This window comes from Astatotilapia calliptera, chromosome 5, assembly GCF_964374335.1.
Source record: "Astatotilapia calliptera chromosome 5, fAstCal68.1, whole genome shotgun sequence".
NCBI classification, from domain to species: domain Eukaryota; kingdom Metazoa; phylum Chordata; class Actinopteri; order Cichliformes; family Cichlidae; genus Astatotilapia; species Astatotilapia calliptera.
In genome coordinates, this window is record NC_137426.1 from 7,701,169 (window position 1) to 7,823,064 (window position 121,896).

The 121,896-nt window shown below is 38.5% G+C and overlaps 7 protein-coding genes and 1 long non-coding RNA gene across 13 annotated transcripts; 4 read left to right on the forward strand and 4 right to left on the reverse strand.

Moving 5' to 3' along the window:
- Nucleotides 1-35,369: 35,369 nt before the first annotated feature.
- On the forward strand, nucleotides 35,370-40,703 carry LOC113022012 (monocarboxylate transporter 1-like). The gene is made up of 4 exons (XM_026166970.2): nucleotides 35,370-35,586; nucleotides 37,994-38,137; nucleotides 38,258-39,031; nucleotides 39,714-40,703. The coding sequence occupies exons 1-4, from the start codon at nucleotides 35,370-35,372 to the stop codon at nucleotides 39,953-39,955; spliced, it is 1,377 nt and encodes a 458-aa protein (XP_026022755.2). The 3' UTR covers nucleotides 39,956-40,703.
- LOC113022015 (uncharacterized) lies at nucleotides 35,453-42,686 on the reverse strand. Of its 3 annotated transcripts, none has more exons than XR_003272388.2 (5): nucleotides 41,267-42,679; nucleotides 39,755-39,826; nucleotides 39,503-39,569; nucleotides 35,885-36,022; nucleotides 35,453-35,591 (listed from the first exon to the last, which is right to left on the reverse strand). It is a non-coding gene; the product is annotated as an uncharacterized LOC113022015 (long non-coding RNA). The 3 variants fall into 3 exon arrangements; XR_003272390.2 differs by having other exon boundaries at nucleotides 35,482-35,616; nucleotides 41,267-42,684; XR_003272391.2 differs by having other exon boundaries at nucleotides 35,546-35,672; nucleotides 41,267-42,686.
- Nucleotides 41,250-49,860, forward strand: sycp1 (synaptonemal complex protein 1). 2 transcript variants are annotated; one of them, XM_026166966.2, is made up of 35 exons: nucleotides 41,250-41,367; nucleotides 41,750-41,879; nucleotides 42,082-42,166; nucleotides 42,268-42,311; nucleotides 42,397-42,561; nucleotides 42,683-42,750; nucleotides 42,858-42,931; nucleotides 43,026-43,084; nucleotides 43,198-43,264; nucleotides 43,418-43,491; nucleotides 43,607-43,715; nucleotides 44,002-44,096; nucleotides 44,190-44,374; nucleotides 44,464-44,531; nucleotides 44,610-44,671; nucleotides 44,777-44,893; nucleotides 45,001-45,105; nucleotides 45,244-45,347; nucleotides 45,447-45,564; nucleotides 45,666-45,736; nucleotides 45,827-45,908; nucleotides 46,007-46,069; nucleotides 46,150-46,212; nucleotides 46,288-46,350; nucleotides 46,463-46,579; nucleotides 46,675-46,785; nucleotides 46,873-46,965; nucleotides 47,057-47,131; nucleotides 47,239-47,325; nucleotides 47,416-47,562; nucleotides 48,472-48,522; nucleotides 48,667-48,738; nucleotides 48,817-48,921; nucleotides 49,092-49,157; nucleotides 49,255-49,860. In XM_026166966.2, exons 2-35 carry the CDS (start codon nucleotides 41,751-41,753, stop codon nucleotides 49,393-49,395), a joined length of 3,135 nt encoding a protein of 1,044 aa, XP_026022751.1. In that variant the 5' UTR covers nucleotides 41,250-41,367; nucleotide 41,750; the 3' UTR covers nucleotides 49,396-49,860. The 2 variants fall into 2 exon arrangements, with proteins under 2 accessions (XP_026022751.1, XP_026022752.1); XM_026166967.2 differs by lacking the exon at nucleotides 41,250-41,367 and adding an exon at nucleotides 41,379-41,519.
- On the reverse strand, nucleotides 47,754-61,541 carry slc5a8l (solute carrier family 5 member 8, like). Its single transcript, XM_026166973.2, has 18 exons — nucleotides 59,306-61,541; nucleotides 58,938-59,003; nucleotides 58,624-58,675; nucleotides 58,302-58,369; nucleotides 57,676-57,830; nucleotides 57,272-57,412; nucleotides 57,054-57,183; nucleotides 56,863-56,951; nucleotides 56,463-56,575; nucleotides 54,083-54,150; nucleotides 53,859-53,945; nucleotides 53,527-53,720; nucleotides 52,619-52,728; nucleotides 52,405-52,490; nucleotides 51,166-52,296; nucleotides 50,525-50,998; nucleotides 50,262-50,414; nucleotides 47,754-50,175 (listed from the first exon to the last, which is right to left on the reverse strand). The coding sequence occupies exons 1-15, from the start codon at nucleotides 59,657-59,659 to the stop codon at nucleotides 52,183-52,185; spliced, it is 1,827 nt and encodes a 608-aa protein (XP_026022758.1). The 5' UTR covers nucleotides 59,660-61,541; the 3' UTR covers nucleotides 47,754-50,175; nucleotides 50,262-50,414; nucleotides 50,525-50,998; nucleotides 51,166-52,182.
- A 136-nt stretch (nucleotides 61,542-61,677) lies between these two features.
- Nucleotides 61,678-63,226, forward strand: tshba (thyroid stimulating hormone subunit beta a). Its single transcript, XM_026166345.2, has 3 exons — nucleotides 61,678-61,756; nucleotides 61,842-62,039; nucleotides 62,619-63,226. Exons 2-3 carry the CDS (start codon nucleotides 61,878-61,880, stop codon nucleotides 62,895-62,897), a joined length of 441 nt encoding a protein of 146 aa, XP_026022130.1. The 5' UTR covers nucleotides 61,678-61,756; nucleotides 61,842-61,877; the 3' UTR covers nucleotides 62,898-63,226.
- Nucleotides 63,227-67,183: 3,957 nt separating this feature from the next.
- On the forward strand, nucleotides 67,184-72,549 carry slc25a55a (solute carrier family 25 member 55a). Its single transcript, XM_026166974.2, has 10 exons — nucleotides 67,184-67,342; nucleotides 68,020-68,152; nucleotides 68,466-68,591; nucleotides 68,909-68,964; nucleotides 70,243-70,333; nucleotides 70,431-70,549; nucleotides 70,692-70,887; nucleotides 70,994-71,148; nucleotides 71,274-71,349; nucleotides 71,452-72,549. The coding sequence occupies exons 2-10, from the start codon at nucleotides 68,133-68,135 to the stop codon at nucleotides 71,609-71,611; spliced, it is 999 nt and encodes a 332-aa protein (XP_026022759.1). The 5' UTR covers nucleotides 67,184-67,342; nucleotides 68,020-68,132; the 3' UTR covers nucleotides 71,612-72,549.
- A 977-nt stretch (nucleotides 72,550-73,526) lies between these two features.
- tspan2a (tetraspanin 2a) lies at nucleotides 73,527-84,545 on the reverse strand. The gene is made up of 8 exons (XM_026166975.2): nucleotides 84,300-84,545; nucleotides 81,803-81,905; nucleotides 76,218-76,315; nucleotides 75,219-75,293; nucleotides 75,031-75,120; nucleotides 74,863-74,934; nucleotides 74,627-74,710; nucleotides 73,527-74,549 (listed from the first exon to the last, which is right to left on the reverse strand). The coding sequence occupies exons 1-8, from the start codon at nucleotides 84,366-84,368 to the stop codon at nucleotides 74,484-74,486; spliced, it is 657 nt and encodes a 218-aa protein (XP_026022760.1). The 5' UTR covers nucleotides 84,369-84,545; the 3' UTR covers nucleotides 73,527-74,483.
- A 5,163-nt stretch (nucleotides 84,546-89,708) lies between these two features.
- ngfb (nerve growth factor b (beta polypeptide)) lies at nucleotides 89,709-120,547 on the reverse strand. Of its 3 annotated transcripts, XM_080301136.1 has the most exons (4): nucleotides 119,976-120,547; nucleotides 119,365-119,435; nucleotides 96,735-96,871; nucleotides 89,709-92,521 (listed from the first exon to the last, which is right to left on the reverse strand). In XM_080301136.1, exon 4 carries the CDS (start codon nucleotides 92,508-92,510, stop codon nucleotides 91,902-91,904), a length of 609 nt encoding a protein of 202 aa, XP_080157262.1. In that variant the 5' UTR covers nucleotides 92,511-92,521; nucleotides 96,735-96,871; nucleotides 119,365-119,435; nucleotides 119,976-120,547; the 3' UTR covers nucleotides 89,709-91,901. The 3 variants fall into 3 exon arrangements, with proteins under 3 accessions (XP_080157262.1, XP_080157263.1, XP_026022763.1); XM_080301137.1 differs by lacking the exon at nucleotides 119,365-119,435; XM_026166978.2 differs by lacking the exons at nucleotides 96,735-96,871; nucleotides 119,365-119,435; nucleotides 119,976-120,547 and adding an exon at nucleotides 94,182-95,379.
- Nucleotides 120,548-121,896: the final 1,349 nt, after the last annotated feature.

Genomic DNA, 121,896 nt, shown 5'->3' on the forward strand with positions numbered 1-121,896 from the left:
GCCAGGGCATTGTATTGGATTTTGATTTAAGTAAACAGAAGTGCTCACCTATTTCAACCCCCATGTGTAGTGACAGTGAGAGCAGTGGAGCTTTTGGCTTTTGGCTTTTTTATGAGATCACAAGGTCAAGGGGCAAGGCAGTTGTTTGTGTCTCCCATGATATTGTCCATGAAATATTTGACTGTCATCGAGGTGATGTGTGCTACTACACATTATGAGAAATATGTCTGCAGGCTGTAATTTTGAAAGAAAAATTATTCCGTTAACCTTTTGTGATAAGGATGGATTCTTCGTGTCTGTCTGGTGTAGGAATACTTATAGGTATGCGCACAGTGCTACATCATGAGGTACTTTTCATTTCAGCTCCCAAAAGAGAGGAGGGCTGGCTGCTCACATTTAGGAAAATTTGGTATTAATCTAATGTCTTTGTTCGTGAGGTTTCCTCACTTTTAAAACCCTCTGAGACTGAAAATGATCCACCTGCGAGACTGTAAAATCAGTGAGTCATGCTAATTAGCAATTACATCCACAATCACCCATGTTAATTCACTTAGGAGGAGGTCAGTGTAATTCATTCTCATTTTCAGAAACTAGGACCGACATTAAATTAATGCACCCAAAGTAAGTGGCATTTAAGAAGAAGAGAATTCCACGCACACACAGTTATCTCTGTGCCATTTTAGTATTTAATTCAAGAATTACTCACACATTTTTGGACTCTCCCAGGTTCTATTGTTTAAAAAAACTTCTACCTTTAGCTATATTTATATCAGCATGTGAACAGTATAATAAGAAGCACTTACTTGATATACCACTTCTTTCTTTTTCAGCCAATTACAACCTCTTGCATTTATATCAACGGCAATCTTCAATAAGGGGCAAATTAATATTGCGAGTTATCGTAAATAAGATTGCTAACACCTCATCCAAAGTGTTGCCCATATAGGATTAACAATATATGTGTTCTGATTATTAATTGATTTTTCATCAGAAGCAATTTGTTTGTTTTAGAGCAGAGGTGGCCAATTAATTTCCCCCATCTATAACGCTCCTAGTTTCTCATTTGGCCCCTTGGGAAAATTAATTGCCCACCTCTGTTTTAGAGTAATTAGTTATTTAATTACTTATTTGCTTTATTACCAAAAGCTAGATGATAAAATTGGCACCGCCCTCATTCTAAATATGAAGCCACCCTATAGTTAAATACTGCATGCTTGCTGCTGAAATATGTGTCAATGGAGCCACCTTATATGGATGGGGGGGGCATGTCTTCCAATGCATGGACGACTTTTGAAGCCGAACAATACGGAATAAAATAAAAAAAAACAAAAGTGTTTTTTTATACTTAAATACTTATTTTATGTCAATAATAACCATCACAGTTCTGCAATATATAATACAAGGCAGCATGGATGTGGTTAGCACTCTTGCCTCACTGCCACATAAACAAGCTTCAGCCTGTCTATGGTAAGTTTAAATGCTCTCCCTGTGCCTGCATGGTTTCTATCCCGATGCTTACTCACATCATTTAAACAAGTTGTGTGTGTCCTGTCAAAATCATATTTTATACAATAGTCATGGATGGCTGATAAGTCATTTCTTCTCAGTGTCACCATCTATATCCAGCTTCTAAATTTCCATGCGTCTGTTGCTAAAATCCAAGTAAAGGTTAACATAATTTAACTTTAAATTTTCAACTGGGTCTTACAGTTGACAAATATCATTTACATTTTCCTGATCCTTTGCCAGAATAAACTTTTCTTTATTTATATTAATTATATTTTGTTTGTTAATCACATTTTAATCAACTTAAAATATGGAGTATTAAATGTGACCCATAAAATTAAACACATTTGCTACAAAGGTAGCTGGGTTGCTTAGTTTTGGCATTTCATTTATAAGAACATCAAAAAGGAGTACAACAGTTTGGCATTTTATGCAAGTGCTGGTCAGATGCAATTGTCAGAGCAGGAGTTCTGCAGAGAAAAATCCAAAAAAAGACCAGATGTGGGATCATGAAGGTGAAGTACTTCATTTGCACATCTGCTGCTTGCCTGGTAACTGCAGAATGGCAATCAGAGTGTCTATGTGGTTACTAGATTTAAAAAATAAGTCATTATGGTTCATTTGAGATGAATAAAGAGGGGCGCACACTGTCAAGAACTGAAAAACAACCTGAAACCAATCTAAACATTTACTATGTATTTTCTGTAGCAATGCCTAATTGCAAGGACCAATTAAGAATAAATCCTGAGAAAATAAAGAAGGCGCACAATCCATCAAACCGTACTATCAAGAGATCGCTTGATTAGTTGCCCTGCCTAATCTAGTCAACATGGTAATTTTTCAGATTTCATCAATTTCCTAAATAACACCCAGTCTTTTCAATGGAGAACCAGCAACAGTGATTGCATTGAAATCCAAATTCTTCCCCTTCTGTGAGTGCCTTCTGTCTGAAAAACAGTTCATTAATAGACTTTCTCTAAAACCATATTTTTCTTACATTTTTTAAAACCAAATATTATGCTTAGTTTTCTTTTCCAATCAGACAGTATAATTATTTAAAGTTTCCATTTGTAATTTGCACAGCACACATCCTAAAACATATTTCCATCTGTATTTGTAGATAAACAAAAATCCCATCAGTCTTTGCTTTTTAAGCCCAGAGTTATATTCTAGCTGACAGATTCACGGGAGATTTTCTTTGGAACCTGTGCTTTCACCATCAACCACAGAATGTGAACCAACAACCCTGGACAAGGAGTAAATTGCATCAGATGCTATCATCAATCACTATCTGTTGGCAACATGTCTTATAAACTTACTAGAGCCAAGGAGCTGTAGTTGGCTGGATTGTGTTGTATCTCAGTCACACAGGTCTCCTCAGAAAGTCTTGTGTGACGGGCCATGAAAGCTCTCATTGACAGACCTTCTGTGCTTCTAGGATTTTCAATTTAGAATTAAAAAGAACAACAAAGAAGCAACTAAATGCTGTGAAATTGTGATGGTTGTTAGTTTTGGGGGGGGGGGGGGGTTGACGGTGGGGTGGGACGTTGTATTTGGTTTTTATTATACTCATATTTAGGAATTTGTTTCAATAAGTAATAGGCTGACTGTTACTTTTATTTCAGGCATTTTGGAACACAAATTTTGGGGTTGTAGTCAGTCTTTCACACTGGCAGTCTCAGTATTTTTAAACTGTGATGGCATGGGGTGTACGATAACTGACCGTTAGCTCAGAAAACAGTGGGCAGAGTTTTCCAGCACTTGTGCAGCATGGTGTGCCTTAATACAGATAATACTGCATTACATGAAAAGCAGAACGGCACAAGGGTCTAAAATCTGAAAGCGATTCTCCAAAGCCACAGCTTGTTTTATAAGACAATGGTGGGTGTCCGTACATTGGGTTACCTTATAATTTCCTGTTTGTTTTATTTTGGAATTCTTGGCCTGCTTACACTGTTGTCTGTTTTGCTTCCTTCTTGTTAGTTTTTCCTTCGTTATGATTCGATGCCCACCTGTGAGTCACCTGTGTGGTGCTACCTGTGTCCAATGTATCATGTCTTTGTTTTGGCGATGACTTCTTACTGCAGGCAATGCCATCTAAGCCCAACAAACCCAGGATATCCTTCTGCTATCCAACTTCACTTACTCACTACTTTCACTAGCAACATCAGTCAGGCTAAGCGGTCACACAAGCTGCACAAAACTGTTCATCAACTCAATAAGTTAACCCAGGGTTCCACAATCTCACATGAAAGGGGTAATGTTGTCTGACCAATCAACAGTGTTCGTCAAGTTACTTGAAAAAAGCAATCAGTAACTAATTACTGATTACTTCCCCAAAAAAGTAATCCAGTTACTTTACTGATTACTTATTTTCAAAAGTAATTAATTACTTAGTTACTTAGTTACTTTTTAAAAACACGATTTACAACCTGAACAGGTGATAAAGCAATAGATCTTTCAGCCCAATTCTACTTTTTCTACATAATCCATCATACAAAATGTAATCAAATGGAAAGGTCCCTTTTTAAAACTTGTTTTATTAGTTTTAATCTTTTAACTTTATGCATCAAGCAAAAATTTAATTATATGCAACATTCTCTGACTGGAAGAAATTTGTTTAATATTTAAACCTATTTTCTGCACATTCCAGCACATAAAATAATTTTTTCTGTGTGTGTTTACACTCACTCTTTCAAATAGATGCAAGTAAAACACAGCAGAAAATAAATAAAGTCAAAGAATAGCAGTCCCTTTTGCTCTATTTTCACCTGTAAAGCAGGAGTAGGGTAGGCGGAGGTTTACCCTGGTGCAGGTGTGCGAAAGTCCGCGGTGATCTGAAAATGATGTGCCAGGAGTTGTGCCGTTCTCGGCCGCATCAGTGACCCTCGAGCTCCAGGCTAGCTATCGAGCTGGTAGGTAGCAGACGTCTCCGAAAACGTCGAAGCACTTTTGCAAATATGCGATATCTTGATAAACCGAGCAGATATTTGATGTTTACACAGCTACTTTCTCGCCTGAAAATATGTTAAAAGTTTATTTTGTGACCCAGAAAGATTAGTATGAGTAATTTTAAAACTTAGTTGCGGCCGCCATTGTTGGAAACTGGAGTTTGGCTGGGCCGCGCTATGAATTCTGGGATATGGTAGGCCACGAAGGACACACCCGACCCATCCTTCAAATTTGGGGAAAAGGAAGACGCATTTGTCGGCTGCATTCGGAGGAGTCTACGAATTTGGACAGCCTTCGGTGCGTCGCAGTGACGTAATCGGTCTACAAATGCGGCCTCAGGAGGATGCAGCCCATGAATTTGGACACGACCGATATATTGTCCGTTGTTGATCTGCACACAGCTGTTGTCACGAACGTCGCACTTGCTTACGTCACTGTCATGAGACATTCTCGCAAAAAATCACGGTTTTAGTAACGCAGTAGCGCAGCGTTCCTACGGGAAAGTAACGGTAATCTAATTACCGTTTTTGCAATAGTAATCCCTTACTTTACTCATTTCCTGAAAAAAGTAATCGGATTACAACTAACGCGTTACTGCCCATCTCTGCCAATCAACCAACCAAGGTCTATTGAGCAGAACAGCTGATTTTACTAAGGAAGATAAAATTATATTATGAGAAAAATATGAATATGAGGTAAGCAGAAAGCAACACCAGCATTAGAACGTGATTGCATGTGAGGGGAGATGTGCTGTACAGCAGTATAGTAATAAAAGCACTCACACACACATATTCTCAAGTAAGCCTGGAAAAGCCCTACCATATTCAAAGCCACTAAGGAAATGCTAGCTGGATACAGATCTAATATTAAGACAGATATGAAAGATTAAAGTAAGTTAATGTTTATGTGTGCATAAGACTTTACTAGTCTTGTTTTGCTTTTGTTTTGTTTTCTCAGCCTCAGTTGTATTAACGGTGTGAGAGAAAGAATAATTATAAAAATGTAATTCCAAACACAGACTTTACTTCCAAATGAAATATGAAACATAAACAGGTGGTCTGTTTGATAATCATGTATTAAGGCTTGTAAAACAGGGGGTTTGGGGGTGGAATAAGGCTCTTTGTATTTCTGGACAAACATCTGAGGAATCTATCTGGATTGATGACATGATCTTCCAAAGAGCTGATTGGTCAGTAGGCAGTGATTTCTTATTTCCTGATCGCTTATCAAAAACTTAACATAAATAACATAAATGATCATAATGCAATAAATTCCAGTATTCTTGTTATCATTTTCAGTTCACATTCCACTTAATATAGTATTCATTCTTACAGCATTCACCAGACTACCATGCTTTAACAGGCATTAAGTGAGTAGTCATATGGAGACATCGCAATCAATCACTCCTCAAAGAAGTCCATAGAATTCCATAATTTCAAAGATGATGGTTGTTTCCCCCCCAAAAAACAATCAGCAGTCAGATCATGAAATATGTAAACCAGTCGTGTTGTTGCACTGATTCACATGCAAATACATAAATGATAAATTGATGATATGACATGAATGATAAAGGTCATGATGAACTACGTGGCCGAATCTTCTTGATATAATAGTACAGACGTTGTTAGCTGTACTGTACTGCAGAAATGAGCATGGCTTTTGTTTCAAGTGCTCTGGTTGGAAAAGTTAATAATACTGTTTAACCTGAAGTACTGTCAAAGCATAGATCACAAGCAAAAAGCTTTTCAAAGCTTATTCTGGGCAAAAGTCAACAATCCTATTAGTCTTTTTTTATGTGGTGATATCCATTTAAATGTTAGAATGTAGATGTCTTGTCTCTATTTTTTGTACTGTCCATCATTTCATTTCACTCAGGCTGACTGCTCCTTACATTTGTGATAGCTTGGGTTCATAAATATCTTACACTGTTACTTCTTTCTTCCTACACTCATTCATAATAAATTACTTACAGTGCTTGTGAAAAGAAGTATATACTGTATAGGTGTGCATGTTTATTTAGGTTTTGTGGTATTCAGCCAAAATATTTGTTATAAGAAATGTGTTTCTTAGCATCCGTTCATATGCAGCAGCTATTTCATTCATTCATAACAATCACGTCACATCAACTTTTTACATAATATGTTTATTTCTTCTCTTTTCTCTGATTTATTTCCTATATAATCTAGCTTTTTCATGTCCTTTGTCTCACATTTGTCAAATTTAAATAAAAAAAGAAGTGGTGAATGCCCATTTAAATGTTATAAAAAAACACTGCCAATATACACAAAGCCCTGTCACTTTAATCTTTTGCATTTCTGCAACACATAAAAAGCATTCTGTTAGAGGTTAGGTGATAAGTTTGTATCTAAACATCTTACTTTTTTCTGTCATATGCAAAGAGATGTTATTTTGAATAGCCTGCGTTATCATTTAACCTTGTGTCTACGTCATAACAATTCAAATCCTTCATCTTGTATCATCACTTATGGAAAAATACTTTTTTCCATTAAGTTCTCTGCTTTAAAGAATAACAGCAGCATTCCTTTTAATCAATCTGACTTAAAAGCCCTTCACAGCACAAAAACAGCTACCCATAAGCTCACTAATGATCTACTGGCTGCCAGTGTTGAGGATTGTTCTATTTTAATCCCTCTTGATCTTAGCACATCCTTTGATACAGCTGATTGCTCCATTTTGCTTGACAAAAAATGAGCTGACACCATGGGCCCAGCGTTCATACATAAATCACTGAGAGGTCTTTCTTTCTCTGTGGTTTTGGTCAATACATTTTCATTTTTGCTTCTCACAAGTCAGGTGTTCACAAAGGTTTGATTCTAAATTGTTAATAAAATAAATACCTGATATCATGAATTCATCAATCATAGACCAATTTTAATTAAGAGCATTTATCATAATCATGTCATTTGACAAGGAAAAATCCCAACAATTCATTAATTCTAGTTTTTGAGCATTTTGTGTCACTTTTATTTTGGTCTTGAAATAAATTCACCAAGGTTGTCCACACGCTCACTTTCGGTGAAATGAGGCTCAGTTCAGCAGTTACTACCTGCTCCACATTGTTACCCTGAAAGGATCAATATCCAATTCAGGCTACACTTGCTTTTGCAATAACCACCTTACAGACTGAATCACTTGTCCTAAAAAATCTGTCGCACCTCCACTGGCTTTGTCTGCGTCTGTCTGGCCTAATGAGATGTCTCTATGACAACGCCCACGCGTGCCAACATCGCCACTTTCACCATCCTTTCACCATCGTCACAGTGTCTGCATTAGTCAGATGCAGCAATAATGCTTCATCGTATGCATCCATGATGAAAATTGTGCTTTTCTTCCAAGTATTAATATATAAAACGGTCAGAAATTAGATGTAAACATGCTGTGACTAAGGGCAGGTAAAATATATCTGCATTTGTGTAGCTCATCTTATGATTTTGTTTTTGCTTTAGGCAGGGATGATACAGATGAATTCATAAAGGGAAAACAAACAACTCAGTATTCTGTATATTTATCCATAGGAACTAATTTTGGTCAAAATTAAATGACTTGTAAAACTGTAGCAAATTGCACTGCAGATGAGAGCCAATTTAGGGCTATGATGAAGAATTATTTGAGCACTTTTTAACACAATTTTTAAATTATAGAACAAAGTGAAAATGTCACACTGTATGTGGTTAAAATGATAATGGCGCTATGAAATTATGCTAATTGACTATCTGAGCTATAGAAATATAAATGGTAAAAGCTCTATTTTAATGTGAGCGGATTTGCAGAATGTCTTTAGCATTTACATATTTACACACCAGCTGTCATTTAGGGCACCTGTCTGCCAGGAAGAGCAACTTGATGTTCAGCCCCTTACCCAGTAACATTGAACTGATCAACCTACTAATAAGCTGAGGTAGGTTAATGGTTATTACCTTTGTTATTAGCACTAAACCTCTTGTGTTTTTCTTTTTTTTGCTCACAGCTGCCTGCAAATCCATTACATGCTATATGCAGAAGAAGGGGTGGAATACCTTTGGTATTTTAATCATTGGCACAGGTGATACATAAAATATCAACCAGCTTCCTGTTGTGTAGGTACTTTTATTACAGCTGATTGTTTAGATAGAATTTTTTATTCTTTTTGTAAATCTCAAATGTCAATGTAAATGTAAAATTTAAAGTTGCAATAAGCACCCATAGCTTAAAAGACTTTCTTAAATTACTCAGCAGCTGAGGTGATGTAATACACATCCATCATGTGCCTCAAAAATTACACCAACTTACTTCAGATAAGCACTTGCTCGAACTTTCTACCAATATGAATCTACATATTTGCATATCATGCTTTTTTGATTGGCCATTGGACTCGTTTTGCCTAGCAGCACAGCCTTCCAGCAGCAGCTAGCCAACTACACACAACACAACTTCAACACAGAAGTTTAAATGAAATCAGGTGAGATCTGGTTGACATTAACAAGCAAGCCAAGAATGTTTAAATAAGACCACAGAATAGAGTGCAAGGATAAAACGTTTTCTTTAAAAAAAAACTAAAATACTCATCCATCCATTCATTGATTCATTTTCTTAAGCTTATCCAACACTTTGAATGCTGCTTATTACTTTTTTAGTATAAAAGGAGTTCAGTGAGCATAATAACTTCCAGCAACTATTCTTTATTTTGACATCTTGCTGTCTTGCAGGGAGCCAACACTCATAACATGGAGGGTTGCTATGAGCTTGGCTTTCTGCCTGCAGACAATACTAATGTGACAGTGTCTACTTGTATGAGTCAGTTTTTCTTCTAACTGTATTAGTTTTACATGTCATTTAATGTTAAAACACCATACTCAAAGGTTAATCTGTTCCTGAGCCCATCGTTTGAAAAATATGAAAAGAAAAGCCAAAGGTCAGCAGCATGGGGATGTAAATATTAGTTTCTTAAGTCAGTTTTCCAGCAACAGACACAGCAATGGGACAGGTGACAAATCCTTGTATGACCAAGTATTTTGACCTGGTGCAATGCAGCACAGAAGAGGCATCAGTGACCACAGGAGGGAGACAGACCGTTACATGTTAGCCGTATACGTACATTCACTTACAGTAAGGAGAAAGTTTTTACTCAGGTTAACATCACAGTTTAACATAGTTGAACAAATATTACTATGTACTATAATGATATATTACCACAACTATCCCATCCATTTAATGCTGCAATGTAGTCACAAAGACTGTAACTGTTAATGCTATAAAAAAAATTATTACACATACTGTGCTGCTTGCTCTACACTAAAACACATATTTATGTGTGCTACTGCAGAACATTACCATTATTATGCTCTTTCAGTTATCCTTTAATAAACCCTTAGCTGTTATAAGTCAGAGAAACACTTTCCTTATAGCAATGACAAGGCAAGTAACCACTTGTACTGATGGCACTGGGCTCACTGGAACTGCAATTGCAAGACAGAATGCAAGCTTTGCATCAGCACTGACATCTCCACCCAGCAGGGCATGACCTTTTAATTGAAATGCCTTTGGTGCTAAAACTAAGTCATGGAACAGGAGATTGCCTACATGCAGTTTTTTTTTTCTTTGTACCGAGAACAAGTTTCAAGTTGTTAGAAAATGTTTAAATATTCTTCTGTGATTTTCAGTTTCCTCAGATAACAGACAACATATTGGGCAAGGATCTGCAGTCACTGCAGAAACATTTTTCTATAAAACTCCTCTCGATTGCCTAATGGGTTAAGCTAATGGGTTAGATTCGTTTTGACATGTAAGAAAACAGGCCATAACCAAGTCCTTTATTGATTCAAAAGCTTAACAGGGATCCTCTTTGACTGTTTGAATAAGCTGAAATTCTAGATGACCAAAAAAACAAAAAAAAAAACCTTCTACTAAATGACTAAACCAATGACTAAAGCAAAACTGAACTTGTTTTATTTGCGCCCCTAGCCTCTACAAACATCCTCACTGGGGTACTTCCTTTATTAGGATACTCTCAAACTGCAGTTAAAACTCTTGAGGTCTTTATGTATAATTTCTTATAACCCATTAAAGCCTGAACTGAATGAATGAAATAATTGGCAGAAATAATCTTTTTATTATTATTTTTGGTAAATGGAGTTGTTATAGAACCTTTGAAAAAAATACATAAATAAAATAGGATTTTATATATGAGTTTTATTTTCTATCATATTTTTCAAAGCCAGCATTTTTTTGCAATTTATTGCTTAAAAATGTTTTGTGCAACACACTGACGATTAAAAAAAAAAAAAAAACTCACATCAAATATAATACATGAGGAATTAGGGGTTAACTCTTAACAATCAAATCAAGAATGTTGCAAAGCCATTGCTATTAAAGCCAGATTTGTCACTAAAGGATTTAGACGTTATCCATGCTTGTATTACTCCCTTTTCATAGGATGGCCCTTTTCATAGGATGGCAGTTGATGGACTGGAATTGTTCAAAAAAACAGCAAATCACTCCTGTCTTAACTCAGCTGTACTGGCTACTTATGAAGTTTTTAATAGATTTGAAACTTTAATTATTTGTGGGGGGTTTAGCCCTTTGTGGTTTAGCTCTATAGTATTTTACAGATATTTTAATTTTTGCTTTTGAGGTCCTCATTCCAACAATTTCTCTCTGTGCCCCCTTCTCACCTAAAAATGAATACAACCAGGTTATACAGCTGTTGTCCCTACACTCTAGAATATTCTGCCTTCCTATAGAAGAACCTGTTCAGCAACTGACAATTTTAAATCAGCTCTAAACAACTACTTTTAGTCACATCTGAGTTTGCTCATGGTTTGGTTAAGCTCTCTGTAACTATTTTCTATTTCTCTTTTAAATGACTGTTTTTACATTGTTAGGACTCAGTTGTGTGGGGTTTTTTTTTTTTTTTCTGACTTCTTTTTCAGTCATTATTTTATAATGTCGACTATTTATGGGATTTCCATGTTTTGTAATTGGGATCTTGGAGACCTGGGTAGCAAATCTGGTGTGCCTGGAAAGTACTTTAGGTTACCTGTTGCTTTAAGTGTTACATAAATAAAATTGACTTGACTGGACTATGTTGATTTTTTTAGTCATAGCTGTTCTACCACTCATTAACACCAACACTGTGTATAGTCAGCCAACCACATGGCAGTATCTCAGTGCATTTGGACAGGAAGATCTGGTCAAGATGACCTGCTGAAGTACAAATTAGCATCAAAATATGGAAGAAAGGTGATTGAAAAGACTTTAAAAGTAACATCGGTATTGGTACCAGGTAGGCTGGTCTGAATATTTCAGAAACCAGTGATGTACTGTAATTTTCCCACACATCCATCCCTACAGTTTAAAGAAAATGGTCCACACCTCAAAACTTCAAAATTCCATTGAGTGGCTGTTCAGAGGTCTTATGAGAGAATGACCAGACTGCTTGAAGCTGGTACACCAACAATAACTCAAAAATTCAGTTTTTACAGCCAGGGTTTTTCAGAAGTGCATCTGGGTTACAGAAGCTGAAGGGGACACCAGTTACCATTGTTGTCAACTAAAATGGAAACAGGGCTCCAGTTTGTGTAGGTTCATTAAAATAGAAAACAGAAGATGTGAAAAATATTGGCCAGTCTGATAAGTCAGCTGCAACATTTGCATCTGCAAGATCTGCAAGAGGGCCCGACTACTGATGCCCCTTTCCATTATCCGGAGGAGTCCCTTCCCTGAAAATCAAGCTGCCATTAATAAGTATTTGTCTTTAGTCCATATTTTTTACGGGGTTTAAACATTTCAAATTTATAGCTGCAAATATTAAGGAGTATTTAGCTTTCCTGTCTCAAATCATTTTCAAAGACAGAATAAATATACACCCAAACCTGTATTTCTGGAGTTGAATAAACAGCTGCAATCAGCAGCTGTTTTTTGTCAGTCTCCATACAATTTACAGGCTAATGTTTAATGGACATATCTTACATACTGTATAGCTCATTTTAGTTTTAAAAGCCCAGTCAGGCTCTTGGAAGAGGAGAAATTTGTTTTTTAACAGTTAGTGGGGTTTTTTCTTAGAGTCTCTATTTCAGCAGCTCACAGGCAGTGGCACTGGTTGTTTCAGAGATAATGTTTTTCCCAGGTGTTTTTCTGCATTTGAGAATCTTTTGTAGTGATTTTTATTCATCATAAATAGATTTCCTCTGTAGCGCTAACACATCTAACACCAGCCTTCAGAAACCTCTGTGCTAAATTATTGGGCTAGCAAAGCTTTTTTAGGGCTGACTAAATCTAAATGGGTCATTATAAATTAAGGTGAAGTTTTGACTTTAAGAAAATTGATGAGATTGAGTGAGATTCATCTTATTGTTTGATGGCATCAGATATGTAATGAATTTAAAGTTACTGTATAATTGTTATCACTGCAAAGAAACAATCCTTGACAGGGGGTATGTTACACAGGGGGGGGATCTTTATTATAACAAATACGTAGCATCGTTCTTTTCTATTTTTTACAGTGACCTTTTCAGTCAAATCCAATTCTCAGGTCCACCTCATCCCCCTGATCTCAGCAGGCTGAGGAAAGCTGGAGTCATCATCTAACACCGGCACCAGAAAGCCAGATCCTGACATTTAAATAAAAGATGGTGCTTCTCAAAAGAAATGCTGGACTTCATAGAAAATCTGATAACACCGAATGGCTTTTTCCTCGATTTCATAACGAGATTCTCACTTGAAGGAAGCATTATTTTTATCTCCTGTGCTACATTGCCAGAAAATTAAATATTTATGGGCTTCTTTCCCCATATTTACATACAATGTGTTTTATCTCTGTAGGTTACTCTTTTTCAGGGGCAGTTTTGTTTTCTTTTTTTTTTGTTATCATACCAATTCACTAACCTCTAAATTTAAATGTGCTGTTGGATTTCAAGTGTCTACTTGGAACTTCAGCGCTGAATGAAACAAGCACAAATTATGTAAGGTAAGTTCCCTTTCGGATTTGTGCACCTTAGACATTTGAAAGTGAGTCCATTGTCATGTAATGTCATTGTCAAAAGACAGCATCTGATGAATATTTCATCCCTCCTGCCTACAAAACCTTTTCTGCATGCATACAGATGTTCACTGCATTAAAACACTGTCGTGGCCCGCGGTGTTTCTGGTATAGAGAGTTTGGTATGTTCATGTGTGCAAGTCAGTGATAAAGCCACAGTTGGCTGCACAAAGTAAAATCTTTTTTTCAAGTTACTGAACAAACTGGGAGACCAGCCTTTGATTTGATCAAAGCAGCTGAATCTGGAAAAGCTTTTTCTTCCTTTTACAATATATGATCAAATTTATTAATCACTCAAACTTTAGTTCTGTGAAATATTTTATGAGCCAGATAATCGCACATTACCATAGCGATTTTTGACCTAATCACTATGGTCAAAACTTTGACCGTAGTGATTAGGTCAAATTTTTTCGACCCAATCACTATGTTTTCGCTATGTTTTCGAAAACATAGCTCATAAAAAGGTGAAGCATATAAGTCTCAACCCAAAATGATTCTTTGCTTGTCTACTCCTTGCTATTAGTACCAGCAATCTATTTCTGAATGTGTAAAAATGCCCTGTCCTTCTTGGCTCATAAGGAACTACTGATACATATGAGCATGGTGTCCGTTCACTGGTTTCCTCCTCTGCACCACCAGTCAGCTGCCTCATTCCCTGGAGGCCACCTTGGCATTATGAGGTATGAGAACAGCTCTTCTGGAGCCATTTGGCCTCTTGCAGAAAGGTTGCCACAAATCCGCCATGCACAGGCTGGAGAAGCTGTGAAGCAAGCCAGGATTTTACAAGAGATTTGTTGATGTCATTGTTGTTTTTTCCAAATAAATCCTCAGGCTATGAGCTGTTGTCTCATGCCTCTTTTCGCTGATGAATATTTCATGAATTCTAACTTCACTGGCCAGCGAGCACCAGGCCTTAATAAAATAACTGTGAAATGGTGAGGTAAATTACACCCTAAGTGCAGGGGCACCAATTAATTATTTATTAGGAGGGGGGTTTTTTTCAGACTGTCCAGCTTCATACCATTACTGACAAAGCTTTTGACGGTAAGGTAGAATTAGCATTCAGAGGAAGTTCTCAGAGGCAAAAATAAAAGATTGCATGTACCTGTCATGGAAACAGATGTATGAAATGCAAATGACATTGCATTACAGGGTTCTTCAGTTCCTCAAAACGTTGTTTACTTCGTGTTTGGCTTCAAATTAACATTTTTATTTTCTGAAAAATGTGAAATTATTATGATGGATGTAGCTGTGTTGCACGCTACCACTTTTAATGTAAAAAGGACAAGCACATACACATTTCACACAAAACTGGTACATATTTATGTGCAGTGATGCATTCAGGATTTTAATTTAATAACTATGCTGACGCTACAGTATAGAGTGGGCTGTTGAAATAAAATGCAATGTAGAAATCTGTTTATAAATCTGAATCAAGCTTTAATTAACTACAAAAACATGTTGAAGAAACGTTTCCATGGTAACACTTCCGGCATATGAAGCGTTTTTTATTTTCGCTCTAAACTACATTCTACTTTTGCTACACTCTTCAGAATATTAATGAGAGCTTAGATGTTGATGTTATTTTTATTTTCAGCATGGACACTTGAGGTCCATTGTGGGAAGGCAGATGTACCTGTGCCACACTCTAATGCCCTGTATCTAACCATGTGAGTGAAAAGTGCAGCTACTTTGCATGGAGCAATTCTAAGTCAATTTTCCCAACTTCCTCAAGCGGAAAATGAGCCGAGAACAGATAAGATGCAAAAAGGCATTTCCAGCTGTGTAGTATATCTGCTTTATGATGGCACACAGTGAAAATCCTGTAGGCTATGAGCAGGGGACTCACTGTAGTTTGAGTCACATCGCATAATTATTCTTCCATGATGTCCTTGGCAATGTACCTGGTTCATCAGACCATTTCTGGTTTTGATTCAGTTTTGTTGTCCTTTCATTGGCTATTACCCCACTATGCATAGCCCTCATTGAGCTACAATGTTAGACATTGCTGGACAAATGGATTTAGTGAAGCCAGGATAAATTCTAGTAGTAGATGACTAAAATAAATTGGTCTTTAACCCAATTAGTCAAACAATGATGACATTTGAATTATAATGAGATGGGAAAGGTTTGAACTTGACAACACCTGGATTGCTGCCAGGACCAGTAATTTAAAAAATTTATTAATTTTTTTTTAAATATTCTCTGATTTTAACACTTGAACCACCAGGGGTCACTGTATACCTAAAACTACCATTGTGTGAAAACAACCCAGTATTACAATGCATTGATTTTCAAGGCCAGACTTCATTAGTCATTATGAAACACAGAAAGTAAGAACTAAAAGTTGTTGTCATTTGAGCTATTCAGAAATTGCCAATATACAAAACTGTACTTTTCTTAAAGAGTTTACAAACTGTATGGGTTTGGGTTGGGCTTTTCGCTCCTTCATGTGTGAGTGGGTGGTATTGTGTTTGAAATACTGATTCAAACACATCACAGAGGTTCACAGAAATTAACAAGGAAAAACCCATATGTTATATCTCAGTAATTCCAAGCCATAATGTAAGGTCACAGGTGGTTAGAAAAACATAAAAAGGAAAGTTTACATTCTGTAAATGCTTTAAGCTAGAGGATTCATCTTCAAGCAGATAATGAAGATGGATCCTCTGTGCAAAAAAACAATAATAATAATAACTTTTCTGGGGATATGGACAGCCAGCAAAACCCCTCTGCTATTAGGCTTTTCTTTTTCTGCTAATTCACATTGAAGGTTAAACTCCCACCGATACGGGCTGAAGAAGGGTAGTTGGATTGTAACAAAGAGAGGGATGGTAGTCAGAACTAAGGGACTGCATTACCATAAGGCAATGCTGGACAGTTAAAATTACCTTGGAATCCCACAGGCAAATGGGAATCATGAAAAGGTCAAAGGAAAACTGGAGCACTGGGCCAGTGACCCCCAAACTGGGCAAGTGTCCCAGGAAAGACATCAGAGATCTCTGTTAAGAAGAGCACATTCCTAGGAACAGTGAAGATACTGGGCATGACACGCAAGCTAACAGGCCTATGGTACGGGACACAAGCTTGAAGGATAAAGACCATACACAGGGCATGTGGGGAATTTATAGATTCAAATTAAAACTAAACAGAGATAAGAAAAACAAACATTTAAAAAAAAAAAAAGTAATTACACAAAATAAAAACAACTCTTAAGCACAGACCTTGTATAAAATCATGTATTTTCATCAATATTTTTAAGACTTGGTTCAAGACCAAATACCTCCAGGATCAACCTCAGTTTTATTTAGTGGAATGCATTTAACTAAGTTGGTGAACATGGTTATCACCCAGAGATCAGCATGTGAGTACTGTCATTGTGAGCATTTTAGCATTTAGCTCAGAGCTTTGCTGGGCCTAATTATAGCCTAACAGGGATTTATTGCTGTAGCTTGGAAGTCTTTTTTTGTGCGTTATACAACAAAGTGGGTCAGAGGAATACCTCCTTTTTGTCTGCTACAGTAGAGATTACACCAATTAATCCATCTAATACATAATCATTTCCACTGTTAACGCTGTTGCGTAAAAATTTTGTGTAATGGATTTCAAGAAAGGTGAACTACAGCACAACTAAACGAATAACAGAAGTAATGATGTCAAACAGATTTGTATTAAAGCTGAGGTGGAAACATGGTTCTTTGTTTCCTTTTGTTTACATTTTTTTGTTTTTGTTTTTTCTTTTCTAGAATAACTCTAGAAAAATAACTGAGTTTGACATTTAGTTAATCTAGAGAGACACAAACCCCTGATGGTTTCTAGTTCCAGGAGGAAAATTATGAAAACGTTTGTATAGAATGTTTAATGGTGCAATGCATAAAGTGGTATGCCCCTGCTGAGGCATGGTTTGAATACCCTGTGAAGCTAAATGCTAGCATATACATATTATTAGCCTGCTTGTCCAGTAGGACAAGGTTCAAGATGCCTCTCTTAAAATAGAGATGGGATAACTCAAACTAGGCTATAGTACTTTTCCAAGAAAATTTAAGTAACAGTAACAGACAATATAACTGCTTTATACCTAAAGTACAGTAATATAACTAAAGCAAGTTAACCTTGTAACTCTTTATGAGCCCTCATAATAGTGTATACGTGGCTATATCATTAATATTATGACAAGACACCTTCATATTATGTTAAAATGAATAATTGTATCATCACAAACATTATAATATTTATATAATACTGTATCGATACTATTGCCCAATGACAGTAGCTCCTTGGAAAAGAAAAAAACACAAACAAAAGTTGACTTTCATTTTGTTTGCACTGTTAAATAAAATCATGACCATGTGTTTAGTATTTTTTTTCTATCACCTTAAATATTAGGTTATTTGTTAGGCAAGTAACACACTGAATTCACATTTTATACCCAAAATGTTAGTCAGCAGCACATCTCTGAGTAGTCAGAAATGAATCAAGCTTAACCCCTAAAACAAATGTTCCAATTCAGAAAAGCAAATACCTGTAATTTAGCATCTTAATTTTAAAAAAAAAATTGTCATTTGGCTCATTTGTCCCAGTGCAGTGCCTGTTTAGATGTTTCATGATGATTTTGCTTTATTTAATGTTTAGACTTATTTCATGTATTATTCCTAGAACCTCTTTTTTTTTATCTTTCATAGGTTGAATTTGGTATTTGCATTTTTTAAATAGTTTAATTATTCTTATTTTTAGTTCTTAGTCTCTTGTCTTAGTTAGGTCCCTCTTGTGTTCTGTTCATCTTGGTCTTGTCTCTGTGTCCTTTGTGTCCCCTGTATGTAATCAGTTCTGTCTCTGTCAACCTTTTTGTCTGTGTCTAGTGACTGTGTTCTGTACTCCCTGTCTTAGGTTGCCAGTCCCCCATTTTGTGTGCCTCGTGGTCAGTTAAGTTCTGTCAGTCTCGTGCCCCCATCCTCCTGTGTCAACTCCTTTATATTTGGTCTATTTGTGTGTATATTATCCTTCAATTTAGGCATTTTCCTGTTTCCTCTGTATGTTCCCTGTCTGTCATCCCGTTGTGTCTCCTCCATCAAGTTTGTATGTTTTCATCTTGGTCTTTGTCTTCTGCTGCTTCCTGTTTTATTTTGACGAGCTCTTGTCCCTTGTGTGTTTGAGTTTTGCTCCCTTGTCTCATTAGTTGTCCAGTTCACCTGTGTTCCCATGTGTTTCCACTTCCCTTAATCACTTGCCGTTGTATTTATTGTCAGTTTTTATCAGTTTCCCTTAGTCCTTTGTCAGAAACCTCGTGGTTTCTAGCTCCTGTGTTCCCGCTACCTAGTGTTTACCTCCAGTTTAGGTTTCCATAGCAGGCCTAATTAAACAGCTTGTTTTGTATTTAACTCCGCCTACCTTTGCGTTTGGGTGATCACTCACCCCTTCATCACATAACAACAATTATGTGCTTTACAGTTTTTTCAGCTTTTTTTGTAAACCGGTGCATTTGAAAATTCAGAGATAACAGCAATTATTCTATTTCAGCATTAAAATGATCACTTTGGTCAAAGAGCTTGCTCATAATAGTGGATCAACCATTACAGAAACCTAAAAGATTTTGCTAATTACCAGTACTGTTAATTTAGGAGGGCTGTGGTATAATTACATTGGATGGTGGTCTAATAAATCTTGCAAGCACTGTATATCCCATCACAAAATTAGCCCTGCATATTGAAAAAACAATATTTATCCAGAGGTTTTAAATTTGATGTGTCGTCAGACTCTTTACATTCCTCCATATGTGATGAGTTTCTAATGACAGAGCTCAACGTGGCAAAGACCAAGGAACTGATCGTGGACTTCAGGAAGACCAGGAAACACTTGACCCCTGTTTCAATCCAGGGGGTCAGTGTTGACATTGTGGAGGACTATAAATACCTTGGAGTACACATTGACAATAAACTGGACTGGGCTAAAAACACCACAGCACTTTACAGGAAGGGCCAGAGTCGTCTCTATTTTTTGAGGCGACTGAGGTCCTTCAACATCTGCCAGAAAATGCTGAGGATTTTCTATGAGTCTGTGGTGGCCAGTGCGATCCTCTATGCTGTTGCACGCTGGGGGAGCAGGCTGAGGGTCGCAGATGCCAACAGACTTAATAAACTGATCCGTAAGGCCAGCAATGTTGTGGGGATGGAGCTGGACTCCCTCAAGGTGGTGTCGGAGAGGCGGATGCTGTCCAAGATAAAGACAATGTTGGATAACACCTCTGTCACGGCTGGCGGAGGGAGCCGTGTGGTGTGGAGGAAAAGGAGGACCCAAGATGCAGCAAACTGATGATACGAGTGATGTTTTATTTACAAAGGTGGTGGTGACAAAAACAGGCAACGAGGTATGAGTACTTTACAAACGGAAACCTAAACTGGGAGAAACTAAGTGACAAACCTGAGACCAACACCAAACAAAAAAAACTCCAGTGACCCAAAAGAATTGACCAAAACACAACACACACTGGAGTCCCCGAACAGGGTCCCAAAATATAGTTCAGGAGGCCGGCCCGGCGGCTGACAACTCAGGAGCCTAGAATAGTTCATCTCCGGGGGCCGACCATGCGGAAGGCAGTGGCGGCGACGGGGAAACCGTTCAGGTGGCCGACCGTGCGGACAGCAACGGCGGCGATGGGGAAACCGTTCAGGGGGCCGACCGTGCGGACAGCAACGGCGGCGACGGGGAAACAGTTCAGGGGGCCGACCGTGCGGACAGCAACGGCGGCGCAAATGCAGGTCCGGGGGCCGACCGTGCAGACGGCAACGGCGGCGTGTAGGAGGTCGTCCACGCAGCAGGCGGGGGTGGCAACAGAAGTCCGGAGGGCGGCCACGGTGGTGATGATGTCCAACAAGCGGCCTGGCAGACGACCGATGATGTGAAGGTGGTAGTAGGGGAACCGAAGGCTGCGTGGCCCCTGCAGCCCCAGGCGAAGCAGAGGTTGGACCAGACAAGGCTGAAGCCGATGCGGAGGCTGGACCAGACGAGGCTGAAGCCGATGCGGAGGCTGGTCCAGGCGACGGCGTAGGTGAAGCAGTAGCTGGACCAGGTGATGCTGATGAGGATGCTGAAGCAGAAGCTGGACCAGGCGATGCTGATGAGGATGCTGAAGCAGAAGCTGGACCAGGCGATGCTGAAGCAGAAGCTGAAGCAGAAGCTGGACCAGGCGATGCTGAAGCAGATGCTGGACCAGGCGATGCTGAAGCAGATGCTGGACCAGGCGATGCTGAAGCAGAAGCTGAAGCAGAAGCTGGACCAGGCGATGCTGAAGCAGATGCTGGACCAGGCGATGCTGAAGCTGATGCTGGACCAGGCGATGCTGATGCTGGACCAGGCGATGCTGATGCTGAAGCGGAGGCCGGACCAGACGAGACTGAGGTTGAAGCGGAGGCCGGACCAGACGAGACTGAGGTGGAGGCTGGACCAGGCGAGGATGAAGACACGGAGGCCGGACCAGGCGTGGATGACGGCAGCGGGACGGCTGCAAAACCTGACGGCAGCGATGCTGCAGGAGGTGATGTGGAGATGTGCTGGCTGGGTCCTCCAGGACCATCAGCAGGTGTGAGGATGTGCTGGCTGGGTCCTCCAGGACCGTCAGCTAACGAGGCGTGGTGCTGGGTGGGCTCCTCGGGCCCTCCAGCAGACGGCACTTGAGGCTGGCTGGGTTCTCCAGAACCCCCAGCAGAAGACACTTGAGGCTGGCTAGGTTCTCCTAAACCCCCAGCAGAAGACACTTGAGGCTGGCTAGGTTCTCCTAAACCCCCAGCAGAAGACACTTGAGGCTGGCTGGGTTCTCCAGAACCCCCAGCAGACGAAACTTGAGGCTGGACGGGCTCCTCGGGCCCTCCAGCTGACGAGGCGGGAGGCTGGACGGGCTCTTCGGGCCCTCCAGCGAGAACAGTCTCAGGACCAGTGGGCACAGGGGCCCCTGGAACACACGGGACAAAACCAGCAGGCGCACGGGCCTCTGGCAGGCACGCAACAGAACCAGCAGGCACACGGGCCTCTGGCAGGAACGCAACAGAACCAGCAGGCACACGGGCCTCTGGCAGGAACGCGTCAGAACCAGCAGGCGCACGGGCCTCTGGCAGGAACAGGTCAGAACCAGCAGGCGCACGGGCCTCTGGCGAACACAAAGCGGACTGCGGCTGCACAGAGCAGTGACTCAGCTCAGGCAGCGACAGCCGGATGCAGTCCTCAGCTGGCTTCTTGACCTCCAGGGGTCCAGAGTCGGCTGGGGGCTGGAACCCAGCCTCTGGGGAGGCCCTGGAGTGCGTCACAGTCTCTGTACTGGCCAGCTGTTGGGGACTGATTACTGCGTTATGTGGTGTGTCTCTCTGCTTGTAATGAACAGATGAAAAACAGTTCTTTTCGGGTTGGATGGACTTAACTTTTTGTACAGGAGGGGTTGGTGAAGATGATGGCTGAATAGGTGGCTGAGCTGATAACAAGGCTGATGAGTCTTCTACCAACTGAGCTATTGACTGGGCTATGGACTGCAACATAGTGTCTAATAAGTCTGGCTGTGGTGGAGGTGATGACTGAGCAGCTAACTGAGTTAGCGACTGCTGGGCAGCTGACTCAACAAACACAGCCCCGGAATAAACCGTCATACGAGCTGGCGAAACAGATGGAGCGTCTTTCCCACTCACCACAGCCGGCAGTTCTGAAGTCCTATTCCCCGGCTGTGTGGAGACGCGCCGACGGCGCGATCGTCGCTTCTTCCCGGGCAAAACCTCCGGCGGGCCGGGCAAAACCTCCGGCGGGCCGGGCAAAATCCTCACCGGCGGGCCGGGCAAAATCCTCACCGGCGGGCCGGGCAAAATCCTCACCGGCGGGCCGGGCAAAATCCTCACCGGCGGGCTGGGCAAAATCCTCACCGGCGGGCTGGGTTGGGAAGCGGTAGCGGCTGGTGGGTGAAGGTGCAGTTCGTGAAGAATGAAGTCCTGTGCGAGCGGGTGAAGAGAGCCGAGCAGCCAGGAGTGAGCAGAGATGAGCTGCTGTAGCCTGGCTTCTACAGCGCGGAGACACTCTTCCCCCTCATGCTCGAGCCATAGGTTGACCAACCTTGAAACGGAGTCAATTAATTCCTCCCGAAACTCCTGGGAAGGTGCGGATGCTGCTGGGTCCATGTTTGGTCGGCTCGTACTGTCACGGCTGGCGGAGGGAGCCGTGTGGTGTGGAGGAAAAGGAGGACCCAAGATGCAGCAAACTGATGATACGAGTGATGTTTTATTTACAAAGGTGGTGGTGACAAAAACAGGCAACGAGGTATGAGTACTTTACAAACGGAAACCTAAACTGGGAGAAACTAAGTGACAAACCTGAGACCATACAAAAGGGGTGCGGGGCAGAGAGACGCAGAGACAGGAACACCATAGAACGCAGAGGTAGACGGATGAATGCAGACGAGCCGACAACAGGCAGGAGAACACACAGGGCTTAAATACACACCAGTAATCAGGGGATGAGGGACAGGAGGGCAACACAGCTGGGAGAAATCAGAACTGACGGGACAGGGGAAATGTAAACTGAACACACTCACATCAGACAGAGACCTTCACAATAAAACAGGAAACTCAGACACGGGGAACCAAACAAGACACAGATCTAAACAGACAGCTTCACGAACAGATGGGGTGACACCATAGACAGACAGATACAGATGCAGACTCAGAGGCAGACCGAATATAACACAGAACTAAAACAATCATCATCTGGAAAATGATAACAAACTAAAAGCGCTGGGTCACCGACCCAGGACCATGACAACCTCCCACCCACTCCATGACATGCTGGTCAGTCGCAGGAGCTCGTTCAGTGAGAGACTGAGATTACCGAAAAGCACCACTGAACGACACAGGAAATCATTCCTGCCTGTGGCCATCTCCCTGTACAACGCATCCACTTAACACACTGTTTGCTGCTACAGCTACACATGTTTCTTTTCCAAATATTTATTTATAAGTGACTTATGTATGTATGTATGTATATATATGTATATATTGTACTATTCTTAGTTAGCGTATTGTCTGTCTTGTCTTAATGTTGGTTTAAAATGGAGCACTGTAACAAAAAATAATTTCCCCCAGGGATCAATAAAGTATTCTGATTCTGATTCTGATTACCATAAACCCATCATATCACAGTACTGATTCCAAAGGACAACCTGCACTATGTGTAGCTGTGAGATACGAATAGTTTTAACAAAACAGCAGCATTTGATGTTCTGGAAATAGATGGTTTACCTGTCTTGGTAATAGTCAAGTATATGGAAAAAAAATAATTATTGGAATATCTTGATCCCTAAACAACAGTTGAAACAGTTTGTGGGTGGACATGGATATAACTCACAATCTCCATTGTACTGACTTGCCGCTCTGTGAAAACAGCAGAACATCTGAACTAGGCTCAGTCTACAGACCGCGCAGGAGGTGAAAATAATGAAGGGAATTCAAATGTTCTGCTGGAGCTATGCGCTTTTTCCAGCCTCCATTGAAGCTGGGGCCTGAGCCAAAGTGTCTCATAGTGTAATGGTGCTCTTGTCTCTCAAATTTTAGCGCTCAGTAGACCTGCCATCTGTCCAGTCTCAGAGGTTCAGAGAGACAGTGATCCAAAATAGAAGCAGTATTAGAAAAGGTCAGATGCTGAGTAAAGGCATCTGTAAAATTACTCTTGGCATTATTCCGTTTCACAATGACAGATTTAGTACAGGTCTTTAATGTCTTTTCTATACAGGAGGAATATGCTCAGTCACAAATGAGGGTATTTTCTTTTTACTGTTAGTAATAATAATAACATTAATGCATGTTGCCCCTACATAATCACATGTTCTATGCCCTTGATGCGTAAAATAATTGAAGGGAGCATTGAGAAAATGCCTCTTAAAAAAGATTTGATTTGGACTAGAGCCAGAGCAAGACTGCAAATAGCAGGAGATAAATCTGCTGATGCACATTTTTCTGCATCTCTTGTATGTTTTGTGCGAAAGATTTGCACAAAACATACAAGCTCAGTCATTCAAAAATGAACCTATCCTAACACCATCCACACGAAGGCATGCTCAGGCCTGAAAACTCTGATCTATGGTGCTGCAGCAGGAATTGACCCTCATCGGATAAACTGCTCCAAATTGCTTCCCTGATATATTGCTAGCCCTTGTTACCGCTCTCCCCCCTGTCAATTTCCCCCATTCCCCTCAAGGTCAGCTCTGCGTGATGTTGGACAAAGTAGGAGAACAGCGCTCCTGTTACTGCTCGCCTGCTTCACATCCAGCTCCCCAGATCTCCATCCTCCACCCCTCTGCCCCTGTGCTCCAATCACATTTCAGATACACTAATGACTACAACCACCTTACTGCAGCACCACAGGGGTTAGAGGGGAAAGAACATGTTGACAACATAAAATGGCACCAAATCAAGGAAATGCAAGGTTTAGAAATACTATTAAACCCTAAAGACATTCAAGTGAAATGAATTTGAAAGTTGCTGACTGACACTTTGTCCTTTCATCCATTCACAATAGTTTACACTTTTGAAACAACAAGCTGTTTGACTGCTGTCTTTTTACAAGGACAAAAGTGTTATCTTGCACCATGAAAAAAATTCAGGTAGCATTTCAAATGGTGGACATAAGACTGACGTGACACCAGCATGAGAAATCCCTCGTGAATGTTTTCGTTCCTGTCATGAAGTGTCATTCCTTTGGTTATGTCATTTTGAGGGCAGAGTTGACACTGAGATGTTTTTGTTATAACAATTAGAGGTTTCTCTGTCATTTTCTTCCTTTGAACTATTCTCCTGCAAACCTTGAAAACCATCAAAGAAAATGTATCAGTAAATTTATACCAAACCCAGCCTTATAGAGACTTCTGTCCTGATCTAAAGATCAAAGAGTCAACGATGACGAAAGAAACATGAGAAAAAATTATTTTTTTTTAAAGTGACAAGACTACAAACAAAGAAGTAAATATTAACAGTACTGGTGACATCTGTGTGCTTATGTAACCAAGTATTATGCCCTGCTTGAGGATAATTGGCAGAAACTCACTGCGTATAACTACAAAAATAAAATATAAGACAGTTTAAAATAGCAAACTGCTGTTAAGTGATATAAAAATGTTCCCTTATGATAGCCACTACTGTAAAAATGTGTTCTTTTGGAGAAGGAGGCTCTTTATTTTTTGGCAATAACCATCGAATAGCAATTCTAAAGCTCGGATATTTAACAAGTTAGAACGTATCTTTGTAGCGTATCTATTTTTGTTCATTATTCACCTTTTGACCTTTTATATGACGTAGAGCACTTCGATATAGAGTGAAAGTATGGAGCCACCTTGTATTTCTGCTTCCAAGAAATCAGATCTTCTTGAAAAATTGTTTTGACGTAGTCTTGAGCAATTCTTTAGCCCTCCTGAAAATCTTTTAAAGTTTTTACTTTGGGCACTGGCTGATTTTAGTTTTTTTGGTAACATGTGAAATGTAACACAAGCAAAGAACTGATTTTAAATTTTATCCTTAGCTACTTTGGCAGTAGCAGCCTGTAACAAAAAACATCATTCCCCTCCTTTTCTTGTTTGAATGTACAAAAAACACTAAATATAACACGTTTGACGATCATAAAAAAGTATTTTGCGCAAACAAGGTGATTCGCGAAGCTGAAAGCTTGACATTTCTTGGCATGGTGTCCTTAAAAAATTGGGGAAAACTGGACAATTGGAGAACAAAAGAAGAATTGGCAGACCTAAAACGTAACCGCTGGTGAACTTTATCTGACAGTTATGTCTTTTAAAAAAATAGGAAACAAAAGAAATTGTCTTAGAACCCATTTTAAGGAAAAGGGGGAGAAAAATTTGAGGTATATAAAATTACACAAGAACTGTACTGAAAATCAGCAGCAACAGGGTTTATGGGGTGATGACAATGATTTCTGTTCAAATCATGTAGCAGCAGTCCATTTTCCAATCAAAAGTAGTGCAGAGTTGTTTTGTTTTTTGTTTTTAATATTCTACAGATATAATAGTGATATCATTTTAAAGCTTCAGTTGTGCATGGTCCATTATAAGTGTTTGCGAGAGAAGCAGTGTTTTTCTCAGAAAATATCTGATGTAGCATTTGTTCATACATTAAAGCAAAAATGATGTATCATGCTATTCTGCGACCATAAGTGACAGTTGGAACATAATGATAAATCTGTCAATTCAAATGCAACAAAGGAACGTTTACTTCTCAGCACAGCTTGTTGCTTGTAAAAGGGAAACATGGCTTTTTTTCTCAAGTTTTTCCTTTAAATTGATATACGAAGACAGACCTAGGACATGTTATTGTTCAAAGACAAATCCCAATAATTTAGCTGTAAGCAAAACAAGCACCAGGAAACAAGAATCAAAAGGGACTTTGTTGCTGTCCCTCCTTGTCTATCCCAGGGGTTCTCACATCACTTCCTAAAGTACTGCTTCATCAAACAATGGGACCCCTGCAATGAAGGAACATGCCACACCATAGGTACTTTATCTGTTTACACAGAAACCTACAGTGCTGAATGTTTGATCTGTGTGAAATCACCACCATAAGAAGAAAGACATTCCAAAGAAACCTGATATAACTCATAGAAACTTTTTTTTTTCTCTTTGTGCTCTAATAAACCATTTTTCCCACAAAAAAATTAGGTTATTATGGCTGAAGGAAATCAGTTATGGATCAAAAACATTAGAGAAAGTATAAGAGGAAACTTTAAGATAAAACAGTGATATGGAGCAACCATTTTTAATAACTCTAGTAGGATTTAGATTAAAAATACACATTTTTAGTCTTTAATGTATTTGATCTTTCTTGTTTATTTGCATAACTATCTGTGCAATCTATCAAGCCAAGAAGACATTCACCCACATGTCTACTAGGCTGGGATTTCTTTGGGAATACATTTTGTATATACATACACACCAAATGCATATAGCTGTATGGATGTGTTCTCACGTTATCCTAAACTGTATCAAACACTCTTATTGTTCATTGATCATTATCAATCTCAATGCAAACAATACACCATATAAATCACATCAGACTTTTGCATATACAGGTGAAAATATGGAGTCAATTTTTTATATACATATGATCAATAGACTGAGACTATACTCTGAAGCTCACAAAAAACTTCTAATAGCACTATAGAGAAATGTTTACATAACTGGGTTTTTCTTCAAATTGCCCTGTATTTGTATAGCACTTTTCTAGTCCCTAAGGACCCCAAAGCGCTTTACACAACCTGTCATCCACCCATCCACACACACACATATTCACACACTGGTGATGGCTACATTGTAGCCACAGCCACCCTGGGGCGCACTGACAGAGGCAAGGCTGCCAGACACTGGCGCCACCGGGCCCTCTGACCACCATCAGTAGACAACGAGTGAAGTGTCTTGTCCAAGGACACAACGACCGAGACTGTCAGAGCTGGGGCTCGAACCGGCAACCTTCCGATTACAAGGCGAACTCCCAACTCTTGAGCAGATCGTGGCTCAAGAGTTGGGAGTATATGGGACTGCACATTTTTAAATATGATTTCACAGTATTTCACTGATTAACAGCTGTTGTCAGTGATATTTTAAAAAGCCTGTCAAAAGCATGATAGTGAACAAGCAAGTGTGGGTGTGATCAATGGGCTTTTTTAATTATTTTAATTACAGAGGGAGAAAATCCAGGTAACACAACTGATAGACCTCGACATATAGCACTTTGTCCCAAAGGAATACTTTAATTTGAAGTGAAATGTGTATCTAGAGTATGGAAAAAAGTGCTTGTCAGATCTTAATTTAAAATGAAAGTGAGAATGTAGCTAGCAGACATGTACACGCCACATGTACAGAATGGTCCAAAGTCTTAATCTCAGGAAGTATTGTATAGCCGGATATATGTGTCCACAAAGGAGTACTTGAAGTACGCCATATGAGACAATATACTGTATGAGTGTGAGTGTGTACAGGTGTTTGTGTTTGATGAGAGGAAAGGAATCTTGTAAACCAACCAAGATCAAAACAAAGTTCATGTGACTTTTTGTTTTTCTAGTTTATCAGAATCTACTTCAGACTTGTAGCTTCTAATCATTTTACCAGTCTTTGGTGTGTTTTGCTATGTACACTGTGCATCTCAGAAGTGTGTAACAAAGTATTCAAATACAAACCAAAGACCTTTTTTGTAATTTAATATAATATCTGCAGGATGCAGGAGCTCTGGCACAGACATGGTTATTGGTCTATTTGTTCACATTAGGATGCACAGTCAGGCTTGAGCTTAGCCGCACAATTTAGTACAAATGAGAAAGATTAAATAATGTTATGACATTAATGCAGTCAGGTGTATCTAGAAACAACTGTGTGTGACTGCGAGTGTGGTAGCTATTGTAATCATTATCCAGGATATGAACCAAGAAATGCACTGTAGACATACAAAATGTAGTTGACTAGTGAAGCTTTTTCATTTTTGTCTTTAAACTTTGACAAGAAGTATATACAAATTAAGAGAAAATTTCATAATATTGTTGCAAGTACTAGCAGTTATTTTTCCATCCTAGTTATGTAGCTGTTGTAGGCCATGGTAACATTCCACTATATACTGGTCTGAGCAGTACAAGCCAGTATACTGAATCAGAAATGGAGCACACTAATATTTGTACCAGAAACTGATGGAGACAAATCAATAAAAAAGTTTGTTTTACCTACAGATCTTTTGTATCTTTTATATTTTTTTTCCAAAATAACCAACTGTATAGTACAAGTGGTTCTTCTATTATGTAGAAAAAGATTTTTTTTTTTTTTTTTACCATTTGAGTTACATGTTACACTTCTTAAGGTAAGGGTTACAGAAAACACTGTAGACCAGGCAGTGTCTTGGGAATCAGTCACAGCAATGAACAAAGCACAATGCCAGTGTATGTTGTCTGAGAGTGCCCTTGTTCAAATGAGAACATATAGTGCTCTTACTACAGCTTATAAAAACTCTATATAGGCTGTGTCTCACATAGCTGAGCTAATCAATTCTAATCCCTTTGACAATGAATAAGGTATTTTACTGTAGTGCTCTCTAAACCCAAGAGTGGCCTCAGACATTTTTTTCTGCTAAACAGTGTGGAAGAATTATGACTTACAACAAAACAGCTCATAAAAGAATTATACATTATACAAGGTTTATATATTATAATTATTTATTATTATTATTATTATTATTATTATTATTATTATTATTATTATTATTATTATTATTATTATTATTATTATTATTATTATTATTATTATTAAATCTATCAATCATTCCGTTAACACAAAGTAAAGAATTTTTTTAACTCAGGGGATCATGCTTCACTTCATGCGTCAGTTACTCAAGCATGTGAAAAAAAATTATATAAATTAAGCAGAGTTTAAATTCATCGTTGACCACACTCAACAATATCAGCATGCTAGTCAGTTTTACTGTACGTGGCTGAAATTGCTATTATTATTACCTAAGAGTGCAAACACACTGTACTTTACTGTTGAAACTGAAATGTTGTTTGTTTTACACGACTGCGCTTTCCATTCTGTATAACCTGCAGCCAGCTTAGTAAACATAAACCCCTCGTCATGCTCAGAAACCTCTCTGCTTCTGCCTGTTTATACAATAGGATTAGAACAATTAACTCCCAAGGCAACGTCAGGTCTGACACGTAGACACAGATAACCAGATATTCTAGGATGAAATAGAAGACAGTGTGACGTCATTGTTCCTGAGCCTTTGAGTTGAGAGTTGGCTCTCTGAGAGTGATTATGCTGATAAAGGCGGCAGGTTCTGTACTTGACAGAGAATCCTATTATTTCTTTGGAGGGACTCCATAAGGAGACATAGAGATTGTACAGGCTATTGCAGGTCACATAAAAGATACAGTCAAAGCAACAAGAGAAGAGCATGTTGTGGTTTAATCTGACAGAATCACTTGAGTCCTTTTTGGACTGAAGGCAGAAAAAGCAAGTAAAATAGGCATGCTAACACCCCTGAGGGGGCTAATTCAAGTCATATATGGTGATTTTCAACATTTCCTCCTTTATCCTACTATGTGGTGCTAAATGACATTGTTCAAAAGGAACAATTAAAGCTGGAAATGTCATGAGTGTTGTAGAGATGTGGTCATAACACATTTTGAATTGATGCCAGTGTTATTCAGTCCTTATTATTTAATTCCATGATGACCATGAAAGTATAACAAAATCATTCATCATTTATTAAGAAGCTGTTGAGGTATATTTTTTAAAGCAAGAAAAAACAATATATCAGTCTTGTAGAGAAACTAAACGTTTGTTTGATTTTTTTATTTTTATTTCTCATATGATGGCAATGATGATATGCTATGTGCCAGTTTATTGTGAGATGTTTCTCTGAAAAAGTAAAAACTCCTCTATTAAACTTCATGTGGGAACAAAAACTTAATTGTACATTGTTCAAGTAATGCCATGTGCATGGCTCAAAGTGAAAGGATGCACTTAAATGTTAAAGAAAAAGTTCCTCTGTTAAGAACTGTGTATTCAGCCTTTGAACGAAACTAGCAGATACAAATTTGAATGCCTTTGTCCCCAAATCCATTTCTATTCCTCACACTCTGCTCCTGTGAATAAATACCAGCCCAGGAGAAAACACTGAATTGTAGGTGTTGCTCTATTGCATCCTCTGTTTGAAAAGCAATAAAAAGCATTGGAGGATGAAAAATGAGGTGAACTACACAAAGCAAGTTAACAATAAGAAATAATGTTTCAAGGGTGTCAAGAATTTGAAGGCATTTTGGAAGCACATGCTGTTTCAGTAACCCAGTGTACTCAGGCCTTTCCTGTCCCAAGCCCTGATACAGACTTATAAATAGTTCCTCAGGGAATCTGGGAGAAAGGCTCAACAAGGAATGACACAAAAGTCTTTCTTTCAGGTGGCTGAATAAACAATGTCCTTCATATTTGTAAAATTGATTTCCTATAAAATTCAAGTGAATGGCACTGATAACAGCATCTAATCTTCTGGAGCGCAGGCATTATTATATCCTCTTGGAGCACATACAGTCATGGATACTATAGAGTGCAGTATGCAGGGCCTTAGTCTGACCTTGTGTGTCAGCTCAGCACATGACAGAGGGGTGGAGAAAGCACCGTAGGGGCATGGCTCTACGTGTTGCATAGCCAATAAGATCTTGACTGGCCTCACCATTTAGCACCATTGTGTCCAGATTGTCCAGCTGTTTGATCTGGGCACTGAATGAACTCTACTTTATTCAGATGAAACAGTGACAGTGTTGAAACTTGTAGCCTGGCACCGACTCACTGATTTTTTGTGGACAGTCTGTGAAACAAATGTAGTGTTTCTTTTTTGTATTTTTTTAATATATATCCAAAGCCACTCAGTCCGATTCTGTGATGTCTGCACTGTGTTAACGTCCCTCAGAGACTTTATCTGCAGAGCTCATCTGTCCCTGTTCAAGAGTTCCTGCTAAGGTAAGATCCTTGATATACATATAATATTTGCCAGACATCATTTTTAAAATAATTACTTCAAGAACTAGTCTGTTTCCAGTTGGATATTCATAAAAAATGGATTGCTTTGTTAGTGTTATAACAATACTTATTATGTGAGAATGCAATATCCCTGAGCAAATATTTAACACATTATTCTCATCTATAATTAAACAGACAAATTCATTTCTGTCTAAAATTGGTACTAGAAAGCTGGGGTCAGAAAAGGCCTGAAGCGGGCAGAATGAATGAAAAGTCTTCCGCAAAAGAGCCCAATTTGGCACAAATTTAAAATTGCGTGGTTTCTCAACCATATTAAAGGTAATTTCTTTTTTATTTTCATTATTCTTAGTTTGACAATTTAATTCAGGCAACATATGGGTACATAGAGTTGAGACTAAAATTAATTACTAAGAAAAGGAGATACATTTACCAAACTTAATCTTATGAATTCAAATTAAATCAGTTGAGCCTCACATCTTTAAGCACAGGCACCAAATCCTTTTGTATATCTGCTGATGTCCTCTGCTGAGCCCACCCTGCTTTGTGCTGGTATGTGTGTTGTCAAGTGGCACTTTCAGGCCGCCCACTTTGGCTACTTTATTTAGACCTTTACAGCGTGAGGGGAGTTTGTTTTCATACCTCTGCATGTTTGTCTACTCCTTCCTGGCTTGAATGAATTGACTCTCGGCAGTTTTTACTGAATTATTTGATATTTTGCTCTTTATTTTAGAGACAGGCAGTCAATCCTTAGTGAGAACTTATCTGTTTTATTCATTATTTCTGCAGATTTACTATTCTATCCTGGGGTCCTGTCTGTCTTAACTTGTTCCTCCATTTATCATTTAATGTCAACTGCTGAATTTTTATTCTTTAAAAGTACAGATAGTCCTGTTTCTGTTGTAACAACATTTCCTGGCATATTATCCTGTTTAAGAGTCTAGACTTTATTCAATCTTTTCATTCCCTTTTCTCGTAATTTCATAGTTTCCAAAAGGAGAAGGCTCCTTGATCGATTAAAGGTTAAAACCTTTTTTAAAAAACTTTTACACTTAACCTAAACTAACTCAAATGTTATTGTTACCTACAGTGTGTTGAACAACATTGATTTTTAAAGTAGCATTTATTAAGAAAGGCCAATAAAAAACGTGGTGCAAACTTAGACATTTAGGCTTTGTAAAATAATATTGCTGTATTGTGGTCACTTCATGGAAAAATCTTTGGGCTGTCACAATGTTATTGGTAAAACATGATTAACTTTGATATGAAGCTAACCAATGGACAGGTAACATCAAACAACACTGAACTTTCTATGGATATGAAAACACAAGATTAAACTGGAAGCAACACATTAAAAAAGAAAAGAAACTATGACAAAATATATATCTATTTTGAGTAGAAAACTAATACAGTTACGTTTTCTAATGCTGGTTGCAGAGAACATCATCAGAGTACAGAGCTGCAGTTAGGACACCTTTTTGTTTCCATGTTTGTGGCAGTTTGTGTATGTATTTGTCAGTGCAGAGTCTATGGATAAGCTTTTCAGCACAAAAGTTTTTCCATGCAGCCCTCCCAAAATCCCAATTGCATGTTTCTAAACATAAATGAATGCTCACTGGTTGACAAGTCGGCCAGAACATTGAAGTATGAAAAGTACAGACACAGTGCAGTTGGTTGATGGACCAATTTAATGTTCCTCAAAAACAACAGTCATTTAGCATTTTTACTTGCATAAAAAAACAAATACTCCTTGTTAGTGATAACCAATAATGTCACACACACAACTTATTTCTTTGATATGCAAAACTGATTTGATTTAGTGGCAGTGTAAGTTCTTATTTCTCTCAGTGTATTGCTGCTGCAAGATAAAGAAGGAGGCACATTTACAGCTGCACAGCAGATGCTAAAATCCCAGCTCAATAACAAAAGTTCTTTAAAACATTAAATATTCACTACGTGCTGCACACAACTGGTTTATCCAATAAGTTTTCAGAGTCCTAACCCAATTCATCAACCAAATCAAGTCCTCCTTGGCTGAAAAACGCTACATCATCAGCCATTCCAGAGCGTAGCCCTGAGCTATTGAGCAGTGTGAATTCAACCTGTGTTCGTGGTCTGATCGATGTTCTCTCTGGATAGTCTCCCCTGTGTAAACAATACAGTAAGTTGTTTGACTCTGCAGATGGACTCGTATTCATCATTTCTAAAGTGAAACTGTGTGAGATCAGCGGGTGGGAGTTTAGTAAATGCATGCAGAGATCAATTCAAAGCAAAGCAAGGCCAGAAATGCCATGTTTAATCTTGAACATAGTTATTAAAGTTGGGGAAATGCTTTTGCAACATAATGAATCTTTTCATATACACATGTGGTATCGTCAAAGCAGGGTTACTCAGAAGTTATAGGTCGGTATAGAAGGTTCGTACTGTATAATGCATGACAAAGCTATATGGTGAAGTGGCCAAAAGGGCTGAAATGGCCAAAAGGGCTTCCAAAGAATAGAAAAGCCTAGTTAGCGCTGAGACCAAGGAGCATGAAATGCATGAAAACATTTTGGAAAAAGGAAAATTAAAATCAAGACTGTGAGACAGTACCTGATGTGTATTTTTTCTAGTTTTCTAAAAACTAAAAAAAAAGTAACATCAACTTACTGAAGGTTAAAAAAAATAAAAGCAAATGTTTATTTGATAAACACAGTGTGAAAATGTGAAAATTACGCCTCTGGTAGAAAATTTGTTAGTTTGATTTTCCTTCTTCAGAAGCTGCCATGATAGGCAATGCCAAAGTAAAATGTACTAACAATATTACTAAACAAGAGAGGTGAGCCAGAAACAAAACCACTGCTGGTGTTTGGAAATACTGAAAACATTAAATCTGAGTTCTGTTTGCAAGGTCATACTGGTTAAGATCAACTTGAATATAAAGTTGATCTATTGCTGACGCTTTCTAGTCACAAAACTGATATAAGAATGTTTTATTGATGTCAAATGTTTCAAAGCTGAGGACAAAATATCAAGTTCAAGTAAAAGAGGACAGTAAATTGAACAATGTATCACAAATGACTGTGCAGCTGTATGAAACGGAAAAATGTTTTGTAATTTTCTATGTTTATTGATGGGTTGAATATTTATTAAGCACTTAACGAAATAAGGTTTTTTCAGCTTGTTTGCCAAAGGTCTTCTGTATTCTAATTCATAAACACAAATATCATTTTGTTAAACTGTTTTAAGAATTACAAGCAACTAATCAAAGGACTTTCTCTGTCACTTTGTTCTCTCCTAAACAGTCATTGTATCTGTAAAACTTCTTGAGTTTTAAGAGGAGATTTGCGAAGAACAATGCCACCAGCCGTCGGTGGTCCTCAAGGCTACACACCACCTGAGGGTGGCTGGGGATGGATGGTGGTGATTGGAGCCTTCATCTCTATTGGCTTCTCCTATGCATTTCCCAAGTCCATCACTGTCTTCTTCAAAGAGATTGAGGTGATCTTCAATGTGACAAGTAGCCAGGTGTCCTGGATCTCCTCCATCATGTTAGCCGTCACGTACGGCGGAGGTGAGCTACAGTACCATCCAAGACAAGCAGCTGAAATCAATACCCAGCTCTTAGCATGACCATACTACATTTATTCCTTTAGTGTTCTGTTACAAATAAGAAAAAAAAATCATTTATTTTTGATGAAATACAGGCTTACTGTGTAGCTTTTCAGTCACAGAGAGATCACACATAATCATAATTACTGTGCTGAAAAAATTAAACTGGCAAAACAAAAGTTCAAGTGTTCCATTGAAATGCTGTTGCAACATTATCTTTCTCTGGAGCATATGAATGAGTTTAAGCCTTGCACACCTACCCATTCTTTTCTCTTGTGCTTTGAGACTGGAAGACCACCAGGGGTTTTGTTTGTGTTCTTGCACTGATGAGATGAATGAGACACTTCATGATGTCACTCTGGGCTGGTCAATCAGATGACGATAAAGCCCTTTTCAAGCTCACGATAAATAAACAGAGAGAGATCAGAGTTCAAAGAAGTCCTTCTTGTCCCAAAAGGCCATCTCCTCTGAAATCAAAACACTGCTGTTCTCTTTGCTCTAGTGTGTGATGAACTGGAAAAATGATGACTTAGGCATCTAGTCTCAAGGAAGCTTCGGGAAAGCTTCCAAACTAATGTGTGAAGTGGGAAGTGTAGCTCCATATAAAATACACTGTCAGTCAAATTTTATACATGGGGCTATGTGTAAAATTGTTTGTAAGATTTGCTAGCAGTAAAATAAAATAGGAAATATGGCCTCACTCAGCTAGCATTACACTGTGTGCATAATGGTGAACATATTGCATCAAAACATCCCAGGTGAAAACATCCCAAGAAACCAAGGTGCCACATGTCTGTTATTTACTCTGAGTATTAAGTTCCTAAGGCGAACAAAAACTTCACATTCAAGTTAAGTCCTCATTACTGTACAACAGAAGTATCGTGTTCCCCGTGGAAGAAATCAATGCTGCTTATTGTTCAGCAACACTTAACAAGCAGCTGCTTCTGGAGAGTGACATTCAGGCATGCAGGAACAATGGTTTAAGGTTATTGAGTTACACTGTAACAGTAACTGATTGTTCTCAACTTGCCTATCTTTACCATGGTGTTGCTTTTTATTTGTAACACATAATGGACCAAAGTGGATGTTTGTTAATCACTTCTTTTTGTTTCACTTGGCTCTTAGAGCCTCACATGCCCTAACAAGTTATGAGCTGCAGTGTCTTAGTATACGTGGATATGTGTAACTCCCTCAATTAATGCAAATGTTTGATGTAAATATACACAGATGAAGGCAAGCTACGCATAGTAATTGAGAACAGAGAATAAGCAAGGCAATGTTTGTCAGCGCCGTGAGCAGATGACAGCTGAGCCTCTTGCCATCTCTATGTTAAACATTCAGAACACATCAGCAGGAGAAGTTCATTAACAGCCCACTGTTGCGTACCTCTGTACTCCTTCAATTTTTGATTCATTATATTCATAATATTCTACATTGGTTTGTCTCCAACCTTTTTATCATAAGCAACCCACCCTGCAACGCAGAAGGAAAGAACTCATTGTTTGTGAGGAGACTGCCTGCATTACAATTTAAAAGCCCTTTGTCTTGCACCGTGCTGGCAAATGAGTCTGGACAACCTCTAAACAAAAACTGTCAGTTTCCATTTGGGTTCATTGGCTAGTGCAGAGATTTGGCAGGAAGGCAGAAGTGTCTTCCATGTGGATCCTCATACTCATTTAGGCTGGTTGTTACATGTCTTAGATGGAGATGGTGTTTTGCGACCCGAGCCCTCAGTGCATTTTAGTCATTTGTCTACTAGTCATAGCAATTTTCCTGAGCTGATTTTGAATCCAGTATGCATGAATCTTAATAAGCTGGTTACTGTTTGCACAGTCAGTCTTTCTTTCTCTATAGCCAGTATCAAAATCTAATATTTATATATGTTATATATATATTTATATATATAACAGAAGATTCAGTGTTATTTTAACCCCAATGTACACACCAGTGAGAAAATCACCCCAGTACACTCACACAAATACCCCCACCCGCTTGTCTGAGCTGAGATATTTCTAATGATCATTTCAATTGTGTTTGGAGTACATTAAAAAGAGCTCCAAAACAAATTATTCTTCTGTCAATTTTTATGAATATCTGGATCAAATAAATGATTATTTCATTGCAGCTTTTGTGGTTTTTCTGACAGATCGCATTATTAATGGCTTGGGAGCACATCTACTGCAGTGCAGCACTGACAAAACTGATTGCTGAAGTTGTTTGAATTTGCTGAGACACAGCTGTGGCACTAGAGCCCTCTGGTGGTTAAAATTAGAATTGTGCCTTTGAATAGATGAAAAACATGTAGCGACATGATATATATGCTATATTTATATATTTACTATATTTGTTCTTTGTTTCTTTTGATTCAGGTCCAATCAGCAGCATCCTGGTTAACAAATATGGGAGTCGTCCCGTTATGATGGCTGGAGGATGCCTGTCAGGATTGGGCCTCATTGCTGCTTCTTTCTGTGAATCTGTTCAAGCACTGTACTTTTGCATAGGTGTTCTTGGAGGTACCTAGTTTTTAATATTTTCAAGTTTGTTTGTTACTAACTTGTTTTTTTTGTACACTGTTGTTTTTTCAAACACTGTTTCATGCTCATTTTTATACATATTTTTACTGAATCTTTCAGGTCTGGGATTGTCCTTCAACCTTAACCCTGCTCTCACAATGATTGGAAAGTACTTCTACAACAAGCGACCTATTGCTAATGGGCTTGCCATGGCTGGAAGTCCTGTCTTTCTTTCTACCCTAGCTCCTATTAATACTTGGCTCTTTGATCAGTTTGGCTGGAGAGGAAGTTTTCTGATCCTGGGTGGCCTGCTTTTCAACTGCTGTGTTGCAGGTTCCCTCATGCGACCTATAGGACCAAAACCCAAGCCTGCAGAGAAGACCACAGAGAGGAAGACTGTGTTGCAGACCATTAACAGCTTTATCGACCTCACTTTGTTCAAGCACCGTGGCTTTTTGCTCTACATAGTGGGAAATATTGTCATGTTTTTTGGCCTCTTTGCACCGCTGGTGTTCCTCTCTAATTATGCCAAGAGTAAACACATTGCCAAAGAGAAGGCAGCTTTTTTACTGTCTATCCTCGCTTTTGTTGACATGTTTGCCCGACCCTCAATGGGCATGGTGGCCAATACCAAGTGGGTCCGTTCCAGGATACAGTACTTCTTTGCTGCTTCAGTACTGTACAACGGCGTGTGTCATGTCCTAGCTCCAATATCAGAAGATTATACAGGCTTTACCATTTATGCCATCTTCTTTGGGTTTGCTTTTGGCTGGCTGAGTGCAGTGCTGTTCGAGACGTTAATGGACCTAGTCGGAACGCAGCGTTTCTCCAGTGCTGTTGGGCTTGTCACTATTGTTGAGTGCGGTCCTGTATTATTAGGTCCGCCGTTACTTGGTGAGTACCCCACTAATGATAATAACTACTTACTATATACTTACTATAACTACTTACTATACTAATACACTTGTATATATAAGTTATACAGTGGATTGTTAAGCCACTACATAAGTGCTTAATTTTATTTTTTAACTGGCTAGCAGAGGGCACTCCTTGAGTCTCAATAAGAAGTGCAACTGTATAAAAAAATGGCCTTGTTGGTCACTCAATCTTTTACTTCAGTAAAGACTTCGCTTATAGGTTTATGGTCTCAATCTCTAGTTTCAGCTGTTACACAACACAATATTGTCTTCATTTTGTAATTTTGATTTAGACTGCTAGATTATCCATCCATCCATTCCAGCTGTCACTGGGCGTGAGGTGTGGTCTCCCCAGACAGGTTACAAGCCCATCACAGGGGCAACACATAGACCCTTACACTGTTCCACTAGAATAGACTATCGCACATTATGTCATTGAGTGTAGTACCTTGTAAGTGAAAAGCCATGAGCATGTAGGGTCTGTAGTTTTTCAGTCAGTACCAGCCCTTGCACTACTATCAAAACACACAAAGGGTAACAGCTAAAATATCCATCTGAACAATTCTGAATGTGAGTGCACAAACCAAGACTTACATTTTTTATATACAGTTTATGCACAGAAACAAATGATCCTGTATGATGTTGTTTTGTCTTCACAGGGAAGTTCAAAGATGTCTACCATGATTACAAGTACACCTACCAGGGCTGTGGGATCATCCTCATAGTTGCTAGTGTCTTCCTGTTTGCAGGAATGGGGCTGAACTATCGGCTGCTGGACAAAGAGAAAAAAAAGGAGGAGAGGAGAGGAGTGGTGGGAGTTGGAGTTGGAGAACAAAAGTCCAACAGGGACAATGCTGCCAAAGAGGTGGCAGAAGCTAGGAATACAGAGGACACTGTATAAAGTCCTGCATCAAGTCAATTTACAACATGGGTCAATTTATTGTCCTTAGTGAGGTAATTTTTCATCAAAAGAAACATGCTTTTTCAACAGGCAACAATAGCATTAATTCCTCATCAGTTTGATTATGCATTGTTTTTGAAGCCCACCATAGAACTCATAGCCACAATTATAAAAGTCCTTTAAACACAAATACACAATCCTCATTAAATATATACCTCTTATATTTATACTTAAACCTCATAAATATAGTAAATAAGCAATTTAAATTACGTCTGTCTTATTGGTAATAATCATTATAACATTCTTTATAACTTTATTTCCTTTAGCATGTTAACCTTCTGAAATGTACAATCACATAATGAAAGTGTTTTGCTCTCGTTTGTTTGCTGTTACCAGTAGAAAGCTTTATTTTTAAGAGACACTTTCTCTTTTCTCACTTCTCTCTCACGACATTTATAAGACAGCATGAGCTTTCCAAGCACATCACAGCAAAGTGCAATTTTTTTTTAACTTTCAGAAGTATCACCCATGCCACTTTGTTTATTCCATAAGCACATTCATTCTCATTCTAAATTCTTTTAAATGTTATTTTTTTCTGGTTCATTGTTGATAATGCATTATGCCAATTATAAAATAATTCTGATGTTTAGCGGTTTGCCTTATGATGGAAAACATGCCACTGACTGCAAAAAAAGGAATTTTGTGGAAAAAGTCAAATAAAAGGCTGTTTAACAAGGATGTAATACTCCACTGTGTCTTGTGTCTTGTTTTTTCTTGAATCTAAGATAGAAATATGGTATGATATTTTTGTTATGTGCTAACATAATTTATTTAAAAATTAAATCTTAACGTCAGGAAAAAAAGAATAATTCTACATTATTATTTTGTTTGTAATATTTTTTACATATCAGTTTTGATACAAGAGTTCAGAGAATAATTAATATTCTCCACTATGTACCAAACTGATTGATGGTTTCAAAGATACAAAGTGCTGTTCTTATATGACATATATCACCTCCAACTGCATATCTGTGCTAAATTAGACCCTTGACTATAACGTATTACCTTCATTTTTCATTTTATAATATAAAATTTTGCTTTATTTTGCCAATTTTACACATTAAATATTAATTAAAGGGACACAGCATCCGCCCACCAAAAAAACAACTTAATTTTGTGTATATACCACTGCTACCACAAACATTATTCTTATATTATTATTATTATTATTATTATTATTATTATTATTATCATCAAGAAGAAGAAGAAAAATAAGATAATAAAAAAATAAAGTATGATATTTAAATAAACCTGAACGACACAAGAATAGTCTTCACTTAAACAGTTGGGCAAGAGTCCTTCCTCGCCTCGTGCAGGGTGGTCGCGTTATAACCGTTAACCAAGTTTAACAGGTAACGTTTAAAAAAAATGTCATAGTTTACACGTAGTACCTAGTAAATTACCACATTGATGTTTATTAAGTAACATTCTAAACTACTGACTATTATTATTGGTTTTTTATCTTGTATTTTGTGGGAATTAACGCTGCTCTAATATACCGGAGGTAACTGTTAGCTGTTGTCTGCGAGCCTAGTTGACTCACAAATAAAAAAGCTAATTACTGTTAGCTAACCAGCTAATGTTTAGGGTTATTTGACTTGTGAATATTAGGTAAAAAGGGAAGATAATAGTTATTTGTAGTCTTCTGGCATTTCTGTGGTGTTTATTAACGATGTCTTGGTTTAAAACACCGCATTATTAAATAACTAGGTTATTGCTGTATGGCTATTCCAGAATGGAGAGAGATCAGCGTTTTAGCTTCAAGCTGTTGGTGCCTCCCAGGGTGAATAACGGACCAATATCTGCGGTTCAACCTCAAGAAATAGTTGAAGACAGAGGCAATTTCATGAAAGCATTGCAACCTGTAAGTCAATAAATAGTTCGTTATAATTAGTTAATAATTAGAAGCTAAACAATGATGAAAAAACTCAAAGCACCGCTATGCTAGCTCAGCAGTAACTATTTAACCTTAGCAATGACCATTGTATGTGTGTTGTCAGCAGCATTCTATGAGGCAGTAATTATTAACACACATGACATTAAATATTACTGCTCTTTTCCACCAGAGTTACAGTGAATGCTTTGACAAAGAGAAAAACATCCTGTTCCCCAATACAAACATGGTTGCACCAACTAAACCGCCCAAACAAGGTATTTGTGTGTCTTTGTGTTATTTAACAACACCAGTTCTATCACTTCCAACAGAAGAACTGCACTATAAATATTAAACTAATTATTGTTTCCCACTAAAGACTTTCTGAAGATGAAACTCATGCAACCAATGGAGAAAGACGGGGTAAATATTTCTATTGCACAGAAATGTGCAGCATGAATATGTCTGTGTGTGTCATTTTACTTCCTAAACTGTGGATGTTTTCCAGAATAATTGCAATCCTGGTCAGCTTTATTCAAAGCTGTTTGATGAAGTTGAGAAAATTAAGTGTTGGAAGGTTAAAGTTTATTCTGACACTGTGGAAAAGGAAAGAAGGCTCCAAGATAACAAAAGAACAATTGAAACACAGCGCAAGGCAATTCAGGAGTTGCAGGTGTGTACCCCACAGACTGATCTTATTTGATCTTATGCTTATCTCTGTCTATCTACTTATGTACAACATTTACAACAGGAAGAGATAACTTTGAATTCTTTAATGTATTTTCTGTCTGCAGTTTGGAAATGAAAGTCTCAGCATAAAGCTGGAGGAGCAGATTAGTGAAAATGAAGAACTGAGAAACAAGTATGTGTGATTTGTGAAACTAAGATAAATATGATGATCTGATTACATTTAGCTTTGTTTTGTTCCTTTAATTGTGAAATGCTAAAAACTCAATTTTTAAAATGCAGAAACAATTCAACATGGAACTTGTGCAATATACTCAAGGAAACCTTTGACTCGTCAGTTGAGAAAATACATTTATGTAAGTAAAAATTCTGGTGATCTGGAGAATACTTTTCTTTATCAGCTTTAGTAAGTGCAGAAATAAACGGTACATTGCTGTGAATGTTTTGCAGTTGAAGCTGAAAGAGAGGAAACCCACCACCTCCTTACTGAAAACAACGAAAGCGTTAAGGTAAAACACCACAAAATATTTGCCAGTAGTAGCTTTTAATTTATTATATTTTGTTGACCAAAACATTGTAAAATGATGAGGTTTGATTGCCAGTTTATTACTTTTTCATTTAGAAAATGATTGCCGCATTTGAAATCCTACGTGTCCGAGTAGAAACTGATCAGCAAGAGATGCAGAAAGGTATATATATATACATTTCTTCTTGCCGCTATTACGCCAAAATGTTATGTCTTTTACTCAATAAAATGCCTTAAATGTATTTAGGCTTTAAGTGGAACTAGATGAATTAGTGACACTTTGACCATCAACACAGCATGTTTTATTGTTTTTCAGTCAAAGAAGACTTACTGCAATTTGACCATCTACAAAAGAAATATCAGCAGGAATTTAAGATAAAACAGGAAGAGGTTGGTGGGGGCAAAAAGCCCTTCCATCAGTTTATTTGAGGAACTTTTGGCATGAAATATATTTCCACAAATTTTACAAATTTTGACACGTTAATGACTGACATGTTCTTTACAGATAACCATGCTTCAATTAAAACTTAAGGATAAGGAAACCCAACTACAGAAACTCCTGCTGGACCTCGATGAAACTCAGAAGCACTGCAATGAACTTCAACAGTCAACAAGTAACATCATAATTAGATCTGAAGATAAGCTGTGAATGTTGATTTTATAAACTTTGCTACACTGGTAATAAAAACAGTGTGTTCATAACAAGACATTTTTTAAATATTACTCAGTATTAAATATGCAGAAGTATTAGAGTCATGACAGTATATTTGGATAGATGCTCATTAACATGAGAAAAGGTGCTTAGTATAAGGTGAAAATGTTTTATTTCTTTTCCAGACTTCAGGTCAGGTTAGTACACTTTGTTTTGGGGATATTAATATTATATATGTGCTTTTATAGATCATCAATTTGAAGTTCTCAAAAGTGCAAAAGCTGAACAGGAATCTCTTCTTCAACAACTGAATATTGCTGAGCAGCGCTGCAGAGAGACTGAGGTGAGTATCTTGAGATTCTTTTCTTTGTACTGAAATTGGGCTCTTGTGTTGCATGCAATATGCTTTAACTGAAATATTAATAACCCAACAAAGAAAAATCAGGAAACTACTGCTGCAGCCTTGGAACAAAGTAAAAAAGAGTATGCTGAGGTCATCCAAAGCAAAGATCTCAGTTTACAGGAGCTCAACAGAGTCAAAAACCAGCAAGCAGAGGAGCTAGAGTGCATTCAATCAACCATTCAAGAGCTAAAGACTTCACTAGCACTAGAGAAAGAGAGGTATATTAAACTCCTTCATTCACAGTGTTTTCTAGATAAAGTACAGTGTTTCCTCATGTCATTATATTCTTGTTTTTACTTTTCTGAAGGGCCAAAGAGCTTGAGGATAAACTTATAGAAAACAACACTGAACTTGAAAGGAGAAACACAGTTTTAGGTAAGTCCCACCGGATAACATGTGTTGATATTTTTAGGTGATGTGGTTTCAAGTCGAAAGAAATATTTTACTCAACAGGGGAAACCTTTGACCAAGCTACAAAGAAAGATGGCCTAATCCAAATTCTCAAAGATGAACTGGTACGGTTTATTTGAAGGGAAAGTGTACGATTTCTCTCTAAAACCAGTCCTTGCATGCCCAAGTCTGTTACATACCTTCAAAACAATATGTGTTCTTGTTATTAGGACACAAAATCTAAATCCATTGAGTCAGTGAAGGCTAAAATTCAGTTCACTCAAGCTAAAATGGAGGAACTCATGGCTGAGCTTTCAAAGAAAACTGAAGAAATCCACTTGGTTAAGGTGATATAAGTAGAAAAATAGATACCTAATGCAAAAAGAAAAGACGATCTGTATCAGATAGCCTAATAAAGATACTTAAAATTGTTTGTCCTTTTTCCCTGATACAGAAAGAAGCAGAGAATGCTTTTGCTGAAAATGATTCACTGAAAAAGGCTTGTGAAGCTGCTGAAAAGGAAAAAGAACATTTACAGGAGAAGTCCACTTTGACTCAGGTATTTACATGTTTTTAATTTTGTTTCTCATCCCCTCACCTCTTATCCACTAGAGAAAGCTGTTTATGTGTTTGGTAGTAAAATATATTCATTGGGTTGAAATATACAATGCATTGCTTCTCTGCAATATACCTGCAGATCAAAGTGCAGGTGCTGGAGGAACAGCTGTGTACTGAAATGAAGAAAAATAAGGAATGCAACGTTCAGATGGAGCAGCTGAGGAAAGACATTTTGCAAAATGAGTGAGTTATTAATAGACAGCCATTTTATCATATTAGCATATATAATATTTTATTACGCTGTTGTAATATGTTTCATTTTTTATTTATGTCATTTTTAAGAGTAAAGTATGAAGAGTTATTATCAAACTTTAATGAGCTGCAGTCTGAGAAGACAGCCATTCAAGAGCAGTTTGAAAATGGATTATCTAACGTGCAAACTATTGAGGCAAACATGAAGGTTTGAATTTTATTATATTATTGTCATTTTTATTATTATTTGTATTATTATTAATTCATTTATTATATGAATCACAAATTCTGAAAACTGTTTTGACTCAGGTGAGTGAGGAGAAGGCATTAAAACTCGATGGAGAAATTCAAACGCTGGTGGAAGAAAACAAGACTTTACGGTGAATATGCACTTCAGAGGCTTAAAGATACTTTTTCCTGATTGGAATGCACAGTTTTTGAGATTTAAATATTAATTTTCCATGCAATAGAGATGAGTTAACTGCAGTCAAAACCAAAATCCTGGGGAAATGTGTACAAACAGAAACTCTGCAGAAGCAAATTGAAGAAAAGGTAAGCATCTTAACTAAATTATTAGTAGAAACAGGGATTTATAAAGATGCTTATTCTAAACATGTTCATTATGACTTCTTTATGCTCTGTGTGAACAGTATGAGCAACTTCAGGTGAAAATCACAGAAAAAGAAAAACAGATCAAAGCTGTGGAAACAAAGGTGAGTGAAAAATGTGAAATTGCAAATACTGTTGTTATTGATCATTTTCTGGAACTAAACAAAAAATCTTTGCTTTTTAGCTGTGCAAACTCAGAAAACAATATGAAATTAAATTTAAAGCCCAGGAGGAATACAAGAAAGAGGTTTGTAATGACCATGAAACTCTAGCTATAAAAGGAGTGGAATGGTATTTATTGTCCTCACTTGTATATTTTCAGAATAAAATGCTTAAGAAACAAATGGCACAGGAGATTGCAAAATCCAGTGACCTTGAAACAACGGTATGGGGATGGTTTGCTTTGTGTTTTTATTTTCCAGTTGTTAATACGTATGTGAACTATTTAAGCTAATCAGTATTAGACTGGAAAATTAAGATGCTGCTTTAATCTTTAGATCAACAGCCTTCAAAATGAGTCCCAGAACCTTAAACAACTCAAAGGAGAAGAACATGAGAAACTGCTCAAGGCTCTTGAGTCAAAATCGACTTTTGCAGCAGAACTTGAGAAAGAGGTTACTTTTTTATTTTTCAATTTGTAATTTCAATTTAATTAACATTTACCTCCTTCAAATTGAATTTACAATAATAGAACCAATTTGTGTTGTAGGTCCAGAAACTTAGAATAACAGCAGCAGAAGCCATTAAGAACAAGGAGGCCACAGAACTTAAATGCCAGCATAAGATTGGAGATATGGTCACTCTGATGGAAAAACATAAGGTAAAGTTATTATAATGGCCTTTTTGCTGTCTGATAAATATGTCTCATGTATATTGTGTTGGAATGAACCCAACTTGTCACTACCAGAGCCAGTATGACCGGATGGTCCAAGAAAAGGACGCAGAACTTGAAGAGAAGAAGAAGAATGAGATGGAGGCGACTGCTCGTGAAAAATCACTGGTACCAAGAAACATGCTAAGTAGCACTAATAATGATTGACCAGAAAATATGTCATATCCTAACATTTGCATCACAAATTTCTCTAAATCAGGAATTGGACCTCTCAAAGCATAAGTCTGAAAATGAGAGGCTGAAGAAAGAGCTGAAGGCAGAAACAAGAGAGAAGGTATATCCTACTTTAAATCAGTTTATGTTGGATTTATGAATACAGCTGTTTGTTTGTCATACTTCTGAGAGAGACAGCTCACAGTGTAACAAACACTTTGAATTTAGAAAAACCTCAGAAACAAAACAAGTGATCTGAAGCAGGAAATGTCTGTTGTGAAAAGGACTCTGCTGTCACAAGGGAGCGACAAACAGGTACAGTGCATGCAGCTCATAGGCTGCCACTAGATGGCATTCTTTGTCATTACTTTTAGTTGACCCAAAATTGTATGTGTACTACTACAGGTAGCTGCCTCAAACTATAAACAAGGGAAAAGTTCAGAGGTTCCAAAAGAGAACTCTTCAAAGAGTCACACATTTGACTTCTTCAAGGCCAAGAAAACTTCCTCCTACAGCAAAGATGGTCAGAGTTTGGCCACTCGTACAACATATGTGAGTTTTATCGACCAAAATGTTTTCAACAGATTAAGCACGTTTTGTTTCAGACATTTTTGTTTAAGGTAAGCTTAGAAAATCAGATGATTAAGGTTTTTATAACTACAGATTTCTCAAAATAGCCTTTTCTACTTCAGATATAGTACATCCTTGGTTTTGGGTATTATGAAAAATAAATACAACCCCAATTGAATTTGCTGAACTGGTATTTATTAGAAAAATAATCCATGGTACCAGGTTATAGGTAAAGACAAAAACAGAACAACATTCAGCTGAGTCAGGATCAGCCGATATTTGGTCTAAGTGATTGGTGGATCAAAACGGACAAATAGATTCATTTATTATTTTTCCATAATATTTGCGAAGATTTTAATTGCCATTTTTTGGTTTGTTTTTTTTGGTGGACATGGTGTTTTAGCCTTTCAATTTGTAGCCCTATAGCTATTCATAATGTTTATTATTCACCTGGATTTTATTTAGAGAAAGAAAAGAGATTTTAAATGTATTTATTGTGTATGAGTAAAAAAAGGTATATATTCATATGTTTGAATGAGAGTCTCAAATGTGCCATGGGAACTAAAAATGCACCAGAGTTGACAGATTTATTTAGAAACCATCAATTAACAAGAATAGCAGTGTGAATATGAGCATGGGTGTTACGCATTGGAGAAAACATTTAAATTCATGAAGAACATCTCTCAGAGATTAGTAAGCTAGCAGCTTTTATAGGGCCTGAGAATACTGGCGCCAGATACTCTTAGTCAGTTCACATGGAAGACTCTGCTAATAATTGCCTATAGCTGTAGGGAACGACTGCAAAACTTTGTGTGTGAGTGCAAAGCAGTACAATGTAACCTTATTACCACAGCCTTTTTCTGAAACAACTTTGTTTGAATTGTTGTTAAGGAATCTGCTACTGAATTTATCAGAGCATCATGTGGAACACCAAAATCCAAGGTAGACTGCAATTTAACCTATTCATAAAGTAGATATATAAAATGGCTATAGTGACAGAATAAATTATAACATAATTCATGTATCGATATGCTTTTATTTACTTTAAGTTTTATGATAAATGATTGCACTGACTTTGAATTGTAGTGCATCAGCAGTGAAGACATGAAAACCCCAAGAAGTCTTACAAACCATATTGCTGGAACAACAAAGATCAAAGTAATATAGTATACCATTCTGACATTTTCCAAAATTGAAAAAATATGAATATATTCACTGACATTTACTCCCCTATAGTCCTACAGAATAAGGACTCCCCCTTCTGAACAGTCAGCACAGTGGGGAAAGAGCGCCATTGAACTTGACCCCAAGTCTGACAGCTCAGATCAAAATGATCTCTTGGTAAGCAATGTTTTTTTGTTTTTGTTTTTTCGGGTTGGGGGGTGGGGGCTTGTTAATATTTAAAAAAAATAATGGCATAAACCTTGCAGGTTATGTGAATGTGATTTTACCATTTCTGCAAGTTCGCTAGGACAGATTAATGTGTATTCCTCTGTTTCTTGTCTTGATAGACCTTTACAAATACACCTGCACATAAAAGTTCAGATTCACAATGTAAACTCCACATTCTCAAAAAGGTAATGTGCCTTTATGATCCAACAAAGTGGCATATAATATACTTACTTTGATTTTTAAAAATCCCTATATGTGTGTATGTGTGTGTTATTTTTACAGAATCAGAGCCCACTCATTCATAAATCACCAGGAAACTCCTTAAAGCTGGCTGCAATGAAAAGAATGAGAGATGCTGGTTGGACAGCTGTTACTGGCTGTGACAAAAAAAAGAAGAAGACCAATGAGAAGATTTTTGCCTAAGTATGGCTGTTAGGTCAGATTAGCAGTAATAACAATATTGGTAGAGGTGGGTGACTTGAAATACAGTTCTATTGAGAATGAATAAATAATACACGATTGACTGAATAACAAATAGACTAAAAATAACACAAAAACATGAATGGAATATGTTTCTATGGTTCAACTAAAACATAGTGTTAATGAGAAGAAGGTTTTAGTGTTAAGATGCCAGCTTTTAGTAAGTTTATTTATGGGTGTTTAGGATTAAATTTCTACCTACTACAGAGTCAATGTCTTTACTTATGTATTACTTTGCTGTTGTGCTAATGTTTGGAATAACTCATCTTTAATGTTAACGTGAAATCTAATATGTTCTATCACAAGGTTATGTTGCTGATCTTTGACAATTTCTAGTTGTTACAAGTTACTCTGTTAATATATTTATGTATTCTGGTGTTGTAAAAATAAAAGCAATGTTCTCAAAAATCAGTTTTGTACTTGTTTGCATGTCCTACCTATTCTCATTTTCCTTTTCTAAGGACCACTTTTCTCTTATAAAGACCATCATAGGAGTTGTATTTCAGTCTTGAAAGTATATTGGTTACATTAGTTCAGTACATTGGTTTTACCCACTCCTAAACTGTAGATTTCAGACTATAGAAACTCTGTGTCTTTAATGGAGAAACTCAAGGTGGAATTGAGACTGGTCTGCAGGAGCTGTTGGTACATTGTCGTAGATTGGATGGCCATCATAAAGTCCTCCAGAAATAACGAGTGTGTCATCATCTGCCACAAATGTATCTGTTTAAAATTAGATTAGTATTTTTAATTGCCAATAGTAAATAAAAGGGTTTGAACTAATTGTTTGATGAAGGAGAGTCCCTTACCTGTGTATTGAGCATTATTGAGAGGTTGGTGCAAGTACTGTATTTTCTGTTTGCATTTGTGAAACATAAGAAAAACCAACAACACAGCAAATGCTCCAAGTACAGTGCTGAAGACAATAGTCATATTCCTTTCAGAGACATTGAGGCCCACATCTAGCAACAAAGTAAAACAGCAAGAATTACCATAATCAGCAAATTATATAAAAAAAAAAAATGAATAGTTGTTGATAAAACTGCAGATAAGAATGGAGCCTTATGCTTACCTTGTCTGGTTCTGTTCATGGTAGTATGAGTTGCATTTTCAGTTGTAATTACTGGAGTACTTGGTGTACTTGAGTTACCTACTGTGGTCTGGATTGCTGCCGTTGTTTGTGCAGTAAATGTTGACATTTGAGTGCTAGAGCTTGTAGTCCTCAGAGTTGTACTGTTTGTTAGAGGAGTCAAGGTGGTTGCTGACTGAGAAGTCTGGTAGTGACTTGTCCTCTCGGTTGTTGCCGCAGTGGTGCTAACGACAGTTTTGTTATCCAACTGTGTGCTGGTATATAGTGTTGTCTCCTCAGTCAAATTTGAGATTGGTGAAGTAGAGTCAGACTGAGTTAGTGTCGTAAGGGTCGTTAAGCTAAAGGTTGGTTGAGGAGTGCTAGTCCCATTTTCTGTTTGGGCCACACTGAACAAAAGGGCCAGATGGCAGTAAGCCAGGGCAGTAAACTTTACATCCATGGCCTTTTAATCTGGAACTAGAAAGAAAAACATTAGCTGAAATCAAGACTGAACAAGACTAGATGTGATCTTTTTAGTTAAATTACACAAACATGTAAATCCCTCTTGTGAAATTTTAAGTAAATTCAAACCGTTTAAAAAACTAATTCTAAAAAAAAGAAAAAAGAAAGAAAAACCAGCTCACCTTGTTTAGTTAATAAGAGTGAAAACAGCAGCCTAGTTTAGTTTAATTCTCTGGTTGAAAGTGTGCCTCCATGTCTCAACTGACTGTTCACTTCCTGGATTGAAAGTGGCTGATACTATGGCAGGTGAATGTGGGCAGGGCAGTTTTACCCTTAAACTTCCTCTACTGTTTGTTACTAAGGAGACAAAGGCATTGTTGTAAGTCGGTCCAGAGATCAGCGTCTGTTTCTTTATGGCAAACATATTTTACAAGCCTTAAAGAGACAGTTACCAAAAAGACAATACAAAAGACAATACATGTATATATATATAGAGAGAAAAAGGGGTGTGTGTACAGTTCATGCACTAAAGTTTTTAGAGTTTTTTGTGTATGTGTGATTTAAGGTTTTTTTTTTTTACTGAGTACACTTTTTTTACAAAATATTTTATTGACAAATTTGTTACCAGCTTGTACAGGCAGCTCATAAAGAGTGCAATAGTTTCCGTATAAAAGCAACTCTGTAATAAACAAACAGCCATTGTTCATGTTTCAAAACACTTCCTTCAAAACAGTAATCACACTGTACAGTAAAAGTGAACAATACTCCAATATGTATCTCTGTGTCGGCATAAAATTAAGTGCAATGTTCAGATATATTATGAAACTGTAATCTGGTATCAGCAATTATAAAGGGCGATAAATGGAATAACAAGGTTGTCTAAGTGAACATGAAACGGGAACATCTCAGCCCATGGGGAGCAGAAGTTGTGGGCATCTGACTTGAATAAACAATGATTTCTTTTTCCATCATTGTATTAAATACACTGTTTCTGTCTTGTTGAAATATGTCAGTAACATAAATACGATTTCTTGAGTGATTCAATTTTAGATTTTCGACACATGATTAGTATCAATATAAATACCATTATCATCAGATGCTAATAAAGGGGTTATGCTTGTGCTTTATGTGTGTGAGTATATTTTCTTAAATTTAATTAAAATGACCCCAAGACAGAATATGTCATTGATAGACTAATATTATAGTCTTGTGTTTTTTTCAACATCTTTGCTCATCACGTCATCTTCTTTGAATCCTGGGTTGTCAGCTCCCATGCAAATGTTTGCTGAAGGCTTCTCTGTGATGTCTGATTCCTGTATTGGGTTAAAAACATATTATATTTATAACACCAAATTTTTGTTTATTTTGGAGAGGGTTGCTGATATGTTCTTCCTTTGTTTGTTAGGGGGTAAGCATCATACCTTTGACTTATTGCACCAGCTGAAGCAGGTTAAGTCATTCTTCCTCACAAACAGCTCTGAGTTCATCTTGTCTTGCTTACATCCACCTGTATATGTATAAAAAAAATACATACTCCCTCGATTTTATCCTTGTTTTGATATAATTGAAATACCATAATATTATGGACTAGATTTCTGCAGTGCTTAAAGTAAAGACTAAAAAGTAATATCTCACCTGTGATCACGCTCACAAGCAGGCCAGACACAATTGTGGTCAGAACGCCCAACAGAGAAAAGTAGACGTAAGACAGAGAGTACCAGGTGTCTGCTAAAGGAGGCCTATAACTGAAATGAACAAAAATCACTCATTTTAATATACTTAGACTATATATAAAAATTTATGTTTAAAGCAGACAACTGTTTTCAACTGTTGACAACTGTGTTATGATGATCTAATGTTGGCAGTGTTTGTTTTATGTGTGACTCCTCCCACCAGAGGATGGCGGTGGGTTTTTTCCCCTCTCTCTTAGGAGGTGGACACCTGGGCGTGCCTGGTAGTTGGGTGGAGTCTCTTCCTGTCCTTGGATTAGATAATTGGCTAATCACCTCCCGTACTTAACTACCAGATGACAGCCACCTGGCCCCCTCCTCTCTCTCCTAACCTCCACCATCCAACAAAGAACCTGTGTTTTGATTCGTTGCTGTGTAGAGTTTCTTTGACAAAGTGATTTGCAAGTATAACCTCGTGTGTGTGTCTGGCGTTAGTACCTCAATTTTGTAAATAGCTGTAAATAGATTTGTCAAGTAGCAATCGTGTATTTTGTTCACCTTGTATATATCCTTCACTGCAGCAGCCTAGTAGGCGTGAGAAGCCATTTTTGTTGATTACGTTTTCTCCTGTTTTTCATTTACTTTTTCATTTTTCATTTACTTCACTTTTTTGTACAAAAAGTACAAACTTCCAGAGAAGTTTGTACTTTTTGTAGTTGATTCGTGAGGTTTAATTATGCCTTTTTAGACAGCTATTAAACAGCTGTTGTTGTTGTTGTTTTTTTTGTTAAATAAAAGTTTACTGTGATTTTTACTGTGTTGCTGAGTAGCAAAAGAAGGTTTTGCATCAGTCTTTTATGTAAAATGACTCACTCAGGCTCTGGGGTCAGAGTCACTGGACTGGTCCAGGGAGTTATTGTTGTATAGTTTTGGCCTATTGTGTTGTTGCAGCCTGCAGTGGTGAGTGGAAGAGGATTTGTCTTTTCAGCTGTTGGTGGGTAAATCTGGCCTCCGATCCCCACCCACAGAGTCAACACTAGACCAATGATCATTCCCACAAGTCCTCCCTGAAAAGTAAATATGAACACAGTGAACTACTTTCTCTAGGACGTCACATTTTTATTACTTTGGCAATATTTTTTTTTTATGTGTTATCAGGTTGTGCAGTTGTGCTAGTAGAAGTCTGAGGGCAAGGAAATACTCACTATTGAGTTTGATGTGCGAAAAAACATGCCTAATAGATAGAGACCAAGGAGCGGTCCGCTTATCATGCCAAATATAGAAAGAGCAGCCTGAAAAGAAAAGGGGGGGAAAAAAGACAAGAAAAGAAAAAAGTAGTTTACCCTGTAGTTTGCAACTTTCACCTCATGGTGAAGCTGAAGAGCAATAAATGACTGCAGTAGTTTGTGTTCATGGTGATTCAGATTACCTGCAGGACGCTTCCCATCAGGGAAGCTACTCCAGCCATTCCAATACACACTCCTCCAAAGAAAACACCTGCGAGTAGAAAAATATAAAAGATCCAGCTTACAACGTTCGCAGTGCAAATTCAGTTGTTCAGATAGGCAACATGTTTTACAGTTTTCTAGAACAAATGTTATGGTTATGCACACTTAACTCTGTTTAAAAGCAAATGTTTATTTGGGTTTTTTTTCTTCATATAATTCAATTTATCATCATAACTTATGGAAAAATAAGTCCACAAAGGTGATGTGAGGCCAGTAGAAATCATGTTTTTTTCCTACCATAAATGATTTAGCACTTTAAAATGGACTGCAAGGAACAAGATCATTGTGACCTTGTGCAAAAACAGCATATTGATCCATACTAAAAACTGTCTGTATGACATAAAGAAGAAAAAGATAAGCTATGTGCTGCAAAAATATTTTCATAAATGAACGACCTACACCATAATTACACCTTCTGAAAACAGTAACAGTACCGACTGTTCTGTTAGGTCTGTTAATATAAATTATTAACAATTGTTTTTTACGACTTCATGACTTGTCTGTTTGCTGAATTGACAAGACTTCCTTTGTTCAGAGGTATTACGCAGGCTCAAATGATTATCTATGATATATTTCTAATCATTTCATAAGTTATATGGAGGAAATGCTTTGAATCCTTTGCTTAAAATAGCAAGATAAGATTGTAATCTCGATGTCACTTGCTCTCTTGCAATCTCAAAGGGTCTGGGATAATAGGAGTCTGAACAGTTGTTGGTGACTACTTATAAACAAAGAGCTGTAAAGTCTTATTATTAAGCTGCGTTATTACAGACACGATGAAGCTTTTATTCGGGGTTTTCAATTCAATTCACTTTAATTAATATATATATAGTAGAGATGGACCGATCCGATATTACGTATCGGTATCGGTCCGATACTGACCTAAATTACTGGATCGGATATCGGAGAAAAATAAAAAATGTAATCCGATCCATTAAATATCACGAAAGCACCTCACAAAACTTGCAACACGCCGTAACTCACCTCAGAACGTTAGCATGTCGGAGCAGTATGCATCACGTGATAGAGCGGCTGTGGCATGCGGGACCTGTCGGTGGTCTGGATAGCATGTGGAGCTTCGCTAGCAACCTGGCATTTCATCTCCGACAAAGTTATCCCGAGAGAAGTAAAGCAAGTGTGTAAGTCCATCTCTGAATGTTTGTAAAGCATTCCTGCGTTAAGCTTAACGAGCGACTGCCTCTCGCTCTCCGGCTGCTACTTCAATCATGAAACTGCTTAATGATCAGCTGATCGGCTTTTCTGTCGCGAGTCCGTGTCTCTTGTTTGTTTTTGGCCCACTTTGCACCAGAAAGAGGAAACCAGCGGCTGAACAACAGCAGCACGTTTAAGCTTGATCAGCTGTTGTTAGAATGTATTTAATATTACTTTCTACTCGAGGATCTTTTTCTACGTAGCTGACGGCTGTAACTGTGCAGGGGCGGATCTAGCAAAGTTTAGCCAGGGGGGCCGATAGGGCATGAACAGGGAAAAGGGGCACAAAGACACACTTTTCTTTCTTATTCTCATTTAAGATGTCTCGCTTTTAATTATTTAATATTTATCTGAATCTTACACCCAAAGTTTTAATCTGATGTAAAATGTATAGAAGTCCATTACTGTATATAGTGACTATTAAGTCTAATATATATACCCTAGTAAGCTTTAGTACTTTTTCCTTTGGGAAGGTACCATCTGTGCAGTCTGCAATTTTGTTGAAGAAAGATGTTGAATCTATTTAATATTTCTTGAAAAATAATTGATTTCCGTGCATTTTTTTTCACACTGCATCAAATTAAGGTTGATTACGTCGATTAAGCATCATGAGGTGGCGCGTGAGGGGTGGTTCCCTATTTTTTATTTATTTATTTTTGTTGTTGCTGGGAGTTGGAACCCTGTTAGTTAGGTTGCTTAATATTTATGCTAAGTACTCTTTAAAATACCAGAATAGGGAGGATGGTGTAGGTTTAAGTTTATTAGATTGATCAGTATTGCTGAACTATGAAATTTTTTTTTTTGCATACAGGTATAACAGAATAGCTTTAGTGTAGTTGTTGTTTTAAACTTGAGTATGAACTTATACAAAATGCAGCAAGATATTAAAAAAAAACAGTTGTTGATTAAAAAACACTATATCGGATTCATATCGGTATCGGCAGATATCCAAATTTATGATATCGGTATCGGTATCGGACATAAAAAAGTGGTATCGTGCCATCTCTAATATATAGTGCCAAATTGCAGCAACAGTTGCTTCAAGGCTTTTTTGGACTATTTTGGAAGTTTTTTGTTTCTGCAACTTACTCAGGCCCATGTTCATCCAGCTCACTTGCTTCTGTGTGAGGTCTTTGTACACTGGTAGAATAAAGTCTTCTACCGTGACAGCAACTAGGGCATTAATGCTGGAAGACACTGTGCTGAAAAATATACAAAGGTAAGCTTTTAGACTTGGAACACAACAGTCAGGCTGATGCATTTAAAATGATAATTACACACAGAGAAGCTAGTTTCAGGAAACAGATGGTACTTTATGGCATTATCTATGTCTAGTAATGCAAATGCAAAAATATTATCCTGTTCACTACTTAGTGACTTTTTCTCAGGCAGCAACAAAGGCAGTTCTTTTCTAAGAATGTTAATTTATCAGGTCTTGATCCCTGCACAGCTCTAAAATAACATGTTTTTGCATGTCTAAGGCTCTCACCTCAGGGTACCACTATATGCTGCAGCCACAAACAGGCCTGGAATTCCAGGGAAGTCTGCCAGAATATCCATCACAAGGTATGGGAACAGCTGGTTGATAAATATAACCCATGTTTTGTTACACATAATGCTTTGTTGCACAATAAAAGGAAAGGTGGTGAGGACTAAAGAGAAAACTGCAGGTTTACTTACTTGGTCAGGGGTGGCAACATCACCGTTTGATAGTGGATCACAATTCTTGTAAATGGAGTACATGGTGAGACCAGAAAACACAGCCAGAGTTACAGTTATCCACAAGCCAACCATATTCACATACAGAGACCTGAAAGATGAAAAAAGACATGTCAGCACATAAAATTTTGCTCAGACTCAGCAATGTACTGTTTGTATTGAATTACAGGAACGCTCACATTTTGGCATGTCCCAGGGTTTTGCAGGAGATATAACGCTGCACCTGGGACTGGTTGATTGCGTAGATTGCCGCCCACATTATGCTACCGCCAACTACTATGCTCCAGAAAGTATGTCGTTTCAGGGGATCTGGATCAAAACTGTGATAGAAATGTCAATAATATGAAAATATATTGAAGGTTAACTTTGAGGACTTCAGCAACACAAACCTCTAACGTGGAATGGCATATAGAAGCCAATTAGCAGGCTTCCCATCCATGATATTTATTTTTGGATGCAAAATATTTTTAGTAAATTTCCTTGGAATTAGTAATCACAGTTTATGTGATTCAAAAACCCTGCCCGTTTTTTATTGTAAAATAAACTCACTCACTATTGGACATAAGTCTGCTTGTGTACTTACTCAAAAGCTTGTAGTCGGCCTCCTTCACCAGCATCTTCCCAAATCTTTGTCAGGCCTCCCTGCAGTACAGCTCCTCTAGCTATAACAGCCACAAAACCTGCCAGCATGACCACCATCTGAAGCACATCTGTCCAGATTACTGCTTTCAGACCACCCTGAAGTAAACATTGATGTTAGAGTAAGCGTCACATTGTAAAGGTTTTTTGCAGAATCTGTCGAGCTGATTCCTTAGTAAGAGTCACAATAATGTTTGGATGTGTACAATTATTAATAATCAAGGAGCCAATAACTTTATTTTCAGTCATATGTAAGTGAAAAACTGCTTATTAAAACCTCAATGAACCAAAACGTTTATCATTAGAAATACGATACCATACCACCTTTATTTATAAAGCACTTTAACATAAAACCAGAGTTCACAAAGTGCTGTACATGCTAATAGCATAAGTAAAGAAAATTAAACACAACAGAGGAAGAGCCAGACGGCGAGCCACACACACTGGCGCCATCTTGAAACTTAAAACCAGCTGAAAGCATCCTCTGGCGTAACAACGTTTTCAGTTCATGCTTCTCTAAAACAACTAGTTAAATAAATATAATACTTTTTTACATTAGATGGTACCAACCAAAGTGCAGTAGATGATGCACACCACTCCCGTAGCCACCAACACTCCCCACAGATCCAGTCCAGTGACTGAGTAATAAGAAATAAGCTTCATTATGGTTCTGTCTGCATCTTTTTTTTTTTTTTCAGTTTTTGGGTTTTGGTTGTTTTTCTAAATAAACCTTTATATAGGATAAACATGAAAGAATCATTAGTATATTAACTCATGACTAATATTCCACTAAGAAGAAGTAGAAGTTTTATGAGCAGGTGACAGTTTAGTGAGGCTTAAAGCTAAAAGTCCTTCAATTATCAAGATGTGTTTTATGAGGTTTTTGGCTTACTTTGATTTAGAGCAAGAGCTGGAGCATAGATAACCAAACCGGTATACAGTGCCTGAGGAAAAATGTCACCATTAGCTGATTACATGGAAAAACAACAAGCATATATTTTATATTAATGCTTTCTTGGAAGTGGAAGAAACAGGTTTACATAAAGTCAAACAGAAAAAAACAGCAGGTGCTGTTTTCATTTTACCTTTAACATTTTAATCATTGGTGTTTCCTCAACTTTTCATTCCTAAATAATTTCAGTTTTAATAGTCAAAATTCATAAAGTAATTGATCATATATTTAATCATTTTAAACTCTTTGCTTACCGTCTGGACGATGTACATTGATGTCCCAATTATCCGAATGGGGCGGCTGAATCGCAACTCCAGGTACTAGAAATGAAAACGAACCCTGGATATCAATAGAAGGATCTTTTGGTCCACAAATTTGCTAGATTGCTGTACTGTGTACTGTATTTTTTTAAAAATAAAACTTCCAAAAAAATCCTTTAGATATTTCTTTGCATACTATGTTGGAATCACTTTTAACAAGTAATGAGTAACCTGTAATGAGTAACCTTCATTAACCAGCACCAAGCTGTGTACATTATTTTTGTTGTTTGCTTTATTGATCTTTGGCATTTTAAGTTATTTCCTGATTCATATGTTCACCAGTGTTTCTACCATCTCCCTACCTCATAGGCACTGGTGACCCCCAGTCGGTAGAAAAGAGGAACAAAGAGCTCAGCACTGATTGCAGACATGATAGCATAGGCGAAGCCAAAAATCCAGAAAGCAGATCCAAACCGGTAGGACTCAGCAGGTGTACCAATGACTGTGATGCCAGACATAAAGCTGGCAGTGAGCGACATGGCAACTGGCACAGCTGTCATTTGCCGTCCACCCAGTAAGAACTCCTCGCTGCTAGCCTCCTTGCGACCTCGGAAAGCCTGGAATAGGCCAACGCCAGCTGCCAGCAGAATTATTCCAGCAAACACCACATAATCCCACACAGAGAAAGTTGCCACTGGACCTCCTGTACCCACCATGGTTGATTCAGTAGGAGAAGCAAAGGGTCTTCCTTTGACACACAATATTGAACTTCTGTCAGAATTCAATAACTTTCAATCTTGCAAATATAGTCCTTCCCCTTTAAATTATCCTGAAATTGCCCTTAAATCCAGTTGACATGCAGTGCATTTCAGAATCAATTGTCAGAAATTTAAATCCGCTGCGTAGTGGAAAAGTTATAGCTTGACCTCCTCAGATTTTACAAGAGTTTTCTTGGTTTTAGTCTTCAATTATTTGCAGCTTAGCCACTTTAACTATAAGAAAACTTTCTTCGATGGATGAGAACATTGAGGTAGTTCAACTGTCTCCCTTGTTGTTGACAGAAATCTGGTCCACTCTGGTGGTTCCTAGTGACTATAAAGATTAGTTCACTTTAGTTAATAATCTATCAAGGCCACTACACTAAGTAGTAAAGCCTTCTGTATTTTTCCTAATTGTAAAAACTGATGAGCCTCTAGTGTGTCTTCTTTTATGACACATTATCACGTGGTGTATTCTTTTCGGACAGAAAATAATGTTATTATGGTGTCACTTCTTATTAAAAAGAAATGACATGTTGACACACCTATGAGGAGTCTGTGTGCAACTCATGGTTATTCAGTATTTATTGGTCATGTTAAGAATTTCAAGAGGAGGAATGTGGGTTAAATATTTTGGGTTTTCTGACATTGTGTTTTATTTGCCATACATGTCATATGTGATTGCTAATCCCTTACTTAGCATTTCAGTATTTGATTATCTCTCCAGTAATGCATAGAAAGGCACAAAAGTCACACATCTAGTGTCAGTGAAAAGCATAGCTACAGCAAAAAAAACTGCACACTAGAGAGAAAAAGTAAGTGTAATCATTTGCACTTGCTAGTTCATTAAATATTAGCGGTTTCATGGATGGTTTCATTCAAGACGTCTTTTATGAGAGAATCAGTTACTCTAAATTCTTAAAAAGTTAATGTAAAATTCACTGTTTATGTATGTGCATTTGAACAATAGCTGGGGAGAACGAATGATCAGTTTAAGGTGGAAGCTAACATTGTATTTTACTGTTCAAATGTTCAATGTATCGTAATCATCTTGTGAGCAATATTCCTGGTCACTGATAAACTAAATGATGACAGCAGGTTAACCATGTACATATACTTTAATGGTAACTGTAATTAGAGCAAAAACTTTTACTCTAAAAAAAAAAAAACCTTTTGACTAAAATGAAAAAGAAATCAGTATATCCAGCTCCTGCTCTGTACTTCTTTGTTGTCTAATATTTTTATATTTGCATTGATCTTAGTGGGCTACAGATACACAGAAACACAACAATGGCATTCAAAACAGTTGCAAAATCACTTAACGTGTCCGAGACTTTGACTATGTTCGACAATCATTAAACTAAATTACAGATAAGGAGACACAAAGTGAAGGTGAGAATTGCACTCTTCCTTTGTTTTTTTTTTAAAGATGTTATCATCAGGAATTCATTCTCTCTATCTTTACAGTAACTTTTGCTTTAGTAATACAAAATCGGGTTGTATAACCCTTTTTGATTGTGTTGTACCAGTGTCATCTCTGGACTGTGACTGTTGAGTGTTTTGAGCGACTCACATTGTTGCATGTTTTTTGGTGTCACTTTAACACTGCCGGTGTGCAACTCTGCATTATAAGAAGTTTTCAAGTTAATTTTTACATAAATGAGTAACAGATTGGCTTGTTTGGTAAAGAAAACATCTCGGGTTAAAATTTGAATGGCCCTCTAATAAAAAAAAATGCGTTCTTTAAAGCAGAAAATAAGCTTTTTGTGTGTTTTGTGACATCTAGTGTACAGTAGCTTAGACTACTTTGCACAGAGCCACATGGCTAATGCACGAACTTTGTTTACCAAGGAAATCATTATTCATGTAATCCACATAATGGACTGAAAATTCAACAGATCGTTTTTTGTCACAGATAGATAACATGCAGTTTATGTAAAGATAGATTAAGATATGTTTGTATAAATACTGCTTAGCAGAGATGTTTGGACTTAGAGCATCATTAGGCCTGAAAGTGCCCACATCTATCAAGCAGGTGACTCATGCATACAGAGGGTAAGAAAATAATATTCAAGAAACCAAACCTCTGATCTCTCTTGTATGTTGTTGACTGGTCTCTTTACCTTTTCTTCCCAAACAGGACCAAAATAGACTAAGATTGACTGAGACACATAACATGGAGGTTACAGTGTTCAACTGCTGGCTCTTTTTTCTGATGTTTAGCCCTGCTGTTCCCATGTGTTTGCCCACTGATTTCACCCTGTATGTGGAAAAGCCAGAATGTGAGTTCTGTGTTGCAATAAACACAACCATCTGCATGGGATTTTGCTACTCAAGGGTATGTATGTCTAATGTTAAAAAAAATGAAAAAGAAAAAAAGTCTACATGTTGTTTTTGGTTATTGAAAACTGGAAGTGCTTAGTAAATAATCGTTTTTCCATATCAAAAATTATATGACAAGAAATATGAAACAAAATATTAGAAAGAGATATCTAAAAGGTAGTAAGAATATGTGATTTTTGGCATATTTTTACATAGTTTTATTTAGTTTTATTTTAGCATTTTTTTTACATAGTTTTATAAATGCTTTGGAGACTTTATTTAGATGTTGGATGGGCTTTACACTGAAAGCTTACAATTTCCTTTGCGGTTTTAATGTTGTAAATTACTAAGAAATTTTTAAAAAAGCTGGCAAAAAACCCCAAAAAAAGGCACTTCATAATTTGTCTATTGCAAATATTCGACATAAATAAATAAATACATATCAAGACAGACTTCTTATTAGCCAATGTTATCAGACTTTAAGCTAGATAGTCACATAAAAAAATATTTCCAGCACTTTTTCCCCAATGTTATCTAGATTCTATGTAATCGTCATTCGTTTAGTTTGATCTCTGTGCTTATATGTGATAACCAGGACAGCAACATGAGGGATATTCTTGGCCCACGTTTCCTTGTCCAGAGGGGCTGCACCTATGATAAGGTTGAATACCACACTGCTATTCTGCCTGGCTGTCCCATTGAAGCCAACCCTGTCTTCACCTACCCTGTGGCTCTCAGCTGCCACTGCAGTGCATGCAGGACTGACACTGATGAGTGCGCACACAGAGCCAGCATGGATGGAACAAAGTGTACCAAGCCTGTTAGGCGTATCTACCCATATCCTGGCCACAGCAACTATGTTATCCCTTTTTGACTCACATGTTCTTGTTCCCATAACAAGAACACTGTTTTAGTTGTGGAAGTACATGACATCCATATTCTGAGAAAAGACAAGCGTCATCATATACTGTCAGATCTGTACCGTCTGTACCTTTCCCAATTGTACCAGCTTTTTAAATTCTGCCTTTGTTAGCCAATATGTCTGTGCTGCAGGCTTGCTTTTAACTTTACAATGAGGGTTGATCCTAGTGCATTTTTCCTGTTTTCAGCATCATTTGTACTCTCTTGTGAGCGTGACTCTCAGACTTATTGTGCTCGGAAAAGGGCAGTCTGATTACAACTGAATTAAAGTCTCTAAATAGCTCTCTGACTAAGCAGTACTTGACTTAATCACATCCTGTGTAAGACTTTAGCTTTCTGTTTACTACACAAGGCCATGACACTCACAACATCACTGACTATATTTACCTTGATAGTCATTCTGGAAAACCACGAATTGTTGACACAACTAAAGCTGTTTCCAAAAAAGTTATGACATTGTGTAAAATGTCAATGTGATAATTTACAAATCATTTAAAGCCCATATTTAACTGAAAACATTCAAAAGAAAGCATAAATGGTAAATGGCCTGCATTTGTGTAGCGCTTTACTTAGTCCCTATGGATCCCAAAGCACTTTACACTACATTCAGTCATCCACCCATTCACACACTGGTGATGGCAGCTATATTGTAGCCACAGCTGCCCTGGAGCGCAATGACAGAGGCGAGGCTGCCAGACACTAGCGCCACCGGGCCCTCTGACCACCACAAGTAGGCAATGGGTGAAGTGTCTTGCCCAAGGACACAACGACCGAGATTGTTGGAGCCGGGGCTCGAACTGATTACAAGACGAACTGCCAACTCTTGAGCCACGATCACCCGAGCATAAGGAATAAGGAAGCTGATGGTGAACACTTTAGGAAACTTCTAATAACTGTTGAGGTTAATTTGTGACACAATTGGGCATGAAAAATGCATCCCAGAGTATTCTAGAAGTAAAAGTGGTGATGGGTTCTTACACTGTGAGTCATCAGTATATCTTTCTTTTTCTTAATTGCTTATCCAGTTCAGGCACCATTAATACTCAACGCCCATACAGGTCTTGCAACACCGTCCTAACATGAAGTCTTTTTCGGGGTAAGCCAAAACAAAACAAAAAAGCTAAACCAGAGTCTACATATGTTCCAAAAGAACGCCTTAATGAAAGAAGTGACTGGGAGCTAATGTGGTAAGCCTACAGTCTATTACCATTGACCCACTAAAACCATTTTAATTATTAAACAAAAATATTGTCACCTTTAAAAGATTTGCAAACTTTTGCATTTGGTTTTTATTGACAGTTTATAGAGACAAGGGTTAAATGTCTTGTCCTTGAGGTTGTTAAAATACGTTACTAGATTTTTTTGGAAACAATATAACTAGAAGACTCAACAAAACCAAATTTAATGTGTGACTTTGTCCACTGTAACTATCAGTTTGATGCAGTGTTTATATGTGTATTTTCCAGTGCACAGTGGAAATTTTGGGGGACAGCTGCAGCTTATTTATAGCTCAGCAATTCAGAGTGTGAGAATGCATGATAAGTCTTTCATGTGGAGCTCTTTGACATTTCTCTTTCATGATCTTATATTCAGTCTTTACATATATAACAGGCTTTCTCTTTTTTCTGATAGCTTCTGTTTAAAATGTCTTTGCACTGATGGAAGTTTTTTTATTGGCTCTGCAGCCCTCACTGATTTCAACACTTTACAACATTTTAAAGAGAAGTGAGTATAACATGAACTACAAAAGAAGTCCTGTGACCTAAAAGCCAACAAAACATCTGATTTAAAGACCTTTAAAGGCTGTTTCTCACTTTTATTCATCAACATAACCCCTTATAAGAAGTTTAACTACACTAATGGTTGACATGATTATGGTGTTTCAAATCTTGAAGTAACCTTGGAGCATTTTGAATTTTGGGGTAAGAACAGGATATGACGCTCTTATCTCTATGAAGGGAAAACAAGGAAGTGGGACACGTTTACACAACAATGACACAGGTGTTCTGAGCCACTAGTCGGCTTTGAGCTTGTACAGCTTCCCACAACCTGATACTCTGTTTAACCTTGCAAAAAGTCAGCTGACAAAATGGCGAAGTGTTATCCATTTTGGGATGAGGCATTTCAGTGTCCTGACTTTGTCACTAAATATGAAATATTGTGCTACATATGCTCCCACTCCCACCCCTCCTAATTTTGATGTGTTGAGAAGGTAAAATGTTTTTATCACATAGAGTTATCTTTGTTAGTATTAAAAATTGACCAGACATGACTCCAGAATAATCAGTCTGGTATGGCACAATGGTCTGATGTGCTTGGCTGAAAATTTGTAGTGGTGTAGTTTTGAAAACCTGAATACCCTAACGGATAAAAGCATGGAATTTGCCTCTGTCAGCATTCCAAAGCAACCAGCTATGTTGTGCACATACCGATTACGCGTTCATTCAGACAAACCATAAAGTTTTGCTTGTGTTGTGTTTATTCAGCTAGATAAAATGTGAGAACTTTTTGTAGCAATGGAATCACCAGTGGGTCCAGGAAAAGTCATTGGTGGTTGGTCTGCTTGTCAAACACTTCAGTTTAGTATAAAATTAGATTGCAAAGGTTGTAGAATCAGTCACTCTGTTCAGACCAATTCTTAAAACACATTTGTACAGAAATAGGTTTATGTGATGTTGTCTTTTTTTCGTCTTTTTATCTTCATTCAACTGTTTTGAGCATGATGAAAGAAAGTATTATGATTTGTCCTAGTGACCTTTTCCACTGACTTGCTCCTCTATTCTAAATTTACTTCTCGTTCCAAAATGACTTTGTACTTATTCTGTGAAATATCTTTATTCGTGCTATAGATATTACATATCCCCCTGACTTTGGTGATTCCTTAAGCTTTTCTTTCTTCTTATAATATAGTTTCACATCACGTTGCCTGTATAAAAGACTGTGGATTTTCTATATTACAGGTTCTCAGAAAAACTATTTTTTATTTGTTTCAATAACGCTAATATGTCTGATTGAACTTCACATTTTTAACAACACTGAGTGACCAGATGATCATCACTAGGGCATGTTGTTACAAGTTATTACAGTGAACAGTGAGCAGAGAAGAAATGACTATATAGTGGTTACGAAAGAGACAATCGCTTGCCAAAATTGACATGACATGCAAGGTATATGCACCTCCCACTATTATTTTTTTGGCTGTAGGTGTTAGAGGTAAACGACTTCCTGGTTTGGGGATGTGTCCACAACTTTAAAGCCTCTAGATCTTTCACTCCGGAATTTTCCAAATTATGTGGTTAAAAAATACATTGTAAAAACCTGAAGCCTTGTCTGTAGAATGCACTGCTCTGACTAAAACCGGGAAACATTCCTTTGAGTAATTTGATATGCTGTCTTGTGTCTCTCATTTAAACTTTAAGGCCACGTTTATTTTACCATAAAGAAAAACTTTTATGACTATAATATGGGTTTATTGAAGAAGATACCTTTTCTTCGTCAGCAAATTATGACTCTGTATCTGATTCATCCAGCTGGACACAGTCAGACCTGCTCATCACAGCATGTTCAACCTATTCTAAGACTGATAAGAGAAAGGGGTACATTTTCCCACCCACAGCTATCTTGCTGAAGGGAAGTAAAGAGAAAATCCTGACCGTGAGTGGCAATATTAGAAAATAGAAAGCAGAATTTATAAATATTTCAGTGCATGAGCTTTTATAAACAATTCATTATATTTTTTTTGAACTAATGATGCTTTTTATGTTCAACATCTTGATCTGCTCAGCAGAAAACAGTGGTTAATTGTGATTAAATAAAAGCAAGTTCAGTCATTTAAAGAAGCACCGTAGTTGCCCCTGGGTGCTAGAATAGAGTAGAATCGAATCGAATCAAATAACACCATTAGCAGTCGGACAGCACATTTCACAAATCTCAAAGCCATGGCGACTTTAATAGGATTAATCCACTTTTAACTTGAGATTATTCTGAGACATGGGGAAGGACTTCTTTACTAAGAATGGGGTAATCTCTCCCAACAAAGACCAGTTTTAAATAATCCAACAGTGAGGTTTTGGTTCTGAAAAACTGAATGTTTAAACTTAACAAAAAAAATAGCTTCTTTCTTTTTGGGCTTAAGCAGTGTAAAGCTGTAATTGGTGAATCAGCTAATGATTGATGTATCTACCTTCCAATCAAAATAAAGTAACAATATAGAAACTTGTGATTGGCTTTAAATCAAGCGGCAGTCAGATAAGCGCCAGCCCCTTAAAAAAAGCCAGTGGAAAATTCCAGCTACTCTGACCCTCAGCTTTATTAGCGCTTCAACTAGCGGAAGAGACAGAAGTACTGACTATTCGCTCGAAACAATCAAACAAGAACTACTGCGAGATCATTTATTTGGTAAGTTGATCCGTAATAATCTATATTCAATTAGTTTAGAAATGGTTTTAAATTCACTGCTTGATTCTTTGTCTCCAGTTTATTCGTTATTTCTCATAATGTTGACGAATGAATGGGCGTCTCAATGACAGTAGCCTTCAAAAGCCACTTTCTTTATGTGGAACTGAAAACAATGCGGTAGTCAATATCTTTTTTTTTTTTTAACCCAAAGCGTGTATTATAAATAGTATAAACTCCATTGGCCAGTGCATTTTTTTTAAATTATATTTTTTAATGCAATTAAAATGCTCGGTAGAGGGATATATTTGCATGGAAACGCCATCTCGTATATTTGCATCGATATTATCCCTCGTAACTCACATTCATACAAAGTATCTATATTTTATGCCTCGGCCTTCAGAAAGAGTTACTTAGAAATTCAGCAGTAGCCGCCAGATTTGAATCTTAACTTTATGAAAGACGGTTACGCCCATATATGGAGTGCGGTATGTGAGCTTAAACACGCCCACGGGTTGCACTACTCATAGCGCAAGTATAGCACATCCGCTGCATCATGGTCTTGTGACTGTGCGGCACATAGATAACCTAAAGTCCCTCGTGGGTGGAATAAGCTTCTCTGTAAGGTCTGTGACTACTTGGAAACCTACTTAGTAACTCCCTTTGCTTTCTCTGTCTAGGACTCTGCTCATTCACCTCACTGAAGAACACCTGAACCTACATCACCTGATTTTTGCTTTTACTTTTTCATACATCTTCCTTTGTCACTCTTTCAAAGCTTTATCACTTTGTCATGTCTCAGCAGCAGATCAGGTACGCTTCATGCACTATTTTATTCTGTGCATGTGTGGTCTAGTGGTACAAATGTTTTTTTTATTTTTATTTTATTTTTTTTATTATTATTTCATAATGATTAGATGAGCTTGGTGACTTATATTAGCATGATTTTTCTGCTTTTGTGTTTCATGTAATTGTAAACTGATTATCTTTGGAGTATAGCTTTTAGCCTTCTAAACAGTTTATAATCATAGTCTGTCTTTCAAAATTATAAGAATAAACACAGCATCATTAAAGTTGTGACATTATTTATTTACTTATTTATTTTTATTTTGCTGTCTCTCTTTAGCCTCCCAGCCAAACTCATTAATGGCGGCATTGCTGGCATTGTTGGGGTTACTTGTGTCTTCCCCATTGACTTGGCAAAGACCAGGTTGCAGAATCAGAGACGAGGTCAGCAGGTCTACAAAAGCATGTGAGTATTTCTGCTTAATGTTGACTTAAGCAACACACAGCCCCCAGGTATTATACCTACCACGCCCTGGTGTAAGTCAGTGCTATTCATACTGATCTCACAATGACAGCTGTGCATTGAATTGTAATGACTATGTAGGTTTTAAGAAATTCCTCTCTAGTGAGGTCATTTTACTCACTTTGCACTGCTTTATAGAGTGGAAATTTACTGAACTGTGTTCTCTTGTAACACTTAAATTTCCTTAGTCCACCCCTGTTGTCTCAATGAACTGGCGTGTTTTGTCACACCGGTAATATTTACCTTGCTTTCTTCTGTAGGATGGACTGCCTTGTCAAGACAGTTCGATCAGAGGGATACTTTGGAATGTACAGAGGTAAGGCTTGTACATATTTAAATATTAAGAAGCAGTAGGATAGCAGAGGTAGAAGTTCTGCAAGAGGATTAAATATAGGAGAGGGTAAGCTCTCTGTTGTGAGGTTAACATTGATACGGTTACCACTGGCCACACTTGTTGTTTTAACAAGTACTGAGAGACTGCATTTTAGCTGTGTTTGGATGCTTTATATATATATATCTCTTAGTCCAGTTGTAAAGGAGAAGTTGTCAAATGGTCTCATGCAAAGTATTACATTCACTGTAGTATAGTATGTAATATTGTACTTGTTAAAACCGAGAGCATATACTTTCATTATTAGTGTATCACTTAGAAAAGGAAACTAAGTCTGCAAAGAAATTGGAGACCTCTTAGTTTGGGTCTCTGTCTGTGTGAGGAATGTTTGTTTGCATCTGTGTTTTTCATATTACAGACTTGGGTCCCCCTGGGATATTGAAGGCTAGCCGATAAGGCGCAGCCACGCTGGAGGCAAATCATTAAATGGTTCTTACAATATTGCTCTATTTAAAACTCTAGGCTCAAGTTTTTGTTTTGCCATCTATTTGTTCTGTAATTTGACTTGTCAGTAACTACTTTGCTGTCTTCTTGCTGTCCTGTCAACTTTTGGATTATTGTTGTTTTCCAGACTATGAATTGTGTCTTTGCAGACTTTGGTTGAGCTTGCAAACAAATCTGTGGTGAACTAAAGATGAATTTTTTTGCATATTCAGTCCCACAGAACATTTAAGTTTGCTCAAAGTCTTCACACGCATAGTCAAGGACTCAGTCTGTCCTTTCTCTAATGTTTTTTTTTTAATTTAATTTTATCTGTCATCACTAACCTACTCACTGACATGCATCCTGTCACTAAGATCTATTTCCTTTCTTGAAGTCTTCTCTACACAGTGTTGCTTGTTGTCACACCCTGATTCTGTTTATTTCATAGATTTCGTGTTTGCATCTTCCTCTGGATCTTCATTGCCCTATTGTTCCTTATGTTGTGTTGTTATGCTTGTTTCTCATTTTCCTCCTGATATTTTGTTTACTACTTTCTTTTTTTTTTTTTTTTTTTTTTTTAAATTGACATAATCCCCCTTCACAATTATTACTTAAGCTCAATTAAACTGAGTATATGTCTTGTCTGTGTGTAAATTAACTGTACAGTTAACTCTTTACATTCTGATGTTGTAATGATAGTGGCGGGGTATGTTTTTGTACATGTGCTGAATGGAAAACTGGATTCTGTCTTCAGTGCTAACTATTTTTTTTTCCCCTCAGGTGCTGCTGTAAATCTGACCTTGGTTACCCCTGAGAAGGCAATCAAGCTGGCTGCCAATGACTTCTTCCGGCACCACCTTGCCAAAGACGGGTAAGCATACTCTGTGAGAGGATCTTCTTGGAAATGGGCAATATGTATTTATTATTTTTAAAGGTGGTTTATTTAAAACATGTCTCACTCTTAACAGAAAGGGGCTGACAGTGTTCAAAGAGATGCTGGCAGGCTGTGGTGCAGGCATGTGCCAGGTCATTGTTACTACCCCCATGGAAATGCTCAAGATACAACTACAGGATGCAGGCAGACTTGGTAAGAAGCATGCAAAGCCCTTTTTAAATGCATCAGTGTCAGTAATTTACATTTATAGCTGTGTTCCTCATTTATAATTATATATATCTTATGTGTGTGTGGGTTTTTTTTTTTTTTTGTTTTTTTTTTTTTTTTTGTACAGCGGTCCAACAACAGAAACCAGTCATGATGACTCCCACAAAGCTTGTGGCCACTAATGCAGTGCTCAGTCGCTCTTACAATTCTGGCATGGTCATTTCTGCACCAAGAGCTGTGTCGGCTACACAGATTGCAAAAGAACTCCTCCAGACGCAGGGCATCCAGGGGCTCTACAAAGGTCTGGGGGCCACACTGATGAGGTAAATCACTTCTACCGCCACGATGAGAAGCTGTGTGTGAACCTGACAGGGCAGTTGAACTTCACCAGGATTTTAGTCTGAAAATATTTTGTTTACTTTCTTCCAGAGATGTCCCCTTTTCTATTGTTTACTTCCCATTGTTTGCTAATCTGAATCGCCTGGGCAAACCAAGTCCTGAGGCGTCGTCACCCTTCTATTGGGCCTTCCTCTCAGGCTGTGCTGCAGGATCCACTGCTGCGGTGGCGGTTAACCCCTGTGATGGTGAGTGGTGTTTTTATTTATTTTTGCTTTTTTTTTTCCGCCCTAAGCTGGATCACCCAGTTGTCTCCTGTTGAATAGCAACACTGGAATTTTAACAATCCCCCCCCTGCTCTCTCTCCTTCTAGTGGTGAAGACCAGACTGCAGTCATTGAACAAGGGGGCTAGTGAGGAGACTTACAGTGGAGTGGTGGATTGTGTAAGGTATGACAGTGAATCATTTTTACAGTTGCATAAATTGCATGTCTTTTTTTTCCTTTTCCTACCTTTGTGTGTATGAATAAACTCGTTCCTCTGTTTTGACAGTAAAATAATGCAGAAGGAGGGGCCTTCAGCATTCCTGAAAGGTGCCAGCTGCCGGGCTCTGGTCATCGCACCTCTGTTTGGCATTGTACAGGTTATGTACTTTGTTGGTGTTGGTGAATACATCCTTGACAACTCACCCCTACGCCTCTTAGGACCATGAGACCATATCATCTTGCTGACTAGCTATGCATGGGACCTGGTAGAAGACCTAGCTGCTACATGTATTCAGTTTACAGCAAGAAAAACAAGTAGACAGAAAGACCTATGATTTCACTATCTTTACGGTCAAAACGTGGTGTTGCACTTAAACCCTTTTGTTACTTGTTCAGTAGGCTGAAGCCAGTGTTTGCGCTTGAAGCTGTTAGCTTTACTGCATTGGGGCCTCTCTTGACCCTAAACAGTTGTTTTGTTTCCCTCTGTGAGGGAAGGGAGCTTGCTTTCTTGATCACGACTTTTCTTTTTTTTTTTTTCTTTTTTTTCTAAAACTTGTTTTTGACGCTATTTAAAGTAGTTTGTTATGAGAGTTTGTAGTACTTTATTTATGTGTTGTTGTTTTTTTTTTTTTCCTTCTTTGCTGTCTCATGTTGCTGAGCCTTAATCTAGAAACAAAAGTCTGAAAGTTCACAGGGCCCAGTTTACACAACTTGCTGGAAAGGCTTTTTTTGTGAACTGCTTTGTGTACATGTTTACTTTAACTAATCATGAACCTTCCTAATGAAATTGGGACCATATGGCTTACCAAACCATAAGCTGTGTCCTACACTTGACATTAGTGCAGTAGTTGGTTAGTGCTATGTGAACTGTCATAAACTTGAGATGCAATCATGCACATTTTATGTTTGTCTACGTCCACACACACACACACACACACACACTTTTTATATTTCATCTGAAATGTTATCCAGAAGGTCCTTTGTGATTCATGCCTTAACAAAGCAGTTTGAAATGTAGTTTTGATTCTGCAAGGCAAAATTGACAGAATATGAGCATTATTACAGTTACTGTGAGCTTATTTTTAAAAGGAAAAAAAAGACTGTTACATACCAATGATTGTGATGGCTTTTTGTACTTGTGTATATTAATAAAAAACTTGAAGTACCCAGTCTGTACTGTTTGACTAAGTACTGAGGGCTATGAAGGTATTCTGAATAACTGCTGTAGTTCAGAACTATTGCTTTATGACATATTCATTAATGTAAACATACTACATTCGATTTTTCTAAATGTTCCTTTACGAAGAGTTTGTTCGACTCTGGCCTCCTGCTGACATCAGTGATTTCCTTAGTAAGGCTATCTCATGCACACACTCAATCGGAAGAAAGTTGACTTGTTTCAGAGTGAATGAACTGAGGGGGTGTACCAAGGCTCACCATAAACGTATTATACAAATCAAATATCTGGAATCCCAGATGCTGAAAATGAGAAGAACTAGTCCCTTGTTTTTAGTCAAATGACAGCCAGATATTGCAGCACACAGTGCTATTTTCTTCTCTGCACATTTGTACATTCATGCAATGCAGCTGCAGTTATTTCTGTTAAAAAGGCTGTCTGAATCTGACCCACACATTCAGGAAGCTTTACTACCAGGAGGGCATCAAATCACGGTTGAGCAAGTTCACATGCTGAGGTGAATGATTTAGTCCACACTAACTAACGGCAGATTGAAGTCAGTGTAATATTTCACTTTATCGGTTCATTATTGTCTTTGAAAATTGTAAAACATACCTTGGTGTGGTGGAATTCCCCACTTCTCTGTATGAGCAAGTACTAAGCAGGCCTTGTGTAGAGACATTTTGTCCAAATCCCATGACGCTTGATATTTTCTATAAACTTGATTTATAGAATATACTACCATCACTAGTATTTTCAGTAAATAGTATTATTAGTCAATATCCTTTAACTCTTGCCTTGTATGTGACTGAAATTTGTCATCCGTGGACCTAAACAGAACATTGCTCACATGTTCAGGTACTTCACTAACCACAAATTACAATGAAGTTCTTCTCAGCTTGTTCCACTTTACAAGAAGTGCACATGTGATTCATCTCCGAGGACAGAAGCTGAAAACATCTAAATAAAAGCACCCAATGTTTTTATTACGGTTAACAGTATGACAAACTATATTATTCTATAATTCACATCTTATTGGCACACCAACAAAATTTACATCCACAATAATTCACACAAAATGCAAACTAGCTCACTGTTACATCCCAAACATGCTCCAGAAGAGGTCAGCACAAAGCATTATTTAGCTGTCAGATGAATTTGGAGATTTACAACGCCGCAGTTTATCATGAGACCATCCTAACCCTTTGGCTTCAAATCATGTCTACACTTCAGCTATTGTGCTTTACGGTAGAAATACTTGAAAGTGGTGACAGGAAGCAAGCACTGGTGCAGTGTACATATTCAAATCAAAAGATATAGGCAAACAGTCCAGTAGTAGGAGGCTTGATCGTAACTAAATAAATAGGCACATGACGGAATTTTACTCTGCAAATTTACTCTGCAAAGGTAGGCTAGTCCTCAAAACGCTAAAGCACACAAAGTGAAAATAAGGATCCATATTTACAGCAATACTCCCCAGTCACAACATTCCTGTGTCAAAGAAGGCTTTGTGTGCTGTGTTGCATTTACAACGGCAGCACTTTGGCCTTTGCGGAGCACCGGCAGTCTAACAAAGACATGTTAAAAGTGAGGAATGTCACAGAGTCGAGCTAAAAGCAAAGCATGTGTTATGGAAAAGAAGAGGGAAGTGAATTTCAGTGCTGGTGGACTCAAGAAGGAGGTGTGATGTTAACGATCCAGCGTATCGTGTTGCATGTGGTCCGTGGATAAGTGGGAGCATTGAGATTTGTTGTTCTCTCTTTGTGATACTCGGAGGCCCTCCCCCACCGCACTTGTTTGGACTAAGAGAAGTGACTGAAATGTAACTTTGGTGTTTCCCTTCTCATGCAGACAAGTTGATTATGAAGGGCTGTGTAACCATATGATCAGGCGACGGTTGGGGGGGGGGGTCAGCTCACCAATTATATAACCTCCCTGCTGTTTCTGATGGCACAACACAGGACCATACTGAAGATCATTCCTATAATCTGAAATCACAGACACATATTGTGGTTACCTGAGGAATATCGGTCACAATTAATTAAAAAACTCAAACTTTTCTCACCATGACTCCTGCAATACCAATCCCTATGTATCCAATGATATACAGCTTTTCATCGAAGAAGTCTGTTATTGCAGTCAGGCAGTCCTAATATCAAGCAAAAATAGCAAGAAACATTCATATCGATCATTCTGCACACAGCAAAGTAGGTTCATCACAGCAAATAGTGCTTCATTTTAAAATGGTGTTTTACTGCCCTCATGTGACTATGAAGTGTCCCTGCAGGCAGAGGGGTTTACCTTGACGTCTTCTGGGAAGTCTGCACACACATCACTGTTTGGCTCCAATGTGGAAACTCCGCAACAGTTCAGCTGCAAATATAAAAAGAAGTAAAAACAAAACAAAACACAACATGATTTTAATGGTATTGATTGCAACCCTGAACATGATGGCGAAGTTTTACTCACAGCTTTATAATAAGTCGTTACTATTGCAGTTCCATTTGGACTAGAGTCGAGGGTGGAGCTACTGTAAAACTTTTGGACTTCTTCAGAAATCTGTTATTAAAAGAAGAAAAAAAAGGGTTAGTTATGGGATTTAAAAAAAACGGAGAATATTTTTTGTTATTTTGTATTTAATCATCAAATAACTCCACCTGTTCCTTGTTTAGGAATCCAAACACACCAGCAGTGACTTCTGCTCCAAAGATTATCACAAGGCAAGCAAAGAACTGCAGAACAGAAACAAGGACTATTATCGCCCTCCTGACCCAGTATGAACCTTCCAGATCCCTCAGGTCATCTGGATCCGGTCTTTTATCAGTTCCCAGAGTCAGAACCAGACACGGAGAAGCTGCATTCAGCTTTTATGCTCCTTATATCTGGAACAAACTCCCAGAAAGCCTCAGATCAGCTGAAACACTCAGTTTATTTAAATCCAGGTTGAAGACTCACCTATTCTCAGCTGCATTTGAATAAAGCACCAAATCCACACTTTTAAGCTTAAATTTCAAAACTTACATTTAACTACTGATTTTATCTACTGTTCTGATTTTATCTGTTTTGATTTTATATACTGTTTTGTTTGTTTGTTTGTTTGTTAACTAGTTAGTTAGTTTGTTTGCTTGTTTTAATCAATTTTAAATCATGCTTTTTATTTGTTTTTGTTTCTAATGTCTCTGTAAAGCACTTTGAATCACCTTGTTGTTGAATTGTGCTATACAAATAAACTTGCCTTGCCTTGCCTTGCCTCTAGTGGGAGTCATCCACACACGCAACACAAAAACTAATCAGTGATTGATTCATTTATTGGGGAACAACAGTTGGCCATACAATTTTGTGGGCTGTTCCTGGTGATTTCTTCTGAAATCCCTTAGAAAGAAATGTATAATTCTGCCCTTTTATACAAATGGAGAAAACAAGGGCCTTGTTGTTAAAAAAAAAAAAGATTACACTAAACTAAAGTTAATATTTGTCTATTATTCATTTGTTATTAGACAGCCTAATTCTATACATCTTCGCGATCACTCATCAGAAGCATACACATCAAGTTATTTCAGTGTTAGTACCAATTTAACGGTAATATCAATTTAAGCCTCATGGAAACAAATATAAAAATAATACAAATGCAATGAGAGGTGACGCTTTGAACCCACCAATGCAAGAAGACACTGAGACTCACGAATGGCCCCAAAACAACCTAAGAACCCCACGACCATCATCAACGCACCAGCACCAAGAAGGATGTACACGGCTGAGGAGAGAGACCAGACGATAGATCAGTGCATTTAAAATGAAAAAAATGGAAAATTAATGTTTTGTGTTTTATAAACAAGAAGATTGTGAAAGACATATGAGAAGCATCTGATCGTGGTGTTCTCAGTATCACATGGCTGCAGTTTATAGTTTCCACTGAGGGTGTCAGCGTGATGCAATGGTTGCCTTTGCTGGAGCAGAATTTATAAAAGGATTGTTTGTGTTGTGTTTGTAGGTGGAAGTATCTTCGGTAGCAGAACATCTCTGAATAGACTCACACAATTCAGTCTATTTATTAGGCTACTTTAAACAATGAATTTGAAGTTTTTCATGATCTGAAACATAGAATCTCTGGCACAAATGAATTATGTTCTTAACGTTACATTATAGCATCTCTGATCACTTGAAAAAAGGTGGGTTGAACAAAACACAGTTCTGGACTCTTTCCTGCTCTGGGCAGCTACAGAAATAGCTTGAAGTCCTGTCCGTATATAGAGTAGCTGTCTAAAGCATAGGCAGAGTCTGTTCAAAATCATAATCAAATTTGAAAGAAAACTAATAGGCCTAGAGAGCCCACTGAGAAATGATGCTTCTAATTGACTCTTTTGATGCATTAGTAGGGTTTCCAGTTACTTAGACTTTGTCCATTCATGCTCCTGCAGGGTGAAGAAGCACACAGATGCCATCTGTCCTCCAAAATCTAATTTTCAGAGGGCTTGATTGCTGCAGATTTCAACTGCGTCTGCCACCATCTATGCTCTCCTCAAGCCTGAGTGACGTCACCCTCTCGGTCTACTCCCCTGCTTCTAGTCCTTGCAACTGAGCCCCCTCGCACTGTAACTATACACCAAGCAGGTCCCTTAGGTCCATGCTAAGGGCCTAATCGGTGACACAGGCAGCAACCACTGCAGCAATTTAATTAATCCACATGGGGCAAATGCAAGCTGTTGTTTTCTTGCTGTGCGACAAAAGGGAAGGTAAAGACGAGGCGAATACACTGCTGAGCTGAAGGGATCTATAGGGATACAGAGCTTCAAAGAAAGTTGTCTGGGTAAGCAATGGAAAATATAATGGACCATGAAAGCTTTCAATTTATATACAATTGTCTACACAGAAGTGATCTCAGCTGCTCATTTTTTCCCCAACACTTATACACTTACTTTAATATCTGCTCTTTGCTCTTCACTCATTAAATCCAGAGGTATCTACCATCTACCAGACACCTGCCAAGTGCACTTCCTGCTTCACGTATCTTTTAGAAATACAAATTATTGAGTATAAACATCTGTAACATCTCTCAGTTTAGCTCCATCTCCATCTTATATACACATGTAATGGCTGTTTACACACTAGAGAGTAACAAAGGTGATAGAATGGAAAATGAAACCCTCAGAGAGAATGCTGCCACTTTGCCTTATTATGGTATCACTCTGTTTAGTCTCATTGCTAGAAGTGGGAGCAACAGTCAGTTGTTTTGCCCAGGAAGCTTATAACGTTTGGCTGCAAAGGCACAAAGTTATCCTCTGCAGAACCCAAGTGTTTCCAGTTAAATGCCGGATTTATGGGCTTGTGTTGTCCATTTGCAGAAAGAGCAATTGTGGGAATTCAGCCCATGCAGAGGCTATGGAGGTGCACTTGCATGTATTTCTCCGAAAGACAACAGTTAGTTTGATGACACTGAAGGAAACTGTGGAATTCACCACAAATAAGAAAACACACCAAAAATAAAAATAAAAAATACCCCCAAAACCCACACACAAGTAATTCAGACAGTGGCTTGGTCAGCTTTCTGCTTGACTTCACTACAAAGAAATTCCTTGTATGCTATAACCTCAGTTTTTTCTAGAACAGAGACTAAGTTTAAGGGAAAACACTACAGAGTGCAGCCCGCATTGCTGGTTTATGTGGACTACCAACAAACTATCTTGGCGCCATCTTAACACAGCCACAAACATCTGCATTAGAAGGCAGGAGAAGTAGAAGATTTATATGATGGAGACATGAGTTTTGGGTTTGTGAGCCCACTAGTATTAGAGGATCCCTACTGATGATACAGTAACAACTGATATCAGGCATACAATTGGCTCATAACTGGCTGACAACTAGACCTGCCATCAGCATACTCCTCTACCCAGTTTGTGAAGCATGTTTGTCTCGTACAGTAGCCAGAAAAACAAGATTTCCAGATCACACCCACCCTCTGAGATTTTTTTCCACACAGTTACATATTAGTCATAGTCACAGCATCTCGTTTTAGAGGTGGCAATAACAAACTCTCTGTCTAGCTCTCTCCTTCCCTTCTGAAGCCTTCCAGGGTTTCTGCCAGTTTTTTAATCAGCTATTTTACCTCCAAAATATTGATCAGACCAACATATGCTCCGGTTTTAACTGCACTCCAAATGTTCTTTAATCAAGAAAATGTAATTCACATTACATTTGATTTGCTTAACCTAAAGTGAGAAATATAATCACTGCAAATGGGAAAGTGAGGAGGGGACGGTAAAGAACAGTGGGACAGAGAATTTGATTAAAATGACTCATAAAGATGTAACACAGTAACAGAGAAATTCCAGGATATTTGCATATCAAATAAAACCAAGCTGGAGAGAAGTTACCTCATCTGGAGTACACTGCATCAACAGATGACTTAAGTAACATGGTACTTTTTATTTTCTACTGTATCTTGAAACGTTTTAGGTTGTAATCTTGGCAATATGATCGTAAGTATAATCGAAAACACTGCCTTTGGTTGCCCTGTGCTGCTTCCCCCTCCCCTCTTCTTTGCTCTATTTTCATTTTTTACTAGGTTTGCAAGCAGGATATAGTCTTCTGTCACTGGCCCCACCCAACCTGCTACGCATGTCCTGAGAGAGGCAGCCAGTTCCACGAAGGCAGAGCAGAGAGCTGATGAAGTGAAGTCACCATTTTAGGTCATGGCTTAAACGGGAGTAACAAGAATAGGCTTCATTCTAATCATCGGCTCCCACACACTGTCAGAGAGAAGGCCTATTGTATGGAGTGCTGAACACTAGCTGTTTGTCTTGTCTACTGTATGTTTTAATAATCTACTGTGTGAGCTTTGCAAAGACACTCTTATACGATATTTCAGCAAACAGACAGAGCTGTTCATTAATCAGTTAAAGGCTCTCGTGCATCGTTTGTACATTTTTCTGACTGGTCGTTTTTATGTTATTTCAGTCGAATCAAAACCAAATAAGCATTTATGTCAAGATTTGAATTTCTTCGTATCCCACGAACAGGAGAATTGCCACTAATGGAAAGTTTCAATCAGTTTATCACATTTCACTTCCTCTGTGCGCATACTTTAGCCACTTTCAAAGTGAAAGTGAAGAATTGAGGGCTTCGAATGACAAATTCCTTTAAACAGGCCTAGTAACTGTGGACATGTTTTAACTTACATGTTTTATTAAACAAACTTTCCTTGTGGTTTGTGCAAAGAAGTAAAACATCTCGATGCGCTGAAGATAAAATGTGGCTGTTAAATGTCAAGCAGTACTTGAAGGGTTCTTCATACTTGTAAGGGATAACAGTACCAGACATTCGGTCTCATCCGCATGTGTAGCCTACACGTGTATTTACTTCTCTGTATGTGGGATTTTTTAGGGCACCTTTAAAATGTTACACATTGAACATTTATTTAACCCTTGTATGGTGTTCGGGTCTGTGAGACCCGTTTTCAGTTTTTCTCAAAAGAAAAATTAAACAATTAATTCTATTTTCAACCTGAAATTCATTGGCTTTGGCTTATTTTCTGTGAAGAACATAAATCCGAACTAATTTTCAATGACCTCATACTGTACCTCCCCCCACGCATTTACATTACATACAAGGTGTTGGGGTCCACTGGACCCAGGTCTAATAAAAGTGTTGAAAGTGTAGGTCCTGTGTTCCCACACTCTGTCTTCCTCCTTTCTGGTGCTGCTGATAGTGTTTTCTTCCCCTCCTGCTCCGCACAAAGTTGCAACATTGTTGAAAATTCAACTACCAACACCGTCTGCTCTGACATCTCACACATTTTACCCTCTTTCTCGAGGGATCCAAATTTTATTTTCTCATACCCTGTCCCACCTGCAAATTAGGGGCATAATACTATAAATAAGACTTTGCCAGTGTGGTTCTTTATCACAACTGATCAAGATGGCAAAAGATTATCTGCTGCGAGGGCCATCCAATTGATTTTGGAAGAGAGAGGGGCTTCGGATGATGATGTTGACAAAGAGGTTTCAGAATATTTCACATTTCTGAAAATTCAGAGTCTGACAGTGACTTTGAAGAAGAGGATGAGGTTGAGCACCATTTAGTAACAAAACGAAGACGAGTACCCCATCTGCAGCCAGCTCCAGGACCAGAACAAGCCCACCAGACAGCAAGTGAAGAAATATGGATGTCAATAACTGGTGAAATTGAATGGTCTTCTTGCACAAGAAATGAGCCACCCTGCAGAGCTGTTACTGTGATAAGCCAGGGCCAACACGGCTGACAGTTACTCATGTGCAGGACATCAAGTCTTCATTTGAGCTTTTCATCCCAGATTCCATCCAGAAAATTATTCTGGATTGCAGTAATCTAGAAGGAAGGTGTGTTTTTGGAGAGAGGTGGAAGGAGATGGACCAAATTCATCTAAGAACCCCAAAGGCCTACTTTGGGGTTCTTATCCTTGCAGGAGTTTTCAGGTCCAAAGGGGAATCGACAGAATCCCTGTGGGATGCAGAAACCGGCAAGAACCTTTCCGTGCATCAGTGTGTCTGGAAAACTTCCACAAAATTTCCAGGATTATCCATTTTGATAACCGAGACGACAGACCAGCTCGACGGCAGAGAGACAAGCTAGCTGCCATCAGGACAGTGTGGGATAAGTGTGTGCACCACCTCCCCCTGTTTTACAACCCTGGGCCTAATGTCACCATTGATGAGCAGCTGATCCCATTTAGTTGTGAAACATATTGCTTCACGTGTAAATGTGTTGTCTTTCCACTCACTCCACTTGATTATAACTGATTTATTTTTTTATAACATTTTATTTAAAAAAAAAAAAAAAACGAGAAGCACATTAATTCATAACTGTGATCTAACAAAGGTAAAGGGAAAAAAATAACCATGTTTACTGTTCATATGTCTTGTAATTGGGATGAAGTAAACATCTGTTGAGTAATTTAACATAAAATTTTTTGATAGTGTTAATTTGGAAAGCCAAAACTCTAGCGGGTCCACCAGACCCATGAACACTGGCTGAGTAACAAAAATATGAACACCACACAAGGGTTAATGTAGATAAACATGTAGGGATGTTTCATCTCATTTTCAAGGGGGTCCATGTAATCAAGATCCATCAAGATGGTGAACTGCTGAGAAGAAATTGGATCCATTTTGGATTTTAGTTTTTTTTTATCCACATCCACATATATGTTTTATTCTGCAGAAGATGAGACAGGCATATGTATGAGGCTATAGAATCTCTGACATACCTATGAAGAAGGTGTAGGGGGCGCCATCGCCTGTCAGGAGGTCCACTGTGTTTGGGTCAAACCTAAGCCACAGTCCCACCGCCAGCACCAACAATCCAGACACCTGGGGATTGATAAATTATACAATCAAAATTATTTGTGACTTTATAGTTCTGTTGAATTTGATGAGTGGTAAGTAGCAGTTCTTCTGTTTGTGCAGAAATAATTTCACAGTTAAACAGTGAGCACTTTCATGTTTTCTTTTAGTCTTTATTTATCACGAGGTAGTTACGATTCTGCAGGTGATGCTAAAGTGGCTAATAATACTCATAGGCTCCCCTATGGGGGGGGGGGGGGCAAAAAAGTGTCTATACTGAGTAGCATCTTTCCTCTCCAGGAGAGCTTGGCTTACCATAACACATTTGATTGAAACCAGGTTTTACTCTGAGAAAATGAATCATTTTAACCTCCTACATAACATTATTTAATTTAAACATCCAAAAATAAAGCCAAAACGAATAAAAGGACAAATGTGGATTAAGGGTAAAAGATATTGTCTGTGTCATAGTTATATATTAATCCTAACCATGTTCCTTATATGTTCTTTCAGGACAAGTGTCACATGTTATATGCAGATGAAAAAAAATTCATCTTCAAAATTTTGTAAAAGCATGGAATCCCAAGCAGCACATCTTCAGTAACACTCTCAGATCCTTTTCCTGACTTGCTCTTCAGATTCAGCCAAACTAAAGAGTGGAAGTGTCTTCTGTTAGTTCAATTCAGTTCAATTTTATTTATATAGCGCCAAATCACAACAAAAAGTCGCCTCAAGGCGAAGGAACAAAACTCAAGCTGCAGCTCCAACCCTCACTGCAGGAAACTCAGTCCGGACTGGGCCACTCTTTTTTTTTTTTTTTATTTTTTTTTTTTTAGGAAGGTTTAGTGAGGTACTCTGACAATAAAATGATTGAAAATAAGGCCACGCTGCAACAACAGCCCATGCATCCTCATGGCCCATCAAAGTACCACATTTGAACACAAGAATTAGCATCAGAATCAGCGGTCCATCTCCCATGGTGCATTTCAGCCACAGGCTGTGCCAGCCTCACAGTGCCTGGGTGATGTAACTCACACTGGCATTGGCTGCTTGTTGGCTCTGCACCCCAAAATGACAGCGTACTGTACGCCCCTTTTGGCTACAACCACAACAGCTATGCTTTCAGTCCCAAAACTGCCGAACAAAGAGGCTGCTGTCACTTTGGATGACACAAGTGATCGTCTTACAGAGCACAAATGAGTCAATGCAGCCAGTTAAACTCACACTGTATCATTTAGCAGTAAAATATTGAGTATCTTTTGCAAGAGACAATAATGAAAACCAAACAAGAGTAAACCCAAACAGGCTCTTTGTTAATGACCTAATAAATGTATCTATTTATCTAAACACAGCACTGATTGAAAATGATAATAGGGGGGGGGGGTTTCTTGCAGCCTCAAGTAGGGGCAAGAGTTTTCCTTGATGTTCCCAAACTCAGGGTTGATAAGTTTATGAGATACATTTGTGGGGTGAACAGAACAAAAAACAAAAAAGGCAAACCTAAAACCTTATTGGAATACTTATATTCTTTGATTCACGCAGAATATAAAAGAATACAAAAAGAATGAATCTTGATCCAATGTTTAAGGTTGCATACTACAGTCTACATGCAAACTGACAAAATATTAGAAGCTTAAAAGTACTTCTCTGACACATTTAGCCTTCTAAACACCAAGAAACTTATGTCATATGAGAAGTCACTGGCATATAATCGAAAGTGAATCTGAGTCACGGGGAATCTTATCTGAGCAGCACTGCAGACCAAAACAAAAACCTTTCATGATGTTCCCCAAATAGATTAACCCCGCATGTAAAAGAAAAACAAAAAAAAAAGGACCCTTCACACGCCTGCAGCAGGAAAGTCACACCTCAACGTCAAATCATGAACTGGGATCTGTGTTGGAAAAGTAGCTCTGGTGTATTTGTTGCAGCATGTACTTGGTGCAACAATAAATCATGACCAACTCTAAAGCAGCAGCCACTAATGAACGCAGATGAAAAGAAGACTCTGGGTTATATAGCTGAGGTTTGGTTTGAGAATTTTGGGAAACAGTGTGGAGTCAGAGGGAGACGGTGTGAACAGAGCAGGTGCATTGAGGCGGTCTGCCAGACAACATTAACTCCTAACTCTGTACGGAATAACAAAGGCTGCTGTATTTAAAAGCCATACCAAATAATATCAATAGACGGACTTTCAGCCTTCAGTACATTGAACGTGTAAACAAGGCTAGGAACAAACAGGTTTTTCACAAGGCAACGAAACTCCACAGTCGCTTAAAAATAAACCGAATCAATTTCACTTCCTAAAGAGAAAACAACAAAACAAATAAATAACCATAAAAAACAACAAAAACGGTGATCCGGCTTTTTCAGAGAGAAAAAACGTTAATTCTTGGCAAACCGCTGCCGAAGCGGACTTACCCAGAAGATGATGTTGAAAGCGAAAAGCAGATATTTCACACATTTCATCCCACCCTGCACTTTGCTCATGATGCCACCTGATTTGTCGGAGTCTCCGATCTATTGCGCGATTCCTTCTTATTTTGCAGCGTCTTTCAGCTGGACATCAACCCATGCAATGAAGACCTGCGCCGTTACACCATCCAGACATGAAACATGCGCACAAGTGCTGCTGCACGCCATCTGCACACGCCCATAAGCGTTCGCGAGTGCTGAGGTACCCAAGGTGGGGTTCAGGGACGATCTGGGATCCCTGAGAGAGACACCAAGAGGTCTCCCAGCGAGAGCAGAGAGAGGGGTTCATTTGTGTGTTCGACACCAATGATTTGGGCTTAAAAATAAATAAATGAGGGGAAAGCCGGTGGTATGGGTTAACCAGCATTGTTACGAAGATAATATTTCTTACAACATGGTTGATCATATGTTTTGCAAGTAAAAATAATTTTGTAATCGTGACTGAATACCGAATTACACAACAATACATGTACAACTGGTGATACAAAAACATCTGTTTGCAGTATTTATTTTAAATTCTACTTTGAAGTGAATATGGTAGATTTGAACTTCAGGTTAGTAAAGTCTTGAGGAGCTACTGCACATCTTGGCATAGTCTTGCATTACATGAAAATTATATCAGTGTGACAGTATGACACTTTGGATTCCACTACTTATGTGTGTGACCTTTACATTAGACGTTGGGCAAGAATTTATCATGGAGACACTTTTAACATTGTCCTCTGCCAGTCACTGATATCCCTGTTTGTGTGAAAATAGCTTCTTGTGTGCACCTACAACACAGTGACCTAATAGTTAAAATAAGATCAGCAGAGACATAGCCAGGATTTTGGAGATGTTATTATCTGATCTCTTATGTAGACCTGTTGTTCTTGCTAGGACGGCATATTACAAAAAGTTTGGCGGTAAAACAAAGAATAAGCCATGTTTGAAAATGGGCAATAGTTTTGACTTTAAATTAGATACAAATGTAGCAGGTACACAGTCTATAAATAGAAAGATTAAGCTTTGTAATTTTAAAAGCTATGTCCAGTATGTAATCTTTCCCCACATGACTAGTCAGGTGTAAGACTAAATAGCAGACAGTTCTCAGGAATACATTTGAAAATATGGAACGCTCTTAACAACACGTTTAATTTTGAGTGTGCCATTCATGATTCCTCTTTAGACTTGCATACCCAAATACTACCACTGATAATGTTAAAAAGAAGATAATCATTAGGCATCTCAGTATATTGACATTTGAAAAAGAACCTATAGTATAAGATGGAACAACCATTAGGTGAAGGTGGGAAGGAGAAACTCCATTTTCACAGGAAGGAACCTCTATCAGATGGCTCGGGCAGACGCTGTCATCTGCTGTGACTGGTTGTGAGTGGGGAGAAAGAGGAGAGAAAATGGAGAATGGAGGAAGACAAGAAAAAACACAAACTATGAGGCAAGTCTGGACTTTATTTACTGTAAACCTACTAATGCTTTCACTTTGTGCGAATGTAGGACCTATCCCGGTCCTACATTCAACCATTCATTTGCTTTTCTCTTAATAACCAATATTTTTGTATGCAATGTTTTTAAGCTTTCTTCTTTTCTTACTTACTTTCTTTGTTAAATTCAAATATTTGAATATATTCTTTTTAATTTTGCAGTGCTTTTAAATAATAATACATTTTAAATCTTTGCTTATGTGTCTAAGTGTTGTTTTTTTTGTTAATTTACAACAACATACCAATAACCAAAATGATCAGCAGCAGCAGCATTGACATGTTTTTATTGTACTTTGGCTAAACACATGCAAAAGTAATGACATTGAGCCTCATGTTAAACTAACATAATAAACATCAAATATGTTATATAGTCTGTACATGATCTCAGAATTAGTGTGACAAAAGACAAATTTCTTTTGGCCTGAGATAAAGTTAATGTACTAAAATACAGATGGGTTTAAATGCTTGACCCCTACAGAGGATGTAGTTATGCTGTCGGGATCATTATGTGAGACTTTAGGACCGCTCTCTTGGCCTGGACGAGTGATTGAAAACCTTCAGCTTCGAAGTGACATACATATCTTTTACTAATCTCCAGTGGCTCCCTGTGGCTTTGACAAAACAAAGCAACAAAAAAACACAATTAAACATTTTTTTTTAGTTCTGCATCATTGTTATATGTGTATTATAGACAGAATTTTAAGAAAGAAAATAGTTTTAATATTTTATCAGCTAAAATGTAAAATCTTAGTCCCTGTCTTCAATCTTAGACTCTTAATTTTGTTTATTCTTAGTAAAGGTGCATATGGATGTACATCCTACATACAAATATCTACTCCCATGTCCTCCTATAATTTAACCACAGGCTGTAACTTTATTTAAAAGGCTATGTTACATTTACTATAAGTAAAAGTTGAGTTGTTGTTGTTGTTGTTGTTGTTGTTGTTGTTGTTGTTGTTGTTGTTGTTGTTGTTGTTGTTGTTGTTGTTGTTGTTGTTGTTGTTGTTGTTGTTAAAAGCAGAGATTTTGTAGCAGCACACTGGACAGAGTTTTCCACTAACATCTTCAACACACCTAAAATGAAGGAATATAATTTGGAATAATCCAGCCAGATGTGGGGCTTAGAGAATCAACACCAAAGCACAATGAAGCTCTTCTTATGACACATACTAAGACACCTTAGTTGATGCTGTCTCATTCACCCTTAAATAGAATGAGTCTAAATGAACATTGCCTAAAAACAAAGTTAGAGTGAACATCTTTCATAAGTCAGTGCTTAAAACATGAAGACTTTATTAATATAATATATCATATTAATAATAATGCAAGCTGATTCCTGTGAATGAAGAGTATGTATGGAGATTTGCCAGTGCTCTTCTGTGCCTTCTTTGCAGGACGGAGGGAGGTCATCTCGGGGTCACACGCTTTGTGACATGCAAGCTTCTCTTGTTTGTAGTGCCTTTGTTTGCTGCAGTGATGTGGGAGGGAAACAGCGACCCTCCCTGTATGTCTGCCAGAGTATCAGTGAGAATCAGCATGGGTGGATCATGAGACACATCACATCACTGCCTACCACCTCTATTTTCTTTCTCGCTCTCTCAAAAAAAAAAAAAAAGAAATCAAACAGGACTCAACAAACACAAGGAAAAAAGTATGACAATGACAGCAGTTCTCCTTTTTTTTATAGAGATAAACAGATGGCATTGTACACACTTGAATTACAAATGATTAATAGTTTCCATGTGACCCAGAATAAGATCATTGGACTGGATGGGTGTTAACCCGATATCAGTTCGGTTACCCAATCCTGTCATGAATTCAGGACTGTAATTATCACTGCGGAAGTGCATCCAAACTGAAACGATATCCTCAGGGTATAATGGAGCCATAATCCCATTATCCCTCCACCGACACACTGTCCTTACCTCCTCACCCTCTTCTACTGTTCTTGATATGTAAATGAGGTGCAAAAATGTAACCTGATCTCCATACGGTGCAAGTATGAGTCATCCTATGAGCCAAGAGACACCAGAGGTGAAGTGCAGTCAAATCTCACTTTATATTTTTTCTTTGAACAGGCCGTGCTAAACCTCTAATTAGAAAAATGGCCAATTACTGTTTCAAAAGACAACTTTAGTTAGAACAAATAACTGACGAAAATAGCAAAATACAGTTATCTTTAGTTCCTTTGCAATGCATATAAACAATGTCACTCAAAATATTTAAGTACATTTCCATACCCCTAATGTGCACCGCTAGAGTAAGAGAAAACCTGTACGCAACAGAAAAACGTCTATGCGTTTCATTGTCTCCATCCAGTGGACAGAGCTCGAAATATCAAGTCTCTCAGCTGTGGTTTGCAGACACTACTTATGAAAGAGGCCACTTTGTTTCGGTCTTTATGCAGTTATCTTTATCCTTGCCACAATGCTCACTTTGAATGGATCTTAAATTATAAATCTATTAGTTGATATGAACAATTTATGCATTTTAAATTTTATTCAGCCTTTACTTTTACTGGACCTTTCAAACAAATTTCAGTATCTTTGCAAGGTAGGATTACTGCGTCATACTGCGTGACACAAAATTATATCTATGAAATTATGTAAGCTCAGGTACCTTGTTAGTACATTCATAACTTAATCCATCCTAAAAACGATATCCGGAAATAACCAATAACAAAAATAAAAGGCTCAATAATAACAACAGCATTATTTTCTTGTATTCAGGACTAATTTTAAGACAAAAAACGTTATGAATGTATTAAGTAACAGTAGGTCAAACCATCTAATTAAATTACACCTTCTGGAAGATGTGGGTGTAATTTTTTACTGAATGGTTTTTTTTATTTTATTTCATACATTTTAGTTACACATACACAGTATTTTTCCATTTCATTTCAGCCATATTGACTCTTCTCCACTTGCCACAGGACAGCAGCTTGGGGACTCCCGTCAATTTCGCGTTGCTCAATAAAATGAAATAAACATGTTCAAAACAAAGAAGCGCTACTTTTTCCGAGGGCTTCGCATGGGCCCTGAACTAAACACGAGGCATGCGCATGGACATGCACACTGACGTCTGGCATGTGGTAACGTAAGGCTTTTTATAACGCGATTATAAAAACAAACAAACAACTATTTTCTTAGAAACCATGGAAAAACGATCTATAACAAAATCAAATTAATATTTGTCCTATTTTGTTCATTTAAGTGAGCATCAGTGCTGCTTTTAGTTTGTGGAGGTAGTGTATGAAACGTGGGGAACTAGCTACAATTTATTGCCTGAGCGGAGTCTAATATCTGTCAAATCCAACATGTTAGGAGTCACGTTTTTATTTGTGAAAGTATTATTTTTAGGAAAAATTTCATGTTTCCGTCTTGACCTCTAGGGGGAAGTGTTGCATTCTTTTTAGCAGCTGAGCCCTGTTGCTTTATCTTAAAACTCAATGTTTCCAGGAATACAACCTCATCTGATTTTTGTTTGCATTTCTACATTAGTTCCATATTCGCTCAATCATATCAGACACCTCAAATACCCGATGGGACACAAAATTAGGCTGCAAGCCTACAAAAATCCCAATCGATACTGCCTGGAGAATAATTTTGTGTTCGCTGAGAGCACTGAAATATCACTGGAAAGGTATTGTATTATCAATCATTTTTGCCCTGTGTTTGTCTTTTCAGTTTTGTTTCATATGCACTGTAGAATGATAGCAAGAGAAAAACACAAAGCAAAGCCAAAAAAAAAAAAAAGAATGGCGGTAAAACGAAGCCATATGGGAATTCTCTTTTTTTCACTTCTGTCAGGGCTTTCCTTTTTGCTGAAGGAAGCAGCAAGCTTCCCAGAACACTACAGAAAGCACACAGTGCATGTTTGTAAATGTTTAATAAATAACAATATCAACAACAACATTTATTAAAAAAACACTTTTGGTTTTATCAGGCCTGGGTCAAATTGTATTTGCAAAGTTGTGGATTGATTTAGTCTTCTTCAGTAAATGGGCTGCATGACAGTATAATGACTGGCAGAAAAGAAGCTTGACTGTGTTGTTGTGCCAAAAGTCCTAGAGGCTGCTACTCTGTCATAAGCTGAGCTGCAGTTTAAGGTTAAGGCAGGTTTAAGCCTGTGCTTTCTGGAACCAAATCACATGGTCTTTTAAACCCAAGGTCTGTGTCTGTAAAAGCTGCAGCTTTAAAATGTTCCTGTGATTTAGTCTAAACCCAGCAGGCATTAACTAAACAGCAGTGAATGAAACCTTCTGCAATTACCGAATAGCTGTCCAACATAATAAAAAATCAACGTATAAGTAAAGGACATATTTCTACTTTTAATATCTTCAAGTGTCAAACTAATGTCATAGCGCAGTTACATTAGAGGAGTTTGGGTTGGGAGATCTGTTCATAACAGCTATATATAAACTACTGCAGCATTACAAGTTCAGTTCAGGCCTTAAGCACTAAGATAGCAATTTCATCTGCATCAAAATAAAAGAGAATTATATGAGCAATATTTGTATTTATCAAAAGCGATACTAGACTACAAATGATCAGACACACACAGCATATTGTTTTAGAGGTATTTCTAAATTCTTTGTTGAGCAGTTAGTAATCAAGGAAAGTCAGACAGCTGAAACCAGTTTCCTTAATTACCATTTTCAGAGTCTGAATGACATATGGATGTTTGGAGCAGATCTTATAATCATCATTCATCATGTAAAGGTGCCATTTAGCTGTGGTTCTGCTGCATTTTAGGTCTGTATTTGTAGATGTGGTATAAGTGATAATTTGAAAGTAAAGTATAAAAGCAAAAGATCATCCGCTTGTACCTGTATGCTCTGCCTTAACGCAATGAACCAGAATTAATCTTTCATGCTTTCTTATACACTATAATGTTCTCCATTTGAATTGCACTGCATCAGCAAATTTACCTCCCGTCTGCAGTTTGGTTTGGTCTTTGTTTCCATTTCCTGTCATTATGGCATCCTGGCATTTGATTGTTGCTCCTGGATGATAAATATTTATTATGCCTCCTATTTACCTTTGTAAATGTATGGAGCTAAAAAGTTTCCATAGAGTAAGAGGGGGGAAATGCTATTGAGGCCATGTTTTATTACACTAAGCTACTACTTTTTCCTAATGTTTTAATTAGTTTGTTTCCATGTTTAGTTTATTTTTGTGGACTATTTAGGTGTATAGTCAGGTAGTATGCACATCAGACCTCCCTTCTCGCTGTTTTCTCCTTTGGAAAATTTATGCGCTTATGAGATGACTTTTTCGGGACTATGCAACGCTTGGAAAATGATGCTACAAAAATTCAATAAATTCACTCATTTGGAGCATGGCGTTGCCACTTTTACATTACTGGTTGGATACACCAAACACAAGAAGTGTATAATAGAATATAATTTTATAATCTGGAGAATTTTTACACCAACAAATTAATTCCAAGCCTTTGGCATTTAAAAGATGCACATGTTTGTGCTTGAAACATCAGATACAGCAATGCTGAAAACAGAGAGGAAATGGTTGGAATGAGCCACAGAGGAAACAGTTGTGCACTTAGTATAGCAAACATAACCCATGAATGTATGCAATATGTGTATATGTACATAAAAATATTTCCTGTCTGTATTTTAGAATATTTTTCAGTGTAATGCTTAAAAGTTATGATAAATCCAGAGCACGCACACTTGTCAAACTGAGCACGTAGCTGCGTATTGAATTTCCATAAGCTGAGTCTGATATAAACCACAGCTAAAATAGATACCGGCACAGCTACACCCCCTGTAGCGTGGTACTTCAAACAGTTAAAAAAAAAAAAAAAACCCAAAGCAAACAACCAAAACACAAAACCAGCTGCAGATACTCTTTGACCCAGGTCTGGTGTACATACATGCAGTCTTGATACTTTGACATATACTAATAATTTACTTTGTGCAGAGGTTGAGAAGTTTTTGGTGATAAATTATGTGAAAAAAAAAGTCACTTCTGCCTGCCTGTTTGCTTGTCTGTGTATGTAATGCATTTGGCTTTGTGAATCTGTGTGTGCGTGTCGTAAGTCTTCATTGCCGCCAGGACTTGCGGCTGAGCACGCACACACAGGCCACGTTAATGCGTATGTGTCTCCACGCCACCAGGTTCTGGAATGAAGTCAGCGCTCGCACAAAAGTGTGTGAATTAGTACAGTAGGAGTTCCAGTGTCTCGCATCAATTCCTAAACAGCCTGAGCTGCCTGATCGAGGGCTATGACATGTCGTCTCGAAGAAGTACTGCTTCATGTTGACATTGTTGATTTTCACGTCTGGGAGGACTGTCACCTCTCTGCCTAAGGTGTCCGTGGCTTTGGTCTTGTTGACCACCCAGACACTAATACTCTCACATACTGAGTACATCCCGCGGTGTTGAGGCTGCCCTGCTTGCCTTCGGGTCCTTCTGCCAGCACTCTGTGACCCCGATGGCTCTGCATCAGGGGGCTGAGAGCTAAAAAGCACTCTGGGTGAGAGGTAGTGGCGCTTGGTGAAGAGTTTGGGATCAACAACCGGGATAGAGTCTGGGTTGTCACTTGGAGTGTTTTCCTGTGCCGCTGTGGTGGTGGTGTACAAGTCCCCTCTGGTTGCGGCCACAGCCTGGGCACTTAAGAAGAGGAACAGGACCAGCATGGACGACCTCATGGGCACACGACCTGAGGGTGTCAATAAGAACGGAAAACACATAGATGTTACAGCGGATATGAAACATTACATATGAAACATAGAGCTTCTTCAGCAGACATGTAGTAACATCAACATTAATATGTATAGGATGCTTCCAAGTGATATTCCCTTTCTTTTGTTTTCTTTTCGGTATCCAGTAACTCCTGAGGGAACTAGGTGGTTCTTTAGCAGTTAACGCGTTTTTGTTGTGCTCACCATACGTATTATATCACTGTTTATGGGCTTCCTGAAGCCGTGACAGGTGGAGGTTTGAAAACGAAAACAATGAAAAATGCTATAATGTTCTTTAGAGTTGTGGGGAGGTGTAGAATGTAATTGATCACCAATTATTTTGTATTGTATGCAATTAACATGTATAATTTTGCAGTTTTAAAATTATGTGAATGTTCTTTTGCTTACCTAGATAAAAATAGTGAATTTTAATTTTTTTTTTTTTTACAATGTAGTATTAATCTCCACATGCACTTATTCAATCCTCAACATGTTGAACTGTGAGATTCCCTTTATGTACGTGCATGCTGGAGCTCTTGTTTAAAGCAGAAGAAACCCCAAACATCTTTCCTGACATTAAGTTTGATGACTTACCGTTAACAGTTTTTACATGCACTATTTATTAAAAGTCTGTGTTTGGCATTGCTAAGGGTGGAGTCTGCAAATCCTGATTAGGCAGCTGCTGCCAAGGCTGCAGAGTCCTTGAGCTGATTTATACATGTAAACAGAAAGCAGTACAATGTTTCATATCTAATTTAGCAATAATATAAAAAAATTACTAACTCAATTACATTCACAAGATGACAGTGAACTCTCTTAACAATCTGTGGCTGCCTGAAGACATTCTCTGGAGTTACTTCATGTGTACACCATTTATTGTCCCAGTGATCACTGCAGCAGGCTATGGCTATGAGTCACGCACACTGTTGTATTCCCTCTCTTTTATTTCACACAGGATGTGATAGATTTTTTAAATTGATAACATGTGAATTGTGGATATTAAGCAATGGTGAGTAAGGATAGCCCAGGAATTTCCTATCCATGAAGGTCTTAGAGGTTTTTATTCTTAATTCTGAGCTATTTAAGACCACTACAACACTCGTATTTTCTTGTATTTTTCCTAGTGATAGCAGTGCACTTTAGTGGCTGCGGCAGTTATGAAGTGAGAAAGTCAGATGATGTGGTGCACAGAGCTGAATGAATGACGGTTAAGGTTGAGTTGCAGGAATGGGTGAATGGGTCAATAAAATGCCAGACTTTAATATAGAAGACTGTTGTTTGTTTACTGCAGTTCATGTCCTTGGTCAAACCCTCATTCAGTGTCTCCTAAAAGCAGTGTTTTCCAACCATTCTTATGGCACATAGGTGTGCCGTGAGAAATGATCAGGTGTGCTGTGGAAGATTATTTGGTTTCACCTGACTGGTACACCAAGCGACCGGTGTGAGTAACGGGAAGAACAATTATATTCTCTTCCACCAGAGGACAGTACAACTTCTTGCTCCAATTTAATGGGTTACCAACTGCCTTTATAACCGAAGAAGACGAATAAAAAATTACTTAGTCATGTTGCAAGTGAGATAACTCAGCATGGAGTTGCAAAAGGTAAATATTTGAAAAGAAAAAGTAGTCAGTCTGACCTGGGTCCTGGAGAAAATTCCAACCCAGATGAAGGTGCTAGTGTGAGTAGTGGTCAGAATAAAGCAAAAAAGGTATACTGGGAGGAGACTCAAATCCAGCCTCTGGGAGTCACAAGCTACCAGGTCCAGTGATCAATGAGGAAAGAGGAAACCTTTATGGATACTTGTGATTAAGACTAAGAAAATAAGAGGAAATTCCTGCACCATCCTTACTAAATTATCATTTTGTTTGGTGATGTGCCGTGTGATTTTTCTAATGTGAAATATGTGTGTGGGAAATACTGTTCTAGAGTATGACCACTCAACAACCTGGTTTTATTGTTGTAAACCTGATACTCTTCTTTCAAGGTTTGTGAGCTGAAATGAAACTTAACTGATGTGAAAAATACTTGCTTTATTTGCCCCTTTCAGTAAGACTAATCCGTGGATACGGGTTATTTGACTTGGGTTGAAGGACTAGTTGGAGAGATTATAAGTCCCATATTTTGTACTGTCTGCTTCTTTAATTCCCAAGAGATCACCACAGTGGATAGATACACGTTTATTTGGGACAGACTTTGTGCCGGATGCTCTTCCTGACATTTCTATTTGTGTGGACTTGGGACTAGCATTAGCTTGTGACTCCCAGAGGCTGGATTTGTGTCTCCTCCTGCAGGTTTTACATATCACCCTGGGTCAACACACCTGAATCAAATGATTAGTTCGTTACCAGGCCTTTAGGACATGTTGAAGAGGTAATTTAGTCATTTAAATCAGCTGTGTTGCATCAAGGACCCATTTAAAACCTGCAGGACACCGGCCCTCGAGGCCTGGAATTGCCCACCCCTGATCTAAATTGTCCAAAAAAATGTACACAGTACTGTTTATTAAAAAAAGGAAAACTAGACAGAAACAGTGCTGAATTAAATGGTGGAAAATTAAAGAATAACATACCCAAAAAAACAAAATTACCCATCAGAGTAGGCGTGACACATAGGGAAATATATAATTGACATTAATGTGACGTGTTTGATGTCATTTTCTTTTCATCGTGTCATGACTCACCACAAAACACAGAACAGAACATCTGTGCTTAATGGCTTTTTTAAGTTGACAGGCTGTGTCCTTCATTTAATACAACAGGAATCACAGGCATGTCAACACCTGTGATAGCTACAATAGCAGGCTCTGTTGGGTAGGCTTATTATATGCTGTGTTTGCCTCAGGTAGCAGGGTGAGCACTTGTGGATTAAAATTGTTGGCAAAACAAATCAAAAGAAAAACTATAGCCTGTGCAACAATACATAATGTGAGCTAGAACTAAAATATTATAGGTTTTTAAGGTCTGTCTAGTTCAAGTTATTGATACCTGGTGCAACATTTTGACATGACAAAATCATTACTGCATCATTGTTGGAAATAAACAGACAAAGGCAGTGAAGATATGCCACACCTCTTTTTTCTTTTCTTTTCTGCCTTTAAGTGCCAATTTAGATTACTTTAGGGGACAGAGGAAGATCACTTTATAGCATAGCATAGCAAACATCACACAGACTAAATTAGCAAGGAAAAAGCTTAAGATGAGAACAATATCTTCCCAGGAGCAGCATTGCTTATAGTAACAAGAAAAGTGAAAGACCAGCAACAATGCGGTGTCTATGTTCTCTTTTAAATTCAAAATTATACAGACATGTCAGGGCTAATTTGACATTCGTAAACACATTAATGGCTCAAATGTACCCAATGTGTGACATGGCTTATTGGCACATTGAAATTGAGCAGAGTCAATTTTTTGTAATGTTTCAGATTTTTGGAAGTGGGGGAATAACACAGGAAAATAAGTGCTGATAAGCTTAAAAAAGAAATTTCAGAGCTGAGTGAAACAAACAAAGAAACCGCCACCGGTGCACCAGTATTGTAAAATGCCTAATCTAATACCTCCAGATGATTTCGTATTTAACCCCATTCATATCTTCTATTTTTTATACTTTGGTTATTGTCTAATATTAAAATGTGTTTAATATTATAATATGTACGTGTGGCACATATGCACACAAAAAAAGAAAAAACAGAAATGGGACAAACTTTTGACAGCACTATAAACCTTCAGGTCTAGAAGTAGCAGCTGTTGCTACCACACAAACCGTAATTAAAATAATCTAAAAACCATAATCTCTCTTTGACATCTGGCTACATATTTTCCAGCTTTTTCTGCACATCAACGTTTAAATGAAAATGTAAACACTGGCTGTACTGGTCTCCATATTTACTTCTGTGCAAGAGCAAATGTGAGTGACGCCTTTGTTATTGTTTTTCGGCACATGCAGGTCAGTTCAGGACAGTGACCAGTTTACACTGGAATCTGATATTAGCAGAACTGAATGGATAATGTGAAAAAAACAAAAAACAAACAAACACTGAGGATGCAGTGTGAACACAGCCATGCTGAATAAGCACAGTGTTGCTAGCTTTACATATGTATTATCTACAACAGACATCTACAACAAAACAAGACAAACACATGAAAAAAACTGATCTGTTTCGAGACTTGTTTGCATTTACACATATATATACCTTTTCAGTGTATGCACGTGAACTGTACCACCTTTGTGGCTCCTAGAGGATGTGATTAGAGTTCTGTGTGTTATGGGCACCTCCTGCCATGAGGCCTGGCTGTGGCTGCCATCCAGCACACCTCTGCCTCTTCAATCCTGTTGACAGACAAGTGGAGAAATTGTCTTAGCCAGCTCGTAAACCCACTGTAAACACATTCTTTACAAGACAAATAAGGGAAGAGAACATTAATGTGTTTTCCCCTCTCACCACATCGTTACATACTGAAACATATTGAAATCAAGAAGCAGACCTCCATCATGTACATTATTCTAGGGGGTGGAAATGGCGTGTTAGTTTAACGTTAACACAATAACATTTGTCTGAATTCTTGGACACATGAGCTTTGACAGATTTTCTAGACTTAAACAGTCTTGTACCTTCAGACAGATAGCCTCAAACATTTAAACTTGAATGAATATTTACGAGTAAGTCAGAACCAGATCACTATGGAATTTGGTATTTTGTACAGTATATGAGTGCATAACAGAATATTTAGACACTCTAAGCCATTGTGATAAATCAAAACATCAGTTTTACTGTCTCGTCTCGCTCTATTTTATCACTGCATTTTATTATTGATTTGATTTGGTACAGACAGCCGCAATTCATTTTTGTGCAGTGATGAAAGGCATTTGAGCTTGATCATCCATCACACTAACCAGACGCAGAACATTTGTTCCTGTTGCCATATTACTGTACTCGTGGGTTCTAATATTAAACCTGCCAAGGAGAAAATATTTAAGAGCTCATTCCAGAAAACACTGTGTCCCGAAACTTAATTGTAAACGTGTTTTCATTTTAAGCTATGCCTTTAAATCATGGTTGAGCAAGTTAAAAACAGTAAGATATGGCACGTGTGCAAAATGACAGAAATGTAAGCAGCTTATATAAACAGAAGTAAATGGGTTGTTAATCAAAATTACTGTGGCGTGCTCCTGTGCAGAATCTGCAGCAGCACAGGAACTGTTCAGCATCTCAAAAGAGCTTTTCTCCACCTGTCAATTCAACTTGTGACCCTGTAACAGCAGCATGAGCTCTTTTAGAAACAGGAAGCTCACTAAAACTAGACAATAAAGTTATAAAATTCTGTTTTGGTAATGTCAGAATTTGACATAAACAACATGAAAACATAAATACCCTCCCAATGAAGACAACATTGACTTCATTGTCATACCAACAATAGATAACAGTAAATAACATTTCTATTCATGGAAATTAACTTTTGATATATGAAATCTCCTGCAGTTTGAGGTTTTCTCCTTCAGAAAAGAAGTTTTAAAAACAGCAAATTAAGTTAGCTAAAATTTGGTTTTAAACAATCTAACAAAAATCCAGATACAGGGAGTGCAGAATTATTAGGCAAGTTGTATTTTTGAGGAATAATTTTATTATTGAACAACAACCATGTTCTCAATGAACCCAAAAAACTCATTAATATCAAAGCTGAATGTTTTTGGAAGTAGTTTTTAGTTTGTTTTTAGTTTTAGCTATTTTAGGAGGATATCTGTGTGTGCAGGTGACTATTACTGTGCATAATTATTAGGCAACTTAACAAAAAACAAATATATACCCATTTCAATTATTTATTTTTACCAGTGAAACCAATATAACATCTCCACATTCACAAATATACATTTCTGACATTCAAAAACAAAACAAAAACAAATCAGCGACCAATATAGCCACCTTTCTTTGCAAGGACACTCAAAAGCCTGCCATCCATGGATCCTGTCAGTGTTTTGATCTGTTCACCATCAACATTGCGTGCAGCAGCAGCCACAGCCTCCCAGACACTGTTCAGAGAGGTGTACTGTTTTCCCTCCTTGTAAATCTCACATTTGATGATGGACCACAGGTTCTCAATGGGGTTCAGATCAGGTGAACAAGGAGGCCATGTCATTAGTTTTTCTTCTTTTATACCCTTTCTTGCCAGCCACGCTGTGGAGTACTTGGACGCGTGTGATGGAGCATTGTCCTGCATGAAAATCATGTTTTTCTTGAAGGATGCAGACTTCTTCCTGTACCACTGCTTGAAGAAGGTGTCTTCCAGAAACTGGCAGTAGGACTGGGAGTTGAGCTTGACTCCATCCTCATCCCGAAAAGGCCCCACAAGCTCATCTTTGATGATACCAGCCCAAACCAGTACTCCACCTCCACCTTGCTGGCGTCTGAGTCGGACTGGAGCTCTCTGCCCTTTACCAATCCAGCCACGGACCCATCCATCTGGCCCATCAAGACTCACTCTCATTTCATCAGTCCATAAAACCTTAGAAAAACCAGTCTTGAGATATTTCTTGGCCCAGTCTTGACGTTTCAGCTTGTGTGTCTTGTTCAGTGGTGGTCGTCTTTCAGCCTTTCTTACCTTGGCCACGTCTCTGAGTATTGCACACCTTGTGCTTTTGGGCACTCCAGTGATGTTGCAGCTCTGAAATATGACCAAACTGGTGGCAAGTGGCATCTTGGCAGCTGCACGCTTGACTTTTCTCAGTTCATGGGCAGTTATTTTGCGCCTTGGTTTTTCCACACGCTTCTTGCGACCCTGTTGACTATTTTGAATGAAACGCTTGATTGTTCGATGATCACGCTTCAGAAGCTTTGCAATTTTGAGACTGCTGCATCCCTCTGCAAGATATCTCACTATTTTTGACTTTTCTGAGCCTGTCAAGTCCTTCTTTTGACCCATTTTACCAAAGGAAAGGACGTTGCCTAATAATTATGCACACCTGATATAGGGTGTCGATGTCATTAGACCACACCCCTTCTCATTACAGAGATGCGCATCACCTAATATGCTTAATTGGTAGTAGGCTTTCGAGCCTATACAGCTTGGAGTAAGACAACATGCATGAAGAGGATGATGTGGACAAAACACTCATTTGCCTAATAATTCTGCACTCCCTGTAGAAGCAAAAGGTCTGTTTAATTCACAATTTTTCTTCTATTGTCAGTAATTCCCTGAAAACATAATATTGGACTTTGGCTTCCAAAGGATACATTGGTCAGTTTCTAAAAGGTCTATATGTGCAGTAGACTGCTGCTATGAATTTTAACAATAGTACCTACTCTTGTGTTGAATTGGATAAACTTTTCAAAGTTTCAAGCTACTTAACAATACTATATAAGAGTAGTATATAAATGTATATCCATGTAAAAGCGAAAACTATAAATCAACCAGTCCTTTGTTCAAGTAGGGCTGGGCCATATCATGCCGTTCACGGTAATGCCGGTATAATGTTAGGTAATGATAAGAAAATTAAATATCGTGATAGAATATGGGTAAAATGCACATGCGCAGTGCCTTTGTTTTCATACACACATGGCAGAAAAAGCATGGTGGTGACGCAGAATGAGAAGGGCAAACGCGGATCGTTGAATGAAACGGATGAACCAGAATTGGTTTGTAAAAATGTGCAACTTCAGTGGTGTGGAACTGGTTTGGCTTTCATCTGTCAGATACACACCAAAGCACAATTTTTGGTAGAGCACGCAAGTGGGCCTTGGTTATTAGTGTGTTTTTCGGAAAATAAGTCGCTCTTAAAATCCTTTGATTTTCTGAAAAATCAACAGTGCCCCTTATAATCCGGTGCTCCTTATGTATGAATTCTGGTTGTGCTTACTGACCTCGAACCAATTTTATGTCGTACATTTTATGTCAAAAAATGTTTTAGTACGACTTTAAGCTACAAACCCGCACCGCTTGATGGATTGTTGGAGCATTACAGCTATTGTAGTCAGGAGCCTTGCGGAGTGATACGTACTGTGCTTCAACATAATATTACCGTATTGTGTGTGTGTATAACCTCTTTTTAAGTTTTGTGGATATTATACATGGTTATGCTCAGGATATCTTGGCCAATTTCCACTGGAAATGCCTTTTGGTTAAACTGTCAGCAAGGAATTTGCATAAAAAAACAGCTGCTTGTTTAAGTGAAAATACATTGAGGGATTTATTTATTTTGTCTCGCGTCAGTTATATCGTCAGTTATATCCTTATCGCAAATTTTCAAATAGATATTGCGATGAATATTTTTGGCCATATTGCCCTGCCCTATGTCCAAGTGCAAACAGGGTTGAGAAGTTTGGTTAGTTTTACTTAAAGCTGGGCTTGACAGCAATGGACATTTAATGTGATAGGTGTCAAATTACTCTGAGCTCTAAATGTGCCTAGGGGATTTTGAGGTGAATGGTACACTGAGCATAAACAACATCATGCCATGACTTAGAGTTGGATGTCTCAAGACCGGTCTCGAGACCATTTTTACGTGGTCTTGGTCTTGTCTTGGTCTCAGATCGCTCAGTCTTGTCTTGGTCTCGCTGTCTCTATCTTGCTGTCTCAGATCGACATAGTGGTTGGGAGATTTGGAGTCAACAAAATCCATGACACACAACGTAACATTCGATAATGTGTCATGCGCAAAAGCATCAGCTCTAAGAGCCGTGCTTAGAGAGTGCTTTGTAGTGAATCAGAAGAGCCGACTCCCATTGAGCGAGAGCCGGCTCCTCACTTAATTTCCTTTCGCTGCTCAGCTCTCACACAGTGGCTCAGCTATGCTCCAATCCCTCCCGATTGTAGCCAATCACATGCGAGGATATAGGATAATATCATTATGTGAAAAACAGAGAGGGTGAGAGACGCGACAGTCAAGTGGAGCGTGCGTCTGTCCTCTCAGTAAGTGAGTGAGACAGTAGACAGCGGTGAGGAGGGCTGTGAGTGCATTGCAAAAACATTAATATGCCTGACACCCGTAAATGAAGCAGCATCTGGCTGCAGTTTAAAGACTTTTTTGTCTTGGTCTCGGTCTTAGTCTCGTCTCGACGTTGTCTTGGTCTTGACTCGGTCTTGGTATTGTCTTGGTTTAGGCGGTCTTGACTACAAGTCTGCCATGACTTGAATAAAATAAGTGTAAATCTTTAATGAACTTGTGATCATAGGAGCAACTTGCTTTGCCCAAAGGCCCCTTTTCAAGATGACAGGAGGCTGGGGGCCAGCTAATAAAGAAATGCCCATTCATTTTCTTAACCTTTTATCCAGTTCAGAATTACAGGTGATTTAAGCAACAAAGAGAGCACGCCCTGGATGGGTCGTCAGTCTTTCACAAGTCTAATGCACAAACACGGGCAACTGCACACTCTCACATTTACACTTACAGCCAGTTAAGAATAATCAAATAACCTAACATCATGTCCTTGGACTGTTTGAGTTTTTTTCTTGTACCTACACAGTAAAGGGAAAAGACACAAACAGGCAGATTTGAACCCACTGCCTTTTAGCTGTGAAGCATCGGTGCTAATGAGTTGCTGCTATGCTATGCTATGGAGAAAACACCTTTCATTCTGAAAGGGGAAAACTAACTTGCCTAATAAGTCTCATGGACCCTTTAGTCATTTATCAGGGAAAATTAATGTGTCAGACAAAGTGAAAATAATTGGGATGCTTGAGATATTTGCTTAATATGCAGATTAAAATACATGGTTATTGAAATGCTGTTTGTGATTGAATTTAAATTTTAATGTGGTGTGACAATGTTAAGGCACTTTTGAATTCAAGTTGCAAGATAATTGCAAGATAATTATGTTATTCCTTTATGGCTCAGCGTCTTTTTATATGATGTTTAAAATATTCTAGAAATATTATTATTTTTAAGTATTTTCTTTTTTTAAATTACATTCCACAACTGCAGATGCATATTACATGCAAATGCTTTGGTTATTAAAAAATAATACAGTAATTATTAACTGATAATGAATTAATGAATTAAAAATTATAATTTATGTATTAAAATACATAAATGATTGGCTTATGCTGCGTTTAATGAGTGAATAAAGGTCGTTGTTTCAGCAGATTTTTGTGAAAATGGCAAAATGTAATTGTGCTTAACAATAATGGATTCGTGTTAATGTCAATTCTGTTTAACAGTGTAGTTGAGCATATCCAAAAAGATTGTGATCATTTTAACAGAAAACAAATGTGAATTATTTTGAGGATCTGAATTTGGGTCAGTGACACACAAATTTACAGCTACTGACCTGTTAAAAAATAACATGCAGCCAGATGTGAAAAGTGAACGTGACATCCGTTCAAGTTACTAGGTGGGCTATAAATATGCATCTGACACAACTGTACACATTAGTGTGCGCTGGGGCATTGCACATCGCTCTACTTATTGAGACTTGAAGCAGATGGGTAACAGCGGCACATGGCTATACGGGAAAGATGTGGATTTGTGTTGACTCATCACTGCCTGATGACTGAGTGGAATAAAATTGCCCCGTCTGTTTGATGTTAACACAGTGAAGAAAATGGTATTTCTTGGCACACTTTACCGTTGAATAAACTCGACGCTTTCAATTGGATAATGTGCTCTGTTACATTGGCTTTAATTTGACTGGAGCCTCCTGGAAAAGCCTGAATACTTCCCAGACCATAGCCGATGAAATACCACAGGAATGATCAGGATGTTTGTATCATCAGTAAAACACTCACTGAGTCTGCATGAGCATGATCCCAAAATGGTATGGCCTTTCTCATTTCTCATCATCTCCTCTTCACTCTGTCCTGTGGCGGTGAAGCAGAAATTGATCTCGGCTGAAGGATATTTTAATTCCTGAAATGCATCAGGAGGAGCTATGAGTAAAGTTAAACAGGTGTGTCCTTATTTTGGAAGTTTTGCCATCCGTGCCATATAAAAGAGAAATAGCTGAAACATAAATCATGAAGGGAGGATAACTCCACTTTTATGTTTGTGTTTTGATGTTAGTAAAGATGATGATTTTTGCCTCTCTAGTCTTCTTTGTTTTATTGTATAACATTTTATGACTTTATAACTGAAAAAGCTCTAAATAAATCTTACTTACACTCCATATTTTAAGTAGCAGGGACTAAGTGAGTGAAAGAGGCACAGAACGAATTCATGATATAAAAACTGAGAAAACAAATGAGCAAACTATCTGTCCTTTCCAATTTTGTTTAGGGCAAAATTGAAGGAAATGGCAATCAAAAAATGTATAAATTGTAATGATTTATTTTTCCAGATTTTGGGAGACTAAGTAAATTTAGTCATTAAAATTTAAACTTAACCTAATTTTAAATTTGGGACAATAGTAGAATAAGTTTAAAATTTAAGCTTCATCTAAGTTTACATTTTAAATGCATTGAAATTTTTTTAATGCTTCTTATAAGTAGTGTTCATATGTATTACCCTATCTGGTCTCATATGTATTTTTGCTGCTCTAACAGTTAATAAGGTTGGGATCAATAAAAGTTCATTGATTGTACTATAACTTTTATAGGACTATAAATTATGCCTAAGCAATTAAGATAAAATGGATGAGTTATTGATGGTCTCGTGGACCATCGAAAACCTTCATAGTGATTCATGCTCCCTGCTTCTATAAAACCATATTATAGTTCAGTAATCCAACATCTCCCAATTTTTATATTTGAGAACAGCCAAGTGATCAAATTAAACTTTAAAATCAGAATTTTACTGTCTTTAATGATCAGTATAATAATGACCATGCGCTATTGATATTCAGACTTGCGGGGTTTTTTTTTTTCAGTTATTAAAACCACCGCTGTACTGACCATTGTTTATGTAACATACATTATTTTATTAGGTACATCTGTTCAACTGTTCTTACCGCAACATCTAATGAGCCAATCAAACTGAGCATCAAAATGGGGAAGAAAGATGGTTTAAGTGACTTTAAACATAGTATGGTTGCTGGTGCCAGACAGGCTGGTTTGAGTTTCTCAGAAACTGCTGAGCTGCTGAAATTTTCCCACATAACCGTCTCTAGGGTTTACAGAGACTGGTCCTAAAAAGAGAAAGTATCCAGTGTGTGGCTGTTCTCTGGCAGAAAATGCCTTGTTGATGTCAGATGTCAAAGGAGCATGGCCAGACTGTTTCAAGCTGATATGAACAGAGCAGTATCTCAAATAACCAGTCGTTATAACTGAGGTATTCAGAGGAACATCTCTTGCACCAATGAACCTTGAAACAGATGGGCTACACCACCAGAGGACCACACTGGGTGTAACTCCCGGCAGCTGAGAGCAGGAAACTGAGTCCTGATTTCTACTGCTTTTAAAGCTAGGGTTAAATTAGGCATAAACAACATGAAAGCATGGATCCATCCTGCATTTTATCAGCAGTTCATGGTGTCGGTTGTGATTCACTGCATGCTTCTACCCCACAGTGACCACAGTGTACCACTGTATCTTGTGATGGTTGCTTCTAACAGTATAACATGTCATGTCACAAAGCTGATTTCTTTACTATGACAGAGTTTACTGACTGAGTTTACAAATGGCTTCCACAGTCAGATTTTAATCAGATGGAATACAGTTGCCCCTGGGATCCCAGGGGCTATGTTGTCTGGGGGCTTTTGCCCCCTGGTAGGGTCTCCCATGGCAAATTGGCCCTGGGTGAGGGACCAGACAAAGAGCGATTCATAAGACCCTTATGAAAAGGACATCGAGGGAACAGTTTACCCTGCCCGGGATAGGGTTACCGGGGCCCCGCCCTGGAGCCAGGCCCGGGGAGGGTGCCCGAGGGCGAGCGTCTGGTGGCCGGGCCTTAGTCCATGGGGCCCGGCCGGGCACAGCCCGAAGAGGAGACATGGGCCCATCCTCCCGCAGGCCCACCACCCGCAGGAGGCGCCATAGGGGTTGGGTGCATTGTGTGCCGGGTGGCGGCCAGGAGCGGAGGCCCTGGCGGACTGACCCCCGGCTGCCAAGACTGGCAATAGGGACATGGAATGTCACCTCTCTGGTGGGGAAGGAGCCGGAGTTAGTGCGTGAGGTTGAGAGGTACCGGCTAGATATAGTCGGGCTCACCTCTACACATGGCTTGGGCTCTGGAACCAGTCTCCTGGAGAGGGGCTGGACTCTGTCTCAGTCTGGAGTTGCCCCTGGTGAGAGGCGGCGGGCTGGGGTGGGTATCCTAATATCCCCTCGGCTTGCTGCCGGTACGTTGGGGTTTTTCCCGGTGGACGAGAGGGTTTGTTCCCTGCACCTTAGGGTCGGGGAACGGGTCCTGACTGTCATCTGCGCTTATGCGCCGAGTGGCAGTTCAGAGTACCCAGCCTCCTCAGAGTCCCTGGGGGGGGGGGGGTGCTGGAGGGTGCTCCACCTGGAGACTCTGTTGTCCTGCTGGGAGACTTCAATGCTCACGTGGGTAACGACAGCGAGACCTGGAGGGGCGTGATTGGGAGGAACGGCCTCCCTGATCTGAACCCGAGCGGTGCTCTGTTATTGGACTTCTGTGCTAATCACAGTTTGGCCATAACGAACACCCTGTTCGAACATAAGAGTGTCCATAAGTGCACGTGGCACCAGGATGCTCTAGGCCGTAGGTCGATGATCGATTTTGTAATCGTATCAGCAGACCTGCGACCATATGTTCTGGACACTCGGGTAAAGAGAGGGGCTGAGCTGTCAACTGATCACCACCTGGTGGTGAGTTGGATCAGGTGGCGGGGGAAGACGCTGGACAGACCTGGTGCACCTAAACGCGTAGTGAGGGTGTGCTGGGAACGTCTAGCAGAGGCCCCAGTCCGCGAGATCTTCAACGCACACCTCCGGCAGAGCTTCAACAGCATTCCGAGGGAGACTGGGGACATTGAGTCCGAATGGACCATGTTCAGCGTCTCCATTGCCGAAGCTGCTGCATTGAGCTGCGGCCGCAAGGTGGTTGGTGCCTGCCGTGGTGGTAATCCCCGAACCAAATGGTGGACACCAGAGGTGAAGGGAGCCACCAGGCTGAAGGAGTCCTATCGGGCTTGGTTAGCCTGTGGGACTCCGGAGGCAGCCGACAGGTATCGACAGGCCAAGAGGAATGCGGCTCGGGCAGTGGCTGAAGCAAAAACTCGGGTGTGGGAGGAGTTCGGAGAGGCCATGGAAAAAGACTTTCGGGCTGCCTCGAAGAGATTCTGGCAAACCGTCAGACGTCTCAGGAGGGGAAAGCGGTGCTCTACCTGCACTGTGTATAGTGCTGGCGGAGCGCTGCTGACGTCGACTGAGAAAATTGTCAGGCGGTGGAAGGAATACTTCGAGGACCTCCTTAATCCCACTGACACGTCTTCCGAGGAGGAAGCAGAGTCTGGGGATGAGGGGAATGACCCGCCAATTTCCGGGGGTGAGGTCACTGAGGCAGTTAAACAACTCCTTGGTGGCAGAGCCCCTGGTGTTGATGAGGTCCGCCCCGAGTTCCTGAAGGCTCTGGACGTTGTAGGGCTGTTCTGGTTGACACGCCTCTGCAATGTTGCGTGGAGATCAGGGGCAGTACCTGTGGACTGGCAGACCGGGGTGGTGGTCCCCATCTTCAAGAAAGGGGACCGGAGGGTGTGTTCCAACTACAGGGGGATCACACTCCTCAGCCTCCCTGGGAAAGTCTATGCCAGGGTGCTGGAAAGGAGAGTTCGTCCGTTAGTCGAACCTCGGATACAGGAAGAACAATGCGGTTTTCGTCCTGGTCGCGGAACACTGGACCAGCTCTTTATCCTCTCCAGGATACTTGAGGGTGCATGGGAGTTTGCCCAACCAGTCTACATGTGTTTTGTGGACTTGGAGAAGGCATTCGACCGTGTCCCTCGGGGTGTCCTGTGGGAGGTGTTGCGGGAATATGGGGTGTCTGGCCCATTGCTACGGGCCATTCGATCCCTATACAACCGTTGCAAGAGCTTGGTTCGCATTGCCGGCAATAAGTCGGACTCGTTCCCGGTGGGTGATGGGCTCCGCCAGGGCTGCCCTTTGTCTCCGGTTCTGTTCATAATTTTTATGGACAGGATTTCTAGGCGCAGCCAAGTGGCGGAGGGCTTTCGCTTTGGTGGCCTCAGAATCTCATCTCTGATTTTTGCAGATGATGTGGTTCTGTTGGCTTCATCGGGTGAGGGCCTCCAGCTCGCACTGGAGCGGTTCGCAGCCGAGTGTGAAGCAGCGGGAATGAGGATCAGCACCTCCAAATCTGAGGCCATGGTTCTCAGCCGGAAAAGGGTGGAGTGCCCACTCCGGGTCGGGGATGAGTTCCTGCCCCAAGTGGAGGAGTTCAAGTATCTCGGGGTCTTGTTCGCGAGTGATGGGAGAAGGGAGCCGGAGATCGACAGACGGATTGGGGCTGCAGCTGCAGTAATGCGGACGCTGCACCGGTCCGTCGTGGTGAAGAGGGAGCTGAGTGTAAAAGCGAAGCTCTCAATTTACCGGTCGATCTACGTCCCTACCCTCACCTATGGCCACGAGCTGTGGGTAGTGACCGAAAGAACGAGATCGCGGATACAAGCGGCAGAAATGAGCTTCCTCCGAAGGGTGGCTGGCCTCTCCCTTAGAGATAGGGTGAGAAGTTCGGCCATCCGGGAGGGGCTCAGAGTACAGCAGCTGCTGCTCCACATCGAAAGGAGCCAGCTGAGGTGGTTCGGGCATCTGACAAGGATGCCCCCTGGGCGCCTCCTGGGTGAGGTGTTCCAGGCATGTCCCACCGGGAGGAGGCCCCGGGGCAGACCCAGGATACGCTGGAGAGATTATATCTCTCGGCTGGCCTGGGAACGCCTTGGTATTCCCCCGGATAAGCTGGAGGAGGTGGCTGGGGAGAGGGAGGTCTGGGCCTCTTTGCTTAGGCTGCTGCCCCCGCGACCCGGCCCCGGACAAAGCGGATGAAAATGGATGGATGGATGGATGGAATACAGTTGTGATGTGGTGGCACAAAGATTTGCACCATGGATCTGCAGCAAATGCGGTCTGTTTCTAGCACCTTCTTCAACCGGTGCCACTAAGAAACAAGGCAGCTCTGAAGGAGATCTTACCAGGTACCAACAAGATGAACATAAAGTGGTTGCAAGGTGTAAGCTAGTTCTACCATGTGTCATGTCTCTTTAATGGATGCCTGTTTCAGCCACTGACCTTAAAAAGGATGTGGAGTTAGAAAATATTTTAAGACCCAAAGCTGGCCACTTACTAAAGTTTCATCAGTTATCCAATGCTATGATTCACTCAACTTGAACAAGCTAAGTGTGCCCATGCGCTTAGATCTGCTGACAGTTTGTGAGCTGTTAATGTTTGGGTATTTTGCTCATAGACTACATGTACGAGTATTTAGAAGAGTTTATTTCTTTGTGTGGCTGAGCTTAATTATTTTTTTCTTTGGTTGTTTTTGGTATTTCCATGTTTATATGTACAGCTATTGTTAAGAGAGAGTTTTGAGTAGGCTTTTGAACTTTTGCTAAGACTTTTGACACTTGAAAGGATAATTTATTGGCACGTTAAAAATTATACAACATTGGAAAAATCTTCTAATTTGAAAAAAAAAATATAAGCTTTCCCATATGGAAAAGAAATAGAAAAAAACTTTCTCACAAGACAGCTACAAACTTTACAAGATTTATATATATATTTTCCACATGGGTTAAGCCAATCAACTTTGGTCTCATCTACCGTACACTGTTGTTCAAACAAAAAGCTCAATTTTATTGTTTCACATTCAAATTGGACTTTACTGTGATATGATTATGACTAAAATACACCACTGGCCCAGCTTGTGTAATATTCAGAGCTCAGTAGCTGCAAAATTGCCTCAGTTTACTGGTACTGTATTCCCTCAGAATAGCTGGATGCGATTTGTGGTTTGGCCATGCAGCTGCTGCTACCATACCTTCACACCCCATTCGTTTTTCCATATTCTTATTTCCCGATTGTAGACTTTCATAATAGCTGCTTTGTGCTTATTTATCTAATGAGGTTTTGGAGCTGGTTAGCCACTGCTGACTCTCTACTATACTGAGCTTTGTGTATGCTTGTTGGGGTTACACAGGGATTCGGGAAGAGCTCTAGTCTTTATCAGAATATACTGTGGGATATCCAAGCTTCATTCAAGCATGTACACCATCATTTCTGAAATGCCACTTGTTGCTGTTCATTTTTCATGTTCTATAATGTTAGAATTTACAGCAATGACTAAAAGCAGCATGTGCAAATTAATACACAGACATTTACAAAATTTGCTGATAAGTCATTTTGTCAGTCAATATCATGAACTAATATAAAACTCACCTTTGTATTTTTTCTCCATTAATTTATTCCAATTATTTATGAAAAACAACATTTTTGTGGTTAGGTTTACCAAGCTATTGGCCTTACTTGCAAGAAGTTTCAATCCTGGTGATGGTTTCAAGATGGTACAGTGGAATTTGCTGCCTACATCTCTGAGATGAATATAGTGCTCTTGGCACTAATCTGGGACACAGGTAATGTGCTACTTCACATAAACTATATAAAATACTCATTCAGAAAATTCAAATGATTTCCTCCTTGTCCTTTTTATTGTTTGTGTTTGGGGACAATTACTTTAACAAAACAGGCAAAAAACAAAATCCCTAAACAATTAACTGGGATTAACACCTCAAATTAATTTATAATAAAAGTTAATGATGCTTGCAGCCCTACCTTACATATAATGATGTGCAGAGGTAATGAGCACTCTGCTTCCTCTTTTACTTGATGGCACACTGTGCAAGCTCTGCTGCAACACTGGCAACATTTCTTCCTCTTGGTGGTGTGAATTAATGAAATCAGCAAGCCTGCCATTTATATGGTTTGTTACTCATGAATGGAGAGGCCACCCATAGCCACTGACCTACAACTCATTAGCTCTAATGGAGTCAGTTTAATGGACCCTTTCTGGGTTGACTGACAAGCAGCCTGTGGTGGCACACAACCCAGGCTGCAGACCAGGGACAATCTACCTCTTGCTTCATTCATATGGTAAAAGTCACACAGTCTCTCTAGTAACCTGATCCTCTTAGGCGCTCATTCAAAGAGGAAAGGAGGTGCAGGCGACTTTATCTGAAAGCCACCAATGGGCTTTGAATAACATGCTGCTGATTATGTTGCTGTGGTCATTCATGCAAAACTGCTCACCAGTTGAAGCTGCATTTGTGCAGACTTTTTACCCTCAGACTCAAAATTCACTAAAGTTGCAGTCATGGTAAAATTTTGAGCTTTAAGTGCATTAATAATTTAATTACCAGGATTTTACAATTGTTTTGTTTTATGTGTTAAGTTTCCTTTCCTCGACCACAGTGTGGCTGTAAAAAAGCTTAATAGGTAGTGGTACTGTGGACAACATTTAAAATCAAACTAAACTAACTCATAAAGGAAAACAGTAATTTCCCAATACTTTATTGCCAAAGGAATATAGATTGTAGTTGTCACCATTATTTAATTGTCCTTGAAAAATAATTGATTTCTGTGCATTTTTTCCCCACACTGCATCAAATTAAAGTTGATTACGTCAATTAAGCATCATGAGGTGGAGGGTGGTTCCCTATTTTTTTTTAATTTTTTTTTTTTGCTGGGAGTTGGCAACCCTATTAGTTAGGTTGCTTAGTCTTTAAAATACCAGAATAGGGAGGATGGAGTAGGTTTAAGTTTATTAGATTGATCAGTATTGCTGAACTATGAAATATTTTGGGTGCAGTGTATTTTTTGCATACAGGTATAACAGAATAGCTTTAGTGTTTTTTTGTTTTTTTTAACTTGAGTATGAACTTATACAAAAAGCAGCACGATATTAAAAAACAGTTTTATTGATTAAAAAACATACTATTTCGGATTCATATCGGTATCGGCAGATATCCAAATTTATGATATCTGTATCAGACATTAAAAAGTGGTATCGTGCCATCTCTATTGTGAATATTACCAGATTATTATATTTCCAAATTTCCTGCTAAGCAAAACAGATAAAAAGAAGTCAGTTTTAGTTTGGATGTATCCATAAATAGATGTAGCTTTAATCATGAGTTTTGACATCTCAGTATATAAAGATTTAGTTTCATGACCATTACAATATGGTCCAGGTTTTTCTATGGCTAGCAAGCTTTATAGATCACCCTCACTAAATGATGCTCATTTTGTTCTGGAAGCAGGCCTAAAATAAGATGGAAATTTCTACGTTTCAAAAAGAGAAACAAGAGCTAACCCTAGTAGCTGTCCACTAGGGAAGGAGTTAAACTCTGAACCTCCATTTTATGCACCTGTCAGTGCAACAACATGATTAGATTGTATAATTTCCAGTTCGGCTGTTGATTGGAAGCACGGACAGGACAACAGCCATCCAGTTTCCATGTAGATGTCTGCTAATTTTTGGAGTATCATCCCCTATAGTGTCAATGGAAGCACCCATTAAATTTTTAGCCCTGGTGGAGGACTGTACTCTTCTAGTTTTCACATTGTCAGATTTTATTTTCTCTTTGAACAGTTCTGATTAAAACTTTACAGCTTTGTACATGGATTTTTGTGCTGTCAAAGGTCCGACTGGACTGTGGAAGCGAAAAGCAAGTATTTATGAATAAATTCTAAAACCCTTAAGATATTTTTGCTCAGTTGTCACCATGCCAATATATGGCGCAACATTAGATTTTTGTAGCTGACAAAACATTTAATTCCCTGTATTACCCGTTTCTTTTTTTTCTGAGTCACTCATACTTAATTGATGGATACGAATCCCTTCATTAACCACATATGTTGCTCTGCTGTGGTGTTTTCATGGATACGCTAGGAGAGGCAGGAAGATGCAGCAATGACCATGTCTAAACATCTCTTAACTTGTGCAGTGCTTTCACTCAGGGGTAAATGGGGCATATTTTGTTTCTATGGTTACTGTAGAGTATTTTCCTTCCTACGGCTATTTTGTACGATTCACAGCATGTAGGTACACTTGAAGAAGTTACATTAAAGGCCAAAAAGACACAGGATCTTCTCTGCCGTTACAAAGTTATACTTTTATTTTACATTTTATGGCAAAGTTTTGATGTAGCTATATTCTCACTAACTATACAATAAAGAAGGGCTAAAAACACACATTCAGATTTGATAAGAATAAAAATATCCTATGACTGTGTTCCTGCAGTGTAAATATGAATGATAGTTCAGTTCTTGGATTCTCATTGATACTCCCTTTGGAGAAATGGTTGTTCACTATGAATACAGATCTTGCATCAGGCCACCTGCTGTGTATTTAAATTGGAGTCTTTTTGTCAACGAAGCAGCACACCCACACAGGAGCAACAGCTGCAGATGATAATTGGGAATATAGATAGTAAAAGTAGCTGCTGAAAGAATGATATTAGTGAGTGAAAGATTTTCAGCAGACTGCAGCTTTGGTTGGGTAACATCAAGAAATCTCAGCTGAGATCTGTTTTGGAAATCTGGAGTAAACAAAATTTCCGCCCTTGAAATCATGATGAAATAACTCCTTTACACCAGAGCTTCAAACTAACTTTGCATTAGCATAGAATGAGTTTGGATACTTTCCATTGTTTATTTTCCTCAATCAAAATGAGTAAAGAGTGGGCTAGGGGGTGTAAACAGTAACATTTCAAATGTTGACTTTTAAGACTACCAGCAGTATAATTAAAAAGCAGTGTAATGTACAGTACACTTCTATCTATCTATCTATCTATCTATCTATCTATCTATCTATCTATCTATCTATCTATCTATCTATCTATCTATCTATCTATCTATCTATCTATCTATCTATCACCATTGATTATGCAAAGGTTCTGGCCACATGCACACATTTGATTATTGCAATATTCAAATATACACGTGATGACAATATTCAAAAGGATGTTGTGAATGAATGGTTTTTCCATTAGTGCAAACCTGTCTCAGCTTGTGCACAAGTGAAACATCTTAATTTTTTTTTTTTTTTGGCAACTGCTCAAAGGAATCATGTTAAGAAAGATAATGGCATGCAATTGAAGGCTTTGATTTCCACGTTCTCTTGACTGCTGTCCTGTTGCATCTAGTTGAGGCGATTTTCTGTTTTACTGTTATCAGGCAACTATGTGCGAAACCATTTCAAACGCAGCATGACCTTTGTTTTGAGAAACGGGGCTTGCAGTCGGCTGTGATTTAAGGCAGATGTGTGGAAGTCTCCTTGGCGCTGGAACTCAAAAGACCACATCAGGTCCAAACTGAGACTGAAATGTGTCGTGCCAAAGAGCAGATCAGAGAGGGTCGGTCTATCAGCAAAAGTTAAAGAGTGGATTCAGTCTCTTGCTCCAAAGCTTTTAGTGATGGAACAGACTGAAACTTTAGAGTTATCGCTGAGAATACACACACTGCAACATCTGGATGACTATAGCAGCCTATTGTTTATGTTCGTGTGATAAGATACACAATCTGCTCAAATTATAATGCAGCTTTGTGATTTAGTATTTACAAGCTAAGCAGTTAGCAAAAGAGGTCTTGACTTGGACCATACTTCCTTTGTGACCTCTCGGATTAAACAGCAGACCTAACATCTACACACAGACACACAACATAATCTGTTGAAGTTCGTGACATCAAAGATAAGTGAAAACAGCTACAGAAAGAATGCATCATAAAGTCGTACTGCATCTTTCTTTATATTTCCCAAACCCAAGACATGAAATATAATCAGGGACTACAACAGAAACAACCACATGAGAGTGGTAAATGGTGGATTTAACAAGGACAGTTTCATTACTCACTGATGGTTGTGTTTGGTCTCAGTGCACTGAGGAAACACAGCTGACCCCAGTCTCTATACACAGTGTAACTAAACACAAGAGACTGAAGGAAGGCACAGGCTCTGCTCAAGTACTCCAAAAAACTTAGCAAGATATACACTTACAACAGTGACTGCTGGGAGGTGTCAGCATCATCACGTTCAACATTGTGGTGGAAGTTTAGCTTGTGCTTAAACTATGGCAGACCTTGTTAGCCTGAGATGAACTGTATATCACTATCAAGTTTACTTGTGATTTAACTTCAGTCCATTTAAGATTAGCCTCAGTGCACCAGAGCTGTTTCCATCTCTTTGGCTGATAATGTTTGTTTATTGTTTTTATGTTAAAGATTGCAGCCAGTGCAATTACTGCAGAACATTAAAACATCAATTGCCAGATCAGATAAGCCTTCTACGCCTGGACTGAATAGCTGCTTTCATTTCTCTGTTCATTTACAGACTCTTGCTGCGACCAGCGTTGAATCTGTCCCTGTCATAATAAATATTATGCAGATCTTTTAGAGTGGCAGGAAGATTATTGTTTCACCTTTTGAGATTTTATTTATTTATTTATTTATTTATTTATTTATGTGACTGAAAAAAATTTACTCCACAAATAAGAGGCCCTCTTGAGCCTTTGCTGTTTGTGTCTGTCAGCACAATTACCAAAAAGGGCCAATTCGAGCATCGGATTTCATTTTTAATGTCTAAAAAAGTTACCCACAATATGTTTTTGGTCTTAAAAGAATCCAGCCATCACTTATATTTGGTCCATAGTGTTCCAGTGACTTGATGTAAAAAGTCTTTTGAAGTTATGCATTTGCAGAGTAAAGTATTTTAAGCACCGGTGTAACAAATATCAGGAGGTTCTGAACTATCGCTGTTGCTTTGTCACCTTGTGGAAAAAGTGACTGGATTTCCTTTTCTGGCTTTTGTTTCCATTTTGCGGCAAGCTCTTACCAAAGTGACTGTTTAAAGTTTTGGTTCAGTGAGCGTGTGATATAGCTGCACCTTTATGGCCAATCAACTGCTTCTTGCATACACTCTTACACCTTTGTGGCCCTTTTTTACTGTAGCCACTGATTTCGTCACAGCAATTTTCTGAATCCCTATATTATGGTTGCAGCTTTTCCAAATAAATTCTCCTCTGCTTTTATGCAGAGTAAATAACGTAACATCAAAAAAGCTGCAGTGTATATGTAAAAATGCACGCATGTTGCTGTATTTAACGGTTTATTTTTCAAGCAAATTTGACTGTTTGTATGTGGTCTCTTTTAGTGGTCTTCTGGGCTTTTGCTTTGTGTGTTTTTACTGGCTCGAATCAAAAGGAATTTTCCTTCACACAATTAGTCCATACCTGATGACTCAGGCAAAATACAAGCATGGAAAAGCAGCGGTTCCAGTCAGTGAATACACACGGGACAAGCTTATTTATCTGTGTTAGTAGTTTGGCACTTTGGCGGATAGTGGAAAATGGTAATCATCAGCATCAATTTTGATTTGAAAGATTTTTTTAAATAAATAACTAAATATTCTGAAAACATGCTGAAGTAATTGACACTGAAAGACAAAAGAGCATTATTTCTCTTTCGCTGTCAATTTAGAGTAGGCTCTAAATGAAAGAGCTGATGTTACCGATGGGTTATGGAGTTGACTTGTAGTTGCTGTGCTGGATAAGGAGAATGAATCACAGTTCACACACTGTGTGTGTGTGGCTTTATTGAAACTTGTGCTCTCAGATGATGAGGCACTCCTGCTTGCAAGGGCACTTCACTGGAGAGAGGCAATACAGCTTAATCACAGGCACAGGCCTGTTTTAGCTGCTGCTCAAATCCACACATATATAGTTTTACTTTGTTAACACCCAGTGTGTGACTGGCTTGGTTTATCTGTTTTCCATTTGCTGTTTGATAGTAGGTTCACGCGGAAGTTATGTAAGGATTTCCATAAAAACATGAATAGAGGTGGGGCTTTGCCCAACTTGGAAGTTCTGAACTTTTAGGAAATTTAACTTTTAGGAATATTTTGGAGAAGCTATTTACAATTGCAAGAGAGAACACAACTGGACAAATTTGCATCTTTACGAATCCGAAACAAAAAACATTGCACACCTAATGGATATCCAGTTATCCTTCTGGATCCAGTTAGTCAATTCATTCATATTGGAATTTTTCAAACTTGGCAAAGACATACAGTCCCAGACAGCTCTTGTTTTTATGTGCCATGTTAATGCACTTCCTCTAACTATAGTGAACTTCATGTTCTCAATGTGATATCAAACTGAGGAGCTCCTGCTGAGTAATTAAGAGAAATAATTGTCTGCAGTTGTACAGCAGAAGGTTTTAACGGTACCCCCTGTTTTTCTGTGCTTTGTAAGTGGTACCGCGCTCCTTGAACAGTGCCCGAGGCTATAAAAGATGATGAGACATGTCTGCATAGAAGGATGGATGCTGATGCAATTATATATGAAAGGTTGCCAATCAGGTTGATGCCAGTGAGGGGCGGAGTAATGGAGGCTTCCGTTGCTGTAGACAATTACTGTCATGCTCTTTTTGAGGATAGAAGAAGAGGAGGATTCTGGAAATATGTGTTTTGTGTATTTTAACAAGGTCATATACAATGTTAATGAACAAGGGTGAAAATAGTATAAAGGTAGCATCACTACTTATATTCTAAAAAACTGCTCAGTATAAAACTGTCTGTAAAGTTTACTTCCATTCCACTATAATTAAAGTCAAAGTTGACAAAGCTGTAGCCATATACATGTAACTGCACATCATCCAGAGACAAGCTTTACTGATTTGAGCCCTCTGCTTTATAAAGCCTGCTTCAGTTGCTGAGTGTGTCACGAACAAAGTAAAGAATTCCAAAAAGATTATATGCTAAAATATAAAGTATGAAGTATTACTAAAGAAGATGGCAACAATGCCCAAAAGTACTGAGAGTTTCCAAAGTAAACTGAAATGTGAACTTTGAATTGAGCTTGGCACCAAATTGGTTATTGTTCAGAGTCAATGTTAAACTTGGTATTGATAGAATAGAAGCCGTTTTTATATATCTTGTGCTTTTGGACTTGTGTGTGTTATTTGTTTTTGCATGGCAGCAAAATATCAAAGGATATTACCATTGCAACTGTGTACATTCAGATGTAGTGCACAGCTTCCCAGGGAGCTGCTTTGTAGCAACATCTGTTGTACACCATGCTTCCAATTATTTGGCACAAACTACTCACGCTTGTGTATTTGATATGAAACTGGTGTTTCAGACATACATGCAAGTTCCAGGAATTCTTTTTTGTCATCAACAAGCTAGGACTGGACTTCATTTAATTGGCAACCATACAGAGAGCTGAGAAGAACCAGACAAGTACCTGTCAATCTAAAGAAAAGCTGAATCATAACAAAATTCAAGATGACAGTAATCCAGAATGCAGCTGTATGTTTTCACCACCACATCTCTACTGTAGACGCCATTTGTTTCACTTTCTGTTCTTCTAGATTAAGGTATAAGTAGGTGGTCTTGACAGAGATTTTTATTTATTTTCTGGGGGGGGTTTTTTGTTTTTTTTTTTTGTTTTTTTTTCAAAAATGAATAGAAACCTTCACACACTGGTTCTACTCCAATGGGCCATAAAGCATCTGTAACCTGTCTGAAGAATTTAAATCTGGACTGCCAGATTCTGTCCATCCACCTGTGGAACAGATTGCTCAGCAATGTGGATATACAGCTGCTGTGCTAAAAAGCAATTCACAGATGTCACATTCCGTCTTGCAGCCTGTGATAGACATGTTTTCCATTTTATCACACAAACAACTGATCGACTGATGGGGAAAAAAAATATTCAACTGATGATTCAGAGATGAAAGTATTCATTACGTGCAGACTAAATCTGGAAGCGTTACGAAAACATCTAGAGAGTCTGTGCAACCTTCTTTTCTGGGAAAGTACCTTATCAGGTCCTGTCACCTTGATTAGCACATTAGGTTAAAAGTTCAGACACAATAGTAAATAAATTAAAGATGTGATGAAATACATTCCTTCCATCCATCCAATTTTTATGAATTAAAAAAAGCACATAATTGGCATACTTAACAATATGCTGTTCCTTAGCATGAGTGAAGTTCAAGAAAGCTTGGACTTTTTATTTTTACTTGCTTTAAAAGTAGAAAAACTCAGTCAAAGAGCTGCATGGTAATTTTTATTTTTATTTTTGGTATAGTCAGTGCTATTTTATCCACAAGCACACTTGTGGTCATTGCTCATTGTCCTACGTCAGAAAACACAGCAACAAGTTCTCTTTAAAAGCCTTATTGACTCAACTACACTATTTGAATCAACTCCTGCTGCTTCTCCAAAGACACTCCAAAAGACTAGAAGACTACATCTGCTCCAGATGATGGAGTGTAAAATTGAAAATGATCTTCCAGTGATAGAAAATGAGCATTTGGCAATGCAGCGAGAGCTTGAGAAAAATTCATCTGTTTTTATTTGCTGACCTTTTCACATCAAGATGTAAATCAGTTAATCAGTGAGACCAAACTCCTCTTAAGAAAACAGCCTCTAATTTCATAGCTGCTTACCCATGTAAACTCCCTACTGCTCCCACTGTTTGAGTGAAAAGACGTCTTTTTGTATGCATTTTGGTTTTCATGTCAGCTGATAACAGTAGACCAACTGCTCTGTTCCTCTATGTATTATTTAGCTCATTTAGTTCTGTTAGGAAACTCACTATACTTGGAAGATGTTCAACGCTCCACCAAAGTCTGAGTGAATTTCTCAGGAATGGGTTCAATAGAGGAAGGGAAATGAGTTCTTTAATAGGTCCAAAATGAATCATATGTTAGTTTTGGTTAGATTTCTAAAAGCAAATTTTATCTAAAAAGCATAGCGAGTTGTCTCCAGTTTAATCACCTGCTATTATGCCAAGAATGCAATAATTTGTCTTAACTCTGTGGTATACATAATTTGAGAAAACTACCCTGCAGCTAGCTTCTTGTTTCCAGTCCAACATACCATGCAAATACACAAAGTCTGCAGGAATGCTTTGAGAACATTACCTAGCCCAAGGAGACGAGTGCAGGTCTGACCGCTGCTGTTGTAACCTGATGAGGCTAAGCCTCAACAGTATCTGAGGAGATGAAGCAGATGATCAGCTCCCTGTTAAACTTCAACACTAAACCCCTTTTCTAGGAATCTTCAGCAGGCATTTACAGTAAAATAGAGAAACAGGAAATATTAAAATCGTCTTGGGCTGCATGTAAAAGTTTATCTTGTGCAATACCTGTTCTCCACACTAACAAGAACAATCTTCACAATTCTACAAATTTCCTTTGTTTGTAAATTGATTAGAAATTATACATTACACACTAGACTACTTGTATGTAGATTAGATTAGATTAGATTAGATAGAACTTTATTAATCCCTCGGGTGGGTTCCTCTGGGAAATTCGATTTCCAAAAAGCACAGCACCGACAGAAGTTACAGAGTTATACACACACACATATATATAAATACAGAGACAATATAAATAAAATATACGAAGGGGATAAATATAATAAATAGGAATAAAAATAAAAATAAAAATAAAAATACAAGTGAATGTATGTGATCTACCTTGAGGCTATAGTAGTTCCATGCAATGTAGATGATGATAAAGTAGTTCTCTACCTGAAAAAAGCTCTAGTTTCTCTCACTGTCGTACGACTCCCCACGCTTACTGAAATATATTCCAGTTTGTGTCCAACTCCAGAGAAAGCCAAGAGGGCGAAGAGCAAACTCTTCTGTGAATTATCCCACACAGTCTTTTCCGAGTCTTGCACTTGTTTGAAAATTGTTCTGAAAGTAAGTGAGAAGCTCTCAGAGGCTGCAAGCTCTGTGTGACTCGCCAGTGCTTCAGGTCCTAGTGCCTGCTTCTCTCATCCTCTAATGGTTCATAATTCTCTGTATTGTGTGTTTAAGTATAATAGCTCACATTCAGTTGTCAGTTTGTCAGTTACTAGTCCAGTACAGATTGAAATATGTCTACAACCATAACTAAGGGTATCCAAATTACTGTTTTATTTCTTGAACTTGATGATCCCTTAAGACTACTGCATTTGACAATTTGCATACTATTGATCATAAAACTGATTTCACCAATAAGAGATTTTAGCCAACGGTGCCAGTTTCAGTAATTATGCAAATGTATTGTTTATAAGTTTGGGCAAACTTGAAGAAGTCACTTGGGTGGGCGATGAAACTTCTCTTCCACTGAAAACACAATGTCCAGATGAACAGAATCCGCTTTCTAGGATTTCTTTGGCTGGAAGATTGAGCATCAAGACGTGTCTATAGTAACTACTGCCTTTGTGGCAGGGTCAAAATAAAAGGACCAACCATAAACATGGTTAACACATGTCCCGTGTGTTTGATGGGGTTTTTCAAAGCTTCTGTAGCAACTAATGTACAATGCTGTGACTGAAACAAGCCAATTCAGTTGTCCTCCAGCCGTGACCCTCTTAAGGCATAAATCCACTGCAGGTGACCAGGGAAAAGCAAGCTAAATGCATCTGATTTAGGAGGTGAAATAAGCAAGAGTTTGTTGATCCTTCCACTCCAACTGTAATATCACCAATATTCAACTTGAATCTCACTCTCTCTCTCTTTTCTAGGTTTGCAATTATTAAATAAAATGGGCTAAACATCAGCATTTTAGAATCGTTATTGTGAGCATGTTGCCACTAGTATTTTTCCATATTTTTCCTAACTGTTTTCCATTTGCTAATTTGTTACAACAAACCGCCATTTACAAGTCTCTTTTGGCAGCTACAGTAGCTCACTTCTGTTTTTCTATCCAAGCTGAAATTGTTTTAGAACCAAATTAAGAAGAATTAAACATCCTGCTCTGGAAGCTTCACAGTTGGTCTGTATCTCATTATGTAGCTGCAGAGGAGTCATCCTCTGATTATGATCTAGTATAAAAAATAAAATCTGTCTTCTCAAAATTTCCCACAAGTATCGTCTCAGCCAGTTTAGTTTTGTAATGTTCTTCTTATTTTAAAGTGAGATAGCAGATGTTACTTAGAGACAGATGTTATCATTTTCTTTGCAATTAATAGTTTTCCATTGCAGATGTGTTAATTTGGCTAAGATTGCTCTCTGTTTTACTGAACTTTTGAACTCTAATGCTGGAATAGATAATAATTTTGTTTTACAAAATAGATGAAAAACACTTTGATTATATTTAGTATGTTAATTTAGTCTATTACATTTCTTCATCAAGTCACTGCCAGTGCTTATTTTCTCCCAGAAGCTAAATTTGTTCAAATTTTCTTCTTTAAGCTGATGTAATTGTTAACAGCAGCCCTTATATTGAAATGATATAAAGTTACAGAATGTTTCAAACACAGAGAGAGTGTGAGCAAATAGTGCTAATGTTTCAAGAAGAAATTTGTGCTTAAAGGTGAGATAGTGTAAACTAATCCAGGTGTGGAAAAAGTACAGATGTGGCAGTGAGTGTTTGGATCTGTGTGACCTTTCTTTCCCATCTGACCCCAACAAATTCGACAAAGTCACTGGATAGTCTACGCTTTATTTTTTTTTCTTTTAA

What these genes read in the sequence shown, in the direction of transcription:
- tspan2a (XM_026166975.2), bottom strand. Translation starts at nt 84,368, where the DNA reads ATGAGCAAAGTGCAGGGTGGGATGAAATGTGTGAAATATCTGCTTTTC. An exon ending in CTCAGTGTCTTCTTGCATTG is followed by an intron (nt 75,294 to 76,217) that starts GTGGGTTCAAAG and finishes TCTGTTCTGCAG; the next exon opens with TTCTTTGCTTGCCTTGTGAT. An exon ending in TTGGTATTGCAGGAGTCATG is followed by an intron (nt 74,550 to 74,626) that starts GTGAGAAAAGTT and finishes CTGTGATTTCAG; the next exon opens with ATTATAGGAATGATCTTCAG.
- slc5a8l (XM_026166973.2), bottom strand. Translation starts at nt 59,659, where the DNA reads ATGGTGGGTACAGGAGGTCCAGTGGCAACTTTCTCTGTGTGGGATTAT. An exon ending in CAATGTACATCGTCCAGACG is followed by an intron (nt 58,676 to 58,937) that starts GTAAGCAAAGAG and finishes ATTTTTCCTCAG; the next exon opens with GCACTGTATACCGGTTTGGT. An exon ending in AGCTCTTGCTCTAAATCAAA is followed by an intron (nt 58,370 to 58,623) that starts GTAAGCCAAAAA and finishes CTTATTACTCAG; the next exon opens with TCACTGGACTGGATCTGTGG.
- slc25a55a (XM_026166974.2), top strand. Translation starts at nt 68,133, where the DNA reads ATGTCTCAGCAGCAGATCAG. An exon ending in CACCACCTTGCCAAAGACGG is followed by an intron (nt 70,334 to 70,430) that starts GTAAGCATACTC and finishes CACTCTTAACAG; the next exon opens with AAAGGGGCTGACAGTGTTCA. An exon ending in GGAGTGGTGGATTGTGTAAG is followed by an intron (nt 71,350 to 71,451) that starts GTATGACAGTGA and finishes CTGTTTTGACAG; the next exon opens with TAAAATAATGCAGAAGGAGG.
- sycp1 (XM_026166966.2), top strand. Translation starts at nt 41,751, where the DNA reads ATGGAGAGAGATCAGCGTTTTAGCTTCAAGCTGTTGGTGCCTCCCAGG. An exon ending in TCATGAAAGCATTGCAACCT is followed by an intron (nt 41,880 to 42,081) that starts GTAAGTCAATAA and finishes CTTTTCCACCAG; the next exon opens with AGTTACAGTGAATGCTTTGA. An exon ending in CTCTGATGGAAAAACATAAG is followed by an intron (nt 46,786 to 46,872) that starts GTAAAGTTATTA and finishes TGTCACTACCAG; the next exon opens with AGCCAGTATGACCGGATGGT.
- tshba (XM_026166345.2), top strand. Translation starts at nt 61,878, where the DNA reads ATGGAGGTTACAGTGTTCAACTGCTGGCTCTTTTTTCTGATGTTTAGC. An exon ending in TGGGATTTTGCTACTCAAGG is followed by an intron (nt 62,040 to 62,618) that starts GTATGTATGTCT and finishes TGTGATAACCAG; the next exon opens with GACAGCAACATGAGGGATAT.
- ngfb (XM_080301137.1), bottom strand. Translation starts at nt 92,510, where the DNA reads ATGAGGTCGTCCATGCTGGTCCTGTTCCTCTTCTTAAGTGCCCAGGCT.
- LOC113022012 (XM_026166970.2), top strand. Translation starts at nt 35,370, where the DNA reads ATGCCACCAGCCGTCGGTGGTCCTCAAGGCTACACACCACCTGAGGGT. An exon ending in TTGCATAGGTGTTCTTGGAG is followed by an intron (nt 38,138 to 38,257) that starts GTACCTAGTTTT and finishes TGAATCTTTCAG; the next exon opens with GTCTGGGATTGTCCTTCAAC. An exon ending in ATTAGGTCCGCCGTTACTTG is followed by an intron (nt 39,032 to 39,713) that starts GTGAGTACCCCA and finishes TTGTCTTCACAG; the next exon opens with GGAAGTTCAAAGATGTCTAC.